General features: G+C 41.1%; 1 protein-coding gene and 1 long non-coding RNA gene across 4 annotated transcripts; one reads left to right on the top strand and one right to left on the bottom strand.

Moving 5' to 3' along the window:
• Positions 1–41,231: 41,231 nt before the first annotated feature.
• FGFR4 (fibroblast growth factor receptor 4) lies at positions 41,232–94,028 on the bottom strand. 3 transcript variants are annotated; one of them, XM_075209155.1, is made up of 19 exons: positions 93,924–94,028; positions 92,493–92,556; positions 53,884–54,042; positions 52,691–52,945; positions 52,148–52,240; positions 51,401–51,567; positions 51,106–51,229; positions 50,323–50,513; positions 49,764–49,902; positions 48,933–49,126; positions 48,397–48,542; positions 48,176–48,297; positions 47,630–47,740; positions 47,309–47,499; positions 46,866–46,988; positions 46,667–46,737; positions 45,120–45,257; positions 42,531–42,636; positions 41,232–42,136 (listed from the first exon to the last, which is right to left on the bottom strand). In XM_075209155.1, the coding sequence occupies exons 3-19, from the start codon at positions 53,978–53,980 to the stop codon at positions 41,975–41,977; spliced, it is 2,430 nt and encodes an 809-aa protein (XP_075065256.1). In that variant the 5' UTR covers positions 53,981–54,042; positions 92,493–92,556; positions 93,924–94,028; the 3' UTR covers positions 41,232–41,974. The 3 variants fall into 3 exon arrangements, with proteins under 3 accessions (XP_075065256.1, XP_075065254.1, XP_075065255.1); XM_075209153.1 differs by lacking the exons at positions 92,493–92,556; positions 93,924–94,028 and adding an exon at positions 57,636–58,084; XM_075209154.1 differs by lacking the exons at positions 92,493–92,556; positions 93,924–94,028 and adding an exon at positions 57,636–58,084 and having other exon boundaries at positions 52,691–52,942.
• Positions 94,029–94,054: 26 nt separating this feature from the next.
• Positions 94,055–97,450, top strand: LOC142152475 (uncharacterized). The gene is made up of 2 exons (XR_012691341.1): positions 94,055–94,119; positions 97,190–97,450. It is a non-coding gene; the product is annotated as an uncharacterized LOC142152475 (long non-coding RNA).
• Positions 97,451–144,179: the final 46,729 nt, after the last annotated feature.

Below are 144,179 nucleotides of genomic sequence, written 5' to 3'. Positions count from 1 at the left end.
GCGTTGTGGGCTCCATGCACTATATTGTTGCACACTGATGCTGGCGCAGTGCGCGCTGCTGGTGCTGTACAATATGATGTACTATGAGTGTGTGTGTGAGGGGGGTATTTATTTCTTTTAATGACCCTCAACATTACATTGTTAGCACCCCAATTACATCAATAAATACCATGACAATACATTAGTACCCAAATTACAGCAATAAATAACCCCACACACACTCATACTACATCAATCACCCCCCACATTACAGCAACCAGCATCACCCCCCACATTACAGCAACCGGCATCACCCCCCACATTACAGCAACCAGCATCACCCCCCACATTACAGCAACCGGCATCACCCCCCACATTACAGCAACCGGCATCACCCCCCACATTACAGCAACCAGCATCACCCCCCACATTACAGCAACCGGCATCACCCCCCACATTACAGCAACCGGCATCACCCCCCACATTACAGCGTCCAGCATCACCCCCCACATTACAGCATCCGGCATCACCCCCCACATTACAGCAACCGGCATCACCCCCCACATTACAGCAACCGGCATCACCCCCCACATTACAGCAACCGGCATCACCCCCCACATTACAGCGTCCGGCATCACCCCCCACATTACAGCGTCCAGCATCACCCCCCACATTACAGCATCCGGCATCACCCCCCACATTACAGCATTCGGCATCACCCCCCACATTACAGCATCCAGCATGACTCCCCACATTACAGCGTCCGGCATCACATCCCACATTACAGCATCCGGCATCACCTCCCACACTACAGCATCCGGTATCACATCCCCCCATTACAGCAACCAGCATGACTCTCCACATTACAGCAATACCCTCTCCTACTTATTATCAATACTAAGCCCCAAACACACTACAACATTGCCACCACCCTATACTACAGCTATACCACCAATTATACAGGCGCCACTGTAGGAAACCAATGCGGAGGCATCTTTGGCAGCGCCGCGGCTGCTGTATAGTACAGTGCTGCCGAAACAGAGCTGCTGCGCATGCGCGGGCACCTGCGCGGCAGCTTTCTCGCTTTTTTTTTTTGGGGGGGTGGAGGGGAAACTCCCCCCTTAAAAATCCTCCGTGCGCCCCTGACCTCTGACATATATATATATATATAAAAAAAAAACATAACTATTGAATGATCACTTGAACCCACACGGCCGCATTAAAAGTATTTCCATCTACAGCAAAATGTCAGAGAAAAATATTTTTTTTACTACAGTAACTGGATATGCGTCTTTTCTATTCATTTTAAATAACACAGTATATAAATTAAGGGGGATAGAGGAAGTGGGTGAGAGATAATTGGATGTGATCCATGAGTTTGATTAGATAGGAAACAGTTAGAATATTTACCTGGAGACGCCTACCCCCTTGACTCACAGGCAAGGCCAAGAGGAAGTTTGGGCCCCAATACAGCAACTTCTTTGGGTTCCCATCATATTCAACAATGAAAGACTTGCCTTTGGCAGAAGTTCATATGATGCCACACCGTAGTGCGGCCAGTTCATATTATGCCACATCATATTGTCCCAAGGTCATATTATGCCACATAGTATTACCCTCAATTCATATTTGGCCATGCAGTAGAGCCCACAAATCATATTATGGCATAGTAGTGACCCCAAATCATATTATGTCACAACAGTGTCTCCAAATCATATATTATGCCACAATAGTGCCCCCAAATAACATTATGCCATAGTAGTGCCCCTAAATCATTAGTAGTGCCCAGACAAAAACTCATTCACAAATACAAATTGGTACAGAATATCAGATACTGAGAGTGGGAGTCCCAGGAGAAGCTTAATACACCATTTACAATGCAAACAAAATAGATATATTGATACAATCACAGATAAAATTTATGACAAGCAGCGTTTTTCCACTTAATTAAAAATCTATGTACAGATAAATATGCAAAAAACATTACAGCGCAATAATGAACAATACATACAAATTGTATGTAGTGTAGTGTTTTAAACGTCATTGGATACACAGTAGTGCCCCCAGTTCAAGAAAGGATGGTTAAAAACACATTGCACACGAGAAAATATATGAACTTACCTTTAATGGCATTCTGTGTTCTGTTCTCCTACTGGGCGCGCTGGGCAATGAGCCATCTGCACTGTCAGCTCACGGAGGCAGTCGGGAATACATTCTTAAGATGTCTCTCCCTTTACACATTATTTTACCTATGCCCCTGCACCATCTTCTGCTTTGTCCCTCTCACTTAACCCCCTGCACCCTCTTCCCCACTGGCTCTCTCACCCCTCTCCCTGCACCCCCTACCCCCTGGCTCTCTCACCCCTCTCCCAGCACCCCTTCCCCTGGCTCTCTCACCCCTCTCCCATAACCCCCTTCCCCTTTGGTTCTCTCACTCCCTCTCCCAGCACCCCCTTCTCCCTGGCTCTCTCACCCCCTCTCCCAGCACCCCCTTCCCCATGGCTCTCTCACCCCTCTCCCAGCACCCCATTCCCCCTTGGCTCTCTCACCTCCTCTCCCAGCACCCCATTCCCCTTTGGCTCTCTCACCCCTCTCCCAGCACCCTATTCCCCCTTGGCTCTCTCACCCCTCTCCCAGCACCCCCTTCCCCTTTGGTTCTCTCACCCCCTCTCCCAGCACCCCATTCCCCTTTGGCTCTCTCACCCCTCTCCCAGCACCCCATTCCCCCTTGGCTCTCTTATCCCTCTCCCAGCACCCCATTCCCCCTTGGCTCGCTCACCCCCTTCTCTCTTTGGTTCTCTCACCCCCTCTCTCAGAACCCCCTTCCCCCTTTGGTTCTCTCACCCCCCTCTCCCAGCACCCCCTTCCCCTTTGGTTCTTTCACCCCCTCTCCCAGCACCCCATTCCCCTTTGGCTCTCTCACCCCTCTCCCAGCACCCCCTTCCCCCTGGCTCTCTCACCCCCTCTCCCAGCACCCCCTTCCCCCTTTGGTTCTCTCACCCCCTCTCCCAGCACCCCCTTCCCCCTGGCTCTGTCACCCCCTCTCCCAGCACCCCCTTTGGTTCTCTCACCCCCTCTCCCAGCAGCCCCTTCCCCTTTGGTTCTCTCACCCCCTCTCCCAGCACCCCATTCCCCTTTGGCTCTCTCACCCCTCTCCCAGCACCCCATTCCCCCTTGGCTCTCTCACCCCCTTCCCCCTTTGGTTCTCTCACCCCTCTCCCAGCACCCCCTTCCCCCTTTGGTTCTCTCACCCCCTCTCCCAGCACCCCCCTTCCCCTTTGGTTCTCTCACCCCCTCTCCCAGCACCCCATTCCCCTTTGGCTCTCTCATCCCTCTCCCAGCACCCCATTCACCTTTGGTTCTCTCACCCCCTCTCCCAGCACCCCCTTCCCCCTTTGGTTCTCTCACCCCCTCTCCCAGCACCCCCTTCCCCCTGGCTCTCTCACCCCCTCTCCCAGCACCCCCTTTGGTTCTCTCACCCCCTCTCCCAGCAGCCCCTTCCCCTTTGGTTCTCTCACCCCCTCTCCAAGCACCCCATTCCCCTTTGGTTCTCTCACCCCCTCTCCCAGCACCCCATTCCTCTTTGGCTCTCTCACCCCTCTCCCAGCACCTCATTCCCCCTTGGCTCTCTTATCCCTCTCCCAGCACCCCATTCCCCCTTGGCTCTCTCACCCCCTTCCCCTTTGGATCTCTCACCCCCTCTCCCACCACCCCATTCCCCTCTGGCTCTCTGACCCCTCTCCCAGCACGCCATTCCCCCTTGGCTCTCTCATCCCCTCTCCCAGCACCCCCTACCCCTCACACATTCGTGACACCTCCTCCCAGCGAAAATGGCGGTACCCCCACGGACCTCCCCTCCCAAGAAAATCGTGGCACCCCCATGACCCCCTCCGTGAAAATCGCGGCACCCCGCGACCCAACACCCCCCCCCGCGCGAAAATCGCGGCACCTCCACGAATCCCCTACCCCGTTCAGTAGAACAAAAACTGGAAGCTGTCCAGATTACATGTGGCAGTGCACAGCATAGGGGAAGGGAGCTGAAGAGCGCACAACATAGGTAGGGAGACGGGAGGAGTCGGACCGGCCCATTCAGCCATCGGCCCTTCTGGCATTTGCCAGAAGTGCCAGATGGCCAGTCCTGCCCTGACGAGAATACACAACTGCAGCGTTTCATGGACAATGAGCAGGATCTCCAGGACTCTTTCCTCATGCAAATCATGAACATGCAGAAACGCGTTTTAATGCGAAAATCGTGACTGTATGATGGGATTCATGGACAGACTCCTCTCACGGGTGCAGGCACCTCCTCCAAGTCCTTACTATTATGACGGACATTATCCTATGTACCAGCGGGGGCAACCCATAGGCAACAATAACCCTCCAAACCCGGTACAGAATACACAACATGCTCAACCTATTGGTAACCCCAACATAGAATACCCACCTGGTAACCAAACCACTCCACAACCAGAAATGCCACAATATCGGCAATTGTAATAATCATGTTTTATGGACAAATGTTTAACAGTTAATTGTTATCATGTATGTTACGTGTGATCTGGAAACACGCCGTTAGCTTCACATATTACGTGAAAAGCAAATTTGCACTTACTGTTTGGGCACATTTGTGTCTTCTGTTTACTACTTGTGTATATATTTATTTTTTTTCTACATGCAAGTAAGCACTTTTATATTGTGTCATTTTATATTTTTGTGAAGAGACATATGAGGAAATATGTACAAAACAAAATACAATATGTGAAATAAACATTTTTTTTTTACTTTTACATTTGTGTGGTACATTCAAACAAGTGAGGTCAAATTGGCAGTGAGGGTGGTCCTAATAAGTTCAGCAGAGGTATTGGTGCGCTCTCCTTCAAAAGTATTGGAGTCCACTGACAGCACTGGCATTTCAGATTCCTGCATATCCCACTCAGGTAGAAATTGCTCTTTTTGTATTTCGCAAATGTTATGTAAAATACAGCAAGCAGCAACCACATGGGGCACAAGCTTGGTGTCAATGTCTTTGCGCATCAATAGACAGCGCCAATGTCCTTTCAAGCGCCCAAAAGCATTTTCCACCACCATCCGAGCCGAGCTGAGGGTATGTGTAAACCGGATCTGTTCCTAAGACAGGTGATGTTGCTGAGTGAACCCCTTCATCAGCCAGCGACTCAAAGGGTCATGCAGTTTCACGTCACCATGTTAAAAATATTGGTCACATAACGCAGTACACTTGGTACTATATGGTGAAAATGCATTTTGCAAGTGGTACATCTATATATAAAAAGGGGCAGTAAATACATACAATATTGATAGCAAACAATAGTATATAAGCTTCAATTACAAAAACATCATACAACATTACACCTATATTTACCTCTCTAGGGAACAGCCAGCCATCTTGTCTTTCCTCAGCAATTTGGTAAAGGTCTGAATTTGCTAGAACTCTGGCGTCATGGGAACGTCCAGGCCAGCCGATGAAAACATCTGTGAAACTGAAATAAAAAAATACATATAACAATGTTTTACAATACGCATCACACATGGCACAGTCACATAAAAAAAACCCCATAAAAAATGCTTACCAATAGTTGTGGTCAACCACAGCCTGCAGAATGATGGAATGTCAGCCTTTGCGGTTGTAGTAATCTGCATGGTTGTCTGTGGGGGCAATGATGGGGATGTGTGTCCCGTCTATGGCTCCAGCACACTGTGGAAACCCACGCTTCAGGAATCCTGCAATTGTATCATCCAGGCGCTGACCTTGCGGTAAGGAGATGAAGTGATGATACAGGGCTTCCAGAAATGCCGTGGTGACTTCATGCACTAGAGTGCACACCGTGGATATCCCCACTCTAAACAAGCAGGAGATTGTCCGGTATTCTCCAGGGGTAGCATACCACCACAACACAATAGAAAGGCGCCTACATGGTGGAATAGGTTTCCCAAAGTTAGTGGCCTTCCTGGAAAGTGCTGGGGTAATAAGGTCCAGCACATAGTTAAATGTCCCACGTGACATTCTGAAGTGTTGCATCCACTGCTGTTCCTCAAACGCTTCCACAGTAGACCAGAAAGCTTCTCCGTGGCTACGCTCTCTGGCACGCATGGTTCGGTTACTGGCAGCACTGAATCTCAAAATTGAGGCAATGCTGGCCCTGAGAAAAGCTCTCCTCCTGCACATATACAGACACCGAGTTTTCTTCTGTTGTGCCATAAACTTCGCCTTCCTCCTCCTGAACTGGGACTGTGCAAGAGTGCAAGAGTCTTTATGCGTCAAAAAAACAGTCACCTTTCAATGACATCACCATTTTCAGCCAATGAAAACTGCTCTGGTGATGACTCCCACAAATTGCCAGGGCACAGACTTGTGCAGTATGAATGGGGTCAACCCGGGAAATTCCCGGGTCCGAGGTGCAGTATGAATGGTGTTTCTGAGCTGGGACGCTCCGAGCCACGACAAAAACCCGGCTTGAAAAACCCAGGATATTGCCGGGGCGGCAGTATGAAAGCGGTATAACCAGTCCCTGGCTTGTCTTCAGACTTCAGACTTCCCGTAGGATTCCGATTCTATACTGCATTACCCGCCTCTGTGCCAGTTCCCGGCTTACTAGACCTGTTTTCTGCCTGACTGTAAGAACTCCTGTTCCCACTTCGTCTCTGCCGACATTTCTCCCACTTCCATTTTACGCCTTGAGGCAAACCAGAGATCCCAGGAGAGCAGCCCATCCCACCTTGTTGCGGTTCTTGGTAACAACCAGGGAACTCATTAGACTTTGGCACCTTTGGCCAGACAGCGTCAATCTTGGCTAAAACTAGAAATCCAAATTTCCTTAGAGTGATTGTTACACTTTAATACCTCAAGGCAATTTTGTATCAATTCCTTTCTAGCATTAATAACAGGAAAGGAAGAAACATGTTGGAAATTAAGAAAGGGACTTGCATGATATCCCAAATTAGCATACAAACAAATTTGTTTAGTTGATGACCTAATGTCAGAGAAATCCCCCATTGGCATCAAAGGTATTGTCCGATGATTGGATTGAGGATGAAAAGCAGTTGAAATAAAAAATAAAGTGTGTCCCTTGTATTCCTCTATCAAAAAAAAAAGAAAAAGAAAAAGACAAAACATCATCAGGTACCCCATGCATCCAATACATTTCCCTGATCGTTAATTCCTTTGTTTCTTTTGAAGAGGAAGTCCATGACAAAGCACAAATTAAGCAATATATGTCATTCAACTACTACTAGAATTGTGGTCATTCCATTTAGAAAGAAGTAGATACTCATTAAAATCAATGGAGATTGAACAACATACATGAGGGGGAAGAGATAATGCTTGTAAAAGTCCAATCGTTCCTCTAGTGGCTGGAGGCAGAAATTTCAGATCATATACCTAACATAGTCATTGTAATGTTTCTGTAGAGCCCAATCTAAATGCTATATTATATTATAAGATCCTGTGAGATGGGATGGGCTTATTCTTAAGTCATCACTGACTGCTCCTACTGTTACTAAATCAGTTGGGCACCAACTGTTACAATCAACTGCACAGCAATGACTCTGTCACCAGTCGCCACTTACACATCTAGGTGTGTAGCTGCTGTAGCACCTCTTTGCTGGATGCAAAGAGGTGCTAAATTCTCCAGATCGCTTACTTTGGTTCAGGGTGGCTGGATTGTTGAAAGAGAAATTCAGGACACTGGGCTCAATGCAGGACAAGTGGGAGATGGATTAAAGAGTGAGGTTTAATATGTTGGACCACAACAGGGCCATGCATCTCACAGGAACTGAGCAGAATCTTAATATCTTGTCCATATAGCTCTTATAAGAACTGTTTTAGTATACACACTACTGTGTTACGCTCAAGTGTACACTCAGTCTAGATAAGCTCTGGCCTAGCAAGGCGCAGAGTCTAACAGCCGCCTGGTCTTCACCAAGAACCACTGCATGGTGGGATGGGTTTGGCTGCAAGGAGACTGCAGGTCGCGGCCCTTGGTTTGGCCTCTAGACGTGAGAGGTCAGATCCTCCTTTATATTCAAACTCCCTGTCGACGAATCATGTGATGATCCCCGACAAGGAGTCACGTGACACTCCCCACCGTGAGCCCGGAAGTGAGCGACTGACGGGGCAGGAGCGGTAAGAATCCTTACATACTGGTAGTGATGACGTACATTTTATATGGACTACTAACCCTTGTTTTGTACAGTTTTCAAATTACGGTTGGTGGGGGTGTAACCCAGGTCCAGCCTCTTTAACTAATTCAGTTCACAAGGATCAGCTTGGTTATTCCTGGTGTGTGTTCCCCCCAACAATGTGCAGTCAGAGCTAGGTGTCCCTAAGTATGGGTTGAGGAGTCTTATCTTTAAATCTCCCACACAGGCTGACATCCAGGACTATGTCCTCAAGGCCTAGCTCCAAGCCCAAGCTGAGTCCAAGAGGTTTGAATCTTGATCACAAGGAGGAGTACAAGGAGTCAGATCTCTTTGAACTCTGTTGTGGTGCTTTATCTCCTAGTACTTCCAGGTTTAAGGCTGTATGAATTTTACTCTTCCATCATGCGCATTTCCAGTTGGTCCTGCCATCCTGCAAAAGTAAGAGCAAGGGTCGGGGGCAAACAGTGCATCGCTGGGCCACATAGCAAAATTTGCTGTATTACCACAAGAGACATCCGCTCTGCTCTATTGACAAATGAGTGGGGGCATCAGAGGGGAGCGGGTGGCCTCGGTGGTAGCTGCAACCCAGCACTGATGAGGCCCCCTTTACCTCCGGGCTCTGACCCTGCTGCACCAGCTACAACCACAATAGTTACGCCCTTGGAAAGGGCAGTTCCTAAACCCATATGTGGGTGTGCATCTATGAGTACATTAGTTAGAGAGACAAAGTTGAGCAAATAGAAAGGTATTGTATGGCTTTCCACACCTTTCACACATCTGTAAATGGTCCATATTGATCAATTTACTGGACGAAAGAAACCTCTTGCAGCTCGCCTGACACTTTTTTTTATTGTGCAAAGCACATAAAAGGTAAACCAATTTATTGTAAATATCTATAGCTGCTTTGAACACACACATCTCTGGGTTTGTTTGAATTTATTGATGTCTCAAATTATAACAGCATTCCCAGCGTGTTCCCCTTTTGCTCTATTTCAAATAAAAGTTTCATTGGTAGCTCTACATGTTAAAATGTAACATGATGCTTCTACAGGAACTCAGTGGTTAGTAGGATTTTGTGTGGTTGTGTTCTTAACCCAACAAATACTGCATGGAACTTTTACACTCTGTTGTTGACTTTGCAGGTAGTCATGGGGTTAACAAGACTGAGACAAGCATAAAGTTGTTCTTTGTGGCTTTGGCTCTCTAAAGGCAGGAAAATTCTCCTGTTCAGATGTGTCACTCATCTCTTATGCTAGTACCATAATAAGTATCGTAAACCCGTGTCTAAATAAGAGCTTGAAAACTGAGCTTGCTAGCATGGTCTTCAGCTCGGCTCTTTTTTTTCTTAATCCCTTTTTAAAACAAGTGTCCCATCAAGACATGGATAGTGAGTGCCTTATGTTTGCTGAATAACATCGCCTTGCATCTCCGCCTTGTTATGACAACTGATGGCAGGCCAAGACTCCATCAATGCAACTTGCCATGTCGAGCCCTGCTCAATTAGTCATTAGTGGTATTTTCTCTATAATTAGGATTACAGAATTATTTTACAACAGTTTATATCTCATTGTAGTTTTGCACAAAGATTCAAACAAATACAAGAATGTTGATGACTATGAAAGGTGTCACAATAGACATCAAAATATATATTACAAAGTTTATTTATGAAATTATAACATTTATTCTGTAAACACTGGTCACTGTCTTGACAAGGCACAATTTACTATTTTCAATCTCTGATGCAAACATACCGTTAGGTCTTGTCAATGTATACTGTTTGTGCTTTCATGAACTTGGGAGCATGAAAATTGAATACAAATAGGAATCATATAATGAATAAATGACATTCTTCCTATGGGTCTGCGTCTGCATTGCTATGCAGGCACAGAGGACAGGCATTTGGGGAAACAAGTACAGGTAACTACAAAAAAGATGCCCCAGACACTACATTTCTAAAAACACATATTTTATAAATCCCCCGCCAACATTTCCTATGCAAAGTCTGACCTTGTATGAAACATGTTGTCCTCTGTTAAGTCCTGTTCACTATGATGTCACATTCCACCACTTTTTGTCCTGGGGCACATGCTACTTAGGGAATGCAAGGTCCTCATACAGACTGCTATAAAAAATGCATCTTGGGTAACAGTGCTAAGAACTTGTATAATTTCATTCACAGGTAGAATTCATCAATATTACTCTCTCTATTATTTTATGGATTATTTAAATATTTTTTTCTTTAATTTTACCTTGGAAATTATCTACTTATTAACTTTGCCCATATACATGAAAGATTTAAATCAAACAGAGTTTATGCTTTCATTTTATTCACAGTTTACTATATTACCTTATTTTAACAATTGTTCCCTGGTCCCAGCTATATGTAGGATTTATGTCAACTCTCACATGTACCGTAGAACTGAAAGACCAGATTTGGCCTTTGAATTCCACTAATGTGGGAACAAAACGTTTTAAAAATAGATTAAATTTATTTTTTAAAAATTAAAAAATCAAAACCCTTTATTTTTTAAAAGATGATTTATTCAAATAACAAAACTTTTTTTTAAATGATTTTAATCTGTTGTTGCCATCCTTAGCTGGTATTGGCATGCAGACAACAGTAAGAGATAAATGCAATTTAGCTCAGCTAAGATAACAGAGGGCGGGGATTAGCCCGAGGTAACATAAACGCTGTGGGGGCAGGTAAAAAGAAAGTACCAGAATAGCAAGAGTTAACTCCACTGTTGGGGCAGGGGTCAGCCAATCAGTAGGGACGTAAGGGGCAGGATTGCAGTGGGGAAAGCAGGATAAGGTCCAGGACCAGCAGTCAGCTTCACCCTTTCATTGTCTGGAGAGTTTTTGGAGTGTACCCTACTTTGCTGTCCTGGTGATCCTGCTCTGCTGTACTGGTGGTGCCAGGCCTTCTCTGAGAAGCTGGTGAGTTTTATATTTTCATATACCCCGTGTATCCAGCCGCCTTCCCCCCTTCCACTTCTTCGTGTTGTGTCCTGTTTCACTTTAAGTTCCCTGTTCCCCTTATTTGTTCCATTCCTCATGTCCCCTGTCCGCTGTGCCTTTTATTGTGCCTGTCCTTTGTTCCCTGTTTCCTGTGTCCTCATTGCTGCATTCCTTTGGTCCCCTGCCTCTATGTCTGTTATCGTGCCTTTCCTTTGTCCCCCGTTTTTGGCGCTCCTTTGTTCCATCCATTCCTCTCCCCCCCCCCCCCCCCCCGTTGTTGTTCTCCCGCCTTATGCCTCCATTGCTATTTTCCAGCCCCCTCCACTATCTAGCTGTACCTTTCCTGTACCACCTGTTCAGCCTTATTCCCCTCGTTCCCAGGTATGCGCCAGCGCTTCCAGGCCCGCATACCCCCCCTCAGCCCGATTATCGGACACACGCGCCGCATCTATGGCGGCCAGTAAATCGTCGCATGCGCGGTGGCGTGGGCGCGTCCGGCCGTGCATGCGCGGTCGCTGGCTAGTGTATCGGTGGCCATCTTAGAACCTGGCATGCCAGGAGCACCCGTTCTCCACTCCACTGCCACCAATGTTTTTTAGAGCTACAAATTGCTATTCTATTGCTGGGGCTGGGGGGAAGGGGAAGCTGCAGGCTCTGCTGTTACATTCGCACCCACAAGTGCTGGCAACCTTTCATGCAACCCCCCCATACATTTGTTTCCCAGCATAGCAGGGGGGAAACAGCATTAGCGGGGGCTCAGTGTAAACCCCCTCCACCCTGCCTAACATACGCTTACCCCTTGTGTCCCAGACCCTACCCATAGCCTGGGGGACGCAGGGCAGGGATACTTACCCCCCCATCATCCAGGGTCCCCTCAACCAGGACAGCCCCCACCCATGGGCAGCATGCTTTGGGAATAAAAATTAATCTGTCCTCCGCTTTCCACCCACAGTCTAATGGACAGACTGAATGGACTAATCAGACACTTGAACAATATTTGAGATGTTTTATTAGTTACCTTCAAGATGATTGGATGAATTTTCTTCCCACTGCTGAATTTTCTTATAATAACTCTGAACACAGTTCAATTTCGCAGACACCTTTCTTTGCCAACTTTGGACTCCATCCAACGTTTATTCCAAATCTCCCGGTTTCCACACCAATTCTAACAGTAACTGATAGAATCAGAACATTACAAGAAGTTCAAAAAAGGCTTATTGAAAATTTGAGAGAAGCCCAGGAACATTACAGACAAGCTGCCAACAGACACTGTAGAGCTGCACCCAATTTTCATGTTGGAGACAAGGTCTGGCTATCCACTAAAAACCTTAAACAACGGATACCCTCACCAAAATTGGGTCAAAAGTTTATTGGGCCATTCAAAATTCTATCCCAAATTGGTCAAGTTGCCTTCCGCTTAGATCTTCCTACCTCTATGAAAATACATCCGGTATTTCATACTTCCCTGCTCAAACCCTTTCGAGACAACCCCTTTCCTGGCCGGATTTCTGCCCCACCACCACCAGTCATGGTGGAAGGAGAAGAAGAATTTATTGTTGAAGAGATCCTGGACTCCAGAATGCACAGAAATAAATTACAATATTTGGTAAAATGGAGGGGATATGGTCCAGAAGAAAATTCATGGGAGCCTGCAGAAAATGTCCATGCCTCCAGATTGACCGCACTGTTTCACCAGAGACATCCTGATAAGCCAGCTCCTGAGACGTCCAGAGGACGTACTGGAAGGAGGGGAGTACTGTCAGGATTCAAACCCAGGGCTTCTGCCTCCGTGGACTGCTGCTCTGCTGACTGAGCTATTCTGGCTGCTGGACAGTTCCTTGTCTTTATTCAGTGTTCTAGATCAGTTCCAGTGATCTCCTGATCTTCCAGCATGCCTTAGCTCCACCCCTTGACTTCCTATAAAAGCCTGGCCAGTTCCTGTCCCCAGTGCCTGATTATTGTGCTCTGTGCCTGTGATCTAGCTCCTGCTCCTGTTGCTGTTCCTGTCTACCTGCAATTACTACACGTGTACCGACCTCGGCTTGCCCTCCACTACGCTTCTGCCTCAACCTTTGGACCGCTACGCCTCTCTGTGTACCGAACCCGGCTTGTTTGACCTTTCTTCCATCTTATCTCCTGTTAGCCAGCCTTTCTCCCTGCCACTGGGCTCCTATCCAGTCTCCGGACCGTGACACTACCTCATCCCCCTTCCCTCCTCCTTATCTCCTCCAACCACCCCAACCCCCCCCCTGTGGCTGCTAATCCCCCAAGCACCCCGCATGGCTCCCTCCACCTTCCTCCCTGTTCTGCTAACCGGGCACCCAGCCACGTCCGGCCCACCTTTTACTCATCCCTCTTTCTTGCTACCCCCCCCCCCACCTCTGCCTATGCTGCTTATTTTTCCTTTCCTACCTGTCCAAATACTTACGGTTTAACCATAAGTGCCTTTGCTCCCACAGTTTCCATTGCTTCCGTTCTCTCAGGGTCGGATGGCACGCACACATCCGCATTAGCCCCTTCAGGGGCATTAGGTTCTCGGAACTTGCAGATAGTGGCTAGAGGGACCGGTTCAGGGCAGGGTCACACGTCCTCCCTGACGGGTTCTCAAGTTAATCCCACCCAGCAAGCTGGTGCGGTTATTGCTCTTGAGCCCAGATTATTAGAGCATAATTCGGAATGGTTATTACGTGCAGGGGCCTCAGTTCCTGGTCCAGGGATCTCTCTTTCTGTTTTCTCCTCTGCAGGTTGGACCAGACATACGTCATCGGGCCGGGGGTCCAGGCGCGCTTCTTATGCGGAAGCCGCCTCTACAGCCGCGGCAGGAACATCACCAGGGAACGGTGGAGGCCGCGAGCCAGTCGGTGAGCATGCCAGTGGGATGTCGGGCATGAGCTCTGAGTCCGGCTCTTCTTCCTCTGAGAGTGAGGTTCCAGCAAGGTCCAGGAGTTTGGACACAAGGTGGATAAGGCTGCTGGAGAGGAAGTTGAGTGGTACCCGCCTGTGAGCAGTTGTGGTGAATAACAGCCTCAGTAACAGGTGGACGGGTGATGATGTGGTGCGCTGTTCCAATACAGCCGTCCCGCGGGACATGAGAAACAGGATGTGTGACAGATACGCACGGGTCGGTTTGTATATATGTTTGCCATTACCAACAAGGCTAAGGACGATTTGGCAGCAGCAATGTCACGCTCTGGTGTGGGTAAGGAGGGTGATGGGAGTTTTGCCAATTGTTTGGAGCAGGGTGCGTGACAGATACGCACGGGTCGGTTTGTATATATGTTTGCCATTACCAACAAGGCTAAGGACGATTTGGCAGCAGCAATGTCACGCTCTGGCGTGGGTAACGAGGTTGATGGGAGTTTTGACAATTGTTTGGAGGTTTTCCTGGTGTCTGCAGCCTGTTATTCGGTGAGTAGGCCAGAGAGGCACATGAACATTATAAAACGCATTCTCTTGATACAGGGGATGTATACCCACTCCAGAGGCAACATGTGGGGCATTATGAGGAGGCATTTCACAGGAAACAAGATGGTTTATTAATGATGGATTTGGTGTAAGGTTATGGCAACTCCCAAACAGTTTGGCCCAGCCCTTTCGAGGGAGATGTGTTGCATATAACGAGAGTCAGTGTGGCAGAGGAACGGCCTGTAGGCTTAAGCATGCCTGTGCCGTGTATGGAGGAGGGCATCCCAGAAGGGAATGTCCTAGGAGGAGCGGCCCAGGTGCCACAGATAGACCCACCACAAGTGCCCGTGCGAGTAAGACCTTTTCTCCTATTGCATTGTCTGAACTGGATAAATGGCTAGGTTGGCACCCCAATAGACGGGATTCAGAGTTTTTAAGGGTTGGTTTTAAGCATGGGTATAAATTGCTGGTAAGTGGATCTGTACATACGTGGTCTCCCATGAACCTAAAATGAGCTCTAGAGTTGCCTTTGGTTGGACAGGAGAAAGTGAATAAAGAGGATGAGTCGTGCAGAATGTGTGGTCCCTCTCCTACCCCCCGGTTCAGGGCTTGGTCATTTCCCTGGTGGGTGTAGTACCAAAGAAGGAGGTGGGTAAGTTTAGGCTGACACAGCATCTGTTTAACCCACATGATATGTCCGTGAATGATGTGATTGCAGAATCTGAGTACTCGGTGGTGTATCAATCCTTTGAGGATGCGTTGTTGATAGTCCAGCGCTGTGGGGCCGGGGCGTTGCTGGCGAAGCTGGATAATGAGTCAGCATTTAGGTTCCACATTTGCTTGCATCTTCGTGTAAATACATGGGTGTTCGTTTGCCAGATGGCTATTATGTGGATGAATGTTTGTCTATGGGAGGTTCAATGTCTTGCGCAATTTTTGAGTGTTTCAGCAATTCTCCCCATTGGTGTGTTGTTACGGGGATGGGGCATCAAAAGGTGGCCCATTACCTGGATGATTTCTTGTTCATTGGGCCAAGTGGGTCCACGGTGTGTCAGGAATTGTTGTTTTCCGCTCAGTCAAGGTTAGAATTATGGGAGTTCCTGTGGTGGCGGACAAATCGGAAGATCCGTCAGAGAGATTGTCATACCTGGGTAGTGGAATTGACACTAGAGCAGGGTGCTGTAGGTTGCCCAGGGAGAGAGTGGCTAAGTCGAAGGGTGTCATTGTCTCGTTGCAGGGCAAGAGTAAGGCTCAGTTAAAGCACGTTCCATTCTTGCTTGGTCTACTTAACTTTGCTTGTCGCGTTATCCCCATGCGTAGGGTTTTTTGGCAAGAAGTTGGAGAGAGCTACAGTTGGGTACATAAGCTTGTCATCTGGTTAGGATATCCTAGGAGATTAGGGACGATCTGGTCATGTGGCGTTTGTTTTGGTGAACTTCAATGGAGTTTGTGGATGTTGTCTGCCACCAATAATGTGGAGCTGCACTTGTTTACAGATGCGACTGGCTTATATGGGTTTGAGGCTTACCTGGACGGGGAGTAGCGTGCGGCCGAGTGGCCCCCTTCGTGGCATCAAGAAGGTTTCAGGAGGAATGTCTGGTTTCTGGAGTTGTTCCCAATTGTTGTAGCAATGGAATCGTGGTGTAATCGCCACGGCGATAAGAATACAGTTTCCGGTTGTGATAATTTGGGGGTAGTGCATGCTATTCGTCCGCTAGCCCCTGGGGCAAATGTGATTGGTGTTTTATGCCCTGGTTTTGTCTGGCAGATTATAAGGCGGTATAGTGGACCTTGTAAAACATACGATAGCAACGGGTACCTTGTAGAAATATCAGTTGGCTTGGCAGTCCTGGGGAGGGTCTTGTTCTATCAAGGTAGACCGAAAGTAAGCCTGATCAGCAGCGTATACTGTTTTTTGTGTGGCATTGTTTTCATGTGGGTAAATCGAAACCCTATTTGGTGTCAGCTTTGGGAGGTATTTACTTCTTTCTGTAGTGCACGGTGGTCAGGATGTTGCCAAGCAGGTTTTGGCTCACAGGGCATTAGGGGTTGGGCTAGAATTCCTCCTGCGGTGGAAGTCAGACGCAGGCCCACTGACAGAGATTGTTGGCCGGTCTTGTGAACATCATCCCGGCGGTAGCTAGCGATGCTTTTGAGGCTGCTTTGTTTAGGATTGTCGGTTGCTATGGCCTTTTTTTTCTAAACATTCAGAATAAGTGAATTGGTGGCGCCCTCCAGACTATCGATCGGGTCAGGGTTATGTCGCAAGAATGTTGTGGTAAGAGCGTTAGCATGGCGTGTAAAATACATAGATCAAAGACAGATCCGCTGGGGAGAGGGCGGTGGATTACCTCGCATCGCAGCAGGGACAGTGTAGTTTGTCCAATGGAGCTTGCTAGGTTGTATTCGGACATGGCCCCCCTTCCCCTGGTGGTAATTGGCTTAGACACCGAGATGGGTACCCCCTTGCAAGGTACTAGTGTTCAGCTGTCTTTAAGTAGTGCGCTGCGAAGCTTGGCTTGAATACTGCAGGTTATGGGACTCATTTCTTCAGAATAGGAGCAGCTACAGTGGCGGCTGAAGTAAGCGATTCAGAGCAGTATTATGGCGTTGGAGAGGTGGAAGTCAAAGTGTTTTAGGAAATATGTTCGTCCACCTATCGAACTTTAGCGTATCGCTGCTATTTCGGGAGGTTGACCCATGACATAGGTTGCTTATCTTATTGAAAGGAGGCGCGGAGGGTTTCGCCATTTTCTTTTCTCCGGGGGCCTGATTGGCTGTTGGCACCTCAGGGTTTCTGGTTTTACCTCTGCATGGGTGGCTATCTCGCACAAACAGTGGTGTGCCTTTCCGCTATTTATTAAGTGTGTATCACGTCTCTTGTTGACGTGCATCTCAATCCACCTTGCAGGTTCTCATGAGGATGGGCAAAGTATTTTGCTGGTTGGCCATCCATTCGTCTTTTGGGCCAGGAAAAGTGGCCCCGCTCATAACTGGGCCAGATCCCCCCAGGCAAGTTTGGTGGATAGGACACAGGGGGCCGCTATTAAAGGTTCTGATGGATAGCAAAGTGAGATGTAGGCGCCCTTCTCACAACCCCCCCGGGGGCAATGATTTGGGTAAGGGTAAGGTCTGGAACCCATAGTAGTATCCAAGCAGACAAGTGGGTAACTAAGCTTAATTGGTCAGTGGTGCACCTCATCTGGGTACATTTGTCAGATACATGGTTGTCAGATTTTGTAGAGCACATTTTTAGTGCTTTGGCTATGAGAGGTCAGTTGGTGGCGGGCTCGGGTTCCTAGCAGGAACCCAGCTGTGGCGGTAAGCAGCCCAGTCAGCGGACAATTTGGTCACATTCAAGACGTGGTAGGACTCTCCCCTAAAGGGCAATTAGTGAGAATAACCCTTCGGGGTTATGGGGCTCCGCTTAGGCGGGCGTGCCTCAGCCGTACCCAATCTATTGGGGCGGAGATTATAGCTCATGGGTGTGACCTAGGGGCTGATTGGTCTGCTTATATTTGCCACCTCTTCTCAATATATTGATAATCTCAATAAATTGCAGACCTTTCATTTTAGCCAAAACAAGTCTCCGTGTCTTTAATTCATAGTGGTGTATTAACTCTGTCAGTAACACTGTAAAGGTAAGATGTCACCCGATAAGCGGATTATGTTTCCAATTTCCCACATTGTCTTCTCACAAATCTAAAACAGTTAAACATTGGTGAAGGCAGTGGGAAATTACACAGTGGTGCTGAGGAGTGTCATCACACCAAGGACAGGCTTGTTTAAAAAATCTACTGTAATCAGGGCCAGCAGAACGCAGTAAGTGGGGTAAGCAAGGCAGGGGGCCGCCAAGCCTGATGACTCCCCACCGCCTGTGATTCCCGCTTGTCCGCCGTCACAAAAAAAAACTAAAAAAAAAAAAAAACAGTGGCGGTGCCCTCCTCCTTCTCTCTACTCCCGTCTCCCTCTTCTCACTGACAGTCGGGCGTGACATCATCACATCACGACAACGTCAGACAGTGTAGAGCTGTGCAGACAGGAGCCGCACACTGACAGAAGGGAAAGAGAAGAAAAGACCGAAGAGAAGAAGACCGAAGAAAAGAAAAAGAGGAAGAGAAGAAAAGAAGGTCATAGAAAGTTAAGTAAAGAACGGAGGCGGCAGCAATGTGATGCAAGGGACAGCAATGGAGGGCGCACAAAGTGATGGAGGAGACACAGTGTAATGAGAAGAGGGCGCAATGTGATGAGGAGCGAGCACAGTGATGAGGAGGGGGTACAGTGTTGAGGAGAGGACACAGTGATAAAAAAAGTGCACAGTCTGATGAGGAGGGGGCACAGTGATGAGGAGAGGGCACAGTGGTGAGAAGAGGGCACAGTGTGATGAGGTGCTGCTGTGTGACTTGCCCCTTAAGGAACTATGTTGGCGCTTGTCTCCTGTTTCAGAGTCTCTACCTTTTCATAGCTGTTTTCTGTTATCCTAATTGGAAACCTCCTTCTGAAGCTTATTGGTTACTGAAGACTATATCAACCTCTTGTGATCAGGGATTCATTGCCTGATCTTCGTGTTACTCACACTACCGTGGGTTCTGGCTGCATACCTAACTCCCTGGGTGTCTCCTGGATGCTATTCGGTTGCCCAGATTGCCTGTCATCGCTGATCTACATTTGGCATTTGGCCCTGCTGAATATCATTTCATGGTTCATCTGCATCATGGCTGCAACTATTCATTGAACTTTCATCTGCACATAGAACTGTCGTGAGTTGCTTGTTATAAACTGTGCTCATATTGATTGGATTCATTACCGCTCTGCTCGGCTGTTCATTATTCTGTTGAACTACAATCAAGTTCTGGTCATCTGTGGTTCTAGGTCTGGCACGGCTATTATTATCATTCTGCTGTTTGTGAATTGCTGGACTATTTCTAAGAATCATTGCCGAGCTAGGAGCCAGTTCCTTTAATTAAGTTCTGTGCGATATCAGCTGCTTTCTGTCAAAGGGATGAACTTACGTTTCTCTGTGTGTTGGACTTCTATTGTCACGCTGTACTTCTAGCAACATTCTATTGCATGTCTCTAGTTTACCAAGCTCTTGGACTTTATATACATCTGTTGTTCCGCTGACAAGAACCGTTACATTACCTATCACCATCCGCTAAAGTGAATCACATTCCATCTGGATCAGCCAAGTCTATTTACTATCCTCATCGGACTTTCAAGCTGTGTCAGTGATTCTCCTTTATTGCTGTCTGTGTTTCAAGGTTACAAGTGTTCTGGATCATCATCTCAGCGTTGAACTATATTGCTTGTTTTTCATGCTGTTGCTCATGGTTACCACTTGTACTGATGTGATTGTTTTATTTCCCAACTACCGTGTGCTCAGCACAGCTGTTGTACATGCCTTTTATTACTGCTGTTGCACCATTGAACAATATACTAAAGTTGCAACACTATTTTATCGTCTGTGTATTTCTTCATTGTGATTCTCCATCTGAACTTATCCCAGCGTGTTCTGTCTTCACCACCCTCTGCTTTACCATCTAAGTAGAGGTTGGGGATCCACAAATATTCCTAGCCGTGACAGGGGCACAGTGATGAAGCAGGGGACACAATGTGATGAAGGAGGTGACACCGTGTATTGAAGGAGAGGAGACAGTGTAATGATGAAGGGGCAATGTGATAAAGATGGCACTATGGCACAGTGTAATGATGGAGGGAGGACAGTGATGTTGAAGGGACACAGTGTGATGAGTGTGATAACCTTGCACAGTGTCATAATCAAGGGGCACAGTAAAATCATAAGGGGGCACAGTGTGATGATAGAGAGGGCACAGTGTGATGTTGAAGGAAGGTACAGTGTGATGAAAGAGGTGGCACAGCCAATTTCCTAACAATGTAAAATCTTATTACAAAAAATACATATTCTTCATTTATGTTATTCATACAGCAATTCATGTTTGCTGTTTAATGTATTTATTTGTACTAATCTCTTTGTTAAAGTTTATTATATGATTTGCATTAAGAAAAAACATTATTGAATGAACAAATAATTTATAAATGAGGAGGGTGCAAATGTGTTTTTTGCACCAGTTCAATTTAGCTGCTGGACCCAGTGGGCAGGGGTGTAGGAACCAGGGGGGCAAAGGGGGCAGTTGCCTCCCCATGATTTCTGTTGGGTGGGCAAAGACTGTGTTTTGCCCCCCCAGGAACTTCTACACAAAAGTCTTCATGCTCCTTACTGAAGTCATGGTATCTGTTCTAAACTTGTGAAACATTTTTAAATGATAGATACTCTTAGTATAACTGACAAATGTTCTTAAATACAGATTTTCTTAGTATAGATTTACTACAGATTGATTTGTTTATTTACAAAACTCTAAGTGTTGCGTTCATAAGCATTTACTAAATAACCTGTATTGATGATGAACAACTATTCACTTTACTTTTACCCTGAATTTTGTGCGGTGCGTCCAGTAACATACATGAGATTTAGCGGTTCTCCGGGGGCCCGCGGCAAAGCAGATGGGGGATGGGGACAAGGAAAAAAAAAATTGCGTCATTTATATTATGTGTGTGTGAGGGGCCAGTGTATTTATATTATGTGTGTGTGAAGGGCCAGTGTATTTATATTATGTGTGTGTGAAGGGCCAGTGTATTTATATTATGTGTGTGAGGGGCCAGTGTATTTATATTATGTGGGGGGTGGGGCTGTTTGTGGGAGGGAAATAGGTTTATTTATTAAATGGTAACACTATTAATGTAATGTTGGAGCTGGTTGGAGGGAAATAGGTCTATTTATTAAATGTGTATGCTGTTAATTTAATGTTTTGGTTGGAGGGAGGCCTACTTATAAAATGTGTGTGCTATATTGATTTAACACTGGGGCTAGTTGGAGTTTACTAAATTTAATGTACCCATTTTTTTTCCTAAATTGGGCCTCCAACATTCCAGGATCCAGACAAGCAGCAACTAATCTGAAGACACAGCAGCCACAAGTGGTGAAAGTGACAAGAACAGGTAGGAGAGAGCCGGACATTCTGCCAACTATCCTGAATCTGATGGGATTTATATTATGAGGAGGTCTGACTTGTTTAAATGTTGCACTATGGGATTCATGCAAAAGACTGACATATTAACATGATTATTACATTCCATTTCATGTTTCTGTAGGTAGAGGGCTGCAGTCAGAAACTGTAGTGGCGGACAGTCTGTGACGTGGTAGTGATAGGAGACTGCTGTTTTTTTATTACTGGGTTTGCTGACCCTGAACTGCAGTTTCTTGACATGTTAATTATGATTAATACCTAAGTTTAGTTAAAGATAAAGTACAATTTGTGTGAAATGAAAGGTAAGCAGTGGTGGAAGTGGGGTGTATATGGTAGTAGGCCATACCGCTACTTCTCATACTGCTTTCATTGTAAAATAATAAACTCCATACAGTTGTTTACATTCCCATTACATTTTTCATACCGCCACTTCTAAATTTCCACTTCGACCACTGAGCTTAGTATTCATCGTATGGATTATATGACTTCATATACTTCAAAATTCTGCTAGATCCTTTGACAAAATATGTGGTCCATGGTCATTATTCTTTAACTGCTGGGACCACAGTGTGATGCAGTGTAATGATAAAGGAGGGCACAGTGTGATGAGAGGTACAGTAATGAGGGGCTGCAGTGTGATGCAGGAGTAGCAGCGTGATGTGCGGCAGCACATAGCTTACCCTTCTACTTAACTATAGGAGTATATTCTATGCTAAAAAATTTATGAAATATGAATTGTTTCAGGGATGGGGCGGGCCCAAACCAATATCTTGCCTAGGGCCCCATGAGGTCTAAATCCGGCTCTGCACATACCATAATCAGTGAGGCAGTGACTATAGATTTAAAAATACTCACAGTCAAATGTCAACAGAATCTGAATAAAAACTAGTTTAATGACTATGAAAAATGAAAATAAGATGAACAATTGAATTTAGCTATCTTTCTAACTGCTATTGTACTAATTGGTAATTAATATTAATATTTATTTAATAATGTATACATTCATTTTTGGCCAGCCGCTGAAACACTGACAAAAATTAACATAGGATTGGGAGTCTTTGCATATCTACAGTCACTGTTACAACTGTCATAAAGAAAAGGGATTCCAAGCCCTATAGTAGTCCTTGACTTTTTGCAAAAAGCAAGTTCATCACTGAGCTTCGAATCAGCCCCAATTCACAAAAAATTATAATATAGTTAGGTACCTTTGACGTAATGTGCAGATTACAAACACTTTGTGCAATACTGATGAAACAGCAGCAAAGTGGAAGGTAATACATATACACGTCTATTTAGACATTCATGCTTACATTTCTTCTGCAAGAAACATTGTTCTTTGTTAATAAAACGGTTGTCTTTATATTGATCAAAAAAATTAAAAAATAATCCTCCATCATTCTTTGGATGTTGATAGTTGATAGTGTGATCAGGTGGAGTTACAGCAGAGGTGTCACTAATTATGGTCAATTCTTTTACAGTAGACAAGACCAGATGTCAAAATGTTGTGCTGAGTCATCTGCATCATCAATGGGTGTCTAATATTATTGCAAAGCACACAACAGTATATAGCACATGTAGGTAACATTGGCACATGGCGGTAGCTGAAAGGAAAAGTGGTGCAAGAAGGAATTGTCCTTGGGCCCTCCCACCCACTCTTATGTTGGATCTTAAAAAGGACATGCTCACTTTAACAAACTGAGCACTTCAGCGACACGGAGTGCCACTTTAGAGGCTGATGTGCTTGGTTTGTTTGGGCCCCCACAAAACAAGCTAACAATGGGTTTAAGGCATCTAAGGTAACAGTGCTGTTAATGAACTCTACTGTGGCAAGATGTTGTTGTCATCATCCTCAGCCTCATCCTTACCCTCATTAGTTTGTACATCACCCTCACACATTATTAATTAATCTGGAATTCACCATTACAGAAGTCTCAGTATTTTGACGTAATTGGCGGGAAAGGCCTTCCTCGTGGAACTTGAAGTTCATTTTTATGAACATCATCTTTTCCACATTTTGAGGAAGTAGACTCCTACGCCGATCGCTGACAAGGTTCCCGGCTGTGCTGAAAACTTTTTCCGAGTACACACTGGAGGGTGGGCAGCTTAGGCAGTGCAAAGTGAGTTGGTTCATGGGTCTCCAAATTCCCTTTTTTTCCTCCCAGTATGTAAAGGGACTGTTTGATGTGTCTATTGTGTCTATTTCTATGCTGTCACGAAAATAATCCTCCACCATGCTTTGGATGTTGATAGTAGGATCAGGTGGAGTTACGGCAGAGGTGTCACATTTTTTGGTCAATTCTTTTAGACCAGGCCAAATGTTAAAGTTTGGTGTTGAGTCATCTGCATCATCCCTGGGTCACTTGGGAAAAATAAGTTTTTTCCTAGCAGCAGTTGAGTGACAAACTGAAGGAGGAGACGCCGTCCTGTCACGTAACACTTGAGCTGTCTTCTTGCTCACCAGGAGCTCCTTGCATCTCTTCAGATCTGGGTCAGTTGGAAACAAAGAGAAGACATAGCTCTTAAACCGAGGATCAAGCACAGTCGCCAAAATGTAGAGATCCGATTTCAAGATTTTGATAACTCTTGGATCCTTACCAAGAGAAAAAAGTACTTGATCTACAAGTCCAAAATACTTAGCATAATTGCTTTGTTTAATCTCCTCCTTCAGTTTCTCAAGCTGCTTTTCCAAAAGTCTAAATAAGGGAATCACTTGATTGAAGCTAGCAGTTTCTGAACTCACTTCACAGGTGACTACTTCGAATGGTTTCAGCACCTTGCACAACACGGAAAGTATTCTCCACTGTACTTGAGTAAAAAACATCTCCCCTCCTTTCCCAATGTCATGGCTTGTGGAGTAAGCATGGATGTAACAGATTGATACACAGAGTAGCCTGCCTCTGAAAAATGTGATGTACTTGGGTACATACTGCTGCTGTTCCTGCTGGTGAAGGCAAATCACCAACCCAGTGGGCTGTCACAGTCATAGAATCTTTAGTTTGCCCAGTTCCGCTTGTCCTCATATATGTGGTTAAGTGTACAGTGGGTAGAATGGCATTTTGTAGCCCAATAATTACATTTTTACGAACCTTCGGGTAGAGGTGAGGAATAGCTTTTCTAGTAAAATGGTGTTGTGATGGAATTTGGTAATGGGGACACAAGATCTCAAGTAATTGTCTAAAACTGTTAGGAACCCCTCCAGCCGGCACAACACAACCCGGAATCTACTCTGCCAGTCAGGTGTTCACTGGAGCCCCTGATGGTGGGGACAGACTGGGCCGCAGACTGACAGAGGGTCGTGAAGTGCGTACCAGCTGGGGAGAACCCAGGCAAGAGGAGTCAGGTCCACGCAGAGGTCAAGGGCCGGCAGCAGACAACAGTAACGATGAACAAGCTGAGGTCAGGGGTCACAGGCAAATAGCAGAACGGGTAAACAGGCAAAAGATCAGGGTCACAGGAAACACGAGCAAGGTCCAAATCAAAGCCAAGGGTCATACACGGGGAGTCAAATAGAGATATCAGGATACAGGACAGGAACTAGCAGGTTAGCAGACTGGAACACAGGAGCTATAACCGGCAATGAGGCAGCAGACCTCATTGCCTTAAATACCAGTGGCCACCAATCAGAGCCTAGCTCTGAATTAGACACAGCCCCCAGCATAATTAATAGGTCGCATTAATTAGCCCACAGGCTAGAACATATGGTGAGCGCTGCGCCCGGCTTCCTCTCATTGCCGGGACGTAGCGCTGAAGCGTCTTCTCGTTGCCCCGGCAATGGCCGGGTCAGGGCCGGAAGTGACGTCCCGGTCACCATAGCGACGGCCGGGACGCAGGTGGGTGAGTCGCGGCTGGGCACCGCCGCGGCTCGTAACAAAAACCAGCTGCATTAATAGTGGATATTGGACGCAGATCTAATACTAGCATAGTCGCATGGTGTGTGTGATCCGCTTTGCCACTGGGTGACAGCTTTCATACTTGCTTCCTCTTGACTGACCTTACAAGAAGATGTCTCAATGACATTTGCAGAACTAGCACTCAAAGAGAAAGGTGAAACCTCATTCTTTCCTTGCCACTGCGTGTGTAGAATGGCATGATGGCAATTTAATTTTTTTCTGCAAATAACTGCCTGGATTACAGGTCTTTTTTTCTTGACAAAGGTAAAAGGTGTTTTTTTTACATATTTGTTTCCCTGACTTAAAAACATTATGCACTTTAACATAGGCTTTAGCAGATGACGTAGAGGGATTTCTATCATCATGACTGGTGCCAGTAGCTGTGAATCCATTTGGATAACACAGTACAATGTGACTGAAGATTTAGAAGACCAAGCCTGCCAGACCTATTATTTGTATTTCAAAAATGACAATTAGCAATGGAGCAATGGAGCGCTCCTCTTTGTATGTTACCTATACAACACAGTACAATGTGACTGACGATTTACATAGGCAAACCAAGGGGGAATTTCCTAGTGCCGGGAAACCCTCATCCAAGCCTAGGGAACTGTATAATTGAGGTGGCTGGACCCAGCCCCTGCTTGAAAAGGGAGAGCTGTGTGCACCTAACAGTAGTGTAGGCAGCATTGCCTACATATATTAGGGGGAGAGGATGAGTTGGAGAACAGCCAAGCACTGTCTAAAATTATAGCCATGCCCCCATGCATGCTTGGCACGCCCACTGGCGGCGTGGTATGTAAAGCCCTCTCTAAAAATCCTGCGTTTGCCTCTAAATTAGAAGTCTATATGAGTGTATATGTGTAATGTCAGAGATTATCTAGCATTTAACATGTGCTCTTCCATAATTGCAGAATTATTTGCTCCAAAATCCAATTCATCCACAAACTGTTTAGCAAACAACTTCTAATACCATGCCACCATGCAGGTAGAAATGCTTATTATAAATCAACTTCAGCAAACATTAGTAGGACTCATGTGTAAAGCTGGGTACACACTATACAAAATTTCTCCCGATAAGATATCCTTAATGATTTTACCAATGATTAAAAAAAAAAAATAGATCCGATTCATGTGTACACACAAAACACATTTGACACGATTTACCTTCAGATCTGTGCTCTTCATCTGTTATAACCATCTGCTGAAAAGATTGTGACTCTGCACACTCCATAGAGATCTATGGACACTGCTAGTCTTGAGAGTATACACACTGCAGAATTGGAACAACATTGTTCCAATGTTGAATGAGATTTTTAGTACAGCTTAAAAATCAAATGAAATGATACGATGTGCTTTGGGATGAAAATCGTTCATCGTTTCAGTGTACACCTAATGTGATATTGGCCCAATAATTGGCTGAAAACACTGTAGTGGGTACCCAGCCTAAAAGTAGCATTATCCTTAGACCCTTGAGTGCTAAAAAGCATTAGGACAGACTTATTGCGCTTTGTAGTAAAACAAAAGTCAACAAGTCAGAACAAGTTCTGCCTTTAAAAAATACATCTTAATTAGCAATGCAGAAATATAGAATATAAATACATATGATAATATTTGCAGAATATTGGCCAAATTACATTATATATCATATAATCTAATAGAAATACACCTTAGAAAGAGTGCTGCAAGAACTGTGAAATGTGACAGGTATTAAATTAATAATATTATTATTATTATTATTATTATTATTATTCAGTATAACATGTTATACTAAGAAAATAATATAAAATATTCCATTATTTATATTGTTCATAGAAAAAACTTTTTTACTCCTGCACAGGTGCTGGACCAGTTTACGTAGCTCACAGGTCGGAATGCCAATCAGAGGAAATTTGTGCAATTTCAAGTCACTTTGACACTGTCCTAAATGCATTTTCACATATAACTGAAAAAAATAAGAATAATATTGTATTATTTTACACAAACTTTAAACAAAATTAACCATTTGTAATATACACAGTGTAAATATTAATGTCATAATGGGGAAGATATACAACAGAGAATAATGTATATATACAGTGAGTGGTATTTATTTAGACATACTGAAGTTGCAATACACAAGTAGTGCGCAGCATAAATAATATAATGAAGTGTCAGATAAACAAGAAAGGATAGGTAATGTACAGTGAGTGGTATTTATTTAGAAAGCAGAAATCTCCATAAGCAAGTAGGATACAGTGTAAATATTAATGTAATGACGTGTGAGATACACAACACAGGATATTGTATTCAAAGTAAACTGATTCACTAGGAAATGCAAAAGGCTCTCTGCTCTATTTAGAGTTGGTGTAGTTAAGCCAGGTGTGTGCTTTATTTTTACTTGGGACTAGTTATGCAAGACGTAGACCTGGATGCACCTTGAGATTTGTTCACCTCCGTACACCTGCAAAAAAAAGTTCTGACTGCAAATGCAACTCTAAATGAGGCCCAGGAAAGTCAATTGTTGTTGCTAGTGCCACCTCTGTACCGGTGGAGGCAGCTGAGGTCGCAACCTCTGCAAACATAGGGAAGTGTCCTAGTTCTGTGACCAGCAGCGAGCATGATGCCAAAGAAAAATACAGGACAAACAGCTTCTCCTATCTGGCAGACACCACAATTGTACCCATGCAGCCAAAAGCAAAATCCTTCTTCAGAACCACGAGAGGAATGGGGTTCAGTTACTATAAATGGTGAATAACAATCATGGATGCTAGCAGGCAGCTGACTGCGACATCTATCAGGTTTCCACTTTTCTCTACCTTTCTATTGTTACTTCAACAATACCACACACAACCAGTAGCTACACAGAAATACTAGTCGCCAATGGCTGCTTTAATATTGGTGGCACCCCTAACCCCTAAAAAAGTAAAGATTTTGATATAAACTTGGGCGAAAATGGGTTAATTGTTAGAATGGCCCGACTCACCGTCCCCCACCTCCCCCCACATACACTTTCATTATGTCGCAAACGCCTCTTTTCCCTTATTATTTTACAAGTATATCTGATGTGAACATGTTTCTGGATTACACTCCACGATGAGATCGTTCTAGTGACAGCTTGCAGTATCAGATTACACCTTACTACATTGTCTGAAAGCAACTTGACCACTGAGGAGATGGGCAGATGGAAAGAGGTTAAAGAGACAACTGCCAATAGTTCATGTTTGATGTTTTCATGAAAGCCGGTTATTTGGGTAGATACTATTTTTTTAAAGCTTTACATTTGGGTAGAGTTGTTTTGTTTGAAAAAAACAACAACATTATACCTACAAAAATCCACTATACTTACTAAGTAAGGTTTTAAAAATATACATGGAGCCAGGAATCCAGAGTGTTATATAGGCCTACATAATTGTATGAAATGTTTGTAATTTGACATTAATTTATTTTGGAACACAGCATCTCTATGGCCCCAAAGTCTTTAATGTTTAAAGATAATTTTTAAGCTTCTTACAGCATATGACATAGGTTTTGTGAGTTTCTTTTTGCGGTTCCAATGATCTTTTATCTCAAATTAAGCACTGGATTTAATAAATATCATTATAGCATTATTATTATTATATTATTATTATTATCATTAACCTTTTTTATAGGGCACCACATGTGGTCCACAGAGCCATACAGGGGACAAACAACAAGACAATACATGGTGTAACACTACAACTCTCAAAACAGCTACTGGGGTACAAGGGGTATATTCAGCACAGGCTGAAACCTGTGCCAATTAGCATGGGTGAAACGAACAAGGTGAGCCACTAAAAGAGGTGCAAGGATAATGGAGCAGTGGAGTCAATGGGCAGAGAGGTCACCGAGGAGGTGCGCATTGTAGCTGGCGAGCAAACGTTATAGGTAATGAGGATAGGAGGGAAACGAGCATGCTCAGTAGAGCTTACAATCGGGAAAGGAGCAGACAAACGGTTGACATCATGGGGGTGAATTAATGTAAGGGGATCTCAGAGCAAGAAGAAAGAGTGGGAAAGATGGATGATGAAAGAGAGTGAGGTATACTACATGGTGAAATGGTTAAGTGGAGGTCTAATAGGCTTTTCTAAACAGGTGGGTTTTTAATGACCATTTGAAGACTAGGAGGTAAATGTATTAATGTCCGGATTCTTCAACTCCGGCGTGTTCAGCGTCTTCGGCGATTAAATTTAAAGCGGCGCTGCATTGTAAAGGGAAACTTCCCATTACAATGCAGCGCCGCTTTAAATTTAATCGCCGAAGACGCTGAACACGCCGGAGTTGAAGAATCCGGACATTAATACATTTACCCCTAGGAGATAGTCTGACAAAGAGGGAGATCGTTCTAGTGGTGGGAACAGCACGGGAGAAATCTTGGAAGGAAAGGTGGTGTTCATTGGCCGACAGTAGAGGGTGGGAGCAAGTATGTATGGAGAGGAGTTTCGTGATGTAGGGAGCAGTGGATTTGGAGAGGGCTTTGTACGTGAGGGTGAGGAGTTTGAAGAGGATTCTGTAGGGGATGGGAAGCCATTGTAAGATTTGGCAGAGAAGTGAGGCAGATGTGGAGTGGCGAGAGAGGAAGATAAGTTTACCTAAAGCATTTAATATAGATTGAAGAGGAGCAAGATGGAAGTGGGGAAGGCCAGTAAGGAGAAGGTTGCAGTAGTCGAGATGAGAAATGATCAGTGATATTTGATATCAACCGGTAATCATGTATAGCCAGGTCATTCTTCTTAACTAGTTCTTTTATCCCTTCACAATTACTGCAACTAATAGTAACTAATATAGCAGTTACTATTATATCCATTTCAGTATAGATCTATTAGTATTGTCTTTCCTGTACTTCTACCCAGTCTTGACTGGTCAGATGGCCAAAATACAGATATGCTTTCACATTGATAATGCATTCCAATTTCACATTTTCACTGCAAACCTTCTGCTGCAGATGAAGCTATTCAAGTAGTTTTAAGCTAAGATGGGGAGCCCTGGGTATTATAATATATGGATTTCTTAATGCTCTCTGTAGTGCTGTAGTGTAGGGTACTATTGTCTAGCGGTCACCAGACAATAACTACTAAGGGGGCACCTCTTTTGAAAGAAGGGACTATTCAATACCAATGAGGAGCCAGGATGGGGAAGATCTGAGCATTACAACACCTTCCCCCCATCCCTGGGCTCCTTAATGCTCTCTGTAGTGTAGGGTCTTATTGTTTCTTATCACGTGATCACCAAACAATAACTACTAAGAGGCCATATCATTTGAAAGAGGAGACCCCCCTTTTTCAAATGAAAATAGTGGAGAATATGCCCCATCCTTGAACTTCTTAATGATTTCTGTAGTATAGGAGTTATTGTCTGATGATCTCCAGAGATCACTAGACAATAACTTCTAAGGGTACTTGTGGAGTGTGTCGGTGCCAGGATGGGTCACTTTTAGTGCCCCCACCCCATCCCCTGGCTCTGAATTTTTTATATAGTGCAGGAGACTGATCGCCGGCACGATGGCTCCCGCCGCAGACGCTTCTTTGACAGCGCCACGGCTGCTGTACAATTCAGCATCGCTGAAATGGAGCTGCTGTGCATGCGCGGTCGCAGCAGCTCCTCCCTCGCATATCTGCAGGCATTACGTCACTCGCTGACTGGTCTGGTGAACGGTGAGGGCTCACTTATATGGCAAAATTAATATATATAGTAGATAGGTCTCAGATACTGCCCACAAGAAGCAATCTTGTATAGTGTTTTGAGATGCAGAACTGCGTGATTTTATATATATATATATATATACACAGCTCTGCATCCCAACCCTGCAGACTCACCAGAAATGGGTAGTATCTGGCTTTAACCTGTAACCCAACAACTATATATATATAAAAAACATTTTTCCAAGCTTTAATTTATGTGGCAGGCTAAAATAGAGGATCCTATAACATATTGGCTATCATCATCATCATCAGGTATTTATATAGCATCACCAATTCCGCAGCGCTGTACAGAGAACTCACTCACATCAGTCCCTGCCCCATTGGCGCGTACAGTCTAAATTCCCTAACACACACACACACAGACCAAGACCGACTAGAGTCAAAAGCAGCCAATTAACCTACCATTATATTTTTGTTGTGTGGGAGGAATCCACCAAACTGGACACAGATAAGGCCATGATTGGGAATTGAACTCATGACCCCAGTGCTGTGATGCAGAAGTGCTAACCACTAAGCCACCATGCTGCCCTAACATTATATATATTGCATATACGTATGTAATATAGTCCAAACTTGGTGTTTGTTGCTTATTTTTGCTTTGTTCCGAATTCAACTATTTGGAAACCCCCCCCCCCCTTTAAAAATCCTGTGTTTGCCCCTGCCCACTAGTCCTTGGCATTTAGGTATGTATTATTGCATAAAACACACACATTGTTCTGGTCATAAAAGGGTGAAAACTCCATTTATTAACTTTTGTAAGTTTTGCTTTGAAACAGTCGGTTTAAGATGATATTTCAAGACCAATTTTTACACCATCACTTGTGATTTGGCCATTATTCTATTACCAAAAGTTATTTGTGAACAGCTACATAGCAAAACAGGAACACACCAAACCAAATCGAAAGGATTAATAACATGCAATTGATTTTGCTAACAAATTTCTTGGTCTTTTTATTATTTTTTACAATAAATTTATAGATCTCCTTTAAAGATCAAGAACTTTGTCTAGAATATATGACACTACTTTGTGGGTGACTGTCAGATGTAGTAGAAAACTACATCATAAAATTAATTACAGTAAATTGGGTCAGAATGAAAATCCTTTTAAAAAAAGTAAATGATACTAAAAAAAAAATGGTATTAAAGCTACAGAAACAGCGCAGGATTTAAATTGTAGGTTCCAAAGATAGTTATGCTACACCCAGGTAGGGCTTGTAGAATCACTGTGGGGACCACCCGGCAGCTGCTCTCCTACTCTTAAGTGTGGCACCCCCCTCAGACGGCACCCCTTCTTCACATATCTCCTGCTCCATCTTTGTGAGAAGCACTGAGCAATGATATCATAGTTCATATCATAGTCCATTGCCACGCTCATTGCCCATCACCGATATTGAACAAAGTCAGCAGCCTGCGCGCCATATGGACATGAAAAACATGGGAAAAGCAAAAATATGTTACTCATTCATTGTTTTTATTGTATCCTAATGATTGTCGCCCTAGATGGCCACCTAATGGTAGCACCAGCCAGCCCTGTACCTAAAGCTGGGTACACTACAGAATTTTTCACCAACTTTTTATGCGGATTGAATTTACATCCGATCGCTCGTTCCATGGACTGCATACACACTAGCCTTGTATAGGATGATAAAGGGAAGAGCGGACGTCCCGTTAGCGACGTTTTACAGCCATGTTGTCATGAGCAATGACTGTAATTTCGTACTCACTGTTGTGGATCGGTCGGAAACTTATACACACTACACAACGGAAACAAGATTGGAACGAAAATATTTAACGGTACGACCAACCAAATGAGGCGACAATCGTCCATTTGGGTAGACTTTCGACAAAACGGTCGTATGTCGGCCGATTGAGCTGATTATTGGACAAAAACTCTGTAGTGTGTACCTAGCTTAAGTAAATACTGGCAAAGTTGGATTTCAGGGAAATTAAACAATAGCATCTCAAAAGGAGTTATAGATCATAGTTTCCTGCAGACTAGTCTTAACTATACCTATTTAGACAGTGTGTGCTGTCATCTTCCAATTTACAGGCAACAGTTATGCTGGAAACAATTACACTATCTCCCTAACAAAAACAAATAAGCCCTTACTCTCAGAATCAATATTGATAGTATGATGAAATTATTATGGATGAGGGCTTTAAAATAGCAAATAAAATTGATATAAAATAATTGGGAAATGCTATAGCAGAAATTATATTTCAAATATTTAAAGTAGTCAAAGAGGGACAAAAGATTAGCATCAATAAAGTCACTGCAGCACAATGTGAGCAATTATGTTGAATTTTATAAGCTACTTTACACTAAGTTATACCACTTTCATACTGCCGCTCCGGCAATATCCCAGGTTTTTCAAGCCGGGTTTTTGCCGGGGCTCTGAGCGTCCCACCTCTGAAACACCATTCATACTGCACCTCGGACCCGGGAATTTCCCGGGTTGACCCCATTCATACTGCACAAGTCTGTGCCCTGGCAATTTGTGGGAGTCATCACCAGAGCAGTTTTCATTGGCTGAAAAAAGGTGATGTCATTGAAATGTGACTGGTTTGTTGACGCATAAAGATGATGCAAAAGTGGGTGGTGATTGTTTACCACATTACTTTTCATCATGGCCGACGACTCACTTTTGTGTAGCCCAGAGTTCATGTTTACTAGTGTGTTTTTGCTGTTTTATGCAGCAAATGAGAGTTTGCTGCAGCTGCTGACACTGTGCACACTTGTACAGTCCCAGTTCAGAAGGAGGAAGGCGAAGTTTATGGCACAACAGAAGAAAACTCGGTGTCTGTATATGCGCAGGAGGAGCGCGTTTCTCAGGGCCAGCATTGCCTCAATTTTGAGATTCAGTGCTGCCAGAAACCGAACCATGAGTGCCAGAGAGCGTAACCATGGAGAAGCTTTCTGGTCTACTGTGGAAGCGTTTAAGGAACAGCAGTGGATGCAACACTTCAGAATGTCACGTGGGACATTTAACTATGTGCTGGACCTTATTACCCCAGCACTTTCCAGGAAGGCCACTAACTTTGGGAAACCTATTCTACCATGTAGGCGCCTTTCTATTGTGTTGTGGTGGTATGCTACCCCTGGAGACTACCGGACAATCTCCTGCTTGTTTGGAGTGGGGATATCCACGGTGTGCACTCTAGTGCATGAAGTCACCACGGCATTGCTGGAAGCCATGTATCATCGCTTCATCTCCTTACCACATGGGTTTCCACAGTGTGCTGGAGCCATAGACGGGACACACATCCCCATCATTGCCCCCACAGACAACCATGCGGATTACTACAACCGCAAAGGCTGGCATTCCATCATTCTGCAGGCTGTGGTTGACCACAACTATTGGTAAGCATTTGTTATGTTTTTTTTTATGTGACTGTGCCATGTGTAATGCGTATTGTAAAACATTGCTATATGTATTTTTTTATGTCAGTTTCACAGATGTTTTCATCGGCTGGCCTGGACGTTCCCATGACGCCAGAGTTCTAGCAAATTCAGACCTTTACCAAATTGCTGAGGAAAGACAAGATGGCTGGCTGTTCCCTAGAGAGGTAAATATAGGTGAAATGTTGTATGATGTTTTTGTAATTGAAGCTTATATACTATTGTTTGCTATCAATATTGTATGTATTTACTGCCCCTTTTTATATATAGATGTATCACTTGCAAAATGTATTTTCACCATATAGTACCAAGTGTACTGCGTTATGTGACCAATATTTTTAACATGGTGATGTGAAACTGCATGTTTTTATTTACAGAAATCTACGTTTGTTGATGGTGTGGAGATACCGGTACACATCATTGGGGATGCTGCTTACCCTTTGAGGCGCTGGCTGATGAAGGGGTTCACTCAGCAACATCACCTGTCTGAGGAACAGATCCGTTTTACACATACCCTCAGCTCTGCTCGGATGGTGGTGGAAGATGCTTTTGGGCGCTTGAAAGGACGTTGGCGCTGTCTATTGAAGCGCATTGACATTGACACCAAGCTTGTGCCCCACGTGGTTGCTGCTTGCTGTATTTTACATAACATTTGCGAAATACAAAAAGAGCAATTTCTACCTGAGTGGAATGTGCAGGAATCTGAAATGCCAGTGCTGTCAGTGGACTCCAGTACTTTTGAAGGAGAGCGCACCAATACCTCTGTTGAACTTATTAGGACCACCCTCACTGCCAATTTGACCTCACTTGTTTGAATGTACCACACAAATGTAAAAATAAAAAAAAAAATGTTTATTTCACATATTGTATTTTGTTTTGTACATATTTCCTCATATGTCTCTTCACAAAAATATAAAATGACACAATATAAAAGTGCTTACTTGCATGTAGAAAAAAAAAATATATATACACAAGTAGTAAACAGAAGACACAAATGTGCCCAAACAGTAAGTGAAAATTTGCTTTTCACGTAATATGTGAAGCTAACGGCGTGATTCCAGATCACACATGATAACAATTAACTGTGAAACATTTGTCCATAAAACATGATTATTACAATTGCCGATATTGTGGCATTTCTGGTTGTGGAGTGGTTTGGTTACCAGGTGGGTATTCTATGTTGGGGATAACCCATAGGTTGAGAATGTTGTGTATTCTGTACCGGGTTTGGAGGGTTATTGTTGCCCAGTGTCGGACTGGGGCAAGAAGGGCCCACCGGGGGACTGCAAATCTAGGGGCCTATCAGAGGGGGTGTGGCCAGCCATCATAGAGGCGAGACCAGACACTAGAGGGGGAGTGGTCAGCTCACAAAGGACAGCTATCACCATAGTGTAGTATATAAAGAATGTAGTGTGTATATAAAGAGTACACAATCTTGACCTGCCCCTTATATTGGGCTGAACAGTCACCAAAAATTGGGATTGTCCCACTAGACCAGGCTTGGCTATCCTGTGGCACTCCAGGTGTTGTGAAACTACAAGCCTCAGCATGCTTTGCCAATATATAGCAGCTTATTGCTGGAAGGGTATGCTGGGACTTGTAGTTTCACATACACACACACACACACATTTGTACATTGATTCTAATGCAATCTACATTATATTGAATTAGGGCTTGTATATTTTCATCATTTAAGGCCCTATATAATACAGTGAGAAAAGGAACAGCCACTTTAATAGAGCAACCTGCATGCAAGCACATGCACACATCTGACTCATTGTATAATCAAAATATCTGTATGTGTCAAATGTGTATCACTGTAATCCTACAGCATGGTCATACACAATGCTAAAGGACAACGAAAATTAAAGGCAAATTGTTTTATTAAAATATCAAATGATCAATAGCTCTACCTGTCAATTTCATCAATAATATCAGCTCAGCAAATATAAAACCCCAAATAAAAGGAATTTTCTTTTTCAAAGTATGAGCCCTTTATAAGAATATGCTGCTTTCTCCAGGATCCAACCATCGAATTGGTTTAAAGCAAACCAGGGCAGTACTGTATACAGTATGTGAAATGGTGCCCTAAGTAAATAATGCATACCTCCTACTGTTCCGATTTCAGCGGGACAATACCACATTGCAGACCCAAAAGAGGCGGATTTTGCACACAAAAATGGCCGATGTTTCGTCTCAAAATAGGTATTTTTATTCTAGAATAGTAACACACACATATATATATATATATATATATATATATATATATATACACTCTGCAGTCAGCCTCTGCTCTCCCTGCAGCTAGAGCACAGATGTGTATAAGATAATTCTGTGCCATGTCCTGGAATTTAGAAAAAAAGGATAAGCGCTCAAATCCAATCAGTACTCAACCTGCTACAAGCTGCATGTAGGGAGATTCTCCCAAAATCCCAAAGTTGAGGAAAAAAATGCACATTCCATCTATCATTGACAGTTGAATTGGAGTGTTATTCCTTCCACACTTTCAAATGCATGTACTTTTCATCCTATTCTGAAATGATTAGCGTGGTATAAGTAGTTGTATTAACTGCAGCTTATATATTAGTCTCCAGGTGTTTGTACGAGAGTTAAATTGCAATTGTACCTTATGGTACATACAAGTTTGTTTTTGTTTTTATCCTCTTACCGCTGTGGGATTGTATATATTAAGTCCTGGAATTTGGTGAATATTAAGATATAAGCAAGAATATTAAATAAATAAAAAAAATCTACTTACTCATATCCTCATTGCTGCAGCCTCTCTGCTCCTTAGTCCTTCAGCGGCGGCGGGATCATCACAGTCAGCTGACAGAGGGAGGGGGCAGGTCACATGATCGCAGCTGCGGTCACATGGGAAAGATGACTGGCTGTCAGTCATCTGCAGCAGCAGCAGAGACGCCAGGGAGTGCAGCGGGGACGTCCAGGAGGACAGCGGGGACGCTGAGGACATCGACCCCCAGGTGAGTTTAATGGGCTCTGCCCTTTTCCAGAAGGGGGTGTGACCGTAGGGCAGCGGGGCCTACCAGTGATTTTTCCGGTATCCCGGTGGGCCAGTCCGACGCTGTTGTTGCCTAACATGGTTTGGCCCCGCTGGTACATAGGATAATGTCCGTCATAACAGTAAGGACTTGGAGGAGGTACCTGCACTCACGATTTTCGCGTAACACGCGTTCCTGCATGTTCATGATTTGCATGAGGAAAGAGTCCTGGAGATCCCGCTCATTGTCCATGAAACGCTGCAGTTGTGTATTCTCGTGTTTCCTCATGGTGCTGTCCATCTCCCGCAGTTGATCCATCATGACAGTTGTCATTGTTTTAGTTGCTTGCTCCATTTTGTTGGGCCTTTTGCGTTTTTTAGGAACGTTGTAAACTGTACGTAGAAAAAAACACAGTAAAACATACATTAGAATATATAATGTGGCAGAACAAAAAGCAGTGTTGTAAACTGATATGTGCTTGAGGCCTCCTCCCTCTTGCCCAGTAGTTTTGCACTGCAATATATGCGTAGAGATGTTTTAATACTTTGGAGTGTATTATATTTGTCTTTTGGGCTTTTTGTTGATATAGTTCTCTTTTTTAAGTTATGTAGATATATTGGTATTTGGTTTGCATTTATGTTGATATAGTTCTGTTTTTGGCAGTTATGTTTATACAGTTAATTTTTTTTTTTTCAATTATGTAGATATATTGGTATGTATATATAGTTGGTTATTATGTGAGATTATTAAAGATACTTACTGTTGGAGCGTAAACTGGGACCTGGCGTAGACTTTGACACCGGCACTGGTTCTGGCTGCGTTTCTTGCGAAGTATCTGTAACGACTTGCGCAGCAGGGAATGGCTGTGAATCGTTCAATTCCTCCCAAGACATGTTGGTGTCATCTGTTGTGGCAGAGCACTCCAGTTCTGGGGTGTCTTCTATAGAATCTTCTATTATTATGGTTGCGGTCTCGCTTGTCTGTGTGCTCTCTGGTGGTGTTGGTATAGCCGCATCCACATTGCTAGAAGATGACAGTGCAATTGGATTAGAGGAGAATGTCCAAAGACCATATTGCACTGGTCATAAAAGGGCCAGTCCATTCTTTCAGCGCCACTTTTGCGCCTGTTATGGTCATGGACTTTAGTGTACTGCTTCTTCAGGGACTTCAATTTGTTCAGGACTTGTTGCGGTGTCCTCTTTATGCCACGTTGTGTGAGTATTTTGGCGATGTTGTAGTACACTGTGGCATCCTTCACAGTCCCAGTCACTTGCCTTCTAATTTCTTCCTCCCCTCTGACATTCAGCAGCTCACGCACCTCTTCCTCCATCCAGTGTGTCATAATTGCTGTAAATAAACACTGTTTTTGTGAAATAATAAAAGCAATTTTCTCCCTAAAAAAACGTTTCTGCTTCAGCTTGATGTTGAGTACACCATCCACCATCTCTCCTAAAAAGCTTCTGCAATCTCCCACGGGCTTCCACCGATGACATCATCCTCCAGAGACAGGCAGACAGCCAATCAGCATGTTTTCTGTGCAACCCGGGTTGAAAAACCCGGGTTGCACCATTCATAGTGCAGGCAACCCGGGTCCGACCCGGGAATTACCCCTCGATAAATCCCGGGTTGAAGACCCGGGTTTTTAGACCCGGGATTTTGGACTTGTACCATTCATACTGCACCAAGACCCGGGTCATTTGAGCTCGCCCCGGCAAAAACCCGGGATTTTGGTGCAGTATGAATGGGGTATTATTGATACAAAACTTGCTATTCAGGACAATGAGAGAATACTTGTCAACATTTTAGAATCATTTGTGCTTAGTTGAGCTGTCAGTGATCTACAATCCCTATCATTGCTGCATTTTATAACTGCCACTTCAATAAATAGTAAGCTACAAATCCCATAGAATTAAGATCGCGTGAATTCAATCTTATATACAGAATAAAAGGTATTTGTACTGAACAGGTGGTCAGTATTGAAAATGGGAACATTTTCAGGAATAAATATTAAAAGCTGCGATTGTCCCTGGAAATAAAAGGTTTGGGATAATTATGGGAGAGGACAGTGGCATAATGAGCTTAGGTCTCCAACACAAATAGTATGATATTTTATCACTGTCATTTTATAAAAGACTCAGTTCACAGTATATAAGAGGTACCAAACAATGGCAAATGGAACCTCTTGTGTGGGTGGGGGTTGTGCATCTAATTAAACTTCTGTGCAGGGTTTAATTTAGATAGCCTGTTTTTTTTACTTCAATTGCATTCACTCAATACGGTGCCAATGACTAATAGGGTCACAAAGGTCAGAAGGTAGAACATTTGCATTTGTGTTGTAGTCTCCATTGTATTGCATTAGAAAAACTTTTGAGTTTTGATAAAAATCATTGCATTTTTATTTAAATGTTATTTAACCCCGTTCCCCCAACAAACTAGAATATAATATTTTTATTACTGTGACTACAATCCTAAAGGTACATGCACACTAGTGTTTTAATTATCCGTTTTGCAGGCCTTAAATACACGCAACACTAAAAATCACTGTTCCAAGAGAGTCCGCACACATTTATGTATTTACTTGCTTTTTTTTCAGAATTCTACTAGTTTCATTTCCACATGTTTACAGAGTTTCTACACAATTAAAACTATATAGCCTTAAATCAGACAAGTCATCGCTACAGATCAAATTTGCCAGTACACAAAACAATGTACAACGCATCTACAGCCTAATATTAACAATATGTATAGTGATTGATATATCACACATAGGAGCTGTAACACAGCAAATATCACATTAAAATAAACAATACATAAAAGGACAAAAATAAAGTTTAAAATCAGCAGTGGCAATTATGGGTCTCAAAATTCTACAAAAAATGATTGTTAACATCAGCTGTGTTTTAGTTAAATATTCACAGTATTATTGTTTGGTAAATCTGTAATCCCCCTGCAGTGTAATTGCATGTGTGTTTGTGAGGGGAGCAGGTGTGTGTGTGGAGGGCTCTTTTCATTAAGATGCATAGGAGGGGCAGCATTAGATAATGTGTAACAAAACTCCCCAGGCTACTAAGCCTGTCCTGGACAGAGAACAATATATTGGATTAAAAATAGTTGCTTCACCCCCAGGACACTGGGTGCTTTGCCAGGTATTCAGTAAATGTGCAACATGTTTCAATGTTAGAATTGTAAATGACTATAACTAGGCTGCAACCAAGTAACTAAGCCCACCTACTCATAGCTGCATATAGATCAATCACTAGCCCCCCAGTTATTGTAACGTGGCCTCCAGTCTCAGGGTCAATCACACGCTTCCCTGTGGTGACCTCCAAGACAAACAACTGATCAATCATAGCCCAGTTTTTCCCCACTTAAAAAAAAAAAACACAAAACCCCAAAACATTAACTTTGAATAAAACCTCCACTTTTACCCCCTCAAATGTTGAACAACATACTGCAGTTCATTTTTATGCGAATTGTTAGAGACACACACACACTAATTATATATATATATATATATATATATATATATATATATATATATATATATATATATATATATATATATATATATATATATATATATCTCCATATCCACACACACATTTACATATACACACACAAATAAATTACTCACAAGAAATGGTTTGATATAATTTAGGTCTTTATATTAAAAGTAACTTTTTTTTTTAACAATATATAAAATAAATCATTGTGAAACTTTTGGTAACTTGCAAAAGAGCATATTCTGTTTTAAATATATCTATAAAATGTATAAAAAGCTTTTAGGAACTGATTGAAAGGTTTTCTGCAGAGTCCAAAAGTACCTTAATATAAAACAAAACAAAAAAAAGTCCAAGATAAATTATATGGCTGCTAAGAGAGAAACAGTAGAAAAAACAAAATCTTCAGCTTCTCACTTTAAAGAAATGTTTAACATGACCTATCATATGCATCACAACAAACAGGACATAAATACTTCTATTTGAAAATATTTACAGACTTTATAACAATAAAACAAAGAAATCCAGGCACTTCAGGGTCACTTGCAAGACCAGATTGCAGCTTGGCATTACAAATGCAGAGAATGTTAACGAGCAGGTAAGCTATGATCCCAGAATCACAGTGCTTCGCTGTATGCTCTTGGAATAGGCCTGCTAGCTGTAGTCCTTCACATCCACAACATGGGATTTTAAAACATGTCCCTGACATGGTATGACCAAGCCAGTCAGGGGCTCACAGTGCTTTTTATTCTGTACACCTGTGGCTTGAGGCCAGCACCAATTTTTTGTCCCAAGCATAACAGAAAAGCAGCAGTGTTTCACCAAAGTCTAGAAGACATGGCTCAGGTCTTGAATAAATTAGGTTCCTGCTATAGAGGGTATACGCAGCATTTTAAGATGTCCATATTCCCTCATTCCAAGCACCCATCCCATCTCTTTGCTCAGGTCCCCATGTGAGTATGAACATTGTGATAATTGAAGACACAAGATAGTGTTGGTACAGGATCATTGGTAAACACAGAGTCATCAGAGGAGGAACATATGCTTGCACTGTCTTCACAGGAGGGAGAATACTGTTCGAAAGGCATGGATAGGTCCAAGTACTGAAAGAAAATGGGGAGATTAATCAGTGAACAGGACATTCTTGGTGATGTGCAAAAAGTTAGAAGACAAAACGGATCTATACCAGTGGTATATAGACAGCTTACTTTTAGATTCACAGCTCTCCAAATCATGCCAACTACCCTGCCCACATCACAGTAAAACCCATAAACATTCGCACATGGAGCTTACTCAAGTAAGGAAGGGAATTCTACCTATACTTTCTAGATTTACCGGAATATGCTTGCATTCTTGAATAACTTTAGACTCTAATAGGGGCACAGTCGTATTGGTAATACTGCCTTAAGGTTTGTGCTTTGATTCACCCAATATGCCCTGGAGCATATAGATTTAAGAGACACACATTTGCATGGATCTAAAGAAAAACATTCTTACCTCCTCTGACACAGCTGTAAGAATTTTGTCTAACTGTTCCACTAGTTGTTTGAAGGTAGGTCTCTGGGATGGGACAGCATGCCAGCACTCTCTCATCAACATGTACCTATGAAAAGGAGATCAATTTAGTAATGGCTCATCTGGGTTCCAATAGCATATATGCCACTTAAAATACATTCATCTTGTCGAAAGATCAGATTAAGACCAATATAGCACCAGGCCCAGATGGCATCCTCCCATGTGAGCTAAAGACACTAAGTGCAGATATGGACAAAACCACTGTATCCAATATATATGGACTCCCTATAACTAGTTCAGTGCCTCAAGACTGACAGAAAGCAGATGTGGTACAGGATTTACAAAAAATAAAGTGTCAAAACATTGAAGCTGTACACCTGCTAGCCCAACTTCTGTCCTGCTTATATTATTTGAAGGGATTCTGATGGTTGCAATTCTTAAAATATATTGTAAATGGAGGTTCATCTTCCCTGTGTTCAACTTAACTCACATCTCACCATATACCAACAAGCTAAACTTCCATTTACGAACCAAAACCATGGATCAAATATAGACAGAGAAGTGTAACAACATGGGGCCCGATTCATTAAGGATCTTAAATTAAGAAATATCTTATCTAAGTCTCCTGGACAAAACCATGTTACAATGCAAGGGGTGCAAATTAGTTTTCTGTTTTGCACATAAGTTAAATACTGACTGTTTTTTCATGTAGCACACAATACTTCATAGCTTATTTGTACACTGAAACTGTTAGCGAGATGCGTTAAAATTTCGCGCTCAAAAAAAAAAAAAACCAAAACTGCGCGCGTTTAAAAAAACACAAAAAAACCCTCAATTCAATTGTTTTTTTGCATGCACCCCCTCGCGCTCTATTATTGGTGCTAGCGAGTTTGAAATGAGGAGTGGTTAAGGCAGTCATTTTAGTATAAAAAAATAAAAGTAAATTAATGCAATCAAGAATGGCCCCAGCACTGCAATGAAGAAGGGCCCCAGCACTGCAAGCAACAATGGCCCCCCCTGTACAGCAGAATTAAAGATTTTACAAGGAGGTAAATTTTTTGAAATTTACAAACATTTCTTGAACACTGGCCAAGCATGGACATTTGTAAGGTACAAATATTTGTGGGACAGTGGGTAAGCCGGACAAATATTTTTTGGGACTTTGCGTAAATGAGTGTGTGTAAGTAAAGCATCATAAAACTGAGGATTTCGTCCATGGTATTTTTTTTTTTATTTTTTTTTATTAATAAAAATCTATGGTGTACATGAGGGTGTTTACTGTATTTCTTGGGGTTTTATTATTTTTAATAAAGATTTGTGGTTGGAATGAGGGTGTTGTGCTTTTAACATTTTGCTTTGTGGAACTACAGATCACAGCCAGCCGTGGGTGTAAGAGCATGTTGGCACTTGTGGTTCTACTACAAGTGCAAACATGCCCTGGGTGCTATGGGTACGCTGGTACTTGTAGTTAGACAAGTAGCAGCATGCCCACACTATTTAGGACAACATGGCTGGCTGGGACATGTAGTTCCACAAATCAATTTATTTTTTATTTTATTTTTTATCCAAAATCCCCATTACCCTACTACCCATAGCCCAGGGGTAGTAGGAAGAGCCCTAGTGCAATCGCAACTGGCCTGGGTGTCCCTAGGGGGGTGGCCCGCTTACATTTTTCAGCGGACCACAATCCATAGGGAATCCAGGCAAGCGCTGAACAGTCTGTGGGTGTTTAGTCATTATGGCCGTGGGACCCAAACTGCATTTCCCCGTCCCCCTGCTATAGTGCCTATCACCCCGGCTGGTTTGCCTAGTGCTGGTTCAATTAAATTAGGGGGAACCCTACGTCAAATTTTTCACACATCAATATCCTGCCAGCACTAGGGCGAAGACTAAATAGAGTGGGGAGCAAACGATTTTGCTTTAAAAAAAAAAAAAAAAAGAAGATTAGAATTGCGTGAGAAGTTTTCGCGCTTGAAAATAAGGTAAAATAGCAAAAAAATGACTTGGCACGCTCGAACTTCCAAACTCGCTAACAATTGAATACCCCCCTTAAAGTTGATATTTGTGTGCTACATGGAAAAAAAAAAGTCAGTAATACTGAATAAAATCTGTAAGCACATGAAAAGATTCTGTGCATGGGACATATTTATTTTTAGAAAAATATTTTCTGTTTACTGCATTTTTAAGCATGTTTGCTATCATCAGCCCCTCCTTGATTATGTTGCAGAGCTGCTTTCCCCAGCTTTAATAAATACAACTCTAGCTTTAGTATGTAAAGAGACTGAGAGCGGAGTCCGTTTTTATTTGGGGATGTGAACATTGCAGATTCTTGAACCAATTTATCAGCCTTGTAATACTAGTACATTATGTATACACATCCCTACTGCACTTAAGACCACTTAAAAGTCCACAATGGGCAGAGCATACCCAAAATTTCTGCTATTTTAAAAGTAATTTCAACTACCACGATAGCTACAAAATATATTTTTTTGTCACAAGGCTTCTGTAACTTCCTCTTATTCAATCCGGTATAGAAAATTTGGTAAAAAAATAATACAAATAAATACTTACAGCTCATGAGTACAATTTGATGGCTTGTCCATGCGATGACCCTCTCGTAACAATTTGAATAACTCTTCCACTGGAATACCAGGATATGGAGATCCACCAAGAGTAAATATCTCCCAGGTCAAAATTCCAAATGACCAACTGTAGAAACAAGTTACACAGTCACTACTGATATGAGAATATTACAGTGCAGACAGAACGCTCTGTAGTTACACTTAAAACACGTCATAAAATATCTACAAAATTATATTTTGTGGTTTTCATGGAATTCTCAAAATATATGGGCTACAACAACATCTCATATTATACTACAGCTGGCCTCTCCATTTCCAGTTTCAGAAAAATGGACCTTTCACCTACAAACAGGGAAGGCAGCCATTTTGTGAGGCGAAGAAATATTTAACCCACCATTCTCTAGGAACGAGTCACCAAGGCATAAGACACAATGGGCCCGAGTCATTATGGAGAGCAAAGCAAATAAAAGGATTAAGTTTGATTCTGGACAAACCATGTTACAATGCAAGGGGTGCAATTTTTTTTAAATTTTTTTTATTATTTTACATGTAAGTAAAATACTGCCTGTTTTTTAATGTAACATACTTGATAGCTTTATTTTTACACTGAAATGTAAAGTTGATCTAGAATATGCCCTACCCCAACATTTTAGTTAATCTCCTCCAATGCAACATGGTTTTGCAAACTTAATCCTTTTTTTGGCTTTACTTCCTTAATGATTTAGGCCCAATATGTTTAGGGGACTACATTGCTTTAAGGCAAGCTTGGGATCTGCAAAGTTAAGCCGAGTATAGGCACACTGTATGTCAAACAGGGGAAGGACACATATGCGATATGTGATTTACAATGAATTACAGCCCAAAATACATCAGTTTACAGCATACAAGAGGGGGAGGTGTGCGTTACTGTATATATCAGTTTACTCAAAGCAGCATTCCAGCAGCTAGCTAGTTCTCCAGCTCAGAACATGGAATATTAAGAGATCAATGAGTAAAGAACAGACTTGTTGCCATTAGCAAGGATCAACCTATAATCCTTGCATTTGTAATAAATAATGTAATAAATAGAACCTAAAGCGTTCTAATGTTACCACATGACTGCAATTGCATTACATTGCCACTAATAACATTCAGGCTCAAACTAAAGGCTGACTTTTTATGTTTATTTCAGACATAGTGGTTACATTTTAAAAACCAAACATTTAAAATACACACACACACACACACACACACACACACACACACACACACACACACACACACACACCACTTTCCTTCTACAAACTACTTTCTTAATTATTTTCTCAATGCTACTTAAAAATCTACAAATTATAGGTCTAATAATTGAGAATTTCTCTTTACTGTGCATTTAGGACTATAAGCCATTGCATTGATATGTCCTATGACCTAATGTTTTACCACACATCTATTATCCTAGGCAACCAGTGGGGTTACTTCAGTGTTATGAAATATTATAACATCTTACAGATGAGCAGCAATGTTTTTTTTACTCTATAACCTTTAACTGAAACTTACATGTCACTTTGATGTGTATATACCCTGTCGAACAAAGCTTCTGGCGCCATCCACTTCACAGGCAGCCGACCCTGTTGAAAAAGAGAAAGCTTGGTTTAGTCGAAAGGGAAAAAAAAAAAAAAAGTTATCTTACCATTAGCATTATTTAATTGCCTGAATAATCAACCTTCTTTATGTACAGAAAATCCTTAGGACTCACATTGCTAGTCTTCTTGTAGTAATCAATGTCATGCACCCCACGAGCCAGGCCAAAGTCTGCGATTTTCATTACATTGTCTTCAGCTACTAGAACATTCCTGGCTGCCAGGTCCCGATGTATGCACTGCAGAACAATGAAAGTTAAAGTAATGGTCAAGATTTGTCAGATTATACATTACATTATAAATTCCATTTCTTTGTGTAAACTGTAGATTTAGTTCAATGACACTTATCAAAAAAAACACAGTGCCTTAAAGAGATACCAATAAGTAACAAATTTAATCATACGTATAACATGTCACAAACTGAAAAATAATGTCTCCCTTGAGTAGTTTTGCCATTCTTGTTTAGGAATAAGTAACCATTTTAAAAACAACCCTCACACACAAAAAAATAAATAAAAAAAAATAAAAAATTGAAAACCCATTAAACCCTTCTACTTACCCTTTTGGATTCTAGATATTCCATGCCACGGGCAACCTGATAAGTACAGGATACAAGATCCTTAAATGAGAGCATTTCTTCAGGCACCTTGGTAACATCAAAAGCATCTTCAGGTGTAGGAGGCCGCCGGGCGCGCAGGAACTCACGCAGGTTTCCCTTAGAGGCGTATTCCACGATAACAAAAAGTGGACCTGAAAGAAAACAATAAGGGTTTTACATTTCCACCACTCTGGTTCCGGATCAGAAACTTTCACATGGATCCAGTGACCCAAACCAGATGCCATTTTTACACATTGTACTTGCCAGCGATTTAACACGTACCTTCCTGAGTGCAGACTCCAAGCAAATTGATTATGTTCTTGTGCTTCCCTATTACTTTCATTAACTCCATTTCAGAGATGAGATCAGACAGATCTTTGTCATTCCCATTATCTAAAGGAAGAATAAAACATTTGTTCCTGTTAAACAATGTGTCTACAGACTATATTGAATGTTTCAAGTATGCATTATATGTGGACAATTATAAGAACATGTTTGAATATGGATACTTGCTCTGTAGATAGAATATAAAAATAATGTTGTTTCTGTATGTAAATGGCTTTAGGGAACAATCTCTTTCTAGGGTAAATTAAGTAGACAAACATTAAATTCTCAACCTCTGTAGAATTCTAAACATCAGAGAATGGTCAGAGACTAGTAGAACAAGGATCACACCATACTGTACAACCAGCTCAGCGTGGGGATGGATTAGGTGATCTACAATCTGATTAGATACAAGGCACCATTGAAAATGAAAAAATGGAGTATATATTACAGATCACATTTTTTTTTATAGAGTTACTTAGGACACCACATTCAAGTTCTCACCTTTTAGCATCTTTACAGCCACTGTTACTGGTTTTTCAGGCCGATCTTTGTCAATCCCGTATGCATCAGCTCTCACTACTTGTCCAAAGCAGCCCTCTCCCAGAGGTTTCCCTAGAACAAGCCTGATGGGGCAAAAGAGCATTGAAATTATGCATGGCTATAAAGATAAATATACAAAAAAAAAAAAAAATCCATTGTTCGATAGCTAATAAAACACTGACCTGTCTCTGGTGAACTCCCATTTGGCATCCAGGGGCAACTCCACCTCCATGACACCAGGAAGCATGGGTGCACAACTGGAAGACAGGCGAGTGATGCGGATCAAAGGGGCGCTGGACTTTCCAGAAGAGCTGGACTCCAGGGAAAACTATAGAAAATAAATCAAATGATGTAGATGTTGTAGGTTTAGTTTTTTTTTGGGGGGGGGGGGGGGTTTCAGAGTTGCATGTTCAAAAAATAAAAAAAAAAAAACAAAAAAAAGGAGGGAGGGTGGGATAGCTATAATCTACAGGTGGCCTCCTCTGCAGCATCACAAAAATGACAGAGGAACGTGTATTTTACTTAAATCATCATGCTAGTCTTTTTGTAAGTGCGAGATGTTTGGTTGCATTAACAAATACTATTCAATGAGAAACAATAACATTTGTGGAATTAAATAATCACCTCTTTTACAATTGAATACATGGATAAGGATATCTAAACTAACCTAAATTGACCTATACTAGCAATAGAAAAAGAAACAGCAGTGGCCACTTACCTGTCGTATGAGTGGGAACTTGGAAAGTTTATGCACAGATGCTGGCTGCAGTGTCTGCTTGCTGTGTGGACTCTGCATACAACACAATATTACAATAACGACTGCCATTGCCACAGCCAGAAATCCAGAAGTATATATAATTATATCCACATATCTAGACTCTGCTGGATCTGCCTCCTCTAGGAAATCCTCATCTGTGGAGGGAGGGAAACAGACTGGGGGTCAGTACTACATCTGTGACCTTAACCTCCTTTACGGACCTCGCCTCCCCTCACAGCAATTGCCATCTGTTATCCCAGTCTACCCACTCACATTTTTTTCCATATACCAGGCAGTTTTTAAAGTTAAATGATAGGTCAAGACTTCCCTTACAGATGTGCACTGATAGTAGTCACAATGGTATTTGTCCTAACAACCACAAGTAATAAACAAAAGCAATGCATAAGTAAACCGTGTTGTAAAGTCACAATTATGAATGAGCTCCAACTGCCTGCAATTTAATATATAAAGAAAACATTTCCTCTTAGTCCCAAAATCTCTCCCCACCATTTGGTTTATGGCTACGATGCATTCTAAGGGGCCGATTCAATTTTGCCACGTTAGTATAGGAATAACGCGGCACAAATTGTATTACCGTAAATATGGTCATTTTAACCTGGATTCCTGCTCACAGCCCTGAGAGCTGCAAACAGAAATCAGTGTTAAAATTACCATACTAACGGTAATACTGCACACTTTTACTGTGTTATTCTGGGATAATAAGTCTGAATTGAATTGGCCCCTAAACGTAACCTGGAGTACAATACATGCTTATAGGCGTTCTGCACTTACTAGGTACAACAGTGAGCCAAGCAGATTGGTAAGAGAGTCCGATGGAATTCCCTGCTAGACATGTGTATTCTCCTGCATCCTCCATTGAGATGTTTCGCAGATGCAGCACCTCCACTTCTGAAGTGTTAATATCTGCAGTCTACAAAAATTAGGTGAAGTTAAAAATAGAATCACATGAATAAATACTGAAAACACCAACCACCACCAACCCAAAACACAAATGACGTCTTAAACAACATTCAGACATATGACAGAACACAAGTAATTTCACAGAGCATTTTGTATTTCCAATGCAGCCGAGTAGTAGTCTGGTATCTTCCTCCACAATCACAACATCAGTGCTGATCGTTCAGTAAGTTTACATACGTATTTCTGAACGTTATTAGTAAGTCTTTATATAAGCAACCTTGTACTTTAGGGTTTGTGGTTCTTACCCAAATGAAAGTTATAGGTCAGTTTTGGCTACATAGAACGAAAGTAGCCATTGAGGACAACAGATGCCTCCATAACCCCAGGGAAGTTGTGCAATTAACAAAGTTTTTTCCTGAAAGCATTTTACCTTAAGCACTTGTACATATGGCACATCATCAGGGCCAAAGCGACTCCCATTCAGTTCTATATGTTTCAGCCACTGGATGTGTGGTTGAGCGTCACTGTACACTTTGCACAGGAACTCCACGTCGCTCCCCACGCGAGCTGTGGTATTAGCGGGAAGACCAGCTTGGAGGATGGGGCGGTGAGAGGATCTCTCTATAGGGGGATAAAAATAATTACGTTTATTATATTGTCTCCCACATTAACAAACTGTTTCAGATGAAGTACATTTTAAATTACAGATGTCATGAAGGCCTGAAGATAAATTTACCCTTATAAAAAGAGTTTGTAACTTGATTCTTGCAGTGAAACCACATACAAAATCTAATATTAGCATTAAGAGCCAGAATGTGCAGGGGAACAGTGACAAACACCCATAAAAGATGTACTCTGTGCAGACAACATCTCAATTACTACAGAAGACAGCAGACAGTTGTGGTAGCTAATCAGAGAGGTCCTGGCTGCAAAGCAGATAATGACCCTCATTACATTTACGACACAAACAGTATCTTACAGACTTTGAGGTTTTAAAAGTTCCTAGCAAGGACCCATGGACTCACATACCAGTCTTGTATAGTTTCTATGCGGGGCATAATGGTAGTTAATGATGTGTAGAGTTAACCATACGAGACTAAATATAAGTTATAGTAAGCTAAATCAAAACAATCCCTCTCCCTCATCCAACCAAATTATAAACCTTGTATTTTAGACTGCTGCTAAAAAGCAGGAACAAAAAGTGTATACTCACCAAGCACATCTAATATGTATGTGTAGCTGATGCTGCCCATCTTATTCTCCACCATACAGGTGTAGTTACCACGGTCAGAAGGAACCACACTCTCCATGACCAGACTCCAGTGCTGGGGTCTTAGCTAGGTGGAAGTAAAGGAAATGTGTCATACTTCACACATGGATACTTTCTGGCATATCATAAATTGCTTAAATAACTTATTAAGAATACAGTGTCACATTTGTGTATTGAGCATTAGGAATAAAAACAAACAAATAGGACCCTCACGTAACAGGATGTTGCAACTACTCACCTGGATCCCGCCTATTCGGTGTTCCCCGCGAAATTCTCTCCCATTTTTTAGCCATCGGATGGTTGGAATAGGTTTGCCACCAGCAGCACAGCGAAACTTCACAGTATTCCCAGCAGGTAGAGCATACAACTTCTTTTCCATGCGACGTGGATGGGTCCAGTATGGGGCTGAAAGACAAAACAGATAGTTGCCAGTGGACAAATCTATGGAAAAGTAAACGATGCTAGATCACCGAGAACACACAAGACTACTACCAAGAGTATTAACATGTTAAAAACACTATGTACGTTTCACCATGATCTGGAAGATTGTTGTATTTTAAGCCACACACTGAATACTAGCATGTTAAGCTACCACAATGCAACAAAAGTAGAACCCAAGAAACAGCAAGTGGAGGGGGCATAATGTTAAAAACAGTCTTTTAACTAATAACAATACCTTTCCTTCTGAATAACTAAAATGCATTCAATGATTAAATATTTGTATTTACATGAAGCACCTTTTGTCTGTACTGCTGTAAAATCACTGTAAAGTCAGACTCTATTTTACTTATCTACTAACCCTAGGGCATAGGTCAGAGGCATTTACTCATCTCTCAGGCCATCAGACAGTCAGGTCTTTGGTATGTGGAGAACATCAGCAAGACCAGACTGATGTACACTGGGATTATGGTTTATAACCCTGGTGGGTGGGGAAAAGAGGGTTTCTATAACCTCTAATTAGTAACCGAAACATGAGAGCACTCACCTTGGTAGATATAAACTGGTTCCTCATTTAGATCACCCTGGAAATCTTCCCTACGGCCATCCTCATCATCTTCATCTCCAGATGCCATTGAATCTGCAGAACACAGTCAGCTATGAGAAGAGCGGAGAGCCTCAAAGGCATTGTTCTTTTGATCCCAATATTAGCACTAACAATGCACAATTACACGTGACATTACAGGTCATGAACATCTTACTAGGACAAATTACAGCTGCCTCAGAGGCAGAGTGCATTGAAAAAGTCTGGTCTGTACACACTATATTAATAAAGAAGGCAATTTAGTTTATTCTTATAACATTACAACATTTTATAGCATAGGTACAACATTTGAAATCTCTGTAAGCAAGGAGGTTGGACAGATTTCCATTATGCATGTCAGACTACATGTCTATATGCTTACTTAAGGACATGGCAGAGAACCCTTCAGAGCTTTAAAGGGGCATAACACACAATAGCTTTCACTATACTACATAACACTGATAGAATTATAGTTTTGCTATGATGCCGTATATCTTTAACACTCACCAACTACAGATATTGAGAACCTTTGTAGGATTTGGCCAGTGCCACGGACCACACACAAATAAAGTCCAGAGTCTTCAAAGGTTACATCCAACAGCTCCAAAACATAACCTTTCAGTCGAATTTTCCCTCCTGATAGCAACCTCTCCTGTCCTCTGTACCAGTTAATGTTGCTGCTATAGTTGGTGTCACAGGAGAGTCGTAAAGAGTTTCCAGGGTCAAGCAAGAGATGTTCTTCGAGCTCAGGATGAGACTCTGCTGGAAGGGAGCAGGGCACACACAGAGGTCAACATTTTTACGCAACTCTTTGGCAATACCTTATTGACGTCAGCAAAAAGCAAACAAACCCAAGCAAAAAAAAACAAAAACAAAAAAACTCCACTATTTAGCTGCCCTTTCATGGACAGTAGTGGGTATTTGAACTAGTGAATTGCCTTAGTCTGAAATATATTAGTTTATGGCCAAAAATAGACCAACCCACACCCCCCAATCATTAAAACCTGCTGCACATCACCAGCAAAAAAAAAAAAAAAAACAACCAAAAAACAAACCCCTCTTGCCAGCTAATGGCAGCATTAAAAAGATTATTTCCATCTAGTACTGGTAAAAACTTGTTTATAGCATAGGACTTAACACTATAACATTTTAAACGTTTATTTTATGAAGTTATTAGGGTCTACATCATACCCACAATTTGTGTTGGATGACTACTTGCCCTCCATGCGTGACATCATTTGCCAAAATAAGTGTTTTAATTAGACATCCCCACTTCTACACACATAAGATAGCCTCGTGTTTATTTGACCATTAGATGACCTTTATAGTTTTTTGGGGTCTCTGTGTGAAAAAGACACACTCCACAGGGGTGTGATTTCTCTCACCTCAGCTAGTGATACCCTCCTGAACTTGTATTTTGACCTGGCTGTCAACTTTTGACCTAAGGAAACTTCCATGGCATGATGGAGCAGCAGTAAGGACACATGCTCTATTGCCACCAGAAGACCCATGACATAAGCAAAAAAAGTGTCAAACTGCATACATTATACTTCAATAACACCATGCCCAACACCTCTCTATAGTTGAAATGAAACAGGACTAACATTTTTGCAAATCACCAAAACTTGAAAATAAATAAAAGCTGCAGAATAAATACAGGCAGTACATATCTACTGTAAAGAATTCATTCTTTGAATTACCTTTCCAATTGCTTTGGTCATCTGGTGTCGCTGGTTTGCATGATGTTAATGTGATGAGAGCCAGAAAATACAGAAGGAATCTTGCAGAGTTCTGCATGGCACTTTTACTTTTAATAGAAGATCTTATGACAGGAATAGGTCCAATAAAATGTGGACAAACTGCAAGAGAATGAGGAAGAAAGCAGAGTTTGCTTTAAGTACAAATAAAAACAAAGAGGCACCACAAAACACTGACAACCAAATAAACATCACACACACATTATAGGCTTATTTCCAACTTGCCAACCTTATGACTGTAAATGTAAATTTAAAAAATGCTTGTGATAAAAAGTACACACTATTTCAAAACTGTATTTTACATATCAGGATATAATAATCTAATTATCAAGTCATAAAATTAGATAGATCTAATGTAATTATTTCTTCTACAAAAAATAAGCAACCATGAAGAAGACATGTGTGAAAAAGTGAGTATACCCCATAAGCAGGTGGCCTATAGAACCATTTTAGCAACTATGACGGACATTTAACAAGCACTGTCTTTTAAATTGCTTATAGCAAATATAAGGAATTGAAGATTGCGACTATTTTGAAAAATCTTCTTTTGGAACAGCAGTCACAAAAAACTGCTGTTCATCCGAACACACTATCGCCTATGGTCCTCTATTGTGAGTATCGCTAAATGGCCACCATTGCGATAGTAAAGGGGAGGGCAGGTAAGATGCTGTGAGGAATCCAAAGTTCCCTCTACCGCAATGCTCTTCCCATAGAATTTTTAAAACAAACATTTTCAGAGCATGTTAAGTTACGAAAAAGAGCATAACCCATATAAATTATTGGGACTGCATTGCATATGATAACAGAGGGACTGCAGCAAATATATCTGATATCTACTGCAATCCCCTAGTTATAAAGAGAGGGGATACTTAAAACTGAAGTGGTCCCCCAAAAATTCCAGCTTGCTAAATAGGCCCCTTAAACTTGAAGTAACTGTTTCTACATGGGTCATCAGCGTCCTTATTTGAGGAATTTTGGCCCACTCTTTGTTACAACAACGCTTCAGTTCATCAATGCTTGAGGACATTCATTTATGCATAGCTCTCTTAAAGTCCTGCCATGACATCTCAATGGGAATGAGGTCTGGATTTTGACTTGGCCATTCCTAAGCCTTGATTTTTTACTTTTTACCTTCAGATTTGCTGGAGGGTTTAGGAGTTTTGTCCTGTTCCATTATCAAATTTCAGACAGATGGCCCTAAAATTTTCCTCTAAATGTACAAGATTCTTGTGTTTGGTTTTAGCCAAAGATGCAGTTGAGCTTCATGACTAAGCAACTCCACCTCAGTCGTGTCTGTCCAGAGTACATTGTTCAAAAAGTCTTGAACTATGTTCAAATACAACTCTGCAAACTTAAGCCATAGTACAATTTAATTATTTTGGAACGGAAGGGGCTTTTTCTTAGCCATCCTTCCATGAAAGTCATACTTGTTCCGTCTTTTTCTGAAGGTACCGTCATGAATTTTAACATTTACTACGTTGAATGAAGCTTTCAGATCCCTGGATGTAGCTTTTGGGTTCTTCGCAATTACCCTGATCATCATACGTCTGATCTTTGGGTAAATTTCCTGGGAAAACTGCCAACTCTCAATTTTTTTTCCATTTGTAAATAATCTTACTGTAGAATGATGGACTGTAAATTGTTTGGAAATAGTCTTATAACCCTCTCCAGGCTGGAGAGCAGCAACAATTGCTTCTCTGAGTTCAATTCAGATGGCCCTTTCTCCTGGACCCGTGGGTAGATTTACTAAAACTTCTAACAAGGAAAAATTGAGCTGTTCAACACAGCAACCAATCAGATTTTAGCATGTACTAGATAAATGATAGGTAGAATCTGACTGGTTGCTAGGGGCGACACCTACACCTTTCTTTTTTAGAAGTAGTTTTAGTAAATCTGCCACATGATGCTAAAAACCTGAATGCTCCTGACCTAATGACTACACGTTCTATTTTTATATAGAGATGGTAGCACTGCCTGATGATCACATAATGAAGTGCCTGTAATTCGCAACATTTGGTTTAAAATTACCATCTTTATCCGTATGGAAGGAGCAGCGTCATTTTTTCCCCACATGGTTTTCCAAAGCTGACTTTTCCACAGAATATATGAAGTGGAAAATAATGTATTTTTGAGACGTCACGAGACTAGATAAATAATAAGCACTTTGCAAGAACTAGATGACTGCAAATTATGCCACCCCCAATATGTAAAAAATAAATATTGGGACATACTTTCTAAGTGCTGCCCATTCTATATAAAACAAATGCAGCACTTAAGCTCTTAACCCAGAGTCAGACCGATCAACACACCTTTAATAATATAGTCTGTGATTAGGACTTCAGCAATGCAGCACTGATGTCAGTCCTTATAATAACATACATTTAATTATTGTGTAACAATCTGTTAGAAAATGCAGTCACCTCAATATACTGCAGTAAACATGATGTCACTAATCCCACTAGACTATCATATCAAGGAGATGTTGCATGACTTCACTGCGAAAATTCTATGTCAGTTGTGTAAACATAGACCATGCTCTCTTTCAACATCACCCTTGCTCATGGAAAGAAATTCATAATAGTTGTGGTTCAGCTAGCATATCATGCCTTTAAGTAATTTATCAAGGAATACAGGGGGGTAAATCCCCATACATCACTGCATTCCAATGGATATCAATGTGTAACTAGCTGCAGGGACCCGGGGCTCCAGCTTAATCTTTAAACAAAATGACAAAGGCCTTTGTGTGCCAAGGCTACCCTGGTTATAGATTTACAGAATAGTTATGGAACCAGAGAGTTTACACAGAGCAGCTCTGCAATCACAGCAGATAAGAAAGGGGTAAACAGAACAGAGAACCAGACAAGAAAAACAACACATACATCATATGAATCTTCAATGATATAACTAGATTTTTCCTAAAACAACATAGCGTTCAGTTCATAGCACTGGTATGCAGGAGAAGTATAACATCCAATCATCCAGCACACATTGTATGTTACACACCAGTTACGACACTGCCTTTCATTTATACATTCCAACTTTTTAGTTGCCATTGATTAACAAACCTGGACAGAAGTGAAAAACGCTTATATTAACCATTTCCGCGGCTAACAGTGAATTATTGAGAAGTATTTTTTTTTTGCCCAGAGCACAACTGGTTCTTTCTAAACTGAGCAGTTTTAAGAACTTGGACAACACTCGCACTGCTGACAAAGTAACTTTGAGACACTTAATCGCCTTATTAGCTCCTCTCCATAAACACAAACAAAATCCACTAAGAAAGCTGCACGTTTATAACGCTCAAACTAATATTAAAAGCCACTTGGCACCAATAACAAAACACACAAACACAAAAAAAAACCACATGCAACTGTTACCTTTCCTATGAATGGGGGGACTTCATTACACGCAAGACTTAAGACCCCCACAGGGTCACGCTCCTATCTGAAAGGCGAGTGTGTTCAGAAAGTAGGCGCAAGGCAATAACAAAGTGCCCATGGTGGGGTATACTATTTATATCAAATGATTAAAATATAAACGTGCTGAATCCAGCGCTTACATACAGAGAATGATAGCACTGTCGCTGGAGTCTGAAGTTTAGATAGAGCATTTGGAAAGCTTCCCATAACCCCTATACCCGCCCAGAGCCTGGGATACGACTGCTGCCCCCGGAACAATGCGATCTACCACCTCACCTGGTAATTCCGTGCGCTCAGTTATTGGGGTGCTTCTTGTTCTCCCCATTCAGGAGAGCTTAGCCTGTAGCCTAGCTCCTCTCCAATAACGGTAAATCCTTCCAACGATCTGTAGTATTTCCCAAAAACAGTTCCAGTGCGGCAAGTCCTCTTCACGCATCAAATAGCCTGTTCTCCGAAATTTCAATCCAGCCACGATCTCCAGCATAGATACCACCTCTGCCCTATTACAGACTATGCAGCAATGTCTGTCCCTCCAGAGACTCCTGACGCTGGTGTCCACAGATGTATGTATGCTCATTCACTGCCCACAGTGCGCTGTGTGTAACTAACCCTATACACTTCCACTATGTTGTCTTCCTCTCGCACATTTCAAACGCGTTGAGAGGTGACTCAGGTTACACTCTGCAGGCTGTCCACTCTCTTTCTCTCCAGTCAGTAACAATGGACTATAAGGGTGCAATGCTACAGGGAATCCCACCACAAACACGCCCCCAGGCTCTGCGCCCCCCTCCCTCTGGGTTTATTCACTACCCTCCCCCCTCCAACTCACCCTTTCACACTCAAATTAGCTAACTTCTCCCCCAGCTTTGTGCGGGAGGATTAAACTGCTTCACTTTGCTGCCCAGCTCAGGGCTTTCTTTACAAAACCCTCTACCTAATGATGACATTCCTGCCAGTTATAAAAGGAATCAGGGTGTCCCATTGTAATAGGCATTTCTATCTCCCAAACATCTTCACGCTTCAACGCAATATATATACGTTGTATATACAACTATTTAGGTTAGGTGCAGTACTTTATATAACAATGATACATACACTGGCTTGCATACTTTGGACAATCGCGAGGAATAGAAAGAAGGAAAAAAATGCAAATGATCATTCATCAACGAGCAGGTTATTCACGTTTTTTTAAAATAAAGCTAATAGTATTTGCAAATAAATCCATTACCTTAATTTTATTTGACTTCAAATGATAAATCTTGGTGTAAACCAGTAGTCATTTTTGTTGTATTCTTGCTTAGCTGTTTTCTATTCACTGTATTGTGTCTTAATTTATTCAATCGCATTCCTTTTTTTGATGTGCATTGAAGTTAATTAGGTGTTTGGCTAAAACAGTCAGAATATGCTTGTGAAAAGATAACACACAATTACTTTTACCCCCTACAGTCTTGTCTCTACACCCTCACCTACCAGATTTGAGTCTGGGTGAATTTTAAAAGACGTTTTGATTAGATAATGAAGTCAGAGTTGATACTACATCTGAGAAACAAAGGATAAGCATAGTATATTATGAATTGTAAAGCTAAAGTTTGTTTATGTTGTTTTAAATTGCTGGTGCCTCTAGAAAGTGCAGACATACCAGATTGTGTGTGTGTGTGTGTGTGTGTGTGTGTGTATATATAAATATATATATATATATATATATATATAGAGTACAATTGTGTAACTGTGTGATTATATATGCATTTACACACTTGTACATATGTATACAGTTCTTCCTTAATGAGGAGTTTCATTAGAGCAGGGCTTCTTAACTTTTTCATTTGCCACCTTCCATGCCAATAATTTGGTTACTATTAACAATTTATTTCCTTTTAATTACATTACAGTGTCTACAAATCAAATATTTTATTGTTAAATATAATGGGCATGTAATAAAAAGAATATTGGAGACTTGTTCCAAATAATAATATTAAAGTTTAATTAGTTTACTACTTGGTAGTACACAATGGGTTTGAGGACCAACAGCAGTGTATCATAGGTAAATAGTATATGCAGCAACAAAATAGTTATAGAAGACCCTAACTGTTTCAATGTTAATGGAGTTATAAGCCACATTTAAAGACATTTGAGAGGTTGTTTGAAAAGTTTCACAAGGATATGTATCCTAATAAAGTGATGTCTAAACACAAACATTGTGAGACAGTCTCACCCAATTCGTATACAGTGTTGGCAGGAGAAAGAAAAGTAGAGAAGAAATAAAATTGAGTAGACAGAATAACTATTATTATACATTTATATTTATATAATGCCACAGTATTATGAAGCACTTTACAGAAATATTAAATTATTTACAACCGTCCTGAGCCATTGGAGTTTAGTCTAAATTCTCTACCAAACTAGGGACCAATTTGTCAGCTGCCATTAACCTACCAGTATGTTTTTAGGCTGTGGGAGGAAACCGGAGCACACACCCACACAAACACGGGAGAACTTATAGACACCACAAACATAGTGTCCTGGTCGGAAGTGAATCCATGGCCTCAGTGTTGTGATGCAACAATGCTAATTGCTGCATCACCATATTTGTAAGATAAACTTTGGTAAATAATAGATGCATTGAGGTAGGAAAATAAAATAATCATATAAGCGTAGTTTCCAACTGTCCCTAATATCAAAGAACAGTTCCATGTTTTTAAAGCTACCACCCACTGTAAGAACGTGCTTATCCCCCTAACCAGAAGGTCTCCGACAGGCAGCCATTTATACAGGGGCTCTGTGAGTCCTATAAAAAAAAAACCAGCAAATCAATGGCATTTGCCACTTTAAAATGGCAATGGAGGGGGAGAGCCAATCACAAGCCCGAACTTCTTGATTGCGGTTTGAGAATGGTCCTCCCGCTCACACCCTACCAACGTTTTTCGTCTCAGGCTGATGAGGAACTAAAGAGCTCCGGTCAAAACTGATGCAAGGACCAGCCACAAGGGCTCCTGCTAGGGGGGGATGGAAGCATGTTAGTAAAATAAATTCAGTAGGTGGTTGTTCAGCTTTGATTTGTTTCTGGAAAGGATCACCCTGGAAATATCTCTGTTCTTACAATCTGTTCTTATTCACTAGCTGTTCTAAGTTAATATTTATTAAAGAGATCTGGAAATACAAAAATCACATTTTAACCATGCTCAGTGAAGATGACATGATTAGTTACAGTACACCATGGTCTACATAAACTTCACCAAGCATGATGTGCTTTCATGCCTCTGCTCAACCGTTAAGTGTACTTGGAAATTATATTCAAATATTGGTAACTATGAACTACACTGCCCTTAAGAATGTTAGGTATTAATAAAAACGTTGTGCAAAACAGCTTTTATACATATACATACAATGTGAGTTCCATTTTGCAGTATCCTGTTTGATTTCACTTATGCAGAAGGCAGTGGTAACCCTAGAAGCTAACATCAAAACTATGCCAAACAAGGGGCAAATCTAAGCATGTATTTTTCCCATGAAAGGTACATCTTACAGATAAAAGGCAACATAAATTACTGAAAAGGTACCAATGGTCAGAGACACAGAAGATAATGTAATCGTAAAGTGTTTATAAGCTCATATATGAGAAAATTTATTATATATTTGTCCCTGTTACTAAACCATGCATTTTTACATCTCTGGACACGTCATAAGACAAATTTGTCATGTGAGGTTAGTCTCATATGCACATCCATTTCACTGGAAACTGGACAATATTATAATATATATACATTGATCGGCGACAGCATTAAAACCACTGATAAGTGAACTAAATAACATTGATTATCTGGTTGCAATGGCACCTGTCAAGGGGTGAAATACATTAGGTGTCAAAAGATCAGTCAGTTTTTGAAGTTGATGTGTTGGAAGCAGAAAAAAATGGGCAAGCATAAGGATCTGAGTGACTCTGACAAGGGCCACTTTGTGATGGCTAAAAGACTGGGTCAGAGCATCTCCAAAACAACCGGTCTTGTGCATACCAGGAACACCCGTTCCTGGTATGTAGTGGTTACTACCTACCAAACGTGGTCCAAGGAAGGACAACCGGCATTCGGGTCATGGATGCCCAAGTATCATTGATGCACATGGGTAACGAAGGCTTGCCCATCTGGTCCATTCCTACAGAAGAGCTACTGTAGCACAAATTGCTGAAAAAGTTAATGCTGGCTATGATAGACAGGTGTCAGGACACAGTCCTTCACAGCTTGCTGTGCCTATGGTTGCATAGCCACAGACTGTTCAGAGTGCCCAATCCGACCTCTGACCATCACCAAAAGCCCCTACAATGGGCCCCTGAGCAGCAGAACTGGACCATATAACAATGGAAGAAGGCCTAGTCTGATGCATCACATTTTCTTTTACATCATGTGGACATCCAAGTGCGTGTTTGTCGTTTACTTGGGGAAGAGATGGCATCAGGATGCCCTATGGGAAGAAGGCAATCCAGTGGAGGCAGTCTGATGCTCTGGGCATGTTCTGCTGGGAAACCTTTGGTTCTGGCATTCATGTGGATGTTATTTTGACACGTACCACCTACCTAAACATTGTTCCAGACCATGTACACCCCTTCATAGCAACGGTATACCCTGATGACTGTGGCCTCACTCAGCAGGATAATGTGCCCTACCACGCTGCAAGAATTGTTAAGCAAAAAGACAGAGTTCAAGGTGTTGACTTGACCTCCAAATTCTCCAGATCTCAATCTGATCGAGCATCTGTGGGATGTGCTGGAAAAACAAGTCAGAGCCATGGAGGCCCTAATTTCAACTTACAGGACTTAAAGCTTACTGCTGCTAATGACTTGATGCCAGATACCATAGGACATCGTCAGAGGTCTTGTGGACTCCATGTCTCAATGGGTCAGAGATGCTTTGGTGGAACAAGGGGGACCTACATAATATTAGATAGTTGGCTTTAATGTTGTAACTGATCTATATATATATATATATATATATATATAAATAAAATAAAATGTTCTACATCACTGTAAAAATGTATTTTTCTCTTTCAAAAGATAATGCAGTAGTGCAAACGCCTGTGCTGATGTGATACTGGTAAATAAGCCAACATTAAATCTTCAGTTTTAAAATGTTACTGGATTATGAATACAGATTTAGAAAGATCTGTCAGAATTTCATTCCTCCTAATTACACTCTCTGTATTGTGCACACACATTGTTGAAAGCTTTTAATCTATTTTAGAATTACTTGCATGGAAATAGAGAAAGTAGTGAGAAAAACAGCAAACTTTGAGCACTTTAGTCAATATTTGCTAATAGCGCTCTTTCTGTCTGGTAAATATCCCCTTATCCATCTTTTCACTATCTGTAGCTCTCCATTTAATTTCCTCCCTCCCTGACTCTGTTACTTATACTGTGAGACTGGCTGACGTTTCCCTCTCTCAAAGACTCCATTCAGGATTTGTTTGCCCATAACTTATATACCAGGCTCAGGCTTTTTTTTCCACCAGTGGAGCACGGAGGAAAGAAATTGAATTTCACATAAATTATCCAGGGCCAGGAACACCTCAATCAAACCACACACACGCACATGCACCCAGCCTGAAGTGACTGGAATACACAACACTCTGAAGAGAATTTATGTGAATTGACGTTTTTATTTATGAATAATCCATTCACAGGACTTGCAGTACTTTGCAAGGTGATGTGATACCATATCCAAGAAAAAGCTGAACAAGGGTTAAAAAGACAACAATCACCTTTTTTATTGACGTCTAGTAAACCTACGTACTATAAAAGACTTACTCTTTAGGAAACATTTTCTAGAGGGTTTACAACTACATTATTGATTTCTTACTGTGAATGTTCTACATTTGTTAATATGGAGATTTTTAAAGTACTAACTATAGAATACATTATATCATAAACGTTGATGTGTGTTCGCATTATGATGCGTGACTCACTGAATAACTAGTAAACAGTGGAGGAACAGTACTCCCAGTTAAGCTGGGTACACACTACAGAATTTTCCACCAACTTTTTATGCAGATCGATTTTACATGCGATCAATGTTCCGATCGCTCGGTCCATGGACTGCATACACACTAGCCTTGTTTAGGACGATAAAGGGAAGAGCGGACCTCCCTTTAGCGACTTCTTACAGCCATGTTGTCGTGAGCAATGAATGTAATTTCGTACTCACTGTTGTGGATCGGTCGGAAGTTTATACACAACGGAAACGAGATTGTAACGAAAATATTAAACGGTACGACCAACCAAATGAGGCGACAATCGTCCATTTGGGCAGACTTTTGACCATCGTGTCACTGCACACACTGACCCGACTTTTGAACGAGCGGTCGTATGTCGGCTGATTTAGCCGATTATTGGACGAAAACCGTGTAGTGTGTACCTAGCTGTCTTGGGTTCATGAGATGTAAAGGTGCCCATGCACATTACCAATGTGAAGGTCAATTAAGCTTTTGCAGTGGCTGCAAACTGCAGTGTGTGGGCACAAAGCAACTGCCCACCCTAAACAACATATAATTGGGAATGCTTAGATGTCATCAGGACTGGCGAAGAATACAGTCAGAAGGTGACTACTGTCTTCCGGTGTGCATGGTTTATTGTCCCCTTCCAGTATTAAGAGTTCAATTTAGAATTAGTTTCAGTGCACATCTATGGACACCCTAAAGCACCATATAGATTTGATAGTCCAACTTATAACTTTCTGATGGCAGTCATTAGTCAGGGGGGCCAGTCTGCTAACGGGGGAATGGGGGCCCCCTTAGCCCAGGTCCTGATTCCATTAAATGCCATTAAAAAGAAACGTTATAATAAGCAGTACCCTGTTGAAAGTGAAGACTGACAGCTATAAGGTTATGAATGAAACATGCATTGCAAGTATCATTTATTATAGCAGAAAAGTGGACATTTCATCCCTATGCATCACTCTAATGATATCACTGGTTTCAGGATGATCACACAGCTGACTTTAACAGTGACTATTTTCCAATAGCTTTTTTCTTTAGTGCAAACCATCAAGAAGTGCTTTAGCCTTTGCTCTACCAGTGGGACATGCCAGGAGATACAAGTAGTCTAGCTCTTTTTCACTGAAAATGTGGTTATTATTACCCGATGAAGACCATTTACTAGGTTTCTTATAAAGGGAAAAGATAAAAGCAATGCTAAAATGAAGACCTCTATCCATGTTCTTTATTGCCTTGCTGTCTGTATATAAACTCATCAGCACCCTCCTCCCTAATACCCACCTCTTTATTTATAGTATTCTGGAACTGTTGCTATTATCATTGTAATATTTTCCCCAAGGATAAATATTTTGCCCTAGCGCTTGTACATCTGCTTACTTTAGTCCTAGGTCCTTGATAAGGGTAGGATTTTGACAGGATGGATTCAAACTTTGGCTCTCACCAAACTGTTCGTGGTCTTTAAGTACATATGCTAAAACATTACATACTGTACATATAGGGACCTACTTATCACGCCTAAGACTATGTGGAAGCGTCTGTTTTCACATGGTTTAAGCAAATTTAGGTGTCAGAGCAATTTAAGAAAAGCCTAACACAGGAGACATCCTTTAGGATGTAAGCTCGTATTAGCAGGGCCCCCTCCCCTCCTGTCTCCATACCTGTTCTTCCGCTCCGTCTTTACTGCATATGACTTAGCCGGAGTTTCTGAAGTATTGGTACTTTTTGTTCATTGTTCTGTATGGTTTCACCCTGTATAGTCTACTGTTAGTACTGTGTGCGGCGCTGCGGATACCTTGTGGCGCCTAACAAATAAATGATAATAATAATAATATCAGAGATGCGGTTTGGAGACATTATCGAGCTCCAAAAAACTATGTTGGCATGACTTTAATGGCAAATTGCGCCATTAACTCATCTGTCATCTCTGCGGATAGTGACTATAACAGATGTTACTTAACGGGGCAAAAATGTGAATATTGTTAAATAGGTCCCGTAGCCCAGAGCCGTAACTTAGAACTCTAGCGCCTGGGGCGAGAAAGACAAATACCGCCCCCTAGCCCTCAATTTTAACCAAATGAACCTAAAACATTCCAACACTGCCCCCCCCTTCAGCGTTGCGCCCTGGGCGGTCGCCCCTATCGCACAGCCCTAGTTACGGCCCTGCTGTATCCTTATGCATATGTAATGCCCTGGAAAAGTCTGTGAAGCACAGTCCTCTGCAAAAGGGCAGACAGTGTAAATGCAGTACAGTGCTCAATATATTAAACCTATTTCTAGTCTACAGGATTCCTGGAACCTGCAATCTCCTATATGCTTATGTGCTCTATGGTTAAAGTACATGGTGCATATCATAACACACCAAAGTGCCATACACAGAACAAATTAGTGATTTAAAGTTTTTGGTTACATTTTACAGATTTTGATACATGAGCAACTGATTCATGTTCTGAAACATTAAAATCTGCTTGACTAAGCAGGGGCGCTGCCATGGTTGGCAGCTTATGGTGGGGGCAGATGAGGGTTCCAGCCCTAAGCGTTACCTCAAGTGAGCCACATTAAAGGCTGGGCAAAGTGACTACGTGGACCGATAGATTCCTATTGATCCATGCAGGGGTGTGCACGAAGCTTGGGGGGCCCACAAAACAGCAGCACCAGGGCTCAAGATTACTCTCAGTGGCTCTTTTAAGTAGAAATTATTGTGTGGGTATAATAATTGTTTATTTATAGTTAAACAATTTATTTAAAATGTGTTTTTTTTTTCTTTATGAAGAAATGCTTTTACATTTTGAAGAACCTACACTATATGGACAAAAGTATTTGACCACACCTGTTAATTATTGAATTGAGGTGTTTCAATCAATCCCGTTGCCAGAGGTGTATAAAATCAAGCACCTAGCCATGCAGTCTTCATTTGCAAACATTTGTGATACAAAATGGGTCGTTCTGAAGAGCTCAGTGATTTCAAACGTAGTAATGTGATTGGATGCCACTTTTGCAATAAGACGGTTCGTGAAATTTCATCCCTGCTGGATATTTCACGGGCAACTGTAAGTGATATTATTAGAAAGTGGAAGCATTTAGGAACAACAGCAATTCAACCACTAAGCGGAAGACCACGTAAAATCACAGAGTGGGGTCAATGACTGCTAAAGCGCATGGTGTGCAAAACGATCTGCTGATTCCATAGCTGAAGAGTTCTGAACTTCCACTAGCATTAATGTAAGCACAAAAACTGTGCAGCGGGAGCTTAATGGAATGGGTTACCAATGCCGAGCAGCTGCATGCAAGCCTCACATCACCAAGACCATTACCAAGCATCGGATGAAGTGGTGTAAAGCACTCCGACACTGGACTGTGGAGCAGTGGAAATGCATTCTGTGGAGTGATGAATCACGCTTCTATGTTTGGCAGTCAGATGGGCGAGTGTGGGTTTTACGGATGCTGGGAGAATATTAGCTGCCTGACTGCATTATGCCAACTGTGAATTTTGGTGGAGTAGGGATAATGGTATGGGGCTGTTTTTCAGGGTTTGGGCTAGGCCCCATATCTCCAGTGAAGGGAAATCTTAATGCTTCAGCATGCCAAGTCATTTTGGACAATGCTATGTTTCCAACTTCATGGCAACTGTTTGGGGAAGGTCCTTTTCTATTCCAGCATGACTGTGCCCCAGTGTACAAAGCAAGGGTTACAAAGACATGGTTTGATGAGTTCGGTGTGGAAGAACTTGACTGGCCCGCACAGAGCCCTGACCTCAACCCCATCGAACACCTTTGGGATGAACTGGAATGGAGACTGCAAGCCAGGCCTTCTCCTCCAACACCTGTGCCCAACCTCTTAAATGCTTTACAGAATGAATGGACACAAATTCCCATAGAAACACTTCAACATCCTGTGAAAAGCCTTCCAAGAAGAGTGGAAGCTGTTATCACTGCAAAAGGGGGGACCAAATCCATATTAAACTATATTTATTTGAATACAATGTCATTACAGTCCCTGTTGGTGTAATGGTCAAGCGTCCGAATACTTTTGTCCATATAGTATATGTTAATCCATGGAAATATGATAATGTTTCTTTAGTGAATATAACTTACGGTCATAATAGTGGTTACAGGACTCCAAGAGAGGATTTAACGGATTGATAGGAAATACAGAGTGATAACTAAAACCATACATTAAAACATTTTCCAGTGCGGGTTCTTTTTAAACAGAAAAGGTCTATAAAAATATAGCTGTAGAATGGAAAAATATACATTCTCTGGACTTGACACAAAGGTTCCATATTTAAAATAGAACTGCATGAAACAGAGACTGTTATCAAATTAAAATTACAATGAACTTTACAACTTAATATACATGGCTGTCATTAGTCTTTCTACACAGCATGGTAACCAATGCATTGTATGACTGGAAAAAAATGAGGCAAGTTCAGCCTTTAGCTAAGCTACTCAGACCATATTTCCTTTGACCCAGCAGAAGGCAAACAACATCTCCATTAAATGTTTAACAAATGTGACTCACAAAAGGTAGAAAATTACTAGGAAATGACAAATTACATTTTTACTATATTGTATAATTCTATTTTTTTTTATTGTTTTATTATGTGGATAATCATGGCATGACATGGTAATAAATTGTCTTATTCTGTATTTATTGCAAAGCATCTCCTACGTATGTTTATTTTTAATGTCCTTTTCTTGCAACAAAGCAAAGTAGGAAGTGATCATAGGTCTTGTACTCACTATTGGTTACACATTCACTAGCAGCTCTTTGTCCTGACTGCTGCATTCAAGGTCCATCTAGGGGTAAATGTATCAAGCTGAGAGTTTTCCGGCGGGTTTGAAAAACCAATCAGATTCTAGTTTTCATTTATTTAGTACATTCTACAGAAGGATAGCTAGAATGTGATTGGTTGCTAAAAGCAACATCTCCACTTTTCAAAACCGCCGGAAAACTCTCAGCTTGATACATTTACCCTCTAGTATATAGCGAGTATCAAAAGATCACTATTTTAAGGGCCCACTTCCAGTGAACACTGCAACTCACCACGGGTGGATGTATAACCCTGTCAGTACAAATCCAAACACAGTCACAAGAACATTAATTCACTAGGCACTAATAACTTGAATTTAGGCACCAGATGAACAATGTTGGCAGGTTATGAATGTGGTTTATGTTCTGTTTGTGTATTGCTGATTGTACGCTGCTGCAGAATCTGTGGCACCTTATATATCATCACAATAATGATGATGATGATGATGAAGTTCTCATGTACACAAGTGCCATTTTACTAATTTAATCATGTATTCTATTAAATCACATTGTAGATGAATTTAGGTCTGTACAGTTTGGATCCATTTTCCATAATTTATTATCCACTATCTGATTGAAAATTCATACAACACAGTTTAATGCAGGGTAATAATTACAGAGTGAAAGCACACTCAAGTCTTAAGATCAATGTTGGAACAAAATAAATTTTACCTAGGTATTGTATGTATTTCTTAATAAGACTATGGCATGTGTCCATTGGTGGCACCTGTACACTGCTGTCTGATGAGTTTATACACAAGTTTTCGAAGAGTCTGTAATCCCCTAATGGTGAGCTACCCTGTTCTGTGTTTACTGAAATGTATGTGCAGCACTATTGCCGTCAAACTAATGGTGTATAGATCAGTAGTACAAGTGTTAGTACAACTATCCTCTTGGCATTTTAAAAAACGCCAGACTGATCAAGATCGCAATTTAACTGGAAGTCATTGCAGAGAGATTGAATGGGGCCTTGTCTTTTCCTTTACTTATAGAGATACATAAATCTTTACATTGGGATGTGTATATTATTGATTTATTATGTCTCATGTCACAGTTTTATAATTAAATGACTAAGTACAGACAGGGATGTCAGAGTGAGCCCTTCTTAACCCTGGGAGTTAATATAAGTCTGCAAACAAAAATTAAGAACTATCCTATATGTATGTTTTATACAAGATATATCTATATGATCATCACCATTTATTTATATAGGGCCACTAATTCCGCAGCGCTGTACAGAGAACTCACGCACATCAGTCCCTGTCTCAAACAATACGTTCACATTTATTCCATTTGTGAGAGACAACAGAGTGTTCTGTAACGTATATAGTTGAACAAAATGATGGCTTTATTTCCCCTAGACTATTGTACTTGTGGCTAACAGGCATAACTTAGATAAAGGAGTCAGTTGGCCACCTTTGTAACATATACCAGGAAAAGATGTCCTGGTCTGGCAGAGGGTGACTGATTTGAAAAGGAACACCCCCTACCACCTGCAGTGTCTTAGCTATTCATGCTCCTCATTAAATCCTCTCAAGACTGTGCTGTGTTCAAACAAACTTTACATTCCTATCCTTCTTCTAATGAAAAGAAAACAAAGGGATCACATTATGAAAATATTACACCCCAACACACACTACCCCTTGTTTTCCTGTCATTAACTTTTTCAGTGCCACACAAATACCATGAGTGTTAAATCAGTTCCATATGTTGAGAGTCGTAGTAGAACATTTAAGGGATAAAGAGGAGTATTGCATCATGAATATATTACAATTCATTATTTAGTATAAAACCGCAATGTAAACTTGTTGCATTATTAAAGTCAAAGCATAACATCCAAGCTAGTATTTTCGTGTTAAACATTGTAGACAAATATTGCAACATAAGGTAACTCTGCAGAGGTCTGTCTAACAATGGCAGCAACATACCTGTTTTTTTAATTACATTCAGTAAATGTTGCATAGCAGCGAGGTCTGGATATGTGGAAAAGCCAAGCAGACCCGGACATACTAGAATGAAAGAATGACCGAACCTTAAATGATATGTCCATCAATTTACATGTTAAGCCACCAGCCCCCACCTCATGCCATGGTTATGTGCAATCAGCACCTGTGTTAATAACTAACACATCTACTCCTCCCCCTGTAGCTGCCATGGGAAGACTTCTGCTTAAAAAGTAATTTGTGGGAGGACATATCTTTTTATTTGCACTTCTTAATTGATATTTATCTGTACTTCTGTGGGGGAGAGGATGTGCTGGAGCATACAAGCCTGGTGGTATACAAAACTTGTGATAGATTACTTTACCATGCAACCAATGCCAATGAAAAGTGATTTAGTCCTGAAGGGGGTTTAAGATAAGAATCAATATCATCTACAGCAGTGAATTCCAAACTTTTTCAGTTCAAGGCACCCTTAGGGTCTCCAAAAATTTTTCAAGGCACCCCTAAGCCAAAATCATTACCGAGTAGTCCCCCTCCTTGCTTACCACTGGTCCTGATCGAGGCACCCCTGTGAGATCGCATAGGCACCCCAGGGAGCCTAGGTGCACAGTTTGTGAACCTCTGATCTACAGGGACTCTACTTTTAAGAACCATTGTCTTATTGAATCAATGATGTAGTACAAAGGGTATAGATAGGAACAATATAAAGTAATCCATTTCTTCAAGACTTACAAGATTTTGAGTGAACATTACAAACAACCAATTGATTTAAAGATAAAATAACTGCCACCATTTGGTCCATCTACCCCAGGGGTCAGGGAACTTTTTTACCTTTTACCCCCAAATATATTTAGATACTCCGACGTTACCCCCTTGATTTAAAAGGAAGGAAATCATATATTATTAATTATTGGAATTCAAAATTTTATTGAATCTATTCAAAATTTCTTTGAAAGGTTCAACTTCAAAACTTTAGGTTTTGAAGAAATGATGTTGCTTCATTTTAGATACGAGAGCATCAATATTGGAGCATTTTGATGTCAATGCAATTTGGATACAGTCTTCAGCATCCAATCGATTTCTCTGCTTTGTTTTTATGTTCGTTAGAGTGGAAAATCCTTGTTCGCAAAGGTAGGTTGTTGCAAAAGGCAGCAACTTTTTGACTGCCTCCTCGTGTGCAATTTTGAATGCCTTTACAGCTGTTGACATCCAAAAATATGACAGATCTGCATTGTTTTTAAATGCAATACGTGCTTCATTATTGCATCGAAGCTCAAGAAGTGCCTCTGTCAACCCTTGAGGCTCTTCTGGTACAACAGCAATTTCACATTTAAAACAATCCAACTGACAGCATGTGAATCGGCAGCATTACCCCCAGAAATTTCATTTCTACCCCATTTGGGGTCATTTACCCCTATTCCCTGACCACTGATCTACCCGGATGATTACTGATCTACCCGGATGATTCCTGCCCTACCCTACCTGTGCTATTATAATCATAGCTGTGTTTCCTTTGCACATATTTTGTTCTTAAACCTATATTTTATTTATACTATTCATTATTTTCAATGTAGCTTTTTCACTAATTAAATATCAAGCACAACTGGGAATAGTGATTGATAATCACGTATAGGCAGTGATGGAAGTGGGCTGGCATATGGTGGTATGCTATACCACCACTTTTCCCACTGCCTTCATTGTAAAACTATCAAATTACATTCACATACATTCCCATTACATTTTCCATACCGCCACTTCTAAATTCCCATACCGCCACTTCTAAATTCCCATACCGCCACTTCTAAATTTCCTCTTCATCCATTGGGTATAGGGGTCTCTTTATTATAGGGAGAAAAGAACAGGAGTTAGAACTTCTCCCTGTCTATCATGGTTTTACCGCAAGTGATCTTTTGCAAAACATGGGGATCTCTGTTTAACAAAGACTGTGGTGATACAAGTGATGCCAAAATCCTCTTATCGCACACAATTATTTATTTTTTAAAAAATTCTTATTTTTTTTTAAAAAGCTCTCAGTGCGGACACTCACATGAGCACAGCCAAATATTGCGGTGATATCCTGAGGCTCATTGCAGAGAATGAAATCCCCCCCTATGACTAGAGGTGGAACGAAGACAGTGTCAATTCTCTCTGCTGTATGGTGTCGTTGAGGTATAATAGACAAGAATTATGGGCAAAGAAAAAATAATAATAGGGGACATTACACAGAGGACACTTAAGGACAAATTGCACTGGAGAGACATGCAACATTCTGCCTTCCAACTGCGGTTATTCAGAGGAACAGTTTCGGAAGTTTCACTCTTCTCTATCACAGAATTTTTCTAGAATTTGTTAATTGCGTCCTGTAAATAAGTTTTAGTTACTTTTCAAGTACTAATTGGAGAATCCTGTGAAATCTAACACATTACTGTATTTATCACCCGTTTACATCTCTGTTGTGTATTAAGCACATCTGGCACCAAATAGGTTAATAAGGGGATTATTACTCCAACCTTTATCCTTATGTGTACCCTACAGTCCCAGTTGTGGGAGATTTCTGCTTTGCATTATGTGCTAACTTGGCCACATTAAGTTACTGTTTTCTTTCTTTCTTTTTCAGATGGGCGGTATTAGCCAGAGTAAAGTCACTTGTGTGATTAAGCTGTGTCTCTGTGCTGTTATTTTTGCTAATGGGCCAAGCTCCTTGCAGCTCTATTGAAATTGTAATGAGTACCAGACAAAAGCAGTAATGAGTACTAGGTGTGGTAAGCAGCTCAATGTGGGGGAAGGGGTACATAGTTGGTTCTACCAATATTTTAATAACTCCTGACTACCAACTGGTGAAACAGAACCAAATATGTCTGGTAGAATCCATGCCTTCTTGTAGTGCTTGTAGTCAAAAAAAAATCCAATGCCATGCTTTACCAGTTCCCCAATTGTCTTGAGCAGTGGTTGCTGAAATAAACATGTATGCCTAACAGGTGCATAGCGTTGCAGTGAAAACTAGTATAATAGTGTACTCTGTTTAGTAAAATAAAACCATAAACGCTTTACCAGAAAAGTAATGTGGTGCAGTAAGTGCCACAACCTTTGTATATGTTGGTAGCAGCAGAAAAGCTAGCAGCTCTTTCTGAGTATATTGATGTGACATCTTGTATCTTCCTGAGGTTTAGAGTAGTTGCCATTTTGGGGTCTATTTATTATGAGATGAGATAAGCCCTAATTGCTGTGAAAAGGGGATTTTTCGCAGGATTCAGCGCGTCTCCATATTTACTAAAGCTCATGTTTGGTAAAGGCTAGTACCAGGGGCAGGCAGCGCTGGGGGGCAGGGGGCATCTGCCCCCTGGGCTGGTTATAGTTGGCTACCTTAGCATGGGTAAATGGGCCACCTGCATTTCTGTTTCCTTTAAAATGTTCCAAATAGGCTGCTGAGTCAAGTCTTGTCCCACAGACTAAAATTTGCCAACCGTGTGATGCTTCTCTTCTGCAAAGCTGTGTTAGCCTGCAAGGAGATCCATGATATCTTCTCCTTAACCTCATTGGTCAATAAAAAGAAGAAAAAAAAAGGAATACGAAAAACTCACCTATATCATTTCCTAATCCGTGTAGCATAAGAATACAAAAACACACTTGATGTGTCTTGAGTATCACACACTGTCACAAAAATAAATGTGAATCAAAAAATGGATGTTGCTCCACAATCAGTAAAGTTATGCCGGCCTCCAACATCTATCTTCCTTACTTCCTCTACCACCCCTTTCTCCAAAATTAAGAATTTGTGCACATAATATGCAATGACAGGAACAAAAGCTTCTAAAACTGAACCATACACCATTGTCCTTCAAACCCTAACTGTGTCCTTGACAAATGTCAGACCTTGTATAAAGAACACATATTTGAACTCTCTATACACAGAACTGATTCTATGTTGGGATAAATCTGAGTTTGCACTAGTTATATGAAAGTAACTATCAGATGTATGCAAATATTTCCCCCCAGATTTATCATATAATTGTTATAAAATAAAACAATATTTACTCCTATATTCTACCAAAAGAAAACATTATCTTTTAGTCTTCAGCTGGGTAAACTAAAATTCACTCTTAAATGAGCTGAAGTTTAGAGTAGTTGCCATCTTTGGCCCAAGCGCTGATCAACAAGTTAACTTTCCAATATGGCCATATATGTGGGCAATGCGCTTTTTTGGAACCAAACACACAATAATATTGGCCCAACTGCACAATATCTTAGTGATATCGCAGTATGTGTGACAGGCCTTAGGGAAAAAAATATTCCTGGTTAAATTGGAATATAGGCAAAACGGGAAAATTGCTGAGACATGATGGGACGAAACGCTCCTTCTTCAAGTGGTTAAAATAACCATGACGTATGAATAGGTTTATTTTCCATTGCCGTTAAAGTTTATTAGAACTTTTTTTTTTAAATGTACTATTTACTTTTAAGTTATGATTGTAGTGAGTAAAAAACAGTGTTGCTTGATGTTGTGCACAATCATTGGCTGTTTTATAACTATACGTGTCAGTTGCAGATACTCGCTGGGAGAATAGGATATTTTTAGGATTAGTTTTACATTAACTTTCTTTCAGGATATTTATATGTTACTGCCATATCTAATAATAAATTGTTTCTGTACATTTAAGATCACACTCTTTGGTGAGTGAGTTTGCAAATTAGGAGTTAATTAATTTAATTGCATCAATAGTCATGGCTCCTTCTCATGAATAAAAACAAAAACATTTAATATAAGGCAGGTTGACAAATAATGTCATCTATGTAGTACAATGTGTTGTCTGGGATCCTAGGAAGCAATAAACCCCAAACAATCAATGGGTCATAATCTAAACCAATTAACATTTTCTATTTCTGTTTGGTTATCTAAGTACTGTCTGCTATTGCAATGTGTTTCTTTATGGTCAAGCCTGTTTCCCTATGTATTGTCTGATCATTTTTTTGTAAACAGAACATTTTAAAGGATAATTATATCTGAAAGATAAGCGGTCAGGAGCAAGGCACTCTCCATCCTGTCTCATGTCTAAACCTTCTCCATCAACCTTGTATGTCCTTCTTCTGTAGGTGTGTATAATTTGTTACACTGTCATGTAGAGTTTGTGGCCCCTTTTAAATAAAGAATGATAATGATAAGAAACTATGAGACAAACCACTTTTGGAATATTCAGAGTAGGTGAGTAGCAGCAACAGAACATGCTATGTTTGAAACTGCAAAGAAAAGTAAGATGGCCAGCAAAATAATAAAGAGGGTTCTGGTGGAAAAACTGTAATTATTACTTTGGGGGGCCTCAGTTAGACGCAAGATGCATCCGTAACGTTCGCGAGTCACCTCGCTGTGTAGACTTGACAGAAAGCTCCGCTCATTTTCCCTTGCAAAAAAGGAGCAGAGATTTCTACAGTAATTGCTGGCAATACGCACAGAGCGATGTCCGAATACCACATCAAGAGCAATTGAATCCCACCCCAACATTGATCAGACTTTCATTTATATAAAATGTTGCGTGTTTATCACAACAGGCTATGTTTCCTTGTTTATATTAAATTTAGCTGCTTCACCACATAAGTTCTCCATTTTCTACAGTTTAGTGTCTTAGTATCACAAGCAGAAAAGGCCCTTTAAAGAGACAGATGGAAGTTGCTGTTTTATTCAGCTGGATTTGTCTGGTTTGTGTAAAGAAAAAGAAGAGTTCAATTTTAGATGCTGACCCAGGTGGCAGAATAGCTAGCTTCACCCCTAGTCAGATGTTTGTAAGTGTCCACGTCAAATTGAGTGATTACAGGTGAAGCTTTGGGTTTTCATCAGATAATTAAACTTAATTTTGGGGGTAAATTTTATTGCCTGTCCACAGGAAATTTAGTTTAGTTCAGTGAGTCTGTAATTATCCCACTTAAAAACTTGTCCTGCAGGGGTACTTGGAAGAGGGACAGAAAAAAACGGCTTTGAGGCGTAAGCATGACTGAACATCTGGTGACAGAATTCTGAGCATAACTTACCTAACATTTAGGTCCTTACAACAAAACACTTGATAATTTACGTCAAAATCTAGCAGGGGGGCGTACTGTATAGAATGAAGTATATCGTTCTTGGTTGAGCCTATGGAAAAAAGTAGTCCTACACCATTTTTTCATACTTGATATAGAGATGGCGATTGCAACATTAGAAATTGTAATCTAGAACTTTAGTAAACCTGACTGACTATGATATTAACAGCCATATGCATGAAACTGTTGGATAATATTTAATTTGACCTTAATCGATTGCTACTCAAGTTAATAAATGGGGGTGGGGGAAGTCTATAAATAAATTATGTGTCCGAATTACCTACAGCTTCATGATCTACCAAAGATTTACAGAAAAGAAAGAATAAAAATAAGCTTTACTTTGTGTAATGGGGTGTCATTTCTCTTTAGTCTAAATTATAAACAAAAACTGTCCAATTACCAAGGAGACAGAACCTTAAAACTGCTGCTAGCCCTGATTATCAAGCAACGGAATCATTGTCCAATTTAGCCACACACATAAGTTCAGGCATCACCTTACTGAGGCTAGAAGATGACCACACATCTGCCACCTCATTTACCATCATGTCCAAAAAAGACAATCTGAGTACTATTAACTACCAATATTCCTACATTTTGGGCAAATCTGACAGACAAAAAACAAACAAATTTTCACTAGTACAAAGTATGTCTGTGTCCCCTAACAAAAGAATGATCTAAAATTCTACAGCAGGAAATTGAGTGACCATCACACACAAATAGCTAAAATAAAGGTTTAACACTTACTCCAATTGTGCATGCTATGCGTTTTCATTACACAAATGTAAACACAACCAATCAACTTCTGCCCTTTTCTAACGCAGTTTAGAAAATGATTGTTAATGTCTGATTGTTTGCTCCTGTGCACACGCTTTCATAAATGTCATGAATGAAGCCACATCATCACTGAAGTATTTTACACTTCAGTGACCAGACCAGTTTTTATATTTTTGTGATTGTTGGGAATATGTTTTGTACTTCGTCAGTGTTTTCCAATTTGTATACGGTGCATGCGTTTAGTTTTTTCTTGATTAAACCTTTCTCTTTAATAAACCAGGTTACTATTAATAGTGGGGTTTTGAGATGCAGTGTGAGTGTGAATGCAGATTAAATGTAAGTATTTTGACTACAGGTCACTAGATTAGCAAGTGAGTGGGGAAAATTTAGAGCATTTGGAAAGATCTGGATTACATATGTGCAGGTCTGGGTGGCATGAGTGGTATGTGCGGAGGTAGGAGAGACATGTAGAGTCATCTGAAGAGCATGTAAGGTGGTCTGGGTGGTATGTGGGTAGGTCTGAGGAGAATATGGAGAGCTCTACATGGCCTATGCAAAAGCCTGAATGGCATGTGTGGGAGTTTTGGAGTACAGGTGGGATTTGAGTGCATGTCAGGGGTATTTTGTGGCAAGTGGGAGTTTGAGTGCTTGTGGGCATGTGGTGCCATTTTTTTTGCAAGTAAAGGGGCATGTGGGGGCACTTTGGGATGATTGATGGGGGTGCTGAAGTCATTTTTAGGGTGTTTTGCAATTATTAAAATTAAGGATAATGTACAGCCCTTTTGAAGGTTGGAGTGCCTTGAAATATGTCAGGTTGCCTGTCACTGGTCTTGGTCCATCCATACTATTGCTGTCCTTCCTGCTGACTCCTGCTGGGTTGTCAAAGCAAAGGTAAGAGAATCAGCTTGTTTTCCAGGTGCCAGTAAGTCCTCTGTGATGGCTGGCGGGTGGTGGGTGTGAGAGATGAGAAGCTTGATACTGAAGGTAAATTGATGCCAAAGGGTGTGCAATCCACTTTCCTATTACTATTCAGTGAAAAATCTGGGTAGAAGATATTTCTTATTACTCCATATATTGGTATGTTTTCATGAGACAGGCTATATTCAGGAGACTTACTATAACATCTTCTTGATCAAGGTAAAACAACATATCAGCACACTACACTTAGGGGGGAATTCAATTCTCTACGTTGTTACTAGAGATGGTCACTGACCCCCGTGTTTTAGTTTTGGATTCGGTTTTGGATCTGGATTACCTTCGCGTTTTGGTTTTGCAAAACCGCCCTTGCGTGTTTTGGTTTTGGTTTTGTTTTGCTATTTTCGAAAAAAATACAATTTTTTTGGTCTAAAATAACCTAATTTAGTGCTCCACCAGTTTCTTAGATAAGTGAGGTAATTCTAAAGATAATAAATGATGAAAAAAACAGTTTAATCCCTGGTAGGCCGTTCTTAATTCGAACACTTGTCTGCAAATTATACAGACAAACCTAGTTGTCTACCTCCTCTATCTTTGATTATTGGCAATGTAGCCATCGTCTTTGGGTGTATATTACACCCTACACTTGTAGTTGAATATTAAAAAAAGCAGCCTGCACAGACTGTGGAACTAGAAAGTAAAATTAAATGGACCACGGTAGTTTGGTGGCTATCTATTCCCCCCCCCCCCCCCCCCCCGCCCTCCACTTGTAGTTGAATATAAAAGAAAGCAGCCTGCACAGACTGTGGAACTAGAAAGTAAAATTAAATTGACCACGGTAGTTTGGTGGCTATCTATGCCCCCCCCCCCTACCCTCCACTTGTAGTTGAATATAAAAAAAGCAGCCTGCACAGACTGTGGAACTAGAAAGTAAAACTAAATGGACCACAGTAGTTTGGTGGCTATCTATGATCATATGTGGACTGCTTTGAATCCATTCTGAGCGCAAAGCACTTGTAGTGGTAAAAATTATTTGGTAAGATACTGCTGACAAATATGACTTTTGACAGCCAGAAATATTTATGCACAATTAGGGGGGACACCCCAAAAGCACTGGGGAGTGCTAAAAATTAAAACAAAATAATAAACCTCTATCCTCCTCTCTGCACTTGTGATTTTGGTTAGAGCAATTGCAAGAACAATATTGTATTCTCTGTCCCTGCTCTAATCAGCCTGTGACTACACCCTGCTCTCTCCCTCTGTCAAATGGCGATGGATTGCTGTGGAGGAGTGTATTTATAAAGTTGAAGTATCGCGAGAACCGAGCCCAGAGATCCGACGACGTCACGATGACGTTCGGCCTCGATTTCGATTTGGAGTGGGCGGGAGAGTACCGAGCTCCTCAGCTCGGTACTCGGATAGCCAAAGTTTGGGTGGGTTCGGTTCTAGGGGAACCGGACCCGCCCATCTCTAGTTGTTACTATGGTAATAGATGCACATTATTACCTTGCTGTGAGCCATGTTAAAAACACCGTACTAATGGTAATAATAGCTGACAACTGACTCCAGTTCAGGAAAGTATGGAAAGTGTACTGCATCACTGGTCTATCTGAGAAGTCAAAAAAGGTACAAGCATATACTTTACCAAATCTGGCTGCTGGTGCAGAGGCAATAGATGAAACGGACACATTTGTCTATTAGTACGGGGAGGATAATGAGAACCCTAAAGTGCTCCTGAAAACGTTTGAGGAGATATGTTTATCCATAAAGAATGTAATAAATGGACAAAGATATAGTTAATACCACGGATCAAAAGGGTGATGAAAATGTGTCAACATTAAAACGACTAGAAAAAAAATGTGATTTTGGCGCCATTAAACTAATCAGAGACAGATTTGTTTGTGGTACTCATAATGATACTGTACGCAGACAGTTGTTAAGAAAAAAAGAATTTGACTTTAGACAGTGCCCATCTGCATGCATGATGAACAGTCTGAGAGGAGTACAAGGGTATTAAGGAAAGAGGCAGAAGTATATAGTATACAGCACACACCACCACAATACATGCAATGTCAAAACAGTGGCGTGCACCACCCACATGAGCGGTAATTATGCTCAGGCTTTAATTAACGCTAAATTCCTGCAATACATGGAACTACTAGTTTTCCTCTTACCTCACCAACCGCTCCTTCTCAGTCTCTACTCATGATTCTACATCACCCCCTCTTCCCCTACCCGTTGGCATTCCTCAAGGCTCCGTTCTTGGCCCCCTGCTTTTCTCCCTCTACACCTCCTCCCTTGGTGTCCTCATCCACTCCTTTGGCCTCCAGTACCACCTCTATACTGATGATACCCAAATCTATCTTTCATCCCCTAACCTCTCCCCTTCCCTTCTGTCTCGTGTCTCCTCCTGTCTCTCGGCCATCTCATCTTGGATGTCGCAACGCTTCCTTAAACTCATTATTTCCAAGACCGAGCTTATAGTCTTCCCCCCTGCCAGGACTCTCCCACCTCCCCCCCTCTCTATTTCTGTTAATAACACTACCCTCGTTTCTGTCCCCCAAGTCCGATGCCTTGGGGTCATCCTTGATTCCTCCCTCTCATTCAAGCCTCACATTCTGTCCCTCTCAAAATCCTGCTACTTCCAACTTCGGAATATATCTAAGATATGTCCCTTTCTCACCACGAAAGCTACGAAAACCCTTGTTCACTCGCTTGTTATCTCTCGCCTTGACTACTGTAACCTCCTTCTCTCTGGCCTACCTGATTCTCGCCTTGACCCTCTTAAATCTATCCTCAGTGCTGCTGCCCGCCTCATTTTTCTCTCCCGCCGCTCTATCTCTGCGGTCTCCCTCCGACAGTCACTACATTGGCTCCCCATACCCTACATAATTAAATTTAAACTCCTCACCCTTAAAGCTCTTAGTCAATCTTCCCCTCCCTACATCTCCAATCTCATATCTATCTACACTCCTACCCGCCCCTTCCGCTCTGCCTCTGACCGCCGCCTCACTACTTCACTGATCACCTCCTCTCAATCTCGTCTTCAGGACTTTGCCCGGGCTGCTCCCCTGCTGTGGAACAATCTTCCACGTTCCATCAGGTTAGCATCTACTCTCAAAGGCTTCAAGCGTGCCCTTAAGACTCATTTCTTTATTCAAGTATATCAGTCCTCCTAACTTTCTTGTCCTAGCTCTCTCCCCCAGTTAGTACCACCCTTTATGTGTCTCCCCCTTCCCTTTTGGTTGTTAGCTCTCATGAGCAGGGCCCTCTTTCCTTGTGTGCTCCATCTACTGTTCCTTCACCCTCTGTACCTCTTGGCCTGCTTCGCTAGCCCATTTTTCCCTGTTTTATTAAGCTTCGGCCTTCTTCTTGCTGATTTCTACCATCCCTTTCACCATCTGTCAGATATAATCTGATTTGCTTTACCCTGTCATCTGTATTTGTATATATTTGTGTATCATGTTGTGTTTTGGTTCTGTTTTCTATATATGTAATGAACGGCACTGCGGACCCTTTGTGGCGCCTTATAAGTCAAAGATAATAATAAAAAAAATGCTGCAAATACACAATTGCAACTAGCACATTACATGAAACAAGGAAGGAAAGGCAGTCACATAGAGTCAATAATGTGGAGACAATGTCAGTATCAAAACCTGCCAATGCGATAGATTGTGAGAGTATAGATCTGGTCACTGAAAAGGAAAAAAATCTTTACTAGCCTCTGTGTCAAACATAACGGAAAGATAAAAATGAGACTGGTGCCAAGTGCAACGTCATGTCAAAGAGTCTCCTGCACAGAGCAAACCCACAGGCACTAATTGACCAGACAGATTCAGTAAACCTTGTGGTGCATGGAGGTCAAATCATCAAAACTATGGGCACGGCCACACTATAGTTCATGTGTGTGCCATTCACACTAGAGTTCACATGTGCGTCATTACAGTTTCACATCGTTGATTATGATAACAGACCACTGCTAGGTCTGCCTGATAGCATTAAACTGGGCTTGATACACCTGAGAGCCGAAGTCCATATGGGACAGCAAGAAACTCCAGGGGTAAATGTATTAACTTCCGATTTTTTCAACTCGCCCCTATTTGGCGAGTTTGCAGTGAAAATTTAAAGCGGCAATGGCTTTAAAGGCATTGTTTTGCATTTAAAGCCATTGACATTTTAAATTTTCACTGCAAATTCACTGTATAGTGGCGAGTTGCAAAAATCAGAAGTTAATATATTTACCCTCAGAGCCCAAGGAATTCAAAGATCTGTTCGACTGTGATACCACTGATATAAACTCCCTGTCATTTACCACATGCGACTAGATGAATCGATTGTCTCCAACGCATCCCCATTGCCATGAAAAACAAAGTGCTTGCTGAACTAGACTATATAACAAGACTCTGTATAACTTGCCCGATAGAGGAAGCAACACAATGGGTCTCAGCCATGGTAGATGCAGTGAAAATAACAGTTCAGTTGGACTATGTATAGACCCCATAAAGCAAAGCACTGCTGATGTCTCGACACCCATTGAGAACGGTCAAACAAGTTATTGCTGATATGCCTGAGGCAAAAATCTTCAACACCCTGGATGCTAAAAGGGGATTTTGGCAGATACCCCTGCACAAAAGTCATTCATGATACCCACTGGAAAATATGCTTTTTTGCGTGTGCCTTATGTACTGATCTGCAGTGAAGTTTTCCAATGATGTATAGAACAGCTATTTGCAGGATACCCTTGTGAAATTATTGTCGATGACATCCTCATTTGAGAGGTCATTGATTTATTATATCATACACCCTGTAGAGGTACTATTCAAAGCAGCTCCACAAGGGGCACCCTCACCTTGAAGTCACCAAGCGCAGGGCCAGAGAGTCACTATATTGGTCACTATGTTCAGTGACATTAAAAGAGAAGTCTCTGTATGTGGTCCCTGCAATGCTCTCAAAGAACATCAACTAAAGGAACCTCTGCAACTGCACAAGTTTCCCTGGTCTGTCACTGCTGCAGACGATTTTTGAATGGAGAAGGAAAATCTAGTTTTTAGGGACTTTTATTCGGAGTGGTTTTGAGATCGACTACATGCCCAAACTCACCAGTGCCATTGTTATTGCCAAACTCAGGAGACACTTTGCTAAATATGGCATCCCAACAACTCATCACGGATAATGCTATACAGTTCATGAGTAGAGAGTTTTAGTCCATTTCTAAAATAACATAAAATCCGTGTGCTTTGGAACGATAATCGTGGATCGTTGGAGCATGCACACTAATGCCGAACGGTCGTTTATTGTGTGATGGGCCTATTAATCGGGTCAAAAGCCTGTAGTGTGTACTCAGCTTTACTGTACATGGTGTACAAAAGTCCATCCTTTCTCTTCCCTGTTCCACCTCTCAATTCGTATGGAGTTGTAAGCAAGGACGGATTAAGGGGGCCCCCAGCTAGACACAGGGGGGCTGTTTTTTTTAAAACAATTGGGGGGGGGGGGGCGGGAGGCTGAAACACACTATCCAATGAGCGAGGGGATATTAACTGAATAAGGGGCTGAGTTTATGGAGGAGGGCTATATATTAATTGTGAATATGAATTATTTAATGCCGGGGGTGATTGTCAAAAATGATTATATTTATTAAACGTAAATGCTATTTCATTTATTGCTGGGCTGTTTGAAGGGAGGGCAATAGGTTTATATATTAAATGGGAATACTATTAATTTAATGTTGGGGATTGTTGGAGGGAAATAGAACTGTTTAGCGAATGTGAATATTATTATTTTAATGTTGGAGCTGAAGGGAGGCCTAATTATAAAACATGGGTGCTATTGGTGATGGTTGGAGTTTTCCAAATTTCATGAACCCATTTTTTTTTCCAAATTGGGCCCCTAATATTCCAGGATCCAGACAAGCAGTAACTGAGCTAAAGATACCAGCAGCCACAAGTGGTGAAAGTGACAAGAACAGGTAGGAGAGAGTAGGACAGTCTGCCAACTGTCCTGAATCTGGTGGTGCAGTCCCGAATCTGGGTGACTGTCTCACTTAGTCAGGATTTGGTCCAACTGCAGGGACAGTTGGGAGATATGTCCTGCTGCACACTGTACTGCTCATGAAGGCAGAACTATGTGCACCTAAAAGTAGTACACACAGTATTGCATGTGTATTTATCTAAAATGATAACCACGTTACTTTATAGGGGCCCCCATGTCTAAAGTGCTCCGGGCCCCCCAGAGCCTTAATCCTGCTCTGGTTGCAAGTGTAATTTATGTTCAGACATGAATTGCATGCAATTACATTTATCTGGGTATGAGCAGAGCTATTTCATGCAAGATACAATATGCAAATAAACTTACATCCAAACATGGATCAGGCCCTGAGAGTCTATATTTCCAATTAATATCAAGTGTCTCCTTATCTAGTATTGTTTTGATTTCCTTAAAGAAGTTCCACTCTATTGTTTAGTAGTACAACTGGCTGGGAAGCATTGTGGGTAATTCTTATTGTAGAATTTAAAAAGATACTTGGACGAAAAGTATATTTCCTTAAGTCAAGCCACATAGGCTTTCAAATCTTTAAGGGGCCTATTTAATAATTTTCAGTATCCCTCTACTTATAACTAAAGGATCGCAGCAGATAACTGAGATATCTGCTGAATTTCCACTGCTTTCAAATGCAAAAGCAGTCCCCATAGGTTTTAATGGGAACAGCTATTTTGCGTGATTTAGCAAGTTCCAAAACTCAAAGTTCCTGTACATCAATGAGAAGTTGAGGGGACAGGGGAGAAACAAGGGTTATATGTAACTGACTAAGGGAGAACTGTTAAACAAAATGAAAACTATAAGACTACTCAAAAAAATACATCAACAATACTGGAGGGAAATATATTGATAAAGTCTATGGCATTTTTTAAACTCACAACAAGAAGTACTAATAATCAACCCTCATGAAAATATAATTATAAGGCATACATTATAACAAAAATAATAACTCAAAACCAAGTAGTCACTGTAATGCAATGTAGTTCTATTAACAATATACTGGCGAGTCAATCCCATGCAAACCTTATTAAAAATTCTGTATAGTCTTTCATTCCAATATTGGGTCCTGGTGACCATGGGTGGAACATAGTATCTTTGATTCCCATAACACAAATATGAGGTAGAGAGGGCCTGATGATGCCACTCAGCCCAACCCGACCCTAGTTCTGCTCTCAGAAGAGTAGAGCGGGGGACTTTTCTGAAATCACATGGGTCCAGTGAATGTTGAAGCCCCAATCTTTTAAGAGCAGAGCCTGGTCTGCTGGAGGGTTACCTAGCATCACCGGGCCCATAAAAGTAGCACCCCCTGATGCCCTTTCAGTGTGTTAGCTTCATGAGTCCATTTATCTTGGATATTAGACCATGCTCAGGGTTATGTATCACAAATAGATTACCCAATCTGTAGGCAATCTTCAGCTTCTGAAGAGGTTTTGTCTAAGGGCTAAATTCCCTGCAGTAGAACACTATGGCCCTGGAAAAGTCAGCATACACTTGAAAATAGTAGATGAGCAATTTCTCTTTTTGGTAAAAGTGCATTCTCATTAGAAAATCACTGGGGGTACCCAGGGGATGGGTATTTGAACTTTGGAAGACTAGGGGATCCTACTAGTTAGGGTTTGCCAGGTCTGCTGCTGCTGGAAGCAATTTTCTAAAGAGACCTTGGTTATAGGGTCTAGGGCTTAAAGTACTGTATCAGGAATGCCTTTCACTTTAATATTGTTGCAACTGGCACAATCCCCCAAATCAGTTTCTCTTGCATGATCTGTAAGGATTCTTCTTGGGTCTTCTGGGCTTATAAAAGATCATTACGTGAAGCTACAAAGTCAATGTGCCACTGAGTGCCTTCGGAATGGTTGCGAGGGCAATCTGCAGTGAACAGATTTTTCCTCACATCTCATAGAGGTGCACAGGAAAATATGCAACGTTAGGGTATCGCAAACTTGTCACCCATTGTTCTATGATATCTAAGTGGATTTCTGTTAGTAAAGTGAGAATATCTGCTTTGATGTCTGCTCTTGGTGAAGAGAGAAGTGCCTGAATTGTTTTCTGTGTTAGAGGAGACTGCTGCTGTAGTAATGGGGTCTCCTGAGGTGTATTTGACACTCATCCTAGAGCAAGTAGAGGAGGTATAGTTGCAGGGGGTTGCCTTTATTGTCGGACATTGGACACGTCATGCCATCTAGGGCCTGTATCCATTGCATGTACTGCAGAGTGAAAACTGCTCCACTGTACAGGAGCCCTTATCTTTTCTTCTCTTTGCCATTCTGGAGACACGTGGTTAGTGTTCGTAGTTGCAGTGCTGGTTTGTGCTATTGTTTTTGTCACTTTTGGTGTCAGTATATCTAAAGTCTCTCACTACGCACTGGATGCTTGGCACACCCACAAATACTACTTTTTTAACACCAATTTAATTAAGGACAATTTAATAGTACTACTATATATGAGGTAAAGTTTAAGGCTGGGTACACACTACAGGTTTTTCACTCAATTATCCTGCCGATCACATGATAAACAACAGTTAGGTGCGATATTGCATCCAATAAGCACATTGTATTGTTTCATTTGATTTTATAAATGGGATCAAAAAATCTCTATAAACGATGGAACGATGTTGGGCAAATTTTGAAGTATTGCACTCAAGACCAGCAGTGTATAGAGATATCCATAGAGTTTACAGAGTCACGATCTTTTCAGCCGATGAAGAGCACAGATCTGAAGGTAAATCTTGTAAAATGTGTATAGTGTGTACACATGACCTTCATTCGTTGGTAAAATCGTTAACCATATCGCATTGGGAGAAATATTCTGTAGTGTGTACCCAGTCTAACAGCATTTTAGAAAACAAAAAAACCTAAATTTCAAAAATGATATATTTTATTAAGTTTGCTAATTTTCTGCTACTTTATATATGATCACATATTACTCCATTTCTAGCATCCTCTACCTATACTGAATAATGCTCTTAGGGCCTGTTTCATTAAGGAGAGCAAAACAAGAAAAAGGAATAACTTTGCACCTTGGCAAAACCATGTTGCATTGGAGGAGAAGTCAATTTAAAATATGGGGACAGATTTTGCAGTGTAAAAATAAATCTATCAAGTATTTAACTTATGTTTAATATAATAAACTAAGTTGCACTAGACTGGGTATGCTATATTGTGGTGTACTATATGTGGGGGAAAAACACATACAAAATTCAAATATGTACCTTTGTTCTGAGATCGTAAAATGCAATTTGAATTCCACTTCCTAATCCCTAAACACTGGAGAATTATCTAATATCTAACTCTGCTCCATTTGATCAGAGCTGCAATATCTGCTCCAAAAGCATAACAATAGGGCTCTATGCACATTAGTGCATAGGGCTCTTTAAAATATATAGAGCTCTTAGGGGGGTATTCAATAGGCGGCGGGAACGCCTAAAATCTTGCGGTCCGCGCACTATTACCGTTATTATGGTAATAGTGCACGGAAAAACCGTTACTACGGTAATTTTCTCACTGGATTTCAGCTCGCAGCTCCCGCAGCCGCAAGGTGAAAACCAGCTAACTACTACCGTAATAACGGTAGTAGTTTTTACGCGGCGGGGAAACAGCACAATTGAATATGCCTCTTAATGTTTAAAAAAACAGCTGGTTAAATAAATGATACATGAACAAAATGTGTATTTTAATGAAGTACACAAGATTGGTAAGTTTAACTTGTGAAAATACGGTAAATGATTTACCTCGCAATGAATAAGTGTTCATTGATTTTCAGCATATGCTTGTTACATTAAGTGCTACATTAATTACCGTTGGATTTCATGGCACCACTTTGGTTCATGTGACAGCTGCAGTGCTTGCTAGAGTGCTAGCACCTTGAATTAGTAGTGAAAGTGGTATGGTATGGTATATAATGATATGTTGGGGTGGAGTAACGGGTCTAATGTCATAATAAATCACAGGGTCACTTTCATCGTTTGCTTCTTTGCTAATTGCTCAAGTAATTAACTGAGACTTTGCACAGCAAATGTCATAAAATGGTGCTGAGTCTCATTAGGAGTCATTTATTACACCTCATAAAAACCCTGTGTATATAGTGAGAATACTGAACATTCTGGCAAGGACCGTATATGCCAAACAGGAACGGTGGAAGAGAACTAATGTCTCTACACCCTCTTCACTGCTGTCTCCAGGCCTTTTTTACATGCATGCCACACTGATCTAGTCACATGACACAGTTTAAGGGGTCTTACACAACAGGTTCAGAGTTCTGTGAGTTGACTGTCCTTCCCAAGGCCATTGACGTGGCTTAATACAAGTGACTGATTAACATTTTGCTGACAGGGGATCAATGAAGTCTTGGTGAGAAATATTTGGGATGAATTAAACAATCCCTAACTAATCATCACTAGAGACTGTCTGCAATGTGATCAGGGTTTGGTCTGTAATGAGGCAGATGGTCTCAAATTTAGAGGAAACAAAATAGAGGGAATATATATGTGAAGTGCACTTTGTCTTAAACTGGCAATATTAATAAAGTGGTCCAAGATTGCCACTTGTGATCCTGTTGCTTGGCTTGAGTGTAGAATGGCTAAATCTGTAAAATTTAGACAGTCACATGTGTGGTCAAATGGAAACTCCTCCTGAGCAATGGAGTCAGTCTCTCTTAGTAGAGTTTAGCTAAATCTGAAAAGTTTTGCACAAGTTGAATTTCCTGGCGTTACAGACTGTTTTTACTACTTTCCGGCAATACAATCTTTGCTTTTGTTTTGCCATTCGGAGGAATATCATTCCGCACTGTGTTTATAAATTCACATTTTGCGGAATTTATTGTCTATTACAGTTCTAGATACACTCTGCCCTAACAGACAACACATTGCAGGATATGTCCAATGCATATGTGTAATATAAAGTCCCAGCAGTATGCACAGAAAACAAATATTCAATTAATGTCACCTGTTAATAATATAGTCATTAATGACCAAACATAAAATACATTTATTAGGATGTTCCTAATCTCTACTGTACATAAAATGCATTTTTACAGTTACTCCTGATTGCAAGCACATGTTCTAACTTATATACATGACCATCATCACTAGACCTGTAGCTGGTACAAGTGATACAACAGAAAAACAAGTAACATAGAAACAAAAAATTTGATGCCAGGTAAGAACCACTTGGCCCATCTGCCTAATTTTTACCCTATGGAAACCCCAAAAGCACGTTTGAGATGCTCAAAAAGTGAATCAGACGCTGCTGCGCGCGCTTAAGCTTGGCACACCCTTACTGTACATTGACTACATGCATATGTCCATTCCCCTCCTTGTTCCAGACATGAACACAGTATTCCAGACAAGGCTGTACCAATGACCTATACAGCATACTTGCCTACTTTTGTTGGCAGCTTTCTGGGAGGGGGTCCATCGAGGGGGCGTGGCCACGCGCGGTGCACCGTTAGGCTCTGCCCCTGCCAAGCTTAGACTACTTTGACCAATCACAGTAGGGGGCGGAGCCACGCCACCGTGTTTAGCCCCACCCCCACCATCTTAAACACCGGCAACAGTTAGAATCGGGATTTTTGCCTGCTCTCTCGGGAGTCCGGGAGAACAAAAATTCGGGAGTCTTCTGGACATTCCGGGAGAGTAGGCAACTATGCTATACAGTGGCATTATTACTTCTTTCTTTCGGCTACTGATTCATCTCCCTATGCAACCAAGCATCTGACTTGCCTTCCTCATTGCTTTGTTACATTTCTTACCTACCTTTAAGTCACCTGAAATAGTGACTCCTAGATCCCTTTCCTCCTCAGTAGTTACCATTAATACTATATTTAGCCTTTGGGTTTTTGAGACCCAAGTGCATGATTTTGTATTTTTTTGCATTAAATTGTAGTTGCCACTCTCTTGAACATTCCACAGGTCAACCCTTGCAGAGTGAGACAGGGCTGAGAGATGAGAGGTAGACAGGCTGACAGGTAAAAGAGAGACAGTCTGAGAGACACAGATTGAGCGTTTAGGCAGAAACAGCTAGAGATAGAGAGGGAGGCTGAGAGGCAGCTATGAGAGAGACAGGCTGAGAGCAAAAGAGAGACAGGCTGAGAGAGAGACAAGTTGAGAGCTTAGAGACAGCTGTGACAAACTGGCTGAAATGCAGCTATGAGAGATACAGGCTGAAAGAGACAAAATGAGGTTAAAAGATTGACAGATTGAGATCTTAGAGAGAGACAGTTGTGAGAGACAGCTATGAGAGAGACAGACTCAGAGGTAAAAGAGACAGGTTGTGAGAAACAGGCTGATAGAGAGAGATAGGATGAGAGAAACAGATATGAGAGAGACAGGCTAAGTCATAAAAGAGACAGGCTGAGAGACATATTGAGAGCTGAGAGAGAGAATGTTGAAGCATATACAATTCCCCATGTTGTACTTTAGAACAACGCGGAGTACGCATTATTACTGTTAGTACGGTAATTTTAACACAGATTTTTGCTTGCGGCTCACAGCGTTGAAATTACAGTACTGACGGTAATAATGCACATCTATTAACGTAGCAACGGTAATAGTGCGCGTCCTGTGTTGTTCTAAAGAACTAAATTCCCCCCGCTGAAAGCGAGAAACAGGTTGAGAACTTAAGAGAGCTGAGGGAGGCTGAGAAAGAGAGACTTCTGTAAGAGAAACATACTGCGAGAGATGTGCTCAGAGCTGTTAGAGAGGCAGCTGTGAGATACAGGCTGAGAACTGAGAGACCTCTGCTAGAGTTTGCTAAAGATCTCCCGAGGAGCACTGCACGGAAACATCTCTCCAGCCTCCACCCTCTCTACACCAGCCACTCCCTGGCTTCCACATTCTCCAAACTCCTGCACCAGACGAGTATCCCCTCCCCCACAGAAGCTCCAAGTTGCAGATTTCCCTCTTCCTCCTCCTGTCCTGCAGCAAAGAAGGGAAATTATTCAGTGGAGAACTAGCTCACTCTAATGGGTTGCTTAGTTAAAGCTTGACCCTCAGCAGTAACGGGGCCTCCGCCATCGCAACTGTGCAACTAGGCCTTAAGAAAAAGAGTCTGAGACAGCACGACAAGGACATCAGTATCTGCACAGTGTCAAGTAAATATCTGAGTGGAGGGTGATGTCTTCCTATGACACCCTGATCAATATGTTTACCGAGCTGAGTCACTGACACTAAAAAAAATCTCAATGACCAAGACCCTACTCAGCGTATACATGATATACTGACATCTTAGTCACTGACCCCTTGTCTGGTGTATATGTAAAGTGTATTTTTTGGAGGTCACATGGTTGCTCTGTGTATGATATATCAGTCACTAGGATGCTCTCCATATTGTATAGCAGTCACTAGAATGCTCACCATATTGTATAGCAGTCACTAGAATGCTCTCCATATTGTATAGCAGTCACTAGAATGCTCACCATATTGTATAGCAGTCACTAGAATGCTCTCCATATTGTATAGCAGTCACTAGAATGCTCTCCATATTGTATATCGGTCTCTGGGATGCTCTCTCTATTTTATTTCAGTATCTGAAATGCTTCCTGTATTGTATATAGTACAAAATGCCTGCCGTTGTGACTCTGCCTACCATTGCGTATTGCATTGGCCTTGCCTACCACCGATGTGTCAAGGAATAATGGTTTGCGAACCATGACTAATTTTGTATTGGCCCTACCTACAGTAGATTTGGTCCCGCTTACATGAGGTCACTTTCAGAATTTTTCCCAGGGCCACTTTAGGTTCCCAATCCACCCCTGTCTGTATGCATGTCAGGTAAAGTACTTGTTGATCTTGGCATCAAATTGAATACTGATCTTTAAATGTCCTGTAAGATGATAACTTTGATCCCAAATACACTGTCTATGTTTCTGTATCTAATAGTGGATTTAGTTGGTACCGATTTGGTTAACTTTTAATTTTGACTCCATTTGCAACTCTAAACATGTGCCTGGATGATCCCACTTGTTTATGATAAATTTGTCTGTAGCTACTCCTAAGAAGTAGCCTATTTCAAATGTCTCCTTTGGATAACAGGCTGTCTAGTTGCAGTTGCAGACTCTAATGTTATTTGAGATCTGAGGCTTAGTGTGCGGCAAGCTCTGTTAATGTACAGTCCCAGCTAGCTAGTTTTCTACTGTATGAAGCAGCAAGTATAGTGAAGTCTCCTTCATTCATCTGCCTCTTGGAATCTCTGATCATTGCCTATGGTCAGTGGGCCTATTGTGAAACAGAAGATGACAAATTATATGTGTAGCATTCATATGTGAATAGTGTATCAACAAGAAGAAGCTAAAAGTATTATGCGCTTTATTATAACAGTATCTGTATTTATTTCACCATTACCTAATTACTGCAGGAAAAAAAAAATCAAAGCATATTTCTGCAGTGGCCATAACAAATATATAAAATTACAGGAAAAATCCTGCTTTAACTCAGAAAGCTGGACACACGTTATAATCTGATGAAAGATTTAACAATAAAATTATTGGATTGTATAAAGAATTCATGCATGTGTCGGTGACCAAGCTGAGCCGTAAGTAAACAATTACTGGCCTGGGCAAGACAGAGCACTGGTGCAAATCCATGGGAACACACAGCCAGAGGGCACATTCCTACCTGGTGCTGTTGCCGGTGTCTTACACGCAGTTTCTACTTCACTGTATCCTGGAACGTTGGTGCCCTGTTTGGAAAGAGACACTATTCACTTTCTGGAAATTCAAGCATTGACTAAACACTAGGCAACCCTAACCCCAACCAGTCTGAAATGAAACATTAGTTTTTTTGCTCAGTAAACAGGCCTCCTTGCACCCAATCAGCCCCAGAATTTAAATAATAGCATTCACATTTAATATTCTTATTTTTCCTAATATAGCCATAACATTAAATTAAATAGCACACATTTAATAATTAGGCCTCCTTCCCCATTATCAGTCTGCCATTAGTGTTTACGTTTAATAAATATGCCTCCTTACCCAAAATCAGCCCCAACATTAAATTAAAAGCATCCAAATTAAATAAACCAACCGATTTTTCCCCAACATTAAATTAATAGCATTACTATTTAATTAACATACCTATTTCACTCCTCATCAGCCCCAATATTAAATAAGTAGCATTGCCCTTTAGTAAACAGACATACCACCACCACATCAGTTGCAGCATTAAATTTGTTGCATTCTCATTTATTTAACAGACTTATTTCATCCCTCATCATCCCCAACATTAAATCAATAGCATTCCCATTTAATAAACAGACATAACCCCTCTCACCAACCCTGATATTAAATTAATAACATTCACATTTAATATGCCAACCAATTTCACCCCTCAACAGTCCTGACATTAATAGTATTCCCATTTAATACTGAGGCCTATTTCCAAGTTTAATAGAGAGTATTAAAACACACATCACTTTGGGCAGCAAGGTGGCTTAGTGGTTAGCACTTCTGCCTCACAGCGCTGGAGTCATGAGTTCAATTCCTGACCATGGCCTTATCTGTGTGGTGTGTGGAGTTTGTATGTTCTCCCTGTGGTTGCGTGGGTTTCCTCCGGGTGCTCCTGTTTCCTCCCCACACTCCAAAACCATACTGGTAGGTTAATTGGCTGCTACCAAAATTGACCCTAGTGTGTGTGTGTGTGTGTGTGTGTGTGTGTGTGTGTGTGTGTGTGTGTGTGTGTGTGTGTGTGAATTTAGACTGTAATCTCCGATGGGGCAGGGGCTGATGTGAATGAGTTCTCTGTACAGCGCTGGGGAATCAGTGGCGCTATATTAATAAATAGTGATGATGATGATCACTTTCTTAACTAATACTTAACTATTTTTTATGATTAACTCATTATTACATTTTTGTATTAATGTATTATATTTATATGCACTTCAAAGAACCCCCCCTCTCTCCAACCCCCAGCCGCCCTCCTCCCTCTTCATTCTTTACAGTCCCCTTTCCACCCCAGCCCCATTTTTTTCAGCCCCCTCTCTGCTCTGCTCACCCCCATGTTTTACAGCTTTCCCCCCTGTCCTCTCTATTCTTAGAGCAATATATTTACCTTAGGGCTCCTCAACGTCTCTTATGTCTGCATTTGCTTCTTCTTGCTCTGTTATCATCTGGCTCTGTCTGCTCCTTGCTCCGTTATCATCTGGCTCTGTCTGCTCCTTGCTCTGTTATCGTCTGGCTCTGCCTTCTTCCTATTTCTTGCCTCCGTGCTGGTTCCTCTATGCAGCTTCCTGACGTCACATGTGCAGGTAGGGTGCAGAGTGTATAAATTAATCCTGCTGCTCAAGCATAGGCCAGCTCTGGTCATCTTCTGGCTGCATTTACAAACATGCCTGATAATGCTGGTATATAGGATCATTATAGGGCATCAAGCTATTTTTGGATCATATCTTTTATAACATGTCCAATAGGGATGGGCTTCTTTTGAGAACACATGCTGAGATAGCAAGTTAATTGTCCAGTATCACTCATGTGTGGCAACCTGAGTAGATATAGATAGAATAGTTTATGACGTGAGGGGAGGAGATTTGAAGAGGGGAAGAGATTATTGCAGTGGGAAACCCTAGGTTAATAGCAAATACAGTTTGAATAGGGAAATGGATTTTTTTCAGTCAGTGATGTTTATGTGCGCAAGTGTGCCTACTTGTACAACTAGCACATTTCATGATCATTCTAAAATTATGAATATTCTTGAAATGAAGCATTTTATTTAATGTAGCAGTGTTTAAATGATTTTTTTTATATAAAAAAGTAAGGTACTTGTCAATTATACAGGCAAATACTTAACTCGCCAGCACGTCACCATTTCTTCCACTTGAACCATTGTTTTCAGATCTACCGCTGCCTGTGAATAACTCAGTACGTTAGCCAGACAGAGGAAAATTTGGAAACAGCGGTACCAGTGGAAGAAGCAGTGAAGCGCTGGTGAGTTACAGTGGTGTTTAAGTTAAAAACAGAATATATTATATATTTTAAAGATTCGGAACCTTAAAGGCTATATTTTAATCCTACAAATAAATACATTTACCTAATTAGAATAACATATAAAAGGCAATACATTCACTTACCTACATGAAAGTTAATATAATTTTTTCTTTGTCTCCCTTGAGACTGCTAATGCCAAAAATGCTTCCACTGAATGCTTTATGCTGGTATTTGGCCAGCTGTGTAGCATTGGTCGCGGCTGCAGTTCGTCTATGCCTGGCCTCTTTTGGTGCGTCATTCACTTACACAACATTGGTCACATGAGAGTCCCATATGATCAATGTAATAGTGAATGACATGGCCATATAACCCGCAACCAATACTAATCAGCCCGCCAGATGGCTTCCCAAGGCATCCAATAGGGGTCCGGCACAATGGGCACATGCCATTCAGAACACTGTCCCTGATCAACGACTACCTAATTGCATGCATGTCCAACAAAGTGAATAAAATTAAAGTGTACAGCGTATCTAGCTTTGCAGTGTCAGCATAAATATTAGAGGTGCTTAAGTTTCCACAGAGTTGGTGCCTATGACTCCCACAAGAAGTGGTTCTGGGGAAAAAATAATAGATTCAGGAAAGGATTGGACAACTTCCTAACAACATGGATTTAAAGTCTCTTTCAACCTAAAGAATTACGTAACCATCTCATTTGTAGGCCACTGACTAGTGATATCCTGTGAATTTATGTTGGGATCAAAGGTCAACATTAGCTGTGATTGGGAGTTAGCAGGCACCGTGACCAATGTGGCATTTAAAGATCCATATAAACTTTATCTTTAAATGCCACCATCGCATTAATGTTTTATAAATTTATATTATCATGCCAAGTCTTTTTACGAAATCCTTTTTGTGCCTCTCTCTGGCAATGACTATGTGTGTTGTGTTTGTTTCTTGTTTACTGCTTAGTGTGTAACCATTCCTCAGCTTGTGGTGTGCGGTTTTAGCAGTTCATGTGATGGAAAGCAACAACTGGCGCTATCAACACAGAATATTATTCACTGTTTAAACTCTCTCTTTGCATCCTTCAAATCTAGCTGCTCCCTCCCTTCTCCTCTCTGCCATCCTCAGATTCCAGGCTGATCTAAACACTATAATGAGTGCAGCTGCTGCTTGGAAACTGATACACTGTCTCTTTAAGGGCTAAAGAAAATTTGTTGTCTTTTAAGCCTTTAATGCCACAGAGAGTTTAAGGAGACCAACAGAATAGACAGGGATAATGTGGCACAAACTAAAGCATTATCCTAATAGAAAAATTACAACTTCTCCACCCATCCACATATATGTGTATGTGTGTAGTCTTCCTGTGTAAGAGATGCATATGTATAGAATAGGAACTATTTATCTACATTTATATAATAGCATTACTGTATGTGTGAAAGTATATTTTCTGCATATATTAGTTGTTAAAAATCTTTGACTGTAATTTTGAAGCCTGTATAACTTCAGTTCTTCTTGACTATATTATTTCTGTTTACCCAGGCAAATATTCAGTCATTTATTTGTTTATGGTGTTGATTTGTCACAGCGGATTAATTAAAATATTGTAGTTGACATATAAAACACACACAAGCATATATGTTTTAACACAAAACATTCAGCAAATAAAAGAGCAAATTGTAATCAAACAGAAAATCGCAGCAAGTATAGGACAGGAGAGACAGTTGTTCATGATAAGATTTTGATCAGGACAAACAGGAATTTCAATTGGACAATGGCCACATCCAAACGCTCTAATGGTGCTCCATGTGATCCAGCTGTTCAGCCGGATCTTTTACATTTCGACACACATGGGTATGGTCAAATCTGGCATATTGTCCTGTGTATGAGCATCTTAACACATGCAGTGCTCAAAAGCAGAGAAAAGCCGACACAGGAGATTGGACTTTCACTCTTTCCTGTCTGTAACTCTAAATTATTTACTACAACTGAACCTGGCAGACAGTTAACACTTATGGAACGCTTAACACCGAATTCTGCAGAAACAATTTACAACATTAACAACAATGATCTGCAAATTTTCCTGTTGTAAATTGAGGAATGTGAATTTAAGCTTTAAAAGATAAACTCCGGGGACCAGTGGATCCTGTGCTCTGTGAGGACAAGCATAGTTCCATAAAAGTAGATGGGACTAATCAAGTAACAGTAATAAATCAGCCCAACATTTTGAGAATGTACAGCTACTAGGAGGATAAACATAATTATATATATATATATATATATATATATATATATATATATATATATATATATATTCATTCAATGCTTTACCTTATACAGCATGGAAAGGGCAGTTTAATATTAGTACTGAGTGTATTTCTTTTTGTCAAACAGGAGACAATGCAGAATATTTGGGAGGGATGTGAACCTGATCGGCTAATGTCTTGCATAGACACAAAACAACTGCTTGAAATGTCAGAGACTTTGTGGGACATTGTTAGAGAACTTGATATATAGCCTTGAGTAACTTTCACACTGAGGAGCTCCAGGAATGCAGAGCAGGAACGATCACTCTTTTCCCAAATACTCATGTCATTCTGTCATTGTTCAAAACTGGAGATAAACAGATTGAAATAAAATTGTTATTTACAATTAGCAGAAGTTCCCCTTACCGGCTTCCAGTTCTTTTGGTTGCTATGTATCTTGTAATCACTACATGGATCATTTACTAATTGCAAAATAAGCAGATGCACAGCATAGTTAAGCAAATATGTCAGTTTGTCCAGCTAGTGCTAACAAAGTGCATGACCGCATCCTGCTATTGGAAATTGCTCCAGTAAAATTGGGGTGCAACTTCTTTTTTTCAGGGATTTAAATTGCACATGGTAGAAAATGTTCTATCTACAGTTCATTAATTTGAACTTTTCTTTTCACCTGAGGACACATAAAAAAAATAGTGCATTGCAGGGCAAACAGGCTTAGAACCTACCTATTGAAGAGTAATATCCCCAAATGCCCCCTCTCCCCACCTTAAAATCCATACTTGGCTACTCTCCTGGGAACGTCCGGGAGGCTCCTGAATTTTGCGGAGTCTTCCTGGACTACCAGAAGATTAGGCTATGCACCCAGACCCCACTTCACTTCCTTGTGAAGTCAGCGTGGCCTTGATAAGTTCATACGCTTCATCAAGGCCCGCCACTGCTGCTCAAAGGTTAACATCAATACACAGTAGCGACAGGGCCTGATGATGCAAATACAGCCTCCCCCACCCCCATGCATTGACACTCTTTATACTTGTCCCTTGGACCTCCCCTCCGGGATCTCCCTCTGGGGAGGTTGCAAAGATAGTATGACTAAGGCTAGGTACATACTGGAGCATTTTCGTTCAATAATCGATCAAATTAGCCCACACATGACTGGTCGGTCGGAAGTCGGGTTAGTGTGTATAGTGACATAATGGTTGAAAGTCGTTCCAAAGTGTTGATTGTCGGCTCATTTGGTTGCTTGTACTGTTTAATATTTTACGACCAATCACTTAACGATCATGTAGTGTGTATACATTTCTGATCGATCCACAAGCAATTGCCGATGGTTCCTCGAGCGGCAACTTTTTTGAGGGCGTGTGTATGTTAATTTCTGATACTTGTACCAGTCCCACATGGTGCAGTGCCCGAACGTCATTCATTTGGTAATTAGGTGCTTCTAGCGGTAAAGCAAAAGCAGGTGTCTGTTACATTAATGCGTACAGCTTATGTCTGCCAGTTTAATTATAAACCTTTGTCAGTGTAGTGATATAAAAAAAGTTTTATTTATATGTGTATTGCTTTTGTCTGCCTCCATAACTGCAACTATTTGTCACTTTATTGTACACTCAATACACATTCATAAAAATGCAAAATATATGTATTACAGTTTTCTGCCTGCATAATTGTATAAATTTTTGTATATAACACATTTTTGTGTTTCCTATAGATGTGTATTTTATATATGTCTAGTTGCATATTAGTACACCTGTGTAAATGGTAATGCATATCTTGCACCTGTGTTCTGTAACCCGTTACATGTGCATTCAACATTTTTCATAATCAAATCTTTATTTACTTGTTAATGCATATATTTGTACACTGAATAAACCACACATTGTAAATCCAACAGATTTATTGTTGAATTCTGTAGAAACAAATAACAGTTGAAAAATATAAAGTTTCAACATATTTATATTAGCACTACAACATTGGACTGTTTAATGGTTAAACTGGCTAGTGCTTTGTGGCATAACCTTCTGCAAAAACTGAAACATCTCCATGAAGTTTTTTTCTAGTTTTTTAAATTTTTCGGGTGTGTACTTTTAGTCTTCTTGCCACAGCGAGTAGTAAATGAGCAGTTGCTTGTTGTTCTTCAACAGTACCCATATTAGTAAAAAAAATTGTTGATGTGCGGCTGCAAACGAACATACACTGTACACATGCTAACGAATGTATGAAGAAAACGTGTTACCTTCGCTTTTTTATGAGGTTTGGGGTGGTTACTAATGAACATTATTTACATTTCTTGGGGATATCGTTACATGGACCTCATAAGTCGTTTCAGTGTGTACAAAATTCAAATCTTTGCTCACGATATGTCTGAGAAAAGTCACTGGCCGGACTATCTAAAACATGACTAGTGTGTGTATTAATCGCTTGAGCGGACCTTCAGTCAAAGGTAAAGTCGTTGTAGATAATACGTGGGTCGGAAAATTCTCCAGTGTGTACCTAGCCTAAATCTCAATTTTACAAGTATGTCAGTCTAGCAATAATTAGCCCGTCCCCCCATCTGAAGATATAGGCTATTTCAGTACCAGTGTCTTCATCTTAAAGCACAGATCATCGCCCTCCCATACAAACAAGTGATTTTGCGTAAATATGAGCTCAAGACACCAGAAGAGCTCTCTCTATCTGTCTGTCTGTGTGTATATGTTAGGGAATTTAGACTGTAAGCTCCAATGGGGCAGGGACTGATGTGAATGAGTTCTCTGTACAGCGCTGCGGAATTAGTGGCGCTATATAAATAAATGATGATGATGATGATGAAATGCACTTCAGGTTATACTTTTGCACATTTGTAAATTACCCTTTATGTCTTATGTCAGACTGTATAACAAAAAGAGAGTTTAGCTTTATGATGTTCTAACTAATGGATTCAAAAGAGAAGTTTTATTTTAATTTAGTAACAGGCCATTTATTTTACTGCATTTGAATCCTCCTTCCCAATACACATATCCTAATCATTCTCTTGTTATAAAGTCCCCATATCCCTTATTTTATCAATTCTCCTGCTTTCTCCTCTCCATTTACCAATACTGTCTGCCCTGCCTCCCTTCACAGTTCTACCTCCAGTCCTAAGTGTGTGATTTCTGTGGACAAGGCCAAATGTAAGCTTAGTTATCAACAGGAACTCACTGTGTAGTCGATCTGTGTACTTGATCTGCATCAGCCCTTTTTAAGCATAATTTGCTTAATTCTAAAACACTATTCTATGCAGTCGGTGGTCTACTTTTACAACTGCTGTAAAGTAACAATTACCCTCTGCAATTCTTTTAGGGTTATCTCTGGCTATTAGCATAGAGAGTGTGCCTGCTCTTACATGGAAGAAAATAATTCTTCATCCACAATTTTCTGTTCACTTCCTATTATATGAATAAATATATGGAAATAAATGGATTGTTAGTCCGAGAATGTGACACAATTTATTCAAGGTCATATTTAGAGCACATTAGTCATGATGATGTATGCTGTTTAGGGCCAAGGTCAAAGACATTCATGCTGATACTTATCTGGCATTTGTACGGAGCACAAACATTTTCTCTGTAGATGACATGGATAGAAGAAGAGAATAAAGAAGCAAGTAGTTACACTTGTGACACACAGTTCATGTACAAAAACTACATATATATCATTTTCTTAACATAATCCTATAATGTAAATTAAAGAAGGAACCCCAAAAAATGAGGTTTCCTATGTTGTAAAGTAGAATTTGACTGGTAGCATTACAATAATCACAAAAGGTAAACATAGAGCAAATGAACAGAACCCATTGTGCATTCCTAAAATTGTGTTAAAGGCACATTAAAACTAAAATATTGTTCATAAAATACACACATATTTATGGAAAACGTCACATGCATTGAAAAATTTGAGCTTTATATAATGAATTTATCTTTGATATGCAGAGTGTAAGCTATTGTTCTTTGTTATCAGATATTTCTTAGCTGGAAGATGCTCACTGTACCCTTCAAAAGACTTAAAAGCCTTTGGTTGATGAGCTTTGAAACTTGTACATTTATGTGTGTGAAAGTATTTTGTAGACACCTTGGGCCTGATCCATTACGTAAAGTAAAGCAAAAATATTAGTAACTTTTCACCTTGGCAAAACCATGTTGCATTGGATTTGGAATTTAAAATGTGGGGACAGATTTATAGTTGGGGTAGGGCATGTCCTAGATCAACTTTAAATTTTAGTGTACAAATAAAGCTATAAGGTATTTGTGGGCTACATACAGACAGTATTTAACTTTTGTGCAAAATGATAAACTAACTTGCACCCCTTGCATTGTAACATGGTTTTGTCCAGGAGAAAACTTATTTTTTTGCCTTACTTTCCTTAATCAATCAGAACCCTTGTATTTTAGGTATAGTGGTCCTTAAAAGCACCACTAAACTTGAAACACAATCTGCCTTATGGAAATATGTTAGATTCCTGCGAATGGCTGCATGGTTTTCCTTAATTTGTATAGTTTGCAGAGTTCACTATGCACTAGAGAAACATTGTTTTTGTCTTTGCTCCATAATTCCCTTATCCCCTTTCAAAGCATTCCTCTGTGATAGTCCTCTTGGAATACAGAACAGCTTGAGCTCATAGCATAGTGATAGCACATTTTTGGAACATAGTAGGAGGATTGACAATTACAAAGAGCTAGCAAAGGGGGGACAGTCACAATTTCTAAAAGTATACATATAGCTAGGGATGAGCAAAATTGAGGTAACAAATTGTGTAAATCATGCCTTGCAGCAAGTATTACATATTATATGATAATATATTATATTATATTATATTACATTATATTATACTATATTACATAGTAGGTATAAAACAGTTGCAATTACTGGAGTGCACTGAACAATGAGGATAATTCATGAGAAAGTGAATTAATAAAAGGAAAACACTGTCCTACTATACTAAATGGTAAAATACAATAATCTCAATCTCTCTCTGTATATATATAATATTTCTAAATTATGAGTAGTTGATAGGTGTATACATGAAAATTATAGGGATATTAGATTATTGTAATATATAAAGAGGGCAGAGATAAATGGCTTTCTGTTCTCTTTGTATTTATGAAAGAAAGTAACATCATATCAGTTGGAGTATCTATAAGCTGCTTTATTAAAATGTATGTGATATTACAAGTCTCTGGTTTCAATAATATATTAGGAGGAAATAATAATATATTAGGAGGAAATAGATCTCTGGCATTTTTCATGGTTTGACACTGCCATTTCTAATTTCTCCTGTTCACTAAAACTCATCAAACTTATCAGCTTTCTGCAGAACTAAAGTTTAATTGTTTTATACAGAGCTGCAACATTGTTGATACAAAAAGTTGTTTGTTTTTTTTTAAATTCTAAACAAAAGTAATAATGGCTTCCTGACAAGTTCCAATATAATAAATATGGAATGAAGACGTAAGTGAAAACATAGACTACTCTTTTCAAACTGAATTGATACATCTGACACATCCAGTTGACAAATAAATAACCGCTCTGTCACTTTTTAGATAAATCGAAAGAGCATAGGAACTGTCGTGCGCTGTAGGAAAATGCCCTGAACTTGGGTATTGGTTGGTTTGTGGTCAATAAAGTAATTTGCATAACATTGGGTAAAGTTCATTCTTAAAGGTACTGACCAAAATGCAGGGAATAAATCACATTTTCAGATATCCCTAATTGCCTTTATTCACTTAGTTCTATTTCCTGTTCCAGTGCAAACTACTGAGAGATAAGCATCACATCTAGGTAGTGATTGTCAATGAACATTAACAAGTTGAATACAACTATTCTTACATCTATATTTATGTCCTTTATTGATCTTGTTGTAAATACATTAGACACGGAGTCAGCCATCCACTAAGCAAACTTCAGCCATATGGTTTCCTTCTGGGCCCCTGTCATTTCCAGGCCTAAGGTATTTGCCTTTGGTTAAAACAAGAATAAGCAGGTCCCACTGAATGCCATTCTTGCCAGCATTGCCATCAAATGGAGTTGGCAATGTTCTTATGGTTACAAATAGATAATGCAAATAAAGGTATTAAAACAGCTTTAGAATGTGCTTTATTTCCATAATAACAATGATTTGCAAATCATTGGGCAGCACAGTGGCCTAGTGGTTAGCACTTCTGCCTCACAGCACTGGGGTCATGAGTTCGATTCCCAGCCATGGCCTTATCTGTGTGGAGGTTGTATGTTCTCCCTGTGTTTGCGTGGGTTTCCTCCGGGTGCTCTGGTTTCCTCCCACACTCCAAAAACATACTAGTAGGTTAATTGGCTGCAATCAAAAAATTGACCCTAGTCTCTCCCTCTGTCTCTCTGTCTCCCTCTATGTCTGTCTGTGTGTGAGTGTGTGTCTATAGTAGGGAATTTAGACTGTAAGCTCCAATGGGGCAGGGACTGATGTGAATGAGTTCTCTGTACAGCGCTGCAGATTAAGTGGCGCTATATAAATAAATGATGATGATGATGATCATATAAATTTTTATTATGAAATTAAAAGAAAATATTGGATGGAGTTTTCCTTTAAATTTTACAGTCTTAATTCTCAGATCGCTTGTCAAGTGACTATGAAAGGCTGTGATGTCCAGATTACCGTACTTGTCTATGTAATTCACATGCTTACCAGGATTATCAGGTATTAACATTTGTGTAAATAGAATGTTATTTTTAAAAAACATATATGACCTCATTTAGTGGAACAAAGAAAAAAGGAGATTCAACTCATCAAAACCATGTTTTATTAAAGAGAGACAAATTTAAAATGTGCGCACTGATTTGGAGTTGGAAGGATGCGTGTGCTATCTCAACTCTAAATGGCAGTGTAAAAATAAACCTGTCAAGTATTTGTGTGCTACATGCAAAAGCAGCCAGTATATCATTGCAACTTGGTTTGTCCAGGAGCAAGATTGCACCTTTTTTTTAATATTTAGTCCTAGCTCTAATTGAGTCCGATAGTATTAAAGTGGAGCTAAATTCATAAAATGAAATCACTAGCAGTCAATTTAAGAGACATCGATTCTCACATTTTAAAGTAATGAATGGGTATTTTATATTGATGTCATATTATATTGACATCAGATTTATAATCCCAACACTAGGCAGACTGGGGGCTGCCATGATGATGTGTGTACTATATTATGCTGTTTTATATTAAGAAATATAAAAAGTCATGCAATACCAGAAATGATATGTCCGTGATATAGAAACAGATAAAGGAAGTTAATTTTTAATAAAAGTCAGTGACTATGGATGTTCTTGTCTACTCTACAATATTGCAAACTAACCTGAAATGTTACCATTTGCTGCAATCACAAGATAAAAGGGAGGAAATTAAAATGCGTGAGCCACCGATTCCATGTTACAGACCACTGATCCCCATATCCTAGTGTTCAAGGGCTGAGCCCAGGATCCTATGAAGTTGATCCATACATGCTTCTAGGTGATCAGAAGTAAGAAAGGTGGTAGCGTCATTCCTAATGTAAGCAGAAGGGCTGAGTTATTGCAGTCGGTGACCCGTACCTGAAAGGCAGTGACACGTAGCAAGAAGTAATAACAATCTCATTTTGGAATCTAGCTCAGGAAAGTGAATTAACTGTGCAATAACGCACTGTGTAATGAGGCAGAACTTAATGACACAGACCACAATTATGCTTTATTAAATCCTTTCTGTTCTCCCAGCACGCACACATGTATGCAATAGATAAACAAATCTAAAAATATTCTGTAATATTTTGTAATTATAGATTTTCTTTCTGTGGAGTTGTGTAGGTTGGATGTGAGATCTGATAGCAACACACCCTATCTGTATGTGTGCATCAGATCCTGGGAGCAGGCCAGGGATTGCCACTAGAGAGGAAAACACACACCCAGCAGTCTCTTCCATTTTGGCTTTGGCTGCCATAGAAATGCTGAAGTGTTTGTGTCACAAACCAACAGAGACACTGAACATTGGGGAAAAAGTTGAGGCCCTTTGATGGATGAGCAATGATTAGATCCAGGCAAGCTTCAAAGGCTGATACAGCTGCCAGGCCTGGAGATCAACAATAACAAGTGGAGAAGAGTCAGGAGAAGGAACAAATGCTAAACAAGACAGAGATAGCGATGCTTAAGTGTATGGGAAATAAAATGAGTAAATTATAGATCAGACTAAATTACAGGAATTAAAGAGGAGGACATTGACCAAGGCAAACTTAAGGTTTAGGATCCTGCACAGTTTAACGCCTTTTGGAGGCCAGGAGCAATGGAAATGCAAAATGGCACTCGCTAAATCACTTGTCAGTGTCATGGCTGGGTGTTTATGTAGGTAACAATATCACAGGTGGGAATATAGAGAAATGAGATTGGTAGCAAATCTGTAAGTGGAAAAATTTTGTGTGTGTGTGTGGAGGGGGGCGTTAAACAGTTTAAGCTAAGGTGCTTTACGTCAGGAGGTTAGGGATTATTTGTGAGGTGTATCCATCCACCATCCATCTTTTCTTTGTTAAATATTTGTTTGTAACACTATTTTTGTCTGTTTAAAGGAGTGATTGCATGTGATAAGCAGACAATGACCTCTAAATCCTATGGCTGGCTCTCATCTAGCATTGGCAAAGAAGAGATACCAGCTGAATACTGATTTGCAGTGAACTAGGGATACTGGCTGGGTACTAGTGGTATAGATGTGGTGGAGTCCACTCCAAAGGCAGGCAGCTGAGTGCAGTCAAGACTCAGTGTGGTTATGGGTAAAACATAAGTTGGTAAGCAACTAAGGGCGAATGTTCTTCAGTTGGGTGTGTCAAGGATACTGTGATTGGGAGAGACTCCTTGCAGTTATGTTATGTTTATAGGTATGTTTAAATACATGTGGCTTCCACCACTTACTACCAGAATTGTGTGTTATATAATTATTGTGGATGTACTAGAGTATGGCATCCACATCTTAAAGTACTAGAGTGCTGGCGTTTGTCTGAGTTATTCAGATAATGAGTTGTACACCTGTAGGAAAAGATTGAGAATCCCTGCCTTAGATGAAGAGAGAGACTTCCAGAGGTATAAGAGCAGTGAACTGGGAGACACTATCAAGAATATAAAGGCTATAGAAGTTGTAGTTGAGACCGGGTAGCTTGATGATTGCTCAGTTCCATTGCTGAACAAAAGATCTTTGGCTAAACTGATAGAAATATGTTACAAACTTGTCATTACGATTGTGCTGTCTCAGGCATTCTGCTCCCCTGCTTCCTGCCCATTGCTTTATTATCAATTTATGAACCTGTGTTGCCTACCTGACTTTGGAGTTTTACTATAATGTTTATACCTGAGCTTCCAGTCCTGTCCTCTTCTCATCTACCATTCTATTGTCTGTAGCCACTATTGAGACTAGCTTGGGAGTTGTGACCCACAATTAATTTCATCACTCTCTTGCATGGGTGCTTTGGTGGCCCATGGTTCCCATTGGACTCTGTGTCCAGGGTTATCCACTGTCAATTGCTTGGTGGGATAGTGGGTCCATATCTGGATGTCCTGTAACAAAACGTATGAATGAAATACAGTCAAGTAACGTGTTGCTTTTCCAGATACATTCATGTAAGTGCATCTGGGGCCTGATTCATTTAGGATCTTAACTTAAGAAACTTCTTATTTAAGTCTCCTGGACAAAACCATGTTACAAAGCAAGGGGTGCAAATTAGTATTATGTTTTGCACAGTTAAATACTGACTGTTTTTTCATGTAGCACACAAATACTTGATAGCTTATTTGTACACTGAAATTTAAAGTTGATATTTGTGTGCTACATGAAAAAACAGTCAGTATTTAACTTATGTGCACAACAGAATACTAATTTGCACCCTTTGCATTGTAACATGGTTTTGTCCAGGAGACTTAAATAAGAAGTTTCTTAAGTTAAGATCCTTAATGAATAAGGCCCCTGGAAACAGATCATACGAACCCATTTGCCAAAAGATTGAGGATGAGATAATAGATGAGGAAGTAGGAATATCTTCTCCCTGCCTCATTCCATTTGTAAACCACACAATTACACTTCTTATTAGGGGTGGTGATCCACTGGCTTTGGTAATTAAACAGACACAAGTGTGCGGTGATAGAATTTAATTAAAAATTCTCTCTCAGTACTTTCAAGCTTCCAGAGACGTGTGTACATCTGGCACAAACAATATCTAGACATTTGCTATTATCTCCATCCATAATATACTTCTATACACATCTCATAGGCTGATTTATATGTCAGTAGAGCAGAACTGCAGATTATCCAGAGACATTTTTTCTCCTTAAATATTTTATGTATTTAATTTTTTTGTATTTACATAATTTATTTAATTTTATTCCACGGAAAAGGCAAGACGTTTGTTAACAAGGTGCACTAAAGCTCACTAATATTCTCAATTTTGGGTATCAAAGAACATCTAGAAATTAAAACATAACTTTTATTAAACTACAATAAATGATAGATAAAATACCAGCGAAATATTTAAAAGTATTGTGCAAGTGAAGACAAACAATGTGTAAATTAAAATAACTGGATGTAATAATTACCCTCTCTTAAATTAATAAGGGGAATTTCATTTTAGGATATGCACAAATTAATAGATGAGGTAGGTTTTATCATTTCAGGGATATATATTCCCTTTTATATAGCAACCCAATCCCTCCAGGTAGTGGATTATCTACTGTATAATCCCTTGATTACAGGCTATATACCACGTCTGGTATTAGTAAGCATGTTTAATCCACATGTATATCCCTGAAAAGATAAAACCTACCTCATCTATGAATTTGTGCATATCCTAAAATGAAATTCCCCTTATTAATTTAAGAGATGGTAATTAGTGCATCCAGTTATTTAAATTTACACATTGTTTTTACTTCACTTGCACAATACTTTTAAATATTTCGCTGGTATTTTATCTAACATTTATTGGAGTTTAATAAAAGATACGTTTTAATTTATAGATGTTCTTTGATACTCAAAATTGAGAATATTAGTGAGCTTTAGTGCACCTTGTTAATAAACGTCTTGGGGTATATGTACTAAACTGCGGGTTTGAAAAAGTGTAGATATTGCATATAGCAACCAATCACATTCTAGCTGTCATTTATTTACTGCATTCTACAAAATGACAGCTAGAATCTGATTGGTTGCTATTGGCAATATCTCCACTTTTTTAAACCTGCAGTTTAGTAATATACCCCCTTGCCTTTTTCTCGGAATACTATATTTTGGTTTAAGGTTGCACCCCATACAATATTAAAGATAGCTGTTGATTTTTGAGTAATAGTGATTCATTGGGTTTGGAGCTCTCACCAATTCATGCAACAGGTAAAACCTTTTTCTTATTTCATTTTATGTAATAGACATTCTTTATTCCGATTTTAAACATCATCTACATAAGTCATTCTTCTAAATATTTTAAAAATGTTTGCTTTGATACATACACTTTTACACCCGCTATCCAATGGTTGAACACTAGAATATTGAGTCCTGCTGCAAGAACATCTACAGAAATGAATTCTTACATTCATTACAGACTCTTTAACCCCTGTGTAGAATACTACTACAATTTGGGTATATATATATATATATATATATATATATATATATATATATATATATATATATATATGTATATATATATTCACATCTATTCTGATTTAATCTATAAATCCGATAAAAAAAGACCATTTGGTAGTAAAGAGTGATAGAGGCCTATTTTTTTGCCCACAAGATAACCTAGATTTTCTATCACTACTTATCGCAGTGATAGAACATCTTATTTCACCCCAATTTAACAAAAAAACATTTGCAGAGGTGGCTAAATAATACTCAGCTCTAATACTGGCTGACTTGGGCTTCCAGTTCCACTTTCCATATAAAAGAAGAAAGTAAAAATAAAAGGAGAGAAAAATAAGGTAAAAATAGAAAATAATTTTTGTTTGTTAATGTTATGAAAAAAGGAAAAAAATGCTTAATTTTGTCCGATGCTGACACCCGGCTATTGCCATCCTCAGATGGCGGTAAGAGGACAGCGCGGTACTTGTACCACTGCTGTCCACGGTAAATAGACTTCCCTCTACTTTACCTACTTTATATGGGGAAGCTTTCATAATGCTGACCCGGCGACGGAGAACACCAGGAACAGCTGGCGAAAGCGATCATCAGCGATAGCTTGTTACAGCAATCACTGGCAAGAAAGGGCCAGTAGGGAGTATGTGGTTTTTTTTCCCCCAGAGATAATAATAATAAATAGGCAGTGAGAGGGTCCAAAAGAGGAACAGAGAGGAGGCATCCACATCAAGGACATGTACACATGCACAGGCGGAAATGTGATGGGGTGACACTTGCACACTAGGGATTGTACAATGCAGGAGTTATCGCCAATGTTAAGTACAGATGGCTGTGTGAACAATCCTTATCTCATAGGCACCAATGATTCCTAGTGTGCTGATATCTCTATTCCCTCTTCTAGTAAAAAACAGGACTCAGCATAGGCGGATTTAAATCACCATGTACTCAATAGATTTCCCTGTATAAACTGACACACATTTGACACACATTTGGGGTAGCTGGCATACACTGACACACATTACTGTGTCACATTAAATAAGGACTGTCTTGTGAAAAACTGTTTAGTGTGATTAGTGACTACTTGACAAAAATAATAGACATACAGGGGTAAACATTGCTAATAATGATCATTTTGACTCAAAACTGAGAAGCTGAGTTGCTTTTACAGTGTGATAAAGATCTGCTTCTATTTTCCTACTATTTCTCCACCTGCGGTAACCAGGTCTGAACCAGGTCTGAATTATACCACTTTCATACTGCCGCCCCGGCAATATCCCGGGTTGTTAACCTGGGATATTGCCGGGGCACAGGGCAGTATAGATAACAAGATTCCCGGGTCGGGCAGGTTCATACTGCACCTGCCCGACCCGGTTTTTAGAAAAAAAAAAGTGTAAAAAAATGTTTTAATTAAAACACTTTGCCATTTTTTTTTTTTTACAGTATGAATGGTGAGACCCGGGAATTACACGGGTTGCACCATTCATACTGCAGGCGAGCGGGGTCCAACCCGGGAATTACCCCTCGCAAAATCCCGGGTCTAAGTCCCGGGATTTTGTGGTTGGACTATTCATACTGCACCAAGACCCGGGTATTTCAGCGTGCCTCTGCAAATACCCGGGTTTTTGGTGCAGTATGAATGGGGTATTAGCTAACTAGTATTAAAGTCTTTTTTCAGTTAGCTACTTTAGATTAAACCATTGATGTTGGAACATTTTTAAAAGCAGAAGTAGACTATTATCAAGCAGACATGATATGAGATAAGGACATGGTTGAGAAACCCAGATCTGGGTAAACATCGGGTATTATTGCAACAATACCTTATCTTTGGACATAATCATAATACCATTCAAGCATATTGTAAAATAAACACATATGTAGCTCATAGAACAGAAATAGAGGTTAAGAGATAAAATGATAAATGCCCCAAATCATCATCAGTAGGGATGTGCACCGGCGACTTTTGAGGTCTCGTGCTTTGTGTTTTGGATCCGGATTTTCTCGATGTTTTGGGTTCGGATTTGTTTTGCAAAACACCTGCCGAAACGTTTTGGTTCGGATTTAAGGTTTTGGATTCAGATTTTTTTTGAAAAAAAACCTAAAAAGTGTAAAAATCAAGTTTTTGGGCTTATTTTCACTCCTACGCTATTATTAACCTCAATAACATTCAATAACAATAATTTCCACTAATTTAAAGGCTATTCTGAACACCTAACACCTCACAATAATTTTTTTTTTTTAGTACAAAACGTTGCAACGAGGTATCTTTCTGGACTGCGTAGAGGAGTGTTCCCCACAATACAATTAAAAACCCATCAACTGGTCTGAATTACACCCAAAAATAGTATCTGGACTGCGTAGAGGACTGGCCATTGGCCACCACAATATAATATATAGAAAACCTTCAACAGGTCTGAATTACACCCAAAAATAGTATCTGGACTGCGTAGAGGACTGGCCACTGGCCACCACAATATAATATATAGAAAACCTTCAACAGGTCTGAATTACACCCAAAAATAGTATCTGGACTGCGTAGAGTAGTGGGCACTGGGCACCACAATAAAAAATATATAGAAAACCTTCAACAGGTCTGCATTACACCCAAAAATAGTATCTGGACTGCATAGAGGACTGGCCACTGGCCACCACAATATAATATATAGAAAACCTTCAACAGGTCAGAATTACACCCAAAAATAGTATCTGGACTGCGTAGAGTAGTGGGCACTGGGCACCACAATAAAAAATATATAGAAAACCTTCAACAGGTCTGCATTACACCCAAAAATAGTATCTGGACTGCATAGAGGACTGGCAACTGGCCACCACAATATAATATATAGAAAACCTTCAACAGGTCAGAATTACACCCAAAAATAGTATCTGGACTGCGTAGAGTAGTGGGCACTGGGCACCACAATAAAAAATATATAGAAAACCTTCAACAGGTCTGAATTACACCCAAAAATAGTATCTGGACTGCGTAGAGGACTGGCCACTGGCCACCACAATATAATATATAGAAAACCTTCAACAGGTCAGAATTACACCCAAAAATAGTATCTGGACTGCGTAGAGTAGTGGGCACTGGGCACCACAATAAAAAATATATAGAAAACCTTCAACAGGTCTGAATTACACCCAAAAATAGTATCTGGACTGCGTAGAGGACTGGCCACTGGCCACCACAATATAATATATAGAAAACCTTCAACAGGTCAGAATTACACCCAAAAATAGTATCTGGACTGCGTAGAGTAGTGGGCACTGGGCACCACAATAAAAAATATATAGAAAACCTTCAACAGGTCTGCATTACACCCAAAAATAGTATCTGGACTGCGTAGAGTAGTGGGCACTGGGCACCACAATAAAAAATATATAGAAAACCTTCAACAGGTCTGAATTACACCCAAAAATAGTATCTGGACTGCGTAGAGGACTGGCCACTGGCCACCACAATATAATATATAGAAAACCTTCAACAGGTCAGAATTACACCCAAAAATAGTATCTGGACTGCGTAGAGTAGTGGGCACTGGGCACCACAATAAAAAATATATAGAAAACCTTCAACAGGTCAGAATTACACCCAAAAATAGTATCTGTACTGCGTAGAGTAGTGGGCACTGGGCACCACAATAAAAAATATATAGAAAACCTTCAACAGGTCTGAATTACACCCAAAAATAGTATCTGGACTGCGTAGAGTAGTGGGCACTGGGCACCACAATAAAATATATAAAAAACCTTCAACAGGTCTGCATTACACTGCACATACGGCTGCTCCTCCATCCTCTCCATCATATACATGTTGGAGTTTCAGCGTGTGAAAACCTCTTGTTTTTGATAATGTCAGTGCATTTTGAATATTTTTCAATTTGCCCCACACCACTGAATGAACTTTATCTATGATACGCATCTATCTATCTTGACTGCGTAGTGTGGTGGCCCCGGTACACAATTTGGTACCGAGGCCACAATATAATTAAAAAACCCTCCACGGGTCAGAATTCTACCAAAAAAGGGTATGGACTGCGTAGTGTGGTGTGCCCGGAACACAATTTTTTACAGTGCCAACAATATAATTAAAAAATTGGGCATCAACTGTCACCGTTGTTTAATATCTGATACACCTAAATATGGACTGCACAGTGGAGTGGCCCCGGTAGTAAATTTGGTGCCGGGGCCACAATACCTCCTCCAACTTCCAAGTGTAGTGTTTATAAAGACAAACAGCGTCGAAGTGTTATTAGTTGACTTTCTTAACCCTAAAATTGTCCCTGTTGCAAATATTCGTGCAATGGACAGACTCAAGCTTTCAAGTGTAGTGTTTATAAAATATAAACAACAATACAGTAGTTTTAGAGCACGTCAATACCTCTTGTTTTAAATTATGACAGGGCATTTTACTTTTGGTTTAATTTCTTGAATTTGTTTAAATTTGGTTTTACTTTTTGAACATGGCAAACGACTGTTGATTGGTCATATAATGCAAAAAAAAAAGTTCCAAGATGGAATTGTCCTTGGGCCCTCACACCCACCCTTATGTTGTTGAAATAGGGCATGCACACTTTAACAAACCAATCATTTCAGCGACAGGGCCTACCAAACAACTTTGGCTGAAATGATTGGTTTGTTTGGGCCCCCAAACCAAAAAAGCTATTCATCTCTCCCTGTACAGACTAAACAGGCTCTACTGAGGCAAGATGTCATCCTCATCCTCAACCTCTGATTCCTCTCCCCCTACAGTGTGTACTTCCTCCTCATCACACATTATCAATTCGTCCCCGCTGGACTCCACAACCACAGGTCCCTCTGTACTATCTGGAGGGCAGTGCTGTACTTCATTGAGGAATTGATTATTCATTTTTATAAACATCATTTTTTCAACATTATGAGGAAGCAACCTCCTTCGCCGCTCACTGACCAGGTTCCCCGCTGCACTAAAAACTCTTTCCGAGTACACACTGGAGGGGGGACAACTCAGGTAAAATAGAGCCAGTTTGTACAGGGGCTTCCAAACTGCCTTTTTTTCCTGCCAGTAACAATATGGACTGTCTGACATGTCTACTTGGATGGTGTCAGTAAAGTAATCATCCACAATTTTTTCTATTGTGACAGCATCCAATGCAGCGAGAGTAGACATGTCTGCAATGGTTGGCAGGTCCTTCAATCCGGACCAGATGTTATCAGCATCCCCGCCAGCGCCTCTTTTGGGAAAACTGAGCTTTTTCCTCGCAGCCATAGATGTGGAAGAAAATGAGGGTGGAGCTGTTGGCATGTCACTGTCCTCTTCAGAGGACAATCTCCTGACCAGCAGGTCTTTGCACCGCTGTAGACTTGTGTCCGCTGGAAACAGAGACACAACATACGCTTTAAACCGAGGATCGAGCACGGTGGCCAGAATGTATTCCTCTGACTTTAAAAGAGTGACCACCCTCGGATCCTGGCAAAGCGTACGAAGGGATACATCCACAAGAGCTACATGCTTGGTGTAATTGCAATGGCTTACCAGCTCCTCCCTCACTTTCTCCAGCTGCTTCTGCAACAGCCTGATCAGGGGAATGACCTGACTCAAGCTGGCAGTGTCGGAACTGACTTCTCGTGTGGCAAGTTCAAATGGCTGCAGAACCTTGCACAACACGGAAATCAGTCTCCACTGCGCTTGACTGAGGCGCATCCCCACTCCTTTGCCTATGTCATAGGTGGCTGTGTAGGCCTGAATGGCCTTTTGCTGCTCCTCCATCCTCTGCAGCATATAGAGGGTGGCGTTCCAGCGCGTCACAACCTCTTGTTTGAGGTGATGGCAGGGCAGGTTCATGCTTTTTTGATGTGCCTCTAGTCTGCGGTAGGCACTGGCTGAATGCCGAAAGTGTCCAGCAATTTTGCGCGCCACCGCAAGCATCTCCTGCACACCCCTGTCACTCTTGAGGTAATGCTGCACCACCAAATTAATGGTGTGGGCAAAACATGGGACGTGCTGGAAATTGCCCATATTTAATGCCCGCACAATGTTACTGGCATTGTCTGACACCACAAATCCCCATGAGAGTCTAAGTGGGGTAAGCCACTGGGAGATAATTTCCCTCAGTTTCTCTAATATGTTGTCAGCGTTGTGCCTCTTATTAAAGCCTGTAATACACAATGTTGCCTGCCTTTGCACGAGCAGCCATTTTGTAGATGCTGCTACTGATGCAGCTGTTGCTGTTGCTGCGGAAGGCGATGCATCTACCCAGTGGGCTGTCACAGTCATATAGTCCTTCGTTTGCCCAGAACCACTTGTCTACATGTCCGTGGTTAAGTGGACAGTGGGTACAACCGCATTTTTTAGAGCACCGAGGACACTTGATCGTACTTCTCTGTACATTTTTGGTATCGCCTGCCTAGTGAAGTGGAATCTCGAGGGGATTTGGTACCGGGGACACAATACCTCCATCAACCCTCTAAATCCCACTCCACTGATGGCGGACACCGGGCGCACGTCTAACACCAACATTGCAGTTACAGCCGCAGTTATACGCTTTGCAATAGGGTGACTACTATCGTATTTTGTGGTCATGGCAAACGACTGTTGGACGGTCAATTGTTTTGTGAAAGACTTAGCGGTCTTACGACTTCCCCTCTGGGAAGATGACCGACTAACAGCAGCAACAGCAGCAGTGGCAGTAGTAGGCGTACCGCTGCAGGATTCCTCGGATGAATCCCGTATTGAGGAGGACTCAGTCTGGCTGCTGACTTGGGCTGCAGGACTGAATCTGATGGAGATTGTGGAGGAAGTTGACAAGGAGGGTGTTGCTGGTGTGTATCCAACTGGACCACGGGATTTAGGTGTCCATGTACCGATGAGGGTCCTAGCCCCAGTTCCTGAACTAACCACTGAACTATGAAGGTTATTCAGGTGACGTATAAGGGAGGATGTTCCTAGGTGGGCAAGATCCTTACCCCTGCTTATTTGAGCTTTACATAAGCTACATATGGCCATACATTGGTTGTCTGGATTTGGATAAAAATAACTCCAGACCGAAAAGGTGCATTTTTTGGTCTTCTGACCAGGCATGACGATGGGCTTTTTCATCCCATGGACATCAGCTGTTTCCCCCCCTGGTGCCTCATTTACAATAACCACATCACTATCCTCATCATCAAGTTCCTCCACAGCGCCAGCTACATCATCAATAGGCTCCTCCCGAGCCACCTCTTCCCGTACAGTGATGGGAAGGTCAGGCTTGACAACCACCAACACCCTTGGACTCGCCTTGAGGATTTGTGATAATTTCTCTTTAGAAGACAGAGTTGTTTGCTGTTTTGTTGCTGACAGCATAACTCTCTTCAATTTTTTGTAGGGGGGGGAGGAGGAGGAGGGATAAGATCCGTGGGTGAAGCTGAACCACTAGTCATGAACACGGGCCAGGGCCTAAGCCGTTCCTTGCCACTACGTGTCGTAAATGGCATATTGGCAACTTTACGTTTCTCCTCAGATGATTTTAAGTTTCTCTTTTTGCTACTTTTTCTTAACTTGGGCTTTTTGGATTTTACATGCCCGGTACTACGAGATTGGGCATCGGGCTTGGAAGATGACGTTGATGGCATTTCATCGTCTATGTCATGACTAGTGGCAGCAGCTTCAGCATTAGGAGGAAGTGGGTCTTGATCTTTCCCTACTTTATCCTCCAAATTTTTGGTCTCCATTATATGTAGCACAAGATACTGCAGAATGTGTTAACTTGGTAATATTGCAGTACCAATGGACTTATACTGCTGGATTGGTTTTGCAAATTTGGTTATAATTACTTTTTTTTTTTAATTTTTTATTTTAATATTTTTTATAACTTTTTTTTTTTATTTTTTAAAAACTTGGGAATAATGGGGAAATAACTATGCCCTTAGAAGCACAGAGCACAGGACACAGCACCACTGGACTGAACAGGACACAGCACAGGACCCAGCAGCACTACGGAACTCAGCAGGACAGAGCACAGGACACAGCACCACTGGACTGATACTGCAGAATGTGTGAACTTTGTAATATTGCAGTACCACTGGACTTTTACTGCTGAATGTGTGAACTTGGTAATATTGCAGTACCAATGGGCTTATACTGCAGGATTGGTTGTGCAAATTTTGTGGTAATTAAAAAAAAATTCAATTAGTTTTTGGTATTTTTTTAAATAACTTTTTTTTATTTTTTTAAACACAGGGGAATATTGGGGAAATAACTATGCCCTTAGAAGCACAGAGCACAGGACACAGCACCACTGGACTGAACAAGACACAGCACAGGACCCAGCAGCACCACTGACCTCAGAAGGACAGAGCACAGGACACAGCACCACTGGACTGAGCACAGCACAGCACTGAACTGAACAGCACGAGATAAAGCAGGACAGAGGACCACCTAACACACCCTCCCTCTACCCTGATCAATACCCGAGTGAAGATGGCGGCAACTAGCGGGGAATTTATAGGATCCGAGTATCGCGAGATCCGACAATGGGATTATGAGTCAGAGCCTCGGTTTCAGATTTGCATTTGGCGCCAATACCCGGATCTGTCTCGGATCTGACTCGGATCGGCAACGTTCGTGTGGGCTCGGATTTCATAAATCCGAGTGCGCTCATCTCTAATCATCAAACACATTTTTGGATTTTGTATGAATATTGTCAATTTGAAAACTCTGAACTGGCTGAAGACTGAAAAGCAACTTGTTACAATTTTAAGGGCTCATACCCACTGGTGTTTTTAAGTGTGTTTTACATGTATATTTAACAGCTGTAAACAGGTAAAACACTTGTTCCACTGTACATGTTTATCACTTGTAAACGCATAGGGAAGCCTATGGTGATCTCTAAAATGCTAATAAAAGTGTATATCAAATGTGTTTTCAGCAGCATTAAAAAGCAAGACGTCGGTGGTTATGAGATCTTACAGAGACGGAATCCATTGGAATGCTGTGAATTCACGTGGCTGCTTTCTATGGTACGTAAAAATAAATAATGAAATAGGAGAAGAAAGCTGATAAATTCCTTAGAAAAGGGCTTGATTGTGTTATCTAGTAAGATTACTGGTTAGCTTTGTTCTTTCACAGAACAATAAAACAAAAGGTTTGAAGAAGTTAAACAATTAACAAAATATAGGGATTTTTTTATAGAATGTAATTATTCTTTCTGCCATGTGGCTCTATTTATTAAGCTGGGGTGATAACATAGATTTTCTATTGCTGCTTATCTCAGTGATAGAAAATCTGATTTCAACCCCTTTTATCAATAAAATATTATGGGAGCAGCTGACCCATGCGAAAGCTATCACCACGAGGGAGGGCTTGTTAAATAGGGAAAGTCCCTAAATCTGGCCAAAACACCTGTTTATGCTGGATTTAGTGCTTTTCCCGACTTGATAAATACTGTAGATCCCATAGTTTAAATGAGTGGCTTCTGTAATTGTGACATGTCTAACAATGACTCAAGTCACAACTGTCTTTTGTGATGTACACTAGGCTAATGCAAGTGAAAGTGCTTTTATAAATCTGGGATAGTTATCTTACTCAGAACATGGTTTACCATCATATTCATCGTGGTTTCCCATCACCATCTTTGAAAAACAAATATAACTACAAACTATTAAACCAATTGCAGTATTTTTTTACCAGAAAAAATGGTCCCTGTCTGTCGTATGATCACGATTCTGTTTCCAGAAATGACGCTGCAATAAGTAGCAAGTGCCATTTCATATATACAAATTTCATTCATACTGTAACACTTCTGGGAGAGCAGAACAGACGCACACAGATGTCTTACCTTCTAAACGATGACCACCTACCGTCTACTTCAGATTTATCCCAGCCGCTCTCCGTCTCAGCACCGTCTTCATTGAAGGTCTGACTCGTGGACCCTGCAGTACACTAAAGGAGACAGGTGCATACAAATAATAAAAAGTTTGGTATGTTACTTGCCAGTGACCACCTTGCCAATGGTCACCAGCTACTTAGCTGGGAACAGACCAATACCGCTCCTACTTACCTGCTCACGGCCACCCGTGTCCGCTGTAACTCAGCCGCTCCGCAGGCCTCTGCCCGCGGCCCGAGCCCCGGCTATTAAGCTGCCTTGGCCTGGGGCTCAGGACTTTAGGTGCCTTTTCGGACAGATGAGAGGGGCCTTATATGCAACTCTCAGTAAATTAAACATTTAACCATTAAGGGACCAAGTGTCCCCTACACTACCAAGGACCTAGCGTCCTGCTAAACCAGGGCCTATCGCCTGCTATCAACTTTAAGGAACTACTGCCCTGCTAACAACCAGAACCTACTGTCCCTCTAATCACAAGGGCCTAATGCCCTTCTAACAAGGACCTAGCATCCTTTTACCAATCAGAGGCTGCTGCCCTGCTGCCCTATCAGGAGCCTTGTGCCCCACTAAACTCAGAGGTCTGTGCCTCTATACACCTATTGGCATTGCGCTCAACCTCAACTCTATGGGCCTAGCACCCAGCAAACTGTAGGGGTCTAGTGCCCCAGAAAACTATAGGGCCTTGTGCCTTAACTATCAGCTAAAAGGCCTTATGCCCTGCACCCAGATCCTTGCGCCCTATTTAAACTCAGGGGCTATTGCGCCCACTCTTCCTCTAAGGGCCTTGTGCCCTCTCTCTGTCTAATGGGCATTGTGCCCAAGTCCTACCTATTGGGCTTTGCGCCCAAGTCCTACCTATTGGGCCTTTTGCCCAGAAACGACTACTGGGGCCTTATGCCCAATCCCTAACTATGGGGCCTAGTCAGGGCCGGATTAACCATAGGGCTAACTGGGCTACAGCCCAGAGGCCTCAGGCATCCAGGGGGCCCTTGAAAGTGCTCAACAGCATTATTGATCGGTCGGGGGCGGGGCCCGATCAATGCTGCAGAGCACTTTCACTCCGGTCCTTCCCCGGCACGCTGTAGTCTCCTTACTGAGGAGATCTCGTGAGTCTCACTCTCACGAGATCTCCTCAGTAAAGACGTACAGCGCGCCGGAGAAGGACCGCAATGCCAGGAGAAGGAGGTAAGTGCCTTGGGGCGGCTCGGATCACGGGTGGGAGGGGCGGCTCGGATCACAGGTGGGGGACCCTCACGGGGGAATGGAGGCCCCCTTAGCCCAGGGGCCTCCATTCCCTTAATCCGGCCCTGGGCCTAGTGCCCAGATCTATCAAATGGGCCTACTGCCCAAAGAAACCCTGTCTATGCCCTAATTGTGCCACAGCCTTGTGCCCACTACTTTTGCCAATGGGCCTAGTGCCTAAATTGCCCACGGGGCTTGTGCCCAACCTAACAGAGTATTTTATACTCACCTGCTCCGCCAAGGATACTCCACTTGCCCCGACGTCTATAAGTCTTCCAGGCCCTCCAACTGGAGGCGCCTTTTCTCCTCTTTGGGGCGCAACTCTCCGCTGTCTTTATTGGCAGGGGTGGTCTTGGCCCTTACAAGGGCTCCCACCGATTACCTGTTCTTTTTCTTAATCTTGGCGTCTTCTGACTTCCGCGCTGTCTTCTTCTCCTGATGCATTGTCTTCTCGTGGCAGGGCAGCTCCTAGCCCTTACAAGTGCTCTGTGCCACTTCCAACGGCGTCTACTGCTTCTTCGCCGCTGGATGTCCCACAACGTCCTTTTCCGTCTAATCTGCTGGCGAACTGACTTCAAAATGACGGCGCCCGGCGGCTTCAATAGTTGCCAGCACGCTGATGTCACTCGGCGTCGCCGCGAGCACTGATTAGCTTGCATGGTGCCAACAATTCAAACGGTCGGAGGTGAGTCAGGATTGGCTCACCTATGCAGCCGATTGGCCAGCAGGGAAAGGTGAGTCCTGATTGGCTCACTCACCCTCTGCCGCCGTGAGAAGAACAGAAGTACTCACCCCTGGACCGCAGGACTGGTGAGTAGTTTCCATCTCTTCTCTCTTCACCCTCTTCACGGGCACGTCCTCGGGGCACATCTTCTTTGCCCTCTTCCTGGGCACAACAGCTGCAGGGCACATTTCCACAATACATCAGTGTAAAAGACATAAAATGTGAGAGTAGAACATCACTCACGGCAGTCCCATCTTCAGTTATATATAAACATCTGATGAAGAGACTGCCCAAATAACACATTTCATGAATTGACTGCCCAAAAAACACATCTGATGAAGAGACTGCCCAAATAACACATCTGATGAAGAGACTGCTCAAATAACACATCTGATGAAGAGACTGCTCAAATAACACATCTGATGAAGATACTGCCCATATGGGTTCCCTTTAAGATTTTAGTTTTTTTCAATTGATGCTTGAATTCAATTTGGATTTTTAACTGAGAGCCTGCTGATCCATCCTCTTACCCACCAGAATTGCAGTCACCATGGTATACTAGCAGCTACAGTGGTCTATTAAACATAGGGATTCTCCCTATTTAAAAGAGCCTCAGGCCGGCGGTAGCTAGCGTCAGGTATCGCCTTTGCCAGGGGACCCCAGTGAAACTCAGGGAAGCCTGTTTACTATGGACAGCGGCAGTACAACTAGAATGTTCCGATTCAATTACTTTAAAAAAAAAATATCTATTTTTCACAATTATTATTTATTTAATGAATCTGGAACCGGAAACTGAGGCCTGGGCTCCCAGTTCACATGAGCAAGATAGAAAGCTAGATCACGCATGCACAGATGGACCAAAGCCTGTATCACCGCAGTGCTGAGCATTGCTTAGCTGCCCAATTGAAATTAAAATAGTAAATAGCATAGAGAGAAGATGTTCTATTGATGCTATATGCAGAGACAAAAATTCTTTCACATCGCCTTCTGTTGATAAATAGACCCCATAATCTGAATCTGCATGGTATACTAGTATTGATAATTTGATACTGCATTGCAAGCTAGCCACTGAAACTGGGCCTGCGGCGTATATTAGCCATCAGAATGTGATTCTGTGTTGTGTATAAGCCATCATCTAAGCATGTACAAGGTGTACTTCCCAGCTTTCAGCATCAGATACAATGGGGACTCCCAGACAGTTCCATTATTTACTGTATTTGAGGATGGGAAATTATGTTTGATTAAGGAGAGGTTGTCTAAAAGTGAACAACTCTTAGGCTAGGTACACACTATAGATTTTTTAGCCAATTATCGGTCAAACCAACTGATAAACAAACGTTCGGACAGATATCGCATTTGTGTGTATACTTACACGATGAACGAGATTCGTTCCAAAGTACCTATCTTCGTTTCATTTGATTGCTCATCCTGTTTAAAAATCTAATTTCAACCGCCTTCTGATTCTGCAGTGTGTATGAATTCACGACCAATTGCTCGACCAACTGCCGATGGTTCCTCAAACAGCCACTCCTTTCTGGACATGTGTATGTAAATTTATGATGCCTTTACCTCTCCCATGTGGTGCGTTGTCATAATGTCAGGGAACTGGGAATAATGTGCTTTTAATGGAGAAGCAGCACTGTACTATACAATACAGCACCGCCGTGGACGCTTCTTTGACAGCGCCTCGGCTGCTATATAGTACAGTGCCGCTATGTGGGGCAACTTCGTTAGCGGAGGGGAGGGGTTTCTGGAGACCCAGAAACCCCCCCTGCGTGCGCCCTGAACATGTATTCTTACCCCATGTGAAAATACATATTCTCATTACAGTATCATGTATTTCCTGAAGTGTCTTGTGACCATATATTCGATTTCTTCTTATTAAATGTAATTATTTTTCAAATACGCAGACTTACTATTATTATTTTTATATGTATTGATTTTACATATTATAGACAGTAAAACATCTATGTGTATAGAACTGTATTAAAGTATATATATATAAAGTATATAGATGTGTATTGCACTAGCTTGCTGTACTTCAACAGTATTCTTTATATTAAAATAAATAGCTAATGTGCAGTTGCGAACGAACATACACTATACACAAAGATGTGTTATAGAATGTATGGCAATGACGTGTTTCCTTTTCCTGATTCTGAGTTTATGGGAGTTTTTGCCAGTGATTTTAAAATCGTTTAAAATGTGTATAGTGTGTATGCATGAATCAACCAACCGATCAGACCTTCAGACGTAGATAACACATTGGTCAGAAAATTCTGCAGTGTATGCCTAGATTTAAGCTGGGTACACATTATACAAAACGTCTCCTGATGCGATATCCTTAACGATTTTACCAATGAGTAACAATCAGCATTGCCAATTCATGTGTAGACATGAAACACATTTTACACGGTGGCTTAGTGGTTAGCACTTCTGCCTCACAGCACTGGGGTCATGAGTTTGATTCCCAACCATGAATTTAGACCGTAAGCTCTATCGGGGCAGGGACTGATGTGAATGCATTGTCTGTACAGCGCTGCTGAATTAGTAGCGCTATATAAATAAATGATGATGGTTTACCTTCAGATCTGTTCTCTTCATCTGTCATAACCTTCGGCTGAAAAGATTGTGACTCTGCAGTCTGCACACTCCATAAAGATCTATGGACACTGCCAGTCATGAGTGCATACACACTGTAAAATTGGAAGGACATTGTTCCGTCACTGAACGAGATTTGTAGTCCGGTTTAAAAATCAAATGAAATGATAAAATGTGCTTTGGAACGATAATTGTTCATTTTTGCAGCATTCTCATTAATGCAATATTTGAACAAATGGTCATATATCTTTTGATTGGCCCAATAATCTGTTGAAAACACTGTAGTGTGTGCTCAGCCTTATGACTAAGGCCAGGTACCCACTGGACCATTTTCGTACAATAATTGGGAAAATCAGCTGACATACGACTGTTCGGTTGGAAGTCGGGTCAGTGTGTATAGAGACACGATGGTTGAAGTCGTTCCAAAGTGTTGATTTTCGGCTCATTTGGTTGGTCGGTCTGTTTAATATTTTCTGACCAATCACCTAATGATCATATAGTGTGTATGCACTCATGCTCACTATCTCCATAGAGTTTACAGAGTTATGTTCTTTTCAGCTGATGCTAGCGATGAATGTCCCGTGAATAAATGTAGAGAGTGCTGTAGAAGGAATAATTGATTTGTTCATTCTGAGACAAAATGTTTAGTTTCAGAGTCACAGAAGCTAACGAAATTCTATAGGACATGTGGATAGCTATAACAAGGCATTTTAATCAGTGTAACAATGTGACAAGAATGAATGAATGAATGAATATTGTGCTGTCATTCTCTGAAGACTAAAGGACCAGATGAAGGACCAGGTGAAGAGCACAGATCTGAAGGTAAATCGTATCAGTGTGTATGCATGAATCACCAGACTGACCGGACCTTCAGTCGTAGGTTTAATAGTTTGAGATAACAGGTCGGTCGGAAAATTCTTCAGTGTGTATCTAGCCTAACTCCAAGGCATAGTACTATGGTATGGATGTATTTTATTTAGATTTATTTACCAGCTTACAAAAAACTTTTTTTTCACAGAAGATTTTATGCAAATGGAACATTATGTCAGGTTTGATGTAAGACTGAAAGGAAGCTCAAAATGCGCTTTTCCATACGACGCATGTGCAGTAAAAAGGAGAACATCTCAGATCATATGCAGTATGAGGCGTCTACATGTAGAGATGGAGAGCTTGGGAGGAATGGGACACGATAGCATAGGGTGGGTGTGGGTTAATAAGTGAAAACAAACCATTAAATCAACATTTTGTCTGTGATGTACTGTACCAATCAGATTCTAGTTATCCTTTATTTAGTACAGTCTACAAAATGACAGCTAGAGTATGATTGGTTGCTATAGGCAGCATCTCCATTTTTTTAAACCCGCGGTTTAGTAAATATACCCCAAAGAGTATTTAAATGAAATGTACGTATCTTGCATACTATCTTAAGATACATGAACCCTGCTTACTACAGTAAGTTACGTAGTTTAAATGGATGTAAATTAAGGGCTATACTTTGGAGTAAATTATGTCTGAATCACCTATTGTGCTTTCTACTAGATTTGCAAAGCATACTGCCGTTCAAAACCCCAACAAATGTTTTGTTTTCTGAATCCTTCAGATTTAACAGTTTGCTTACTTGTAGGTCAATAATGTCAGTTTAATATGGCCCATGAGTACAAATATGTTGCATTTTCAATTGTTCATTGGACTTTTTGTCTATATTATTACCATATTTTTTATAGCACCAACATATTCTGCAGAGCTGTACAATCAGAACTTTATTCAAAACACATCAGTCCTACGCTCCATTACAGATTATAATCTAATTTCCTTACCATAGGCATAAAAACACACAGACCATGGCTATTCTACTCAGAAGCCAACTAATCTGCCTATATGTCTTTTGACTGTGGGAAATAGCTGGAGCACCTGCAGGAACCCACATAGTAGCAGCCCTATTGGAATTGAACCCAAAACTACAACATTGTGCATGAGGATTGCTAAGCCCTGGTCCACCATGTGGTCTTGTTTGGCTTTTATATATAAAAAGGGAGAATAACACTTCTGTAGTAGTACTCGCTTAAGTAAACTATTATCAGTACTCAATGCTACAGTAGTTTTAGAGATTCAGTTTTCTTGGTAACTCTAGAACCAATTCAGTTATAATCACAGTATGACCAAGTCGAACAGGTTTCCTGGAATTCTGTAAATTCCAACAGTTTCCCTTAATGGTTTCCTCACAGTTCTTCCTCAGCAGCAATTATACCCATGTCTTCATTGGTTTAACATGCATGGTTGGCCTTCCAGCAATTTGGTCTCTAGAGTATTAAACCTCAGCGCAAATATGGCAGTCTCACATGAGGTAATATCCATATCACCTAATCCAAGTATTAGAGATTTCCTGCCTTGCCAGACAATAAGGGAATGTTCACGCTCCTAGCATGAAGATTTCTGCTAGTCATCCATAACATTGTACATAATTAGTTTGAAATTAGGTATATTACAAATGTGAACACTATTCTTTGTGTATGTGTATGTATATATATATATATATATATATATATATATATACATATGTGTTTGTTTATATATATATATATATATATTTATATGTATATATATATATATATACACACATTTGTGCATGTGTGTATGTATATATATATATATATATATATATATATATGTGTGTGTGTGTGTATGTATATATATATATATATATATATATGTATATATATATATATATATATATATATATATATATATATATACATACATATATATATATATATATATATATATATATATATGTACCCACATATATATATATATATATATATATATATATATATATATATATATATAAAAAAAAACAAAACAAAAAACCCTACCAATGCACATATTCTTCAATTGGTCATTTAAGCATGATTTTGTTTTTTTCTTATTCAGTGTTAGTCAGCAGATTAAAGTGCTAAGTTGTCTATTTAAAACAAACATACATGTTAAAACGTAATTACTGCTTATAGTTACCTTGCATATAATAGTTAGCAATGGAGAAAACATGGTTGAGAATGTAGTGATATGATTAATATGTGTCCAGATGTGTACACAAGTGACTACTGATTGTGGTGAGACCTTCATCTGAACAGTCACATATCTGACATCTCTGCCAACAGCTTGTTGAAAACTAAACTGAACACTGGTCACATGATGAGATGAATACTGGAACAGCTGCTGATTCTTGTCTTCACAGAGTCAGACTTGTAAATAGTGATGGATGGTGGTACTTTAGCTCAGTTTTATGGAGCTTCCAGTGCTGACCGAACTCTGAAAAATCTATGGATTGCCACTATCTGTGTTTACTGTAAGACAGGGAGACGTATGCTGGCAAAGGTGTTGCAAGCCACGGCGGTGCCCATAGCCGCTGCAGCTCCCTTTCCTCTGCCCCCTGCATCCCTTGACCAGGGCCGGATTTACCGCTAGGCAACCTAGGCACCTGCCTAGGGCCTAGCGGCTCTCGGGGGGCACAGCTGGGGGGGGGGGCACAGCTGCTGCTCGTAAGAAATTGCGCTTTCCAAAGAGAAGCAGGGATGATGCAGGTGGCAGACCACAACAGTTTCACATCTGGAGGTAAATGTATGAATCTCCGGATTCTTCATCTCCGGCGTGTTCAGCCTCTTCAGCGCTTAAATTTAAAAGCGGCGCTGCATTGTAAAGGGAAGATGAAGAATCCGGAGATTCATACATTTACCCCCTGGTCTGGTTTGAAAGAATTTAGTAAAAAAAGTGTGACTTCGGCCATAACTCCATCCGATTCTACTATTAATATGCAAAGGATGGTGGAGGATTATTTTCAAGAGTTCATTGAAATCGACATGTCAGACAGTCCCTTTCCATAGTGGGAGGAAAAACAAGCAATTTGGAAACCCATGTACTATCGCTTTGCAATACCTAAGCTGCCCACCCTCCAGTGTGTTTTCAGAAAGAGTTTTCAGCACAGCCGGAAACCTTGTCAGTGATCGACGTAGAAGGTAACTTCCTAAAAATGTGGAAAAGATGATGTTCATCAAAATGAACTACATCTTCCACGAGGAAGGCCTTTATCGGAAAATACATCCAAGTACTGACATTTCTGTAATGGTGGATTCCAGCAGAGAGGAATTAATAGTCTGTGATGATGATGTACACACTGATGAGGGTGAGGATGATGCTGAAGATGATGACGACAACATCTTGACAGTGTAGAATTCATTTGACAGCTCTTTTGGTCTAACCTGCCTTTAGGGCATTGGTTTAGTGGGGGCCCAAACAAACCAAGCACTTCAGCCACAAAAGTGGCAGCACTTGTCGCTGAAGTGCTTGGTTTGTTAAAGCGTGCATGTCCTTTGTAAGATCCAACATATGGGTGGGTGGGACTGGCACTGATGTGTGTTTCTGTCATTACTCTAACAAGCCCATTGTTAGCTTGTTTAGGGAAGGCCATGTTGGACTTGCACTTCAGCCACAAAAGTGGAACTCCTTGTGGATCAACTGATTGGCTTGTTAAAGTGTGCATGTTCTTTTTAAGATCCAACATAAGGGTGGGTGGGAGGCCACAAGGACAATTCCATCTTGTATTACTTTTCTATTGTGAGTTTGTGACACTGGTGTGTGGCAATGTTTTCTAGATGTGATATAAACTGCAGTGTGTTTGTGTCGTTACTCTGTCGCTTAACATCCAGCCAGCTCGCTGCAGTATTTGGCTGAAAGTGTATGAAGAGCATATTGTGGCCTGTGAGATGGTAAAAATTGAATTGAAATCACTGGAATTTAGTGTTAGTGAGGTTAATAATAATGTAGGCCCAAAATAATACCTAAATTATGTGATTTTAGCCACAAAAATGGAATTTTGTAAAAAAAAAAGCTAAAACCAAAACATGAAAGGGCGGTTTTGGCAAAACCAAAACCCAAAGGTAATCCAGATCCAAAACCAAAACCAAAACACGGGGGTCAGTGAGCATCTCTACTGTATATTGAATTGTGCTTTGTTATTATTGTGGAACCTTGCATTTCTAGGCTCAAGTGGTTTTATACTATGCTACAGTTAATCTTTTACAAAAAATAATAATTTTGTATTGTTGTCACTACTAATCTGCATGAACCATTATCTTTGCTACTTGGTGTAAATTTACTGTCTAAACTCTATTATGGCCTCCATTAGCCATCTGGGGAAAGGGGGGGGGGGCATTATTTATTTCCTACAAATATTTTAATTGAGTTACTAGCTTTAAATTCCATTGTCTGCTAATAAATGTTCCAGGTGATATTTTCCATAGTTCAGGTGTGTGTCTCAATTATTACTATTATCAAATTATTGTTCTCGAGTAAGGCAGGGGTTTCAGTTAAACAGTACAAAGAAAACCTTTTACAACTTCGTAGGTCAATAGTTTCAGACTGCTAATTACACTTCCCACCGGGATCAAATCCCAAAACCAGATAAAATTGCAATTGTTCTCTGAAACTGCATGCAATCAAAAAAGTGATCCATGGATAATAAATAGTATTTTTTTTTATTAAACACTTGTATTATTATATTAATATGCAACTAATATGAGCTCATATATTAACATACAACATATAATTACATACAAATTCCATAAAATTAATGCCTTATTATAAGCTTAGTATGAGATAATCAATAGGCATGTAGATGGTACAAAAAAAATCTTTATTATTAGCTTCCATTATAGTCCAGCCTTAACCCAAAATATAAAATCAACCTTAATCCAAAGGATTAATCCAAAAGATAAAAGGTAATCAATCTGTATATCAATTGCTTATGAATTAGCCACTTGCACTTCAGTCAAGGAATCTTATAAAATGCTCAGTGTTAATACCTTGACACAACTTCAGGGCCTGATCATCCACTAGGCTGACCAGGCTGCAGCCTGGGGTGCTGGGTCCCGGGGGGCGCGGCGCTGCGGGTATTTATTTATTTTCTTCATTCATTTTTCTTTTCGGGGTGGGGGGGGTGTCGCCGCGGGGGGGGGGGGGGAGGGCTCGACGATCAAAAGCATTGATGGTCAGTGGTTAGCAACACACAGCCAATCGCCAGGCTGCCTGTTGCTGTGCAGCAGACAGGAAGCAGGACTTCTTCACTTCCTATCTGCTGATCTGAGGAGAGGAGCGACGCTGGCACAACTACAGGTAGGTGAAGGGGGGAACTGCCCTGCATATCTATAGGGAGGGGGGGAACTGCCCTGCATATCTATAGGGAGGGGGGGAACTGCCCTGCATATCTATAGGGAGGGGGGGAACTGCCCTGCATATCTATAGGGAGGGGGGGAACTGCCCTGCATATCTATAGGGAGGGGGGGAACTGCCCTGCATATCTATAGGGAGGGGGGGAACTGACCTGCATATCTATAGGGAGGGGGGGAACTGCCCTGCATATCTATAGGGAGGGGGAACTGCCCTGCATATCTATAGGGAGGGGGGGAACTGCCTTGCATATCTATAGGGAGTGGGGGGGACTGCCCTGCATATCTATAGGGGGGGGGGAACTGCCCTGCATATCTATAGGGAGGGGGGGAACTACCCTGCATATCTATAGGGAGGGGGGGACTACCCTGCATATCTATAGGGAGGGGGGGGACTACCCTGCATATCTATAGGGAGGGGGGGGGACTGTCATGCATATGTATAGGGAGGGAGAGGGGGACTGTCAGACAAATTTATAGGGTGGGAGAGGGGGGCTGCCATGAAAATCTATAGGGAGGGAGAGAGGTTGATATGTATGAAGGAGGACAGAGGAGGGGGGCTGATATATGTGACTGGGGGAGTTTTGATGTGACGGGAGTGGAGGTAAGGAAAATAGCTGCAAGGGGGATGGATGCAGGGTGGGAGGTAAAGAAAATGGCTGCAGCAGGGGTTAAGGAAAATGGCTGTGGAAGGGTTGTGGTTAAGAAAAATGGCTGCAGGGGGTATTTAAAAAATAGAGCAGCTTTGGGGGGCAGAATCTCATGATTGTGTGGTGGTCACATGGGTGGTCTCAGCAATCACTAGAATACTAAATATTAGTGAGATGGGGCTGGTAGAGGTTTGTATTTGATTGACAACAAATATTCAGATATTGCTTATATATGCCTGTCCAATGGGGTACTTTTAGCTGGCCATAATGGAGTGTTTTGTTTTAACTAAAGGGCCTAATCATTCAGGGTTTGCATTATAATACATTTTTGCATTTTCAAAACAGGACGCCAACTTTCCAGAAGCCAGCGAGAGGATAACAAAGTTGCAAGAGAGAAGAGCAAGGACAGGTAAGAGACAAATGCACAATCTGTCTAAATTTGAATGCTGGAGAATACACCTGAACATTCATATTCAGGAGTGTTCCTATACACCTATATATATGCGGCAGTATTAGCCTAGGGCGGCCAGAACCCTTAATCAGGCCCTGCACAACTTATAACCTTTATTGTTAAATTCTTAACTATAATTAACTAAAATAACCACACGGACACAGTATGTATATTTGATAAGGGGTCGCAGTTTATTAATGACATTTTTTGAACTGTCATGGCGGCAAGAGCAACGCAGTCAGCTAACAACTAATCTTGAAACCAATACAGTTGTAAACCTCACTTACCACTGTTTCAAGACTTTACGAGTTCCAAGTCTTTACATTGGCCGGAGCTAAACTTGGCGTCAACGCTACTGCCCCCTTCTGGACTCACAATAACGCGCCCGCTCAAGGCGCGCAAAGGGACCCTCCGCCCAAGAGGACCAAGAGTCGGGTTGCTGCGAAAGGGTCAGCAACGTGCGGCCATTAAATGGTAGCACCTTCGATTAGTCACTGACTGCACCGCTCTCCTACCCAACTGCGCCTTGTCATAAGAAAAATAATTAAACAACATATCAATACAACTGTTCAGGGCGGGAGGGGGGTATCCACAGACCAGGAACCAAGAGAGGACCAGCCCACTCACCCAGTGTGATTTATCCCTTCACTAGCCCCTCCCCCTTTTAACAACGATTGGCTGGCAGTGATAATTATTTAACTCTTAAAGGCTGGTGTTGTCAACTATAACACAATATTTTAATTGCCCTCAGCTTAAGGCTTCACTTTAACTAAAATGCTCAGTGTTAATACCTTGACACAACTTATAACCTTTATTGTTAAATTCTTAACTATACTTAACTAAAATAACCACACAGACACAGTATGTATATTTGGTAAGGGGTCGCAGTTAATTAATGACATTTTTTGAACTGTCATGGCGGCAAGAGCAACGCAGTCAACTAACAACTAATCTTGAAACCAATACAGTTGTAAACCTCACTTACCACTGTTCCAAGACTTTACGAGTCCCAAGTCTTTACATTGGCCGGAGCTACACTTGGCGTCAACGCTACTGCCCCCCTCTGGACTCACAATAACGCGCCCACTCAAGGCGCGTGAAGGGACCCTCCGCCCAAGAGGATCAAGAGTCGGGTTGCTGCGAAAGGGTCAGCAACGTGCGGCCATTAAACGGTAGCACCTTCGATTAGTCACTGACTGCACCGCTCTCCTACCCACCGCTGAAACCCTTTAACGGGTTATCAGCCCGCCATATGAACCCCTGACCACTGAAACTAACTGCCCATAAATCTGCAATATAAAGAATTCTAAACCTTGATTATTTAAATGGATCCCATCAGAGCGAAAAAATTGGGTATCTCTTACCGATATCCATGGGTGCGCAACTACTGTACCCCCCAAAGCAAGGACTACTTTGTCTGCAGCTTTGTTGCTCTTTCTTAGTATGGACTGCATTTTGGGAGCAGCAATTGTAACTCTCCAGTTGAGACGTGGGATAATATGTGACCAAAACTATTTCATCTCTGGCCACTTCGCATGCATAGCTTTAAAATCTTCCCTCATGTTTATAATTAATTCCAGGGATTTGGCTTGCCCTAAATCGTTACCTCCAGCATGCACAACTACAATATCAGGGGAACCGTGACTATTAATTTCTTCTTCCAGTAGGGGTTTAATCGAAAGCCATCTAAGGCCCCTTTTTCCCACCCATTTTATAGCTACTGGGCTGGGAAATAATGCCCAATCATAGGCCAAATTGTGTTTTTCTGCCCAAAAAACATATGAGTGCCCTAAAACCCATATGTTTGTCTTCTTGTTCAGAGCACCTATAACCAAAGAAACATGTTTCACTTATTAGAACCATTTAATAACTATGCCAATTAGAGCAATGTAAGTATTTAGTAAGTTAAATTGAGGGGCTGACCCCTGCACACAACAGCAGATCAAATACTTATATGAAAGTTCATTAAATATACAAAACCATGCATGTCCGTCTTAAATCTAGGATCGCTTTACTAATCCGACTAATGTCATTGGATATATAACCAAGCGAAATCCTTACCTATTGAACAGCTTTATCAAAATGAACTAATATCTTTGCTTATTGCAATAACAACCAAGCAGCCACAGAAATAATGTGACACTTTAACTTGTAAATACTAACTCAGCCACACAGGCTGTTAATAATTAATATAATCGTGACACGTAAATGTGGGAGGGAGGGTAGGGGAAGTTAGCCCATATGAAGGACAAAAAAAACTGAGACACCCCGGAGGCCAATAGCCAATCGGGCCTTTATCCAGGAGAAACGGGGAACAAAATTCCCCTCATGCCCTCGCTAAAAGCGTCAAGCAGCATAGCCATGGGTTAACGAGTTGGCGAGGCAAAAGCCTATTAAACTAGGATTGCGGGCGAATATAAGTTTTATAGGCCTTGGATTTCCAAAGGCCAATAGCCTGTATGTCCGCAGGGGAAGCACCTCTCTCAGCTGCGGCTGTAGCCGCCCCAATTCTAAATGAATGGGTACCATACAAGGACGGATCTAATCCGATATAGCTTAATGAACGTTTAAATAGGGCATTAAATTGAAATTTAGAAAGCGGTGATCTATCTGCATGCAGTAGCCACATATCCCCTCCTCTAGGACGAATCTGAGAAAATTTTGAACACAATATCACCGGACAAATGTTTGAATCTTCGTGTGTACATATGTTGAACCACTGTCCAGGTTTAAACTGATCAGTTTTTGATCGTGTCAACTTACAAGAAACATGTGTAGAATTAATATGTGTGTGTTTAGCCAATAAAGCATTTCCAATATCGGTGTTAGATCGTGCCACTAGTACGCTTATTCTAAAAGTCCCATGGAAGGCCATACAAAAAGCTGTACTAAATAGCAATGCTTCATATGGATTGGAAGCAACTGATGCAAGTGCCTGTACCAATTGTTTCAATACTTCAATGGAAATGGGACGCCTAGTGTCAGCCTCTACTGGTCGTTCCCTCGCCCAACCTTTCAATGCTTTAGAAATCATGAATCCTTTTGTTGGGTCTGAAAACCCATGCAGGCGTGCCATAAATGAAATGCCAGCAAGTGTAGATGCCATATTAGATTTAGTAGCACCCTGTAAATATCTGTTCGACATGAATTCTAAGATGGGTTCATTCTGACCTGAGGGAAAAGCACCCGGGCATGTGTTAATTGCCATTGTTGCCATAAAGCACGATAAGATCGTCTAGTAGAAGGGGCCAATGAAGCTTCTGCCAGGTCCTTTATACCGACTCGACCATCTGCCAAGCGGAAAGAGGACAAGGAATTCCGATTAAATTAGCGTGTGGAACAAGTGCTCTAAATCGACTTCATTGAAAACGAGATAAAGAGTCGGCTACCTGATTCTCTATTCCCGTGACATGTTTAGCCCGGAACGAGATATCAAACTGTAAGCACAAAAGTACCAGCCTGCGCAAAAGATTGACCGCTGGTAACGAAGTTGACTTTTGTTGATTAATGGCCTGGACGACACCTAAATTGTCGCACCAAAAAATTACATTTTGGCCCAACAAACTACTGGACCATAACTCAAGGGACAATACTATTGGAAATAATTCTAATACCAATAGATTTTTAACTAAGCCGTTTTATCTCCATTCCATAGGCCAAGGGGCAGCACACCATTCCCCTTGAAAAAAGGCTCCGAAGCCATGAGCTCCGGAGGCATCTGTATGGAGCTCTAATTCTAAACTAGATACAATAGGAGACTGCCAAATCCGCACTCCATTAAAATCTTTTAAGAATGTGGACCAGATCCGAAGGTCATATCGTATGTCCATAGCTAAACGAAAACGAGGCTTCGTTAAACCCGCTGTAGCTAATTGCAACTTACTGCAGAAAATCTTTCCCATCGGAATGACTCTGCATGCAAAGTTCAATAATCCTAACAATGACTGTATCCCCTTCAAAGGACTTGTGTCTGAACTTAAAACTTCTGAAATTCGAAACCTAACTTATCAATCTTTTCTTTGGGTAGACGACAACATCCTGCTGTGGTATTGATTTCTATACCCAAGAAAGACAAACAATCAATAGGGCCTTCAGTTTTGTCATGGGCTATTGGAACTCCCATAACGGCAAAAAGAGATTTTGCTGAAAACAATACGTCAGCGCAAACTGACGATGCGGCTGGGCCAATGAATAAAAAATCGTCTAAATAATGAGCCAGGCCAATGTGGCCTGTTCCTGCTTGTATACACCAATGCAGGAAAGAACTAAAACATTTGAAATATGCGCAAGATACCGAACATCCCATTGGAAGACAGCGATCAATATAGTAGCCATCTTGCAATTTAAAACCCATGAATCTGAAAGATTCTGGATGAAGGGGAAGCAATCTAAATGCTGATTCTATGTCTATTTTAGCTAAAAGCGCACCCTTCCCAAATGATCTAACAAGCTTTAATGCCTCTTCGAAAGACTAATAGCTCACTGAGCTGTGTCTCTCGTCAATGGCATCGTTCACTGAAAAACCCGGGGGATGAGACAGGTGTTGGATTAAACGGTATTTACCTGCCGTTTTCTTTGGCAGAACACCAACAGGGGACAATATTAAATCCGCAAAAGGAGGTAAGTTAAATGGGCCTAACATACGTCTTAGGGTGACTTCCTTATTAACTATATCAAACAATACTTTGGGAAAAAGAGACGCTGATTTTAAATTACGACCATCACTAGACCGCACCAGTCCAACAATAGGCAACCTAAAACCATCAGTAAAACCGTTGTGGAGAAATTTGTCATGCAGGGTGTCTGGAAAGAAACCCAACCATCTATATAGGCAATCCAAATTAACTGGTGAAGGAGCCTTGCGCAGCAGCTCCTGACATACAGCGACCCCTTCCACGGGTCGCTGTATTCCTTGTACAATCCTTTGCTGAATGGGCACCTCTACAAATCGCGCAGGTATGTCTATACCTGCATGATTCTCCTCTGCCGCAGGTGGAATTGTTGAAAGCAAAACATCTATTCTGCTTCCTACGGGGGGGGGGGCAATATACCCCCCAGTTCCTGGAAACCTATCATTTCCAAATTGACCCCCACCCGAAGGGCGCATAAGTTCTGACCAAGTTTCCATATCTTTACATTCAAATGGGATCCGATCTAGCCCTTCAGCCTTCTCCCTAAAGCTTTCGTCATATCTCCTCCACGCATTATGCCCATCTTTAATTGCCATTTCAGTTATCAAGTGAAGATAACGCCATACGTCAATTAGGGCTGCCGGTCTGGTATCTAAATAGCATGCCGCAAAAACACAGTAGCCTGAAACCCAATTATTAAAGGAGCGATACGCTTCCTCACCGATACCCCCTTTTGCAAGAGCAGTGGCCAAATCTTTCTTATTTTTCTTTGTTAGTAAAAACATATCTACAAACACACCTTTTCTAATTCGATCCTTCATACATGGCCTAACTCCTGTTAACAGCGCTGTATTGTCACAGCGTACCATGGGGCCGCCTAACGCAGCTCATGGAGCCATTTTCGCGGGCGCTATCTTAGCAGGTTGACTCAAGTGATTTTTCAACAATCTAAGGAGCTTGCGTGAGCCTTGTTCATCATCCGACGAATCGTCATCCGTAGATGACATAGGGGGACTATGTGTCTGTGTTCGTGACTGGTGCATAAGTAAAACATTATTCTCACCGACTGCAGTACCCGAGATCCCTGGTCTCTGCTGTGATGAGCTGTCTTGAGGCGCACTGTCAGTTGTTCTATTTGCTTGGAGTGTCTCTTCTACCGATGCGACTTGCGACGATACTCCCATTCCTCCTAACAAACTCATTTCACCTCCTTGACTTGTCTGTGTTACTGAATGAGAACGTACATTAGACACAGGTACTACTTCTGACCTACACACCCCTACCTGACCAGTACTACTGAGTGAAGTGGGTACAGGGACTTCAAACCCCCTACTAACTTGAAAACCCGGGGCTGGTGGTTGTGACAATGTATTATCCCCAACAATTTGAGCAGGAATTTGATTAAAACCTTGTTGGGGAAATGCGTTTTGTAGTGGAGATGCCATGTCTGAATAAGCATATGGTAGTCTTCTGTCTTGTGGCGGGTAGGGGGCTGACCACTGAGACCATGTGCTAAAATTTCCTTGTGAAGCGGGGGGCGGATAAGGGAGGGTCCAGGCAGATGATGTATTCAAAGGTTGCATATTCTGCATTGATGGTGGTGGGTATCCACTCTGGTTGGGTATAAACGTATCTGGCATGTTCCTTGACTGTGTTGCCATATAACCGCATTGAGGCCCTGCATTGTCAGCATTAAGAGGCCTAAAAGGGGCATCCTCTGATGAAGACTGATATCCCTGCCACAAATTATGGGGTGTGGGTGATGCCTGGCCCAAATTTCTTTCATCTTGAGAGAAAAGAAAGGGAGATTGTGATACGTATGTACTGGGGGCACCCAAAGCCGCAGGGGAACCGCCAGCGTTAAATGGACGGCCTCTGTCTCTCGACCACCCCTCTGGCATAAGTGTTGGTAATCTTGAAGAGACATGTTGCTGTACAAATGCAGGATTAAGACTGAATTGAGTCATGAGAGCGGTTGAATCTATATTTATTATGGGATCACCACCCAGATTAACCTGAGGGGAAGTATTTGGGAAAAAAACACCCATTGACCTTACATCCCTATTTATAGAAGTTGCATCAAACCTGTTTCCACTAAGGTTTGATTCTGTACTAACACTTAAATCATTCCCTGCTTGCAGAGTACAATGAAGTCTGTTCCTCCAAGTGGTTGAAGGAGAGGAGGCTCTACCTCTCCTCCCCCTTCTCCCCCTCTGACTCACTGGTGCAGCTGAAGATGGGCGCACAGCCCTTTCTGGCGCGTGGGCTCTCCTCCCTCTAGTTAATCTATTATGCACCTGCTGCCCGGCGCTCCTATTAAGCTCCGGCGCAGGTGCTGAATTAGCAGGCACTGAATCTGCAGCGCCGCGAGGCTCCCCTCGGGCGCTAACAGACTCACTATCAGTGGCTTCTAAAATTGCCGACGCTTCCTCTAACGGGGGCGGGGCTACCGCCACAGCAAGAGCCATGGCTTCCCCGCTGTCCATGAAATGGGCTGGTGGGGCTACTTGTCGGCGGGGACGGGACATGTTTAACAAATGGGAGCAGTAATAATAAAATAAAAATTGGGTGCAATCTATTAGGTATAACGGTGACCGAGTGAAGGGAGGGAGGAGGGGTGGGGGCTGATGACAGGACGAGCACTATAAGGGGAAGATAATTATTGACAGGTAAAATAAAATAATGGACTCAGGAAAAGCAAGGGCGAAATTAAGGGTAAAAATAATAATCTGACAAATAAAAAGAAGAAAAATTAAAAGGGAAATCTGTGAATTATATCTGTGACAGGGCTAAGGGAGGGGGGGGGGGGTTGGTGGGCTGATGACAGGCTGGGGCTATCAAGATAGATGAATACTGACAGGAAAAAGTGGGTAAATTAAAAGGATAAATGGAAAGAAAGGAAGAAAATAAGGTACAGAATAAAGAATGTGAAATATAAGGTAAGTAAATATTTTAATAAAACACGATATCTTAGCTATCTCTGGAGATGTTTCCTATCCGCAGACCAGGAACCAAGAGAGGGCCAGCCCACTCACCCAGTGTGATTTATCCCTTCACTAGCCCCTCCCCCTTTTAACTACAATTGGCTGGCAGTGATAATTATTTAACTCTTAAGGGCTCGTGTTGTCAACTATAACACAATATTTTAACTGCCCTCAGTTTAAGGCTTCACTTTAACTAGTAAAATAACCACTATTCTTAGAGAATTCTTAGAGAACCTAGTGGGGATAAAGTTAGTTGGCAGTACTCACAGACGGACCATCACTGTAGAAGTGGACCGTCTTTCCCCCAATGAGGTGTCACTATGAATATCCATATACTTGATCTCCCTATGAGCTGACTTTTCCGCCTTTCCCTCGAAAATACAGTGCTGAAGATCCACGTTCTGTATCTCAGCATATAAGGAAATTGTATCCATTATTATTTCTAAGTGATGACAACATTGAGACTTGATTAGCTGTTCCCAGTGTCTCTCCCATGGCGTATTTCCAAAAATTATTGTTACAAGGCTTGTTGGTGTACAAAAGAGCAGTAGGCCTAGTGGTTCTCAAAGAGCGGTTAGAGTTTGCTTATTGGGGGACAATGTCTCACGATCGATGTTCTGATGTTGTACCTGTGTGCAGTTCACTTAAAATTCACAGCCCCGTTTAGGGGGGGTCGTGGTGACACCATTGCATCACTGCAGCCCACCACCCCTTGCTAGGAAATGACAAAATTCACTGCATTTCATAGAAGGGGCTTAATGATGCAAAATCATTAAGTCCCGCCTCCATCACCACCGGGAGGATGCCTACTCTTCTGGGAGTCCAGGCGGACTCCACGAAATTCGGGAGCCTCTCAGAAATTCCAGGAGAGTAGGCAAATATGGGTTAAATGTTTTGTTATTATTGAGACTAAGGATAATTTTGAAGTTAGGGGCCCATCCATGCACCCCCTGAAGTGTACCTGTTTGCCTATCACTGCTTTACAGTGTTCTATCAGTGTGATCTGGTGTTTAGTGCCAGAAATGGGTTCCTATGCATTTCCAGCCCTCTAACATTGGTTTCCTCTACTTACAGTCTTGTGCAACAATGCCACAGCCATGTTAAACATGAGAACGTCAGGACGATGTTAGCAGTCATCTGATGAAGTTTGTTAAACTCTACAAGTGGCAGATTGTTACCAGCCCATTCAGTCGTTAGAGAAGTTCTAACTGAACACAGGTCAAAAGGATTTCTCCTACTCTCGGACTGTAAGGAATTTGGAAAAAAGCATTTAACGTAATTAATTGCATGTTTCATTTAAATTGTAAATCCACCTGGGATCAGGGTCAGCCCATCATAGTTAAGCTGGGTACACACTACAGAATTTTCCACCAACTTTTTATGCCGATCGATTTTACACCCAATGGTCTGATCGCTCGGTCCATGGACTGCATATACACTAGCCTTGTTTTAGACGATAAAGGGAAGAACGGCCGTCCCATTAGCGACTTTTTACAGCCATGTTGTCATGAGCAATGATTGTAATTTCGCACTCACTGTCGTGGATCGGTCGGAAACTTATACACACTACGCAACAAAAAGGAGATTGGAACGAAATTATTTAATGGTACGACCAACTAAATGAGGCGACAATCGTCCATTTGGGCAGACTTTTGACCATCGTGTCACTACACACACTAACCCGACTTTTGAACGAGCAGTCGTATGTCGGCTGGTTGAGCCGATTATTGGACGAAAAACCCTGTAGTGTGTACCCAGCTTTACTGAATCTCATCCTGGCAGCTATCATCTGTGCTAAGATGATTGCCTTCTAAGTTAAATATAATCCAGCACAGTAGTAAAACACCTGCAGTGTTTTAACTCTGTAGGGGAGAGTATCTAGACGTGTGTCTAGATGGTTTACATCGCACTGTATAATTTTCCAGGTAGTGATATCAAGGAGTATGGATTTGGGGGAATGTTACAGGAGTGGCACAATTTATTGTAGTTAAGGAGAAAGGGAACAGATAGTAAAAGTGACTTGGGACTAGTGTTGGGGTGGTTAATGTTATATGGGGGCGAGCATGTGTGGGGTTAATGTTATTTGGGGACTGGTGTATGTGGATTTAATATTATATAGGGACTGATGTGTGGGGTTAATGTTATGTGAGGACTGGTGTGTGTTATGTTTGGGCAACACGATTACATAGTGGTTAGTATTATTGCCTCACAGTGCTGGAGCCATGGGTTTGATTCTATAAATATTATCTGTGTGGAGTTTATGAGTCATTAAAGAGACTAAGGCAGAAAAAGGAGCACTTTTTCTTCTGGACAAACCATGTTACAATTCAAGGGATGTAAGTTAGTTCATTAATTTGCATGCAAGGAAAATACTGTTTGTAGCACACAAATACTTGATAGCTTTATTTTTGCAGTGAAATGTAAAGTTGACTAGGACATACCCTACCCCAACTATAAAACTGTCCCCACATTTTAAATTTACCTCCCCACCAATGCAATATGGTTTTGCCAAGGTGCAAAGTTACTCCTTTTTTTTGCTTTTCTCTTCTTAATAACTCAGGCCCTATGTGTTTATGTAGGTTTCTGGTGGGAGGCTGTTAATGTTACGTGGGTGTTGAAGTGAGGCAGTTAATGTTGTGTAGGGGAGGTAAATATTAATGTTATGTGGGGTCTCTGTATTAAATGTGAATGCTATATATTTAATGTTGGGTCTAATTGGGGGGAAATAGGTCTATTAATTAAATGTGAATTCTCTTGATTTAATGTTGGATCTGGTTGGGGAGAAATAGGCCTATTTATTAAACATAACCGCTATTTAATATCAGGGCTGGTTGGGTGGAAGCTAATTATTGAAAGTAAGGGCTATTATTTAATGTTGGGGCTGGCAGGGGGATTAAGGTCTAATTATTAAACGTGGGTGCTATTGATTTAATGTGGGGAAGGTTACGGGGAGGGCAGCCTAGAAGCTTTCCAGGAGATGAATAGCATTGATCATAGTTGCCTACTCTCCTGGAATATCTGGGAGACTTCTAAATTTCTGGGAGTCCTCCTGGACTCCCAGGAGAGCAGGGCAACCTCCCGGTTCCTTGTCCCCTCATTACCTAAGTGTCAGGGGGCGGTACTTAGGACACAAGTCACGTGTAATAATGGCCTGCCCCCTGCTCTAATAAGCTTTAAAAGTTTGATGTCGTTTAGGGGGCGGCCAAATAATGTGATTCTTGGAGCCCCGCCCCCACACGCCCACCTACCCCCGATCTCCCAGATCCTAGCTTGCCAGAGTTGGCAAGTATGGCATTGATCTCTTTTCCATACAGGACCCCAACATTTCCAGATCCAGAGCAGCAACTGAGCATAAGATACCACCAACATCAGGTAATTTGCAAGACCAAGTAGACGAGAGAAGCGATGTCTACACACACATTTCACACAAGACAACTACCCCCTGACCAACATTGTTGTGTGACGGGATCATTTAGCTTATGAGTCACTTTTACCTTTGCAGTCTGGCTGGGCCAAAATGCAAAATGTAGACTTAACCTCGTGTGTCAATCTCCCATTGTCCCATAGATTGTAAGCTTGCGAGCAGGGCCTTCTCACCTCTTTGTCTATTTTACCCAGTTTGTTTATTAGTTTATTATGTTTGTCCCCAATTGTAAAGTGCTACGGAATATGTTGGCACTATATAAATAAATGATGATGATGATTATGATGTCTGACAACTATCCCAATTTCTTGTGGGACAGTCCCAATTTTGGGGGAATATACTGAGCTGTCAGGACTTTAGATGCTTCAGCCCTGTGAATTTTTTGTCTTCTTTGTATTCCAGCATTGATGTGGACAGATGGTATATCCAAAGGCTGCTCTTTAGCTTCCCTCTGTGCCATTTCCTGGTGTACTATGACATCTTTACATTTTATGGTACATACTCAGAGCAGGTTTTACATTAACCTACGGTGCACTCCATGTGGTTTGACGGCTCATCCTTGTGGCATGGAACTTGAAGCCTAGATTAGGGTTTCCAGTTCTGGATTTAGTTAAAATAATAATAATAATAATAATAATAATAATAATAAAATTATGAAAAAAATGTAAAAATAGACAAAACAAACAAAAATACCGTTATTAAAAAAAGGAAAAAAATGCATTATCCAAATAATAAAACTTTTTTCTTTTGGGGAGCATCTGCTATTGCTAGCCTGAGATGGCGATAGTGATAAGGAGTGCAAGTAATGCTGCTGTACATGGTACATGGCAATTACACTTTCTCTGGACTCCCCCAACGAAGACTACCACCAGCGATAGTCTTCACCGGCCTGGGGGCTTTGTTAAAGCCAGATGTAGGGCTTTACTTTATTAATAAACAGACCCCTTAGTCCCTGTATAGCATAACTGCTATCTAGTTTATGATTGCTATTGACTTTATATTATAACCAAAACAACAATGAAAACATATCAATCAACATTGTAAGGAGGGTGAAGGGTGGAGAATTAGGATATAAAGATATAAGTTATATGAATAAAGCATTTTTTTAAATGTTTAAAAGTTTTTACTTTTTTATATTTTTTATTAATTTTTTTAAAATGAAATTTTAATTGTGGAGCTAAAAACTTTAATTTGGACTTCAGATTCCACTGTGCATGCACAAGCTGGGCCTAACAAATCAGTAAGAAACTGGCCTGGCAAAGCGGTTATTACCAATCTGGGCCAGTACCTGGGTGTTGGACTGCCACCACAGTGATATTTGTTTCCTAAATTGTGGTGCTAAGGGATTTTTTTCATCAATTTAATTGATAAATTTGCCCCAGACAGTATAAATCATGGGAAAATTAAAAAAAATTCTTGGGACATACTGCTTGATGAAATTGGTAAATAACTACAGCTATTATATTAAATTGCTTGAGGCAAACAGCCTGATTCATTAAGGCACATAAAATCAATGTTAATTCCGTTTTAAAAAAAAAAGCACATAAATGGGGCATACGCACATCCGTTTTCGACTAGGAGAGATCCTGAAAAAACATTTCTTGTTGAATATGGGTCTAGATATGATCTGCTCTAACAGACACAATACGATGCAGGATATGTCCCATACATTTATGTAGAATATAAAGTCTCAAGGAACGAATGAAAAAAAAATTCAATGATTGTCACCAGTTAATAATATAGTAATTAATGACAAAATATTTTTTTTTTACATATGCATTCCCCCAGTCCCCTCCCCGTTCCACCCCTGAAATCGTAGACTGCAGTAAGGGTCCTTTGGGTTCGAAGATTAATTGGATGTTGCTGCTTTCACTGGCATATAGTCCGGTTCTGGGCATACAGAACAATACGTGCGGAAAATATGGCATATATCGACATTTACATTCCTTAATGAATTGGGCCCACTGTGTTTGTTATTGAGACATATGACCAAACAATTATTGCCAAAAATAATATAATACATTTTACTTGTACATATTACAATTTATGAAATACTGACTTTTATACCACAGTGCTTTCAAACAATTGCGGACATTTATAAATACTGAGACAAATTGAATAGCTGGTGTGGCCCATTGGAAGCACTCAGATTTTTCTTATCCAGTTTACAAAATGAATGCAAACATCTGATTGGTTGTTGTGGTTGCTAATTCATCCCAGGTTAAGTCAATGGGGGAAGTCAAGTGGGGAAAAATGGGAACAGAGCACTCTGCTCATGTTGTGACCACTGAATATATCGAGTGACACACACCACTGCAAACAATATACAAATACAGTCATTATTGTGAGTGTCCCTTCAAGAAGATTCCTAAGTGCCCAGTGGGGGACTGGGGCATGCTAAGTTTGTTTTAGTAATCTCTATCCAGGTGGTCACAAAGCTCACAGAACCAGCTATGAGGCTAATTGAAGTCTGCTGGTTTTGCCTGCAGGTTATGTTTTTCAATCCTGTTAAGACCAAGTAGTTTTTTTTGACTGCTGAGCTACAAAGAGCTGAGTTTCTGATAAGAGATAGAACATCAGGCACACAATGGAACCAAAGTCTTCCATGATTCCTTATCTCTCCCCCTGCATTGACACTATTAAAGGGGCTCTGTCAGCTCACTAATTAACAAATAATAAAAGATTCCTAATGGAAATTAAAGAGTTTATCACAAGTTGCCTTTGGAGCTAAAATGTTAT

Source organism: Mixophyes fleayi, chromosome 4, assembly GCF_038048845.1.
Source record: "Mixophyes fleayi isolate aMixFle1 chromosome 4, aMixFle1.hap1, whole genome shotgun sequence".
NCBI classification, from domain to species: Eukaryota; Metazoa; Chordata; class Amphibia; order Anura; family Limnodynastidae; genus Mixophyes; species Mixophyes fleayi.
This window is presented reverse-complemented; position numbering and strand designations above follow the sequence as displayed.

What these genes read in the sequence shown, in the direction of transcription:
- FGFR4 (XM_075209153.1), bottom strand. Translation starts at nt 57,684, where the DNA reads ATGGGGAGAACAAGAAGCACCCCAATAACTGAGCGCACGGAATTACCA. An exon ending in TGAGCGCACGGAATTACCAG is followed by an intron (nt 54,043 to 57,635) that starts GTGAGGTGGTAG and finishes ATTCTCTTGCAG; the next exon opens with TTTGTCCACATTTTATTGGA. An exon ending in AATATCTAGAATCCAAAAGG is followed by an intron (nt 46,989 to 47,308) that starts GTAAGTAGAAGG and finishes ATTGTTCTGCAG; the next exon opens with TGCATACATCGGGACCTGGC.